This window comes from Columba livia, chromosome Z, assembly GCF_036013475.1.
Source record: "Columba livia isolate bColLiv1 breed racing homer chromosome Z, bColLiv1.pat.W.v2, whole genome shotgun sequence".
NCBI classification, from domain to species: Eukaryota; Metazoa; Chordata; class Aves; order Columbiformes; family Columbidae; genus Columba; species Columba livia.
In genome coordinates this window covers 58,177,043-58,316,629 of record NC_088642.1, presented here as the reverse complement: position 1 = coordinate 58,316,629, position 139,587 = coordinate 58,177,043, and the positions used below count along the sequence as shown (strand labels likewise).

The 139,587-nt window shown below is 38.5% G+C and overlaps 4 protein-coding genes and 1 long non-coding RNA gene across 11 annotated transcripts; 2 read left to right on the top strand and 3 right to left on the bottom strand.

The window, feature by feature from the left end:
- The first annotated feature begins 6,039 nt into the window (after window positions 1-6,039).
- LOC135577293 (uncharacterized) lies at window positions 6,040-11,182 on the top strand. The gene is made up of 2 exons (XR_010468975.1): window positions 6,040-6,521; window positions 6,774-11,182. It is a non-coding gene; the product is annotated as an uncharacterized LOC135577293 (long non-coding RNA).
- A 6,440-nt stretch (window positions 11,183-17,622) lies between these two features.
- On the bottom strand, window positions 17,623-31,827 carry LOC102093306 (annexin A1 isoform p35-like). Of its 2 annotated transcripts, none has more exons than XM_065045140.1 (13): window positions 31,754-31,827; window positions 30,069-30,147; window positions 28,877-28,970; window positions 27,986-28,080; window positions 26,343-26,456; window positions 25,641-25,731; window positions 24,569-24,648; window positions 23,571-23,627; window positions 22,086-22,179; window positions 21,371-21,466; window positions 20,325-20,383; window positions 19,219-19,341; window positions 17,623-17,876 (listed from the first exon to the last, which is right to left on the bottom strand). In XM_065045140.1, the coding sequence occupies exons 2-13, from the start codon at window positions 30,132-30,134 to the stop codon at window positions 17,817-17,819; spliced, it is 1,029 nt and encodes a 342-aa protein (XP_064901212.1). In that variant the 5' UTR covers window positions 30,135-30,147; window positions 31,754-31,827; the 3' UTR covers window positions 17,623-17,816.
- A 13,533-nt stretch (window positions 31,828-45,360) lies between these two features.
- LOC135577292 (annexin A1) lies at window positions 45,361-59,497 on the bottom strand. The gene is made up of 13 exons (XM_065046000.1): window positions 59,418-59,497; window positions 57,733-57,811; window positions 56,541-56,634; window positions 55,650-55,744; window positions 54,008-54,121; window positions 53,306-53,396; window positions 52,233-52,312; window positions 51,235-51,291; window positions 49,750-49,843; window positions 49,035-49,130; window positions 47,990-48,048; window positions 46,899-47,021; window positions 45,361-45,646 (listed from the first exon to the last, which is right to left on the bottom strand). Exons 2-13 carry the CDS (start codon window positions 57,796-57,798, stop codon window positions 45,587-45,589), a joined length of 1,029 nt encoding a protein of 342 aa, XP_064902072.1. The 5' UTR covers window positions 57,799-57,811; window positions 59,418-59,497; the 3' UTR covers window positions 45,361-45,586.
- Window positions 59,498-71,438: 11,941 nt separating this feature from the next.
- On the bottom strand, window positions 71,439-85,992 carry LOC135577291 (annexin A1-like). The gene is made up of 13 exons (XM_065045999.1): window positions 85,913-85,992; window positions 83,946-84,024; window positions 82,755-82,848; window positions 81,871-81,965; window positions 80,229-80,342; window positions 79,527-79,617; window positions 78,449-78,528; window positions 77,453-77,509; window positions 75,931-76,024; window positions 75,216-75,311; window positions 74,171-74,229; window positions 73,065-73,187; window positions 71,439-71,724 (listed from the first exon to the last, which is right to left on the bottom strand). The coding sequence occupies exons 2-13, from the start codon at window positions 84,009-84,011 to the stop codon at window positions 71,665-71,667; spliced, it is 1,029 nt and encodes a 342-aa protein (XP_064902071.1). The 5' UTR covers window positions 84,012-84,024; window positions 85,913-85,992; the 3' UTR covers window positions 71,439-71,664.
- Window positions 85,993-92,990: 6,998 nt separating this feature from the next.
- LOC110359995 (uncharacterized) lies at window positions 92,991-115,157 on the top strand. 6 transcript variants are annotated; one of them, XM_065045995.1, is made up of 15 exons: window positions 92,995-93,193; window positions 93,395-93,543; window positions 96,576-96,680; window positions 100,092-100,292; window positions 103,555-103,659; window positions 104,551-104,678; window positions 106,831-106,911; window positions 108,572-108,694; window positions 109,363-109,455; window positions 111,613-111,673; window positions 112,180-112,328; window positions 112,674-112,877; window positions 113,257-113,423; window positions 113,817-113,968; window positions 114,604-115,123. In XM_065045995.1, exons 2-15 carry the CDS (start codon window positions 93,444-93,446, stop codon window positions 114,666-114,668), a joined length of 1,734 nt encoding a protein of 577 aa, XP_064902067.1. In that variant the 5' UTR covers window positions 92,995-93,193; window positions 93,395-93,443; the 3' UTR covers window positions 114,669-115,123. The 6 variants fall into 6 exon arrangements, with proteins under 6 accessions (XP_064902069.1, XP_064902067.1, XP_064902066.1 ...); XM_065045994.1 differs by having other exon boundaries at window positions 92,995-93,213; XM_065045997.1 differs by lacking the exon at window positions 103,555-103,659 and having other exon boundaries at window positions 92,991-93,213.
- Window positions 115,158-139,587: the final 24,430 nt, after the last annotated feature.

Here is a 139,587-nt window from a genome sequence, read left to right as displayed (position 1 = left end):
ACATAGCAGCACTCCAGTCATATGAGTCATCCCACCATGTTTCTGTGATGGCAACTATGTCAGAGCTTTCCTGCTGCACGATGGCTTCCAGCTCCTCTTGTTTGTTGCCCATACTGCGTGCATTAGTGTACATGCACTTCAAGTGGGATGCTGATTTCCCTCTTAATTCGGGCTTTCCATCCTTAGGCTGATCTTTGGAGAGCCCAGTTTCAATCCCTTCCCACTTCAAACCTAGTTTAAAGCCCTCCTGATCAGCCCTGCCAACTTATGGGCTATAGTCCTCTTGCTCTCCCTAGAAGGATGAAGCCCATCTGATTTGAGGAGACTAGGTACCACGGAGTTTGCCCCATGGTCAAAAAACCCAAAATTTTGACACCAATCCTTAAGCCACCTATTGATGAGATGGGCTTTTCTACTCCTCTCTTTATTTAGCTCCTCATCCATCCCAGATAGCACAGGAACTGAGGCAAATATCACTTGTGGTCCCATCCCATGAACTGACCGACCCAGTGCTTTAAAGTCTTTTTTAATTATCTTGGTACTTCTTCTGTTGATGTCCTCTCTGCCAGCTTGGACTACTAACAGGGGATAGTAGTCTGAGGGCTGAATTAGCTCCGGAAGTCTTCTATTAATGTTCCTCACCCTAGCCCCAGGAAGGCAGCAGACCTCCCTGTGGGATGGGTCTGGGCAACATATAGGGCCCTCTGTTCCCCTCAGAAGGGAGTCGCCAACTACTACCACTCTTCTTACAGCTGCAGTTGTAATTCTTTTTATAGATGAGGTCCATCCAGAGGTCTCTCCAGGTGGATCTTCTTGGCTGTCCTCTGCCTGATTTTCAGGGTCCAGGGCCTCATATCTATTTGTTAAGGGCACCAAGGGTGGTGATGGGGTTCGAGAGAGGGTTATTTTACCTCTCCGATCAGGGACCTTTTTCCATTCCCCCCCATCAATTAGATCTGCTCTATCTGCCTTATGGCAGGAGGGACAAGGCTTTGCCGTCTCCTGTTGCACACCCTTAGGAGTCAAAAGAGCCTGACCCCACCAGTCAATTTCTTCTTCACTCACCCTAATGCTCCTTAGTCTCCCCACCTCTTCCTTAAGCTCCACCACTAGGCACAGTAAGTCATTGACCTGGTCACATTGTACACAGATGCCTCCCATACCATTCTCTGGTACTAATGCCAGGCACAGACACTCTGCGCAGCCAGAAGCCTGGGTGCCTGCATCCTTCTTGGCAGGTAGTGTCTGTGTAGACACACTCTTTGTATTAATTACTCCTTTTGACGCAGCCCAAGATACCATTTTCCTTCTGGGCTGGGAGCTCACAACAGTATCCTCAAGTTTTTTTCTGCAGGGCTGCGCTCAATCCCTTCATCCCTCAGCCTGTATTTATACTGGCGGTTGCCCCAACCCAGATCAGCAGCCCTTACCTCTATTTCAGAGGCTGACGTCTCCCCTTCTGTAGTACTGTGTTTGTTCTACCTGGGATATCTGAAAGAAGACTTAATTTTGGGTGTACTTGAGAGATGATTGTTCTACCCACACTCAGCCAAAGGACGTTATTTTATAAGTGACCTTCAGACTACCCTTGACCTTAAGTAGAAATTGATGGTAACAAATTCCATTTTTATGAAATAGCATGATCCCGCAGGACCTCCTGAGTGTACTAAGTCAGACAATAAGTCATAAAACAGAAATCTGCCTATTTTCCACTGGGATAGTCCTCCATTTTGAGCCAGCTCATAGCAAGGCAGAGCCACCTGGAGTCTGTCTCTCCCACATTTTGCACCTTGTGACTTAGTTTGTCTTCAGTAGCTTTTATCTACAACCTACACTGTTGAGGGGAAGCACAATACTGCATTTCTATAGCCAACCAGGACCTGCAGAATAGCCAGCTGTACTCAGATTTCAAGTAATAGACAGTAATATAGGTTATATAGATCTAAGAACATGTAATGTCACCACTGTATGAGCTACATCCATCTTACTGAAGATAGTAATATTTCCAAAAAATCATTCCAGAGCAAGCTCAGCACTTCCTCTACTAACATGTATTTACCAATTCCTATATAGATTCTTGTTATATGAAGCATGTGTCGGTGACTTTATTCAGAAAAATATCTTTTCTCCATACTACCTCCTCAGACCTCCACGTCTTCCTTTGACATCACAACCAATTAGATTTCAGTTTTAGTGAAAACAGCAGGGCTATGTATTCATTTGCACCGAATCTGCATGATTCAAGACAAGTCCATGTAGAATTGGGCTGTGATCATGGGTATACCCATGATCCTATATGATAGGCTGAGTTCCTTAGAGTTTAAAATCTGGACACACAACTTCTTTTTAACTTGCAGGCTTAAAGAAAAACAAATAAGATCTTCATAAGACACATCATCAAAACTGTATAATGTCTCTTTATAGCTTGTCTGGTAGAGGATTTATTTTCATGAATGCGTTATTTCCCATTCAGATGGTGTTTCAGCTTCAGACCTCATTGCAAGCTTGCAAAGAGTGAAAAAATTCACCAACATCTGTTTGTGTCTTGATACTGATTCAAAATAGTTCAAATAATTCAAAATGGTTTGAGGCATTTTCTAGCTGGGATTAATTGTATTTGGGTTTGTACCACATATAAAATATTTATCATTCACCTCTCTCTTTTATTATGAATTAGCCAGTATTTTGTAATTTGGCGTTGACACGCTGGCAACAGGAGCTTCATGCTTTCATCAACATGCATTGGCTTCTATAGTTAGCTCCAATACTTACTATGTAGCTCCAAAGATTTCTAGAAGTGTAAAGGTATTTTCCAGGTCTTATGGTAATAATAATAATAATAAAAAAAAAAAAAAAAAAAAAATCCATGCAGTACTCAGAACTGGCAGGATACCCGTGTGCAAAGTCATGTCAAAATGCCACAATTTTAGGCACTAGAAGTCTCATTCAACTTAAATGAATTCAAGCTTTGTCACTCATTTTAAGGACACCAGGAATTCATCTTAGGGATGCAGATTGAGAAACACTTGCAGAACCTTTTCCAACTTCTGAGAGTGCCTTCCAGGCATAAGCCCAAACTCCACCATGGTTGTGTGCCAAAGTAATTCATAGGAGGAAGATCTGGACCTTCTAGGAAGCCTCTAGGAAAGAAAGCTTTGGAAACCCTGGCTACACAAATCCTCCAAATCGTAGGGAAGCGAAACAGACCTGCATGAAGATGAAGTTGCAAGAAAAATAGGAAATCCCTGGGGAAGGCAGAACTCAGAGCACATGTAGTGGGAACTCTTAAGGGGATAAAACAAAGAAGTAAGAAAAGATAAGGCTTTTACTGTCCTATATAGTCTATAATGCTAGTCAGGGGGTGTCTATAATAACAGAAGTGTCATTCAAGAGAAGGGAACACAAAAGACAGAGTTCTGCTTCACACATTTTAACAATATATGAGAGCAGTGGAAAGCTCAGTGTCCTTAATGGAGGAAAGTCTTGTGAAAACAACCAAACAGGCAAAGAAAGAAATAACAAGTCAAACAAAAATATCAGGAGAGCTGGTGGCGTGTCACAACTGGTTCTAGGATGACTGGAGCTAGGCCGTGTCTTCCAGTGGAACTGAAAAGCAGGATGAACAGTCCTCTGTATGGTGAAAGAGACTGCACCCTGCTGCAAATTTATGTTGTTGTAACTTCAAATAAATAAGAGACAGTGCTAACCAGCAAAAAATTAATGAGAAGGTGAACTTCCAGTGGTGTTGCAACATGAGGTTTAAACTTCTGTCTCTGGGATTTTAAAGCTAATTTGTTGTTCTGAAATTGGTTTGATTCTCCCAAGTAGATTAACACCTACTACCATTTCTGGGTTCCTTTTTTCCTTTAAAAAAGGTTAAGAAATTAAAAATTCCCAGATATCTCTTTAGCGAACTGCACTCCTTTGGTTTCTCCTGTATGATGAAATGAATACCAGTGAGTAAATCTACACAATATGAACATTCAAGTTAAAACAATAAAGCATCTCTTACTCCCTGTCTGCAATGAGGAGTGACTATCGTGTTCTGAAGCTTCAGAATCACTTGATTCAAGCTGAGACCTGTTTAGAGTGGCATAACCCTGGCTTGGCTCCCACTACCACACTGAAACAGGAATTTTGTAATAAATGTATAAAAACAAATAATGTTTTTCTAATTGTTTACATTCAGGGTGTGATAAGAACCGTCAGCAAAAACTGAGGAAACTAGGCATACCATTTATTTTAATCAGAACCTTCGTTTTATTAATGGGGGATTCTCGTGCTTATGAAACTTTGTCTGGGATGGCTTAGGTGTCACTATTTCGCTTAGTAGCTTACCTGTGAAAATTAGGAGTGAAATTTCTGTGCAGAACAGACACAACTATTTCACAACTATTCAGTGATGGTCGAACTGATTTATTTCTATGGAATGTTAGAATAGTTTCATCTCAGACAAAAGGAAGCTTTTTGTATACTTTTTCCCAAAACTTTGTAGAAAAACGTAGATAGACAGAACAATCTGCAATATTGCATTTGTAAGATGTAGATTTTCTGGCTTCCTCCATTTTATGTGTTTTCTCCTCAATTTAACTATAATTTCATTGCTGACTTTCAGCAAAAGAGTTTGCATCCAGCAGATTTGTTAGTGACTTCTGTATTCAGATATTGAATAGCACTTACTTGTTGTGTTTCAAGCTAAAAATCCAGAAAACTCCTATTTTGCTTTTCAGTTTTCCTCCAGGCTGAGTTGCTTCAAGGCTGCTGCTGCTTGGGCAGAAACACCACATAGAGCACAATGGATGACCTGGCGCAAGTCATAGTTATTCATTAGAAATTGTCAAGGGCTTGGGCTTGTTTCTGTCTCAAAGAGAAGAAACTTCAAGGCATGTTTGTATTTGTTGTAATTTGCCCCATTATAGAACTGCCTAAAGTTACATAACTCAGAGCTTTATTTGCATCCAGGTTTTGTCATAGGGGGAAATAGCAGATGTGACATATTAAATGTGGCTTAATTCTATACTACAATGTATTACTGATCCCTGAAGCTGCTACAGGGTTTTAAAGTGAATCAAGGTGCTTTGGAACATACAAAGAGAAGCATGAGATTTCTAGACTTAGAAATTTACCTTCTCAAACTTATACATGAAATATTATTGGTAGCAAAATACCAGAAGCAATACTGTAATATTGAATTCCAAGATGATGGTGATTGAAGAGAAAAAGAAGCTACAATTGAAAACTAAAGCGATTTTTTGAAATGTGTTTTAAGTAAAAACGTAAAGAAGATCTGTCATGTGAAGATTCTTCCTGAAGTAAGATTAGTAAGAACACCAGTCAGAACAAAAGTCCTGAAAGGAGTAATTTAAGATATCTGTGGCACAGCCAGACTGTTTCGTTGTGCTTGTTTAATAGCTAGCACAGTCAGGTTGTAGTTCAGGGCCGGGGCCACTACACAGTCTTTAAAAGATTAAGTAAGAAGCCTTACAGTGAATATTAAAAAGTGGAAGTCTGTTTTGCCATTTTCATTTTTTTTTTTTTAAGAAGCAGTTGCAGTGCTAATTCTGTGTCATACATTCTTTTATTGTTGCAAAAATATGTATTTTACAAAAAAAAAGAAAAAAACTGTAGTATTATATTTTGGGTTTTTTGGAAAAAGAAAAATCACAAAAAGTTTCTTTCATATAAGGGAAGTATATTTCCAAAGAAAACTTTCAGCGAGGCCCCATATCATACTATATTCCTCACATCCCAGCGAAACTGTAATGTATTGGAGAAGCTAGTCATAAAAATTAATAAATTGTGGATTATTTAGAAGATTATCTTTGTATGTTCCACAGCAAAACTGCTTGTTGACTTACTGATACCAAAAGATATTCTTTGGGACTACAATCTAAAGGCAAGCTCCTATTCTTAATCCTTTTTGACACAGGGGTGGGGTACAGAACAGTATCAGCGAAGCAGAAATCCTGAGCCACTGGTCTCACCTGCTGAAGCTGGGTCACACCAGCCTGCAAACAGTTTGTTCTGTATTTGCTTTTGCAACTGCTGAGTAGTACTTGTTTCTCCCAGTTCCTGCTGCTGCATTATTCTTACTAATATAGGAATACATCAAATGTTGTGTGCCTGGAGTTATTACAAGGGAACAGCATATTTGATTTACAGTTCAAAACAACCTGCCTGTCTCATTAGCTGACGGCAGCCTCAGCATAATGGTGTTGACAATGATAAATGCACTTTTTTGTGTTTCATTAGCAGAGAAGGGAGACAGCAATGCACTTCCATGAAGCAGTCCTCCGAAACAAGGCAAAATTTGCTCTGATGTAACAGCAGTTTCACCTGGAAGCACTGAATAACTCTGTTTATGTGAAATTAAGGCTGAAGTTGCATAAAACACCCATTATATCTTCACCAGTTTCATCCCTACAGGAAATGCAGCAAGAGTATCATATTTCACATTCTTTCAGCTGAAACAAGGGAGCGTGGACTTTTATAAAATATTTTATAGAAACCCTTCTAATCTTGTGAGTATTTGATCTTGTGAGTATTTGTGCTTTCAGGCATGTAACATCTGCCTGTATTGTATTTCTTTGGTTTTTGGTTTTTTGTGGTTTTTTTTTGTTTGTTTGTTTGTTTGTTTGTTTTGTTATAGTGAAGTCTTCTACAGCTTTGAGTTTCATCTAGTTTGTTTTTGTCTCCTGACAAAACAGACATTGCTAGCCACAGGAGGCAGTGAGGTTAAACCTGATCCATGTCTTCCATTTTACTTTCTGCAGGTGTCTTGTTGCTTCATGAAGCTCTTGCATTTCTACAGGTTGAATATGCATGCACGAGGGGTTGGAGCCTGTCAGAAAATATCAGAAGTTACCTCTGATGTGCATGGACATGCTGGCCCTGAGAAACAAACCAGTTGCAATAGATGAAGGTAATTTTTTTGAGACATAATACTTATTTAGCAAAAGGAAAAAAAAAAAAAAAAAGGATCCTCTATGTTTCATTTTGGCACACACTTGTTGAGAGTGGAAAGGTGGAGTGAGGCCACTGTTACATTAGACAAGTGAAAAGTAAGAAGAGGATAATGATCTATTTTTAAGCTTCTCAGGTGTCAGTGAAAGTCAAGGATAAAAAGAACTCACTGATATGAGAGACATACTGAAAGATATAAGTTTTTTAAGATTGTACAAGGAAATGATCAAAGGGCTAATGAAAATGGAATCCCTGAAATCTTAACTTCTGTATGTGGAAAAAAATCATTTTCAAGGTAAATAATTTTACCAGAGGATTCTGCGTCAAAGAAGATAACATAGTGCCACAACAAAAGGAAATCAAGTTTACACTGACAAACTTTGGGGTTTACCTACTAGGTTTTCCAGAGAGATAATATGTATCATAGATTGTCATTAAGTTACATGGGTATCTGAAACAAATTTTTGTTACATAGAATACCTCTTACAAGATACTATTGTGAGGTTTCCGATTTTTTTTGTTTCTTTTTTTTTTTTTTTTTTAACACACCCCAAGGTGGCCATATTTGGAGGCTAGCAGGTAACTGAGGTTTGCCTTCAAAGATATCCAGCATATCCAGTCATTTTAAGTTTGAGGCCTTTACTGCATACCCATTTAGGAGTTTACATATGTGAAAGCAAAAAGCCAGATTCTGTGCATACTTTTCAAGGGTATGTAATTAAAGAATAAATGAACAGTTATGCAAAGTCTATGATAAAAGCAGGATGGTTTGCCTGGCCCCACATTAGGCAGCAGGCTGCTGAAAAGCTGTGTGAGGGAAAGATTAGAAGATTTCTGGGTTTTCTGTGCAACTTGCAGATCTTGTACAGAAATCATAAAGGAACAGTCTGCTCTATTAATGAGCATATTTAAACTATTCACCAAGGACATGGACGAAGAGACTCAGTAGACTCTCAGCAAGTTTGCTGATGATACAAATCTGGGAGAAGTGGCTGGTACCCCAGAAGGCTGTGCTGCCAGTCAGCGACATCTGGACAGGCTGGAGAGTTGGGTGGAGAGGAACCTAGTGAAGTTCAGCAAAGGCTGAACTAGATGTAGGGTCCTACATCTAGGGAGGAATAGCCCCATGCACCAGTACATATTTGGGGCTGACCTTCTGGAAGGTAGCTTTGCAGAGAAGGACCTGGGAGTCCTAGTGGACAACAGGTTGACCATGAGCCAACCATGTGTCCTTATGGCCAAATAGGCCAATGGCATCCTGGGGTGCATTAGGAAGCCTGTGACCAGCAGGTTCAGGGAGGTTATCCTCCCCCTCTACTCTGCCCTGGTGAGGCAACATCTGCAGTACCGTGTCCAGATCTGGGCTCCACAGTTTAAAAAGGACAAGGAATTACCAGAGAGAGTACAGTAGAGAGGTAAAAAGATAATTAGGTGTCTGGAGCACCTTCATTAAGAGGAAAGACTGAGAACTGGGTCTGATCAACCTGAAAGGTTGAAGAGGGTTGAAGAAAGAAAAGATTGAGAGGGGATCTTATCAATGCTTATAAATATCTCAAGAGTGGCTATCAAGAGCATTGTACAAGACTCTTTTCAGTGGTGCCCAAATACAGGATGAAGTGCAATTGAAGCATAGGAGGTTTCATCTGGATGTGAGGAGAGACTTGTTTACGTTGAGAGTGACACAGCACTGAAACAGGCTGCCCAAAGAGCTTGTGGAGTCTCCTTCTCTGAGACATTCTAAACCTACCTGGATATATTCCTGTGCAGTCTGCTCCAGCTGACCCTGCTCTAGTAGATGAGTTGGAGAAGACAACTTCCAGAGGTGCCTTCCAACCCCAACCTTTCTGTGACTCTGTGATACTTGAAATCTTTCCATATATACTAATAAAAGTAATACTTTCTAAGATGTCAAATACACTTCTCAAGCATGATGTTTAAAATCTAAATGCACTATGAAAGATTAAAAATAAAGATTTCCATGGCTTATTTGGAGTTGGATAGGACCCCATTAGTGGGGCATTGTGATCTGTTTTTATTCTCAGGGAAATTAAAAATGAATGAGCAGAGACTGGGCACACCAAAAATTTTTTAGTTGAGAACTTCTGCATATGTTCTTCATACCAGTGTACTATATTACAATAATTAAGGATTTTCAGTTTTAAAATAGGAGTCAACCAACTGACTGTGTAACCTTCTTTCACACTAGAAGTTGAGCATAGCAAGTTAAACAGGGCCATTGATTGTCAACCCTGTTAAGCAATGACATTGGGCAAGGCTGTTTCTAAAGGCAGTGTAACCTGAGAATATTAGAGAAAAAAATGTGGTCTGACCAGAATGAATAGGAAGAAAATGTTGTAGTTTATGACAATAGAAACAAACCTCTGCCTGTAAAATATCATCAGAGGTCATTGTTAAGGTACTTTCAGGGCACAGGATGGAATAATAAAAGATAAAGAGAATTAATCTTCCTATTAACAATAAAAGGGCTGAACACATGTGACAGCAATCATTGCTATGAATGTAGGGTTAAATATCATAGAACAATAGAAGCACGATGCAGTGCTCAATGAGAACTAAGGACCAGACTAAGACCATTCAGCCTGGAGGTAAATAGCAGAGGCATCTACTATTCCATTCATTAGCAGCAGAAGAGGCTCCAAAAGGCCCATTCTCAATCTCCCAGCTACAGTGAATATTGCTATTACAATCTGTTAATTGACTGCTTGCCTGAGTGTTCAGCTGCTGCAAATGGCTAATATTGAATAGAGGAGAGTCTGTGGTTTGGTAGAACAGGCCTGTAACAAGGAGCGATGAAGAAGCTTACTCCCAGACAGCACCTCTACGTAAGGTTATTAAAAGAACATTTGTTTTATGTATTCTATCTCTTCTTCTGTCATTGCAGACGACATTTGTGTGAGGTACTGACTGTTAGCTTCCTAAAAATGAGTAGGTAGAATTAGAGATATTACTCACAACAGAGAGGTGGGGCCCACATATAGCACTAAGTTAGTTTTCCCCAACTGCTCCTCACAAAGCACAGGTTTTACAAATTTCTGTGTCGAGGAGGATTAAGAAATTGCCATGAATGCTTAAATTCACTTCACTATTTTGCCATTTTTATGAAAATTGAAATGTTCTGTGGCTTGAAGTACAATTGGTCATACAATAGGACACAATGTTCACACAATCTAAATACTATTAACAAGAAACAGGTGCTGTGCATTTTTACTTTTCCAACTTATTTTTTTCTGCCATAGTCTTGAAACCTCAGTTTACTGGACAGAGAAATTGATCTGGTTTTGATTTATCATACTCAAACTGTGAGATGCTGAATAATTCAACTGTGTGCATTATGATTTAAATACTGCATTGGCAGAGTCAAGTTATCATACAAACCTGGCTCATTTCTCCACTCCTTTACAGCATAGATTTTTTTGGGGGCCTAGAGCATCTCTCAATAGAGTATGCTGCAGTTTGTGTTCCAGCAGTTCCAAGTCATGTAACACACTTTCAAAACTTGCAATTTGAATGACTTAGCCATCTCTTGATCTACAGAAACTCTCAGACCCCCATTATCAGAGCTGTTCTGGATTGGTTTTCAGTGTAGCCAGAGGTCAACAAAAGCTCACTGTGATTATGACAGTACAGGACAGTTTTATCTATTTCCCTGTATCTTATATGACACTTCATATGCAACATTGGCATTCCAGTTAGCATTTAAGTACAGAGATTCAACAGAATTTTCTGTGCAGGCATCTCTGGAGGAGCAACCCTATACATCTGAGAGGTGACTCTAATATGCTAGTAATTTCTATAGTGATTTTATTTAATTTGAAAGGCATTAAAATAATTAATGCTCTAGGTGGCTACACTCTCTGAAAAATATGCCACACTGTGGACTGAATACTGAGACATTACCTCAAAACTGACCCGAAGATATAAAAGCTCTGTGTGAGGCTACAAAACCATTTTTTCTTGACCATATGTGGATTCTAAACATGCTCTGTCAAAATAAGATGACTGATCTTATTATGTCTCTGTGGACATTCTTCTATTTTAAATACTAGAAGGTGTGACTTTCTCCTTTTTTTATTAATCTGAGAAATAGGAAGTCCTAATGATCGTAACGTGTCTTAGATGCATTGCAGTCTGTACTGTGCATATAAACTGAATATATATTTTTGTTTGGTTTTAATAAAAAAAAAAAAAACTCTACTAAGCACTGTACTATATTATTTTTTTCAGAACATGTGGTTTGCTGTTGTTTTTTTTTTCCCTGTTCCTTCCTTTGTGTTTTTTTTTTTTTCTTTCACACTTTTACTGAGACCAATATTTTTAAACGGAGGTAAGTATTCCCCTGTCATCATGATCCTGGTTCTGGAAGAAGAACAAGAATCCAGTTTCTCCTGCTGCTAAAAGCCAAAGCAAAACAGGTAACATTAGTCTCTTTTATCTGCAAACCTTTGCACACACCGGGTGGTTAGAATACCATTAAAAGACGTATGGCACCACTACAATGGATGTGGGAAGTTTTGTTTGTAATTCACCATACTTTTTAAACAATAAGATATAACGTGTTAAAGCACAGCCTAAGAAAATGATGCCAGGCTGTCCCACTGGGCTGATGGTCTGAATTACTGCTTTCAACAGCTAAACCCTTGTGCCTGTTTACTCTAATTGCAGGTGTAATGCATGTGGAGCTGGGAGCACAACCTTACACCAGACTAGAAAACTTTGCTAGGCCACAAGAACAGGACTGTGGGTTTGAGGTCTCTTGTCCGTTAGACTGGGGGTAGCCAACAGCACTTATAGGAACATCACAGATAACCAGCCTAGCTTTTTTATTCAGATAATCTATTTTGGCCCAGATTAAGTCCAGGGGGCCAAGGAAATTGTGAACCATTCTCTTCTGATACATCAAAGTGTGGTTGAGTGGGAAAGAGAAAAGAGCATTTGGAAGAGCAGACTCCAGCTGTGTCATGCCAACTGCTGGTTTCAGACGTGACCTTGGAATGACACTGACTACACATTAGCATTGTGATAAACCAAGTATCCTTGAGATTGGAAGACTAATGGAGTAACTTAGCTTCCTGTCCAGGGCTCTGGCATATGCTGCAATAGTTGCTGGCCCAATTGTTGCTCATGCCAGCTAAACCTTTGTGTATTATGGATAGACAATTGTGTGCAAGTAGTCACCATGCTGCTTGAAGGAAATCTATGACACTGTATGAAATATCTGTTTCAGTGACTAAATGCTCAACATGCTGCAACTAGCTGGACTAGGTGGGTCCCTGGGTGTTTTTGGGACAGAAGATGAGTATGCATGCTAGCTCTGTGAACATCAGTAATAACATTGCAGTGGCCTTAAAACCATTAAGAACACACCTATTAAACATATAGCTCCACCTTCTGTTCAGTGACTTCAGCTGTAGAGAAGTGACTGATCTAGAAGGTTCAAGACACTTTAAAGAGGATGATATCATACTTCTCTTAGCAGGCTATACCGCTGTTTCAAAAAACAGAACAGAGAAATTTTTGGCATTTTGCAACACCATGAAGCTAAAATCAATTACATAGTAGTAAAGAAAAATCCTTGCATCACTTTTCTTCTTCCCTTGGAAAGATGAGAAGAGGGTGACACAGGTGTTTTTAGGTCTTAAATTGATATTGCATTCAGTTGAAGTAACAGATTCAAAATAAAATAATCTCTCCTTTTTGGTTAGCAAATTTCAGAAGTCAAGATGTAATTGCCCATAAAATTTGCAAGATGCAATGACATCAGCTGCATGAGAATCTCAGAGATGAGATGCCAGGAGAGAACTACATTAATTTGGCTCCTACTGAAGTCAATGAGAATTGAAGTTGTTCAAGGTATTGACTGCTGAATTTTTGATTCTGTAGGAAACTGAAGTAAAACCCTCCAGTGATCCAAAGCCAGGGACCAAAGAAAGATATTTAGCTACTGCTTTACTTGTGTTTTGTGTTTATTTGTTTTGATTTGTTTTCCCAGTCATTTAGATATCATACAATCACAGTAGGCTGTTAGAACAGCTTTTTTATTCTTATTACTTCTGGTATCTGATCCAGAATTACGTCAGAGGGAAAAAAAACAAAAAACAAAAAACAAACATCCTGACTCCTTTGAAAAAGGCTTTCATCAGAACACGTAAAAGGACCTTGCAAGTTTATCAAAACCAAAATTTTGTGTAGGGATGCTGGGTTATTAAACACACAACAGAGTCCAGGGTGGACCTAGAACAAGACCAAAAGTCATATCTACTCCAAAATGTGCATTACTCAAAAAGTTAAGGTAATCCCTTTTGTCCTTGTTCCACTGGAGATCAGAAAGTTGAATATCAGGTTATGGTTCAGTGGATTAGCACACACATAAGAAAGCTCAGTCCCATGGCACTCCTTCCTGCATTGTTTCTCATGCTAAACTGGCCATATTACACTGTTTACCCGCAAGAGAATTTCCTTACTATGAGGCAGCACAGGTCTGTCTATGACATTTTCTGAAGTTTGTTGCAATGATGCAAGACCTAAGACCTGAGGCAGGTTCTCATGTCTTCTGCTCAGATGATTGTGTTATGGAGCAATCATGCACCTAATGTGCCAGTACTTTTGGTGTACGGCTTATGAATGTGAAAGTCTTTTCTGAAAAGGTATATCTTGAGATGATGCTAATGTGCACAAATAAAATCATTTTAATTATTGTATCTGGGTTCTGCAACCAGCTTATACTAAATTCTTGCTTTGGGCATTTATTGTACAGGAAAAAAATATTAAATAATTAGTCTGAACAGGTACAAGATAACAAGTCCTTTCTGGACAGAAATTATGCACTTTACAAAGCGCTTTCTGTTTTCTCTCAAACCTTAGCTGCAAGCAACTAGATACAGCCAGAGCATATAATTCTGAATTTATGTTACACTGTCTTAGGACAGTGATTGGATTGAAAACATTCCCAATACATTCAAAAACATTTTCTGTCTTACAGCTTTTTTATATCTTTTTCCCTTCTACCTCGCAAAAGGATGTGGTTGCTGGACAAGAAATACACATTGAGGTCTCTCCTTCAGAATATTAGACAATGTTATCCTGAAGATTTTGATCTTATTATGAAAAAAATCAATTTTATAGATGCAGGATTCACGTGCATGTATGCATCATCCAGGTTGTACTTTTGTTGCAATGAAAGGAATATAATTTTTCATTTGTGTTTTGTTTCAACTGATTGTTCTTATATTAGAAGTTCTGCATAACACTCAGTTTGGAGTTTTAAATCTGTATGTTTTCTCCCATAGCCGCATACCAATGGATGCCTGTTCCTGAAAAAAAAAAAAAAAAAAAAAAATCTGTAGCAAAACTCTGTTATTCCCTGTAATTCTGTATTAAAAATACCATTTCTTTAATAAGAGCAATCAGACACAACTTGCTTCTTGTAAATTGTCTTTTTGTCTTGATAGAAGATTCCTGTAACATTTTTATGGCCATTTCAAAGAGACGGGCTTCTGTTATCCTAGGCCAACCCAACAGAAAGCAAAGAGGGTCTGGAATGTTTAACACAAATTAACCAAGATGGTCTTTGATGTCTCAATAATTTAGCATCCTCTTGTTCATATACATGGTTAGAGGCCACAATAGAGAAGATCAGCAGTGTTTATATGTAACAAAGAACATAGAATATTAGAATAGTTTTGGTTGGAAGACACCCTCAAGATCATTGAGTCCAACCATTAATCTAATTCTGGCACTAAACCTTGTCCCTAAGAAGCTCATCACATGTCTTTTAAGCATGTCTAGGGATGGTGACTCAACCATTTCCCTGGGCAGCCTGTTCCAATGCCTCACAACCCTTTCTGTGAAGAAATTTTTCCTAATATCCAATCTGAACTTCCCCTGGCGCAACTTGGAGACATTTCCTCTCATCCTATCACTTGCTACTTGAGAAAGGAGATCAACACCCTCCATTCTACAACCTCTTTTCAGGGACTTCTACAGAGTGAGGAGGTCTCCCCTCAGCGTCCTTTTCTTCAGGTTAAACAGTCCCAGTTGCCTCAGCAACTCCTTATAAGACTTGTTCTCCAGACCCTTCACCAGCTTCATTGCTCTTCTCTGAATCCTCTCCAGCACCTCAATGTCTTTCTAGTAGTCTGGAGCCCGAAACTGGACATGGGACTCAAGGTGTGGCCTCACTGGTGCCAAGTACAGGGAGACAATGACTTCCCTAGTCCTTCTGACCACACTATCACAGCATCACAGAATCACAAATGTCAGGGATTGGAAGGGACCTCAAAAGATCACCTAGTCCAATCTCCCTACCAGAGCAGTGTCACTGAGGCACCCCGAAGTTAGTTTTAGGAGCACAACAGGGTTCAAAACAAACTTTTATTCTGGTCAAAAAGGTGCAGCAAATTAACCCATAAGAACAGGGTTTTAGCACTCCAGTAACATAAATACAGGTTCGAATATCAGTTGAGGAAATTATTGAGGTGCAGCAAATGATAACAATGGAGATCCACAGTGTGCATACACGTGGCTCACAAAAACAACATCAGAGCTGTCCCTGACTTCAGGAAACAAATACATGTGCTCATATTTAGGCACAGAATATTCTCACTTTGCCTCAGTGAGGAAAAAAAACACCCACAAATCCTGCGAGGAAATATTAAGTAAGTTATCACTCACCCACATGGTGCAATGAGGCAATCCCAGTCCCAGGAGATTACCTTAGGTGGCAATCCTGTCTAAGGGAGGGCTCTTGAGGACAGCATTTGGCCCGTGCTCCAAGAGGACCGCGCCAAGCACATGCGTCGGCGGGCATCCTGTTTATATAGCTGTGTCGCATCTGACTGTGGGCATTCCAAAAGCTTCTCTGCACCCCTACTCTGGCTGTGGGGTGCCCTGAAACTTCTTGGCACCCCCCCACTCTGGCTGTGGGCGCCCAGGAACATCTCAGCTCCTTGGTGCCTCTGCTCCCCCTCCTCCTCTCTCTTAATGACCCAGGTCAACGGGCTCTGGGATCAAAAAAAAGAAACTGTTACCCCCATTGCAGGAGAGGGAGGGAGGATGTGTTGAGGGAGAGGGAGATGTGCCTGCACCTTCCATATTGAAGGAAAGGGTGGGGTGGGGGAGAGAGGGAGGTGTGCAACTGCCACAAGCAGGAACACCTAGATGAGGATACACAGCAATGTGTCCAGGCAGGTTTTGAATGTCTCCAGGGAAGGGGACTCTACAACCTGCAGTGATTATGGACGACGCATACCAGGACACAGACAGAGATTCATGCAGAGGCAGAGATCTTGTTCAGGAAGGAGCGCAGAGCCTGGCCAAGCAGAGAGCTGATCTAGGCCGCCTTCTTTATTCACCATTGACAATTCATAGCATTTACAGGTACGGACCTGGACTAAGATGTTTACAAAAGGTGTTTTTCCACTAATTGTTATTAAAAACACGCTAAACTCATGTGATGTTTGTCTCACTTGTTTTTCCACTCATTCACAGACCAGGCCCAAGGACATTCACATATCCCATGCACTTGGGGGTGGTTATCTGGCCCAAGATACCATTCTTGTGAGTCCGGGCTATAACTTTTTACAATTATGAGAAACGTACTTCAAATAATCTGTCCAAGGCCCTTTATATATTATTATGTTAGTATTATGTCTTTGACCATCCAGATGGTCATGTTAGTATTGATCTTCCTTTATCATCCAGGTGGCTGGAACCTCACATCTTGCTTTCCCACATTTTACTTTCCAACAACAACCCCCCTGGGCATTCTTGAAGCATGCCAGGATGTTGTTGGCCTTTTTGGTCACCTGAGCACACCGCAGGCTCATGTTCAGCTGGCTGTCAACCAACACCCCTAGATACTTTTCTGCCAGGCATCTCTCCAATCACTCTTCCCCAAGCCTGTAGTGCTGTCTGGGGTTGTTGCCACCCAGGTATAGGACCTGGCACTTGTCCATGTTGATTCTCATACAATTGGCCTCAGGCCATTGATCCAGCCAGTCTAGATCCCTCTGTGTGGTGTTCCTACCCTCCAGCAGATCAACACTCCCACCCAACTTGATGTCATTTGCACATTTACTGAGTGTACTCCATTCCTGCATACAGAGATTATGTAATAAGAAATGCTTAATTCCACCAGTGCATTTGAGGGCCATAATAACTCGTTTGTAGAGTATCTGGCACAATCACAACAGTAATACCACCATGAACTCTGTCCAAAAGAGAGGCAGTGGTAGTAGTTTTTCATTTTGGAGATAATATTAAAAATTTGCACAACTAATCAGGAAAAAGATGAAAGTACTACATGGGCTGTGGAATACATTTTCAATTCCTTTTCTTTTACTTTTATTGTTCTTTGCTCTGGAAATTAAATGAAAAAGAGTAACATGTAAATGTTGCTAGATTTTTTATATTGTCTATTTTTAAAATAAGTTATCTTTAGTTATTTTTATTACATCTGGTTTACATAAAGACTAGCTGAAGTTAAATGATAAGGCATAGGCTCAGCTATACTGGCTGATATTGCCACATTCCATGGTGACTGTTTAAGTTACTTACTGACATTTGCCTCCTTCACTGTACTCAGACAACTTGAAATTATATGGAGAGAAACAACAAAAGACAAACAAACTTACACATGGGTTAACTGTATTTTTGAAAGTTTATTTGCTTTGCATAGAGGAAATCTTTAACTTGTCTTGATTTCTCTTTGGATACATAATGACAAGAAGATATATTAAACCTCAGTGTGTAAAACCTGTGTTTTATGAAGAGAGTTGAGGCATATATGAAGAATTTCTTTAAAAGAGCTTGCGTGTATTGCAGGAACAGGAACCTTAGTTATCACTTCCACATAAAGCCACCAGGATCGTTTCATAATCCCCTTTGAGTTCATCCTGTCAATTTAAGCACAAAACCCCACAATGGTTAGGATAACGGTCTCAAGTGAAATAAATGTCAGTAAGCATTCCATATACATGTACCAACCATGGAGCCTTCACCTGCATAAGTTAATCACTCGATAATACATATGTGTTAGCCACAGACTGAGCTTGAACCACGTACCCTCTTTGAAATTATTCCAATGACCTAGGAATAAACATACACATTTCCAGAGTAGAACAAAGGTAGGCCACACAAGTCAAAATCCTGGGAGGCCTCATTGCATAAATAAAGACGAGAAGCAGAGAAGATTTCTGTCCACTGAGGAGCATATGGTTTTCTTCTCTAGGTAAAGTGAAAATACGTTCCTTTATCAGTGTTGTCCAATGTTTGTTAATATATATACACCTTGCATGTAGGCTTATCTCAAACTCAGACTAATCCAACCATAATAGCTGATTCAGCATAGGATTGCTTGTTCAGCTCAGAAGCAACATGCATGATATTCATTAAGTATGCATTGAAATTATTACACATGCTGTTTTTCTCGAATTTGAGTTTACTTTTCTGAGACATAAGAATTGTTTAGTGTAGCAAATCTATGCCTCAAGGCATTTGGATGTAATAAAGACTTTAGAATATGCTGAGGTGATGTGATTGCATATCAAAGTAGACATCACACACACACTACTGGTGGAAGACTAAGAGTCATCTTTGGCACCTACCTGAAAAAGTAGCAGACAGCGATAAAAATTAAAGAGGTATTTTGATGTATGTGGGTAGTATGTTTCTACTCTAAACAAGGTGTTTATTTAGTTTTGTTTCATTTTTTAACGTTATCCACTAGCTTCGACCAACCTGCTCTGCAAGTTTAGCTTCTTTCTGGTCCCTCACTGGCTTAAATTTTCTGGAAAATACTTTGGGTGTTCTGTCCCCTTTAAGAAGGAGGTTTTACTTAAGTCACCTGGAAAGCAGGTGTCATAACTCTCAAGTTAACTAGGTGTTTCTAGGATTACCTCAAGTGTTAAAAGCCAATAGGCAGTTGCACCAACCATCTCCCACAGAGGTCTTAGTGTAGTCATCTCCACTCTTCTGCCAATGTACTTTTTCTCTGCCCCAGCACAAGAAGACGATAAGATGATATTCTGAGACACGTGGCACAAACATTGCTATAGCTTTGGCGACAAAAACTTTGCCCTTGCAATGTCGATCATGGGGAACCTGGGTTACTCAGCTACAATGAGTTACTCAGGAGGACTTGGTGACTGAGAAGCAGAAGAATTTACAAACCTCTACTGAGCTTCCGAAATAATTTACTAGTCCTGTATTTCATACATCACCTGAGAGGAAACTTACCATAATGGCTTGGCAGAGAGAAATGCCATACATCTTCTTGTAGTAGCCTTTGATCTCATTCATATCCACTTCATGGCGTGAAACCATGATTCTGATGAGGTCTCTGTGCTGTGTCCCAAAGCCCTGCATAAAAGTAAAAGGAAAAAAAGAAGTTAAAAAGTTTTTCTGTCATTGAAATACATTAAAGCAGGTTCTGTGTGTTAATCCATGAGATTTCTTTCTGGGTGTACACAGCCCACATCCCATTCCCTTAACATCTCTCAGGAGGGATTCCTCTCATATCCCCCTTCTGTGCCCTATGAGCACAATTCACTTCTGGCAGCCTACCTCCAATCCTGGATTTCCTTTCTAAGCAATTCTTTACCTGTTTTCTAACAAGAGACTCATTCTTCACAGTGATTGCTATATGCCAGAGTCAACGTAGATTTCACCGCCTTTTAACTTTTTTTTAGGTGTGTGATGAACCTTATTTTCATAAAGATTCACTCGTTTTTTTCATCTACCGTTTCTAACCAATTCACTGGAGTTATGAAAGTACCTGTCTGCTAAAATGTTTCAGGAGCTTGCTAGGTGCCATAGACAATCTAGACTTCCCTGCCTTTCAGTATTTTTTTAGGAGTGCAATGAACTCACAGTGCTCCTAGCCAAGTCACAGGAGTATACTAGACCATTTCAGGATCTCCAACTGACTCACTCAGCCCAGGTTCCAAATTTTCCAGAAGGACCACGGATGGCTTGCCAAAGATCAGGCTTCTACAGCGCTCCTGTCCTGACCTGTAAGTGCTTTTCTATTTAATTTTCATTTATATTTTTCTGGTTTCATAGAAAAGTTCCAGTTGGCCTTCTGTCACTGTCTAGAGTAAAATATAAATGTGTGGATGGACAGATGCCTTCCTGAATACCCATAGCAAACAGACAGCTACTCCTATGGAAAGACATGCAGAGGTTTCAAAGGAAATAACAGAAAGAGAGAGAAGAAAACACTGAAATTCTTTCTGTAGTCCTGTTTTATCACATAAAGAGATTAGAGATCTCTAGATAGCTGGTTATTTTTCAGCTTACAAAGCACCCCATCTTTACAAAGGGAAGTTCTCTCTCTGGGTTACCTTCATTGCCATGTGGAGTTTTTCAGCAAAGAAAGCTGGTTTGCTTGTGGCACATTTCACTGTAATGAAACAATGAGACAATGTCACACCTCTGATACATGTCACGAGTAACAAAAGGCAAAGAATATCCTATTTATCTCTTTCTTTGTTCCCTGTCTTCAACATATGGGAGATTTAGCACTTCCTTTCCTCTATCTATTCTGAAAATAATTCAGTAAGGAAAGAAAAATTGCAAGACTGTGCTCCCTAGTTTACTGCCACAAAATTAAGAAAGATGTTGCAGTTCCCAAAAAGAAGGAAATGAAAACAGAGCTGGAGGTTCAGATCTGGTGTTCTGTAAAGCAAGTTACACTGAATACTTGCCCTTCACTTGTGGTGTTTAGGGGCATCTGATGGGACTGATTCCTTAATCCAAAGCTCCCCTGACCGTGATACAAAAACCGAGAACAAAATGAGTGTCTGGCTTCTGATTCAATCACTCATCTACTGGTAAGAGGGACTTAAGTGAGTGACTGCCTCACTCTATTGTTCATGAGGATGATGGCCTTCATGTATAGCTATATTCCAAACCTTCTAAGGGTGTTTTCTAGAACAACCTTACAGAAGGAAATTTGCTACATTTTTAATAATTGTCTATTTTAAATATCTTTGAATAAAATTCAGAGGCGTTCTGGCTTTGTTTTTCTGGAAACATCTTGAACACATTTGGATCTTTGATACATATTGTGGTTCTTCTGACAGCTCTTTTTGGCATATTGACTTCCTGTAAGGGTCTTCCTATGTTGATAACACATCTGTTCTTACAAGAGCTTTCTCTGTATCAGGAGAGATATTTCTGGTCACTCATCAACTTGAACTGACTTTAAATAACTGAAATAAATCACTATCCTCAGACTAGACTTTCCAAAGTATAATTTAGCAAATTTCTCAATGAAACACGATAAGGCCAGAATGGCTTCCTATCAGAGCAATTGTGATGGAAGTAAAAAACCAGGTTATTGTACGGTCAGTATATCTACTAGTTTATAATCTGCAGAACCACTTACCAAGGGCAGTCAGGCATTTCTCAATATCACCCTTCATCTCCATATCCACTGCCTTGTTCATGTCATGCTTGCTGTATTTGGTGTACTTCTGAAAGACTAAATGAGGGAAGAAAACTCCATGAGCAGTGATGAAAATACAGTGATCTCTCTGAATTGCCTCTGCCTTATTCTGCCCTCACTGCTGCAGCAGTGCCCACAGATGACTGATCGCAGGCCACCTTTCTCCTATTTCCTGGCCATCACTGTGTAAAGAACAGTGTTACTGCATGGCCTGGGTGAGTCAGCGTAAGGAATGGGACTTTGTTGATATGGTAGCATTGGTGTTCTCACTGGTAGGGACAGAGGTGGTCTAGTGACTCCGCAGGACCCTGTGACATTAGATGATACATCCCCACCCAGGGCAAACTGGCCGAGGAGCAGTACCATGTGGGGAACATATAGAACCCCCACCACATTGATCCTTTGGCCTTGTGTTCACTAGCTCTGTGAGACCTCATCCAAACAGTTTTGTTAACAACCTAAATGATATGGCTCATCACCGGTATGGAAAGAACAGCCAAGCTGCCAGCAGCACCCTTAGTTAGCAACCATGTGTCCTGTTAGAAAAAACAGCAGCCAGAGTCATGTCTTGATAATCTGTACCTTCCCTGAGTTCATGAGTAGGTCATATTCAAAATACAATCTCTGTAAAAACAAAAATTTTCTTCCAACCTACCCCTTCGGAGATGTGGGTAACTTCTTGCAGTAAGAACAGTAACAAACACATTAATATCTGTCCCTTTCTTTTGCTCTCCTGCTTCATACAAGGCCTGTCATAAAGAAACGAAAGCGGTAAATTTAACATCAACATGGTAAAGCATGAGCAGAAATACTGTACTTCTGAGGCTGCCAGCCAAAAGCAGCCATTTCTTGTCAGTAATGAACTCAAGCCTTTGATGGAATCCATAACAAAGCCCCTCAGAACCTCAAACTAGCTCCATCAAGTAATATTTTACTTGTGTCCTAACTCTACCTAGACGGCACTATGCAGCTGCAAAACCTACCTTTTGACTTTTACAACCACCATCTAGGTCTCTTGGATATATTACGTTCTTGGATGAAGATAATTTTCATATATTTTGGTATGCTTCCAGTCTGCATGGGTGTTTGGGACTAGTAGGCTTTCTTCGGAAAAACAAAATTACCTCTGATATGTTACTCGACAACTATGAAAGAGCAGCCTTAGCACCAAGCACTCCTTGTCTTTCCGGGAGGGAATTAATGGAAAGTAAGAAGCAAATCAGTCTCCTTCCTTTTCCTCACGTCCTCAAACCTCTCTTGAAGTAATAACTGAAGACCTCCTCAGAGCAGCAAAGAAGATTTAACAATACTCTCTCTCTACCAAGAGCAATAGTATTGAAATTTTGAGCTTAGGCAGAGTAGTAAATTACTGAACTTTAGTTTCTAGGGCTGATGACAAAACTAAACTCCTTCTGTAGCAGGAATAAAAGCAGTATTGCTCAGTGGCCTTTTCTTGGTCAGATTTTAAAAAGAATATAGTTTTAAAGTCAATCTACACTTGTATTGTAACAGTGATGTAAGATTTCACAGTTGAAAACTCAGGAAAGACTACTAAGGTTTACCAAGATTTCAACAAAAATAGTCACACTAATGGTGGAAGAAATAAGGGAAAGATCAGTGACTTATTTTAGAATTATTCAGAAAATACTGTGAGCGTTACCCAATAATCCTGAAAGGTTCATCACTTTGAACCTATAGTTATGGACACCATACATATCGATACCAGAGTTCATGTTGGTCAAGGCGTGGTAGCTGGTTCCACCTACACCTGAGCACACCGTAGCCCCTCTATTAAATGATGCTTTACACGACCTAGAAGAGGTTTTGCAGAAATGTTTCTGGAGCTAGATATTAGGATGAAAAATTCATTTTCTTCAGATACCGAAGCTTACTTGAACATTGTAAAATACAGGGCGTTTCAAAAGATGAACACAATTTCAAAGCAAATAGGTATCAAATTGAGTCCATCTTCTTGAAACACCCTGTAGTGTCCCTTCAGAAAAGATTGCTACAGAGTGCATAAATCTCTGTTAGGTACAGAATGCACAAGATGCAGGCAGGACATTTGCAGCCAGAGTTTGTAGTCTCAAGTAAGTCAGATGAAGAAAGACGCTCTCAAGAGTGCCAAGTGTGGTCTCACCCTGGCATCCTTTTCAGCAAGCTCATCATTCACATGAGGATTTTCGCATCGGTCAGCCTATATAAACAAACAAAAAATTAATTTAATTTGTTCTCACAATCATCCAGTTCATCACAACTCGGCATTTTAGAGTTCTGCCCTACCATCCTCATACATAACTCAGGACATAATTGCAGGTAGATGCAGTTACGTCAATCATTCTGTGAATAAAGGTGTATTTTTTTATCAGAGTTCACATTCTAAGGCCATCAGCAACCTATTTCTGAAGTCCTACATTAAAATCCGCAGGAAGTATTGCTTCTCATTGTGCAGCTTAGGGTTTGGAAACTGTGATTTCCTGGCTGCTGGCAATTCAATAGACTCCTTTCTCATTGTTTTGAAAACAAAACCTGAAAATCAAAATGATGCACATGGACGTATCCAAATATTCTCCTCTGCACATGTCCAAGCTTCATAGACATGTACTCAAGAATCATGGAATCCATTTTTAATGGATTTTAAAAGGGTCTTTTATTGGGCAGCTCCAGTGTTTAGAGTCCTCTGATTTTGAACAAATTCACACAAGACTTGTTTGCTCCCTGTCACAGTATCTAACTACTGGAAGCATATCTTAGCAGCAAGCCAAAAGCCTTGACTCTGTAATTGAAAGCACTTCTTCTTCTTCTCTTACTAGTCTATTGACAGAGCTTCATCCCTGTTGTTTTTTCACATTCTTAACAGTTACTACATGCGCACACATACACACACAAGAGTCTTAAAAGCATAACTAATAAACGCTGATAAACATCGCTGGTTTTTGTAATGCATTTGAGATAAAAGCTCAACATCGCTTGGTTAAGAACAGTAACACATGGTCTAAGACATGTAAATTAAAAACAATGCAAGGAAATAGATGTTACCTGAGTGCTTAGCTATTGTGTGCCTTCTCTAATATAGTTATAACAACGTTCATTTTTTATTATGAGTAACATCACTCAAAAAACTTAAGCACAGCATACCTTGGCAAGAGCAACCAAAGCTTTCTGAAAGTCTCCCGATGTGTCAGAGATAATGTCTTGTGTCAGGTCTCTCTTCAGTACTGAAATAAAACCAAAAAGGGTTTGTGGTTCATTTTAAAATTATCAACTAGGTTGACTAGATGATCTCTAAAGGCCTCTTCCAAATGAAACCATTCTGTGATTGTCTGATTTTTTCAGCCTTTTCTTTGGTTCCCACTTAGATATCCCCACTAGCCATGCAGTTTTCTTACTTTCTCTCATTTAGCTTTGAGAGGCAACATATATTTGTCACATGTCCTCTAAGCCCTCAGATGTGTTGTGAAATGGGAGGCTAAATGCAAAATCTGCTAACAAAGTCCTCCTCTAAGGTCTTGTGGGTGGCATTATCTTAAGCTTTTGCTTGTGAAGCACAAACGAAGGTTTTGAAATTATTTCTGAACTGCTTGTCTTCCGTTCTCACCAACACTGAACTTAAGCACACGACTCTTCTGAAAAGTCCAAGCATTACTTTTGGCTTCTATCTGAGACTATTTGAGAGGCAGTCTCTCAGAAAAGTTAGCCCATTGTCTCAGAAACCACCGTTTATGTAGCCGACACTGACTTGTGACAGGAAACTCAACACCAACACAGATGAGAGATACCACATTCTGTGTTAGTTATCTCTTCAAAGATTGCCTGACTTTACTTCACTGGTTGCTCTTACCATGAATGTCACCTTTTTATTTTTTTTTTTTTTAATCAAGCAGAGATCAACCAAGGCTATTTTACAAGAGAAGAAAAGCAGCTGGATTTTGTTTGCATCCTAGAAGGCGTCTAAATGCATGGCTTATTCCATGAGAAAGCTGCAGTTCTGAAGGTGATGATGTGCCTTTCCCTTCTGAATTGGGATCTACATAAGCCGGAAAAAAAGTCAGTATGACCTCCATCCCCTGCAACTTTATCAAGATTACATGAAGCTTCACTCACAGCCTACCTTGGTGCCTCAGCTTCTCATAAGGAGAAGTGAGGGTATGACTGTAATGTGCCTGCTGTAGCGTTATACCATTAATACTCCTTTCTTGCTCTGAATTACCTTCTTTATAGTATCTGCAGGCTTCTCTGATCTCTTTGTTGTTTCTTGAGGCCAGAATCTCAATTAAGGTATCTTCATCAGTTCCATGCCCCTGGCAAACATGGTTGAATTTTTAGAAATGCTACTTTATACCACAAACTTAACATTTAGAAGATCAGAAATAAGAAGAAAATCAAGGACTTGGCTTTGAAGTCCCCGTGTGGAACAAGAAAGAAAAACGACGAACACTGTGCTTCCATACATTGTTGTGACGGCAGCTCTTTTAGAATTAGTTACATATCACATCTCATGTCACTGGCACCCAAAAGAAGCACCGAAGGGACCAAACAGTGCACATCAAACACATGAATGTAAAGCTTACAAAGAAAAATATTTCCTTTCCCTTTTTGTTTTCTCAAACGTAAACGTATGTTAACACTAGAACTTTCGACCATGGCATCTGCAACCAGTTTTCAGAAGGCAGAAAGAGTTCATTCTCAGAACAGAATACCATTTGCAGCCAATCTCCTCCGAGCCTGAAATTAAGTGGAGATTTCTGGATATGGTTCTGAGAACCCGGCTTACAGGTACAGATTTATTTTACAAAAGGGGGTTCAAATGAAGACAGGACACAAGCTTTAAAATCCAAGTCCATTGTCCCTTACAGTCCCTGACATTATTTATACTCTTCAGGAGAGTTTTTCTCAGAGTCTTTTGACTTACCTTCATACAGGCTCTTAATTCTTCAGCGTCAAACTGAGCGGGAGTTTTGAGCAGAGCCACAACAACGTCTTCCAGGTGGCTTTTCAGAACTCGTTTCATGGCTTCTTCCAGACTCTGTGACAGGAAGCATAAGGAACACACTAAGCTAGAGAGAAGGGTAAAAAGCTGCTGTTCAGCTACAGTCCAAACATCAGGTCTAATCTCTGAGGATTCTTAACCTACATCATTCCTTTAGCTACTAGAAAGAATGGTGAAGCCCTGCTTGAAGTTTTTCATTGGTCTCCTATGTGGTAGTCAAAGTGGCAGGGTTTTTCAGTAAGTACTCCGGAGAGTTTTCACACAGTCAGTTCAGCCATGTTCTCTCATTCACACATCAGAAGAAGACTCAGAATAGGCTGCTTGTTTTTTCAAGAGAAGAAATTGCTATATTGCTGTTATGATTATGACTGACTTGCTTATCTGGATACCATTTTAATTCACCCAGTTATTGCACAGAGGGTGCAGAATTTGCAGTGGAAACCATGGATGTACTATCATATCCTCTTATTTAAATCTGCAAGTCCTGATGTTAAGATTTGGGCTTTCTTCATTCTAATTTGACCGTAACTTAGGGATTAAAAAAAAAAAAAAAAATGAAAGCAATTTACAATTTAGACCATTTCTAGAAACATGCGCTTATTTCCAAGATTCTCAGCTGCGAGTACGCGGCTGAGAAAAACATGCAGGCCGACTCAATGTGAATGATAAAGCATGATTCAACTTTATTGCCCGGGATAGCGCATATTTATACCAAATACCATAATTATGCATACTTGTCTCTATCTAATAGGCTTAGCCCTCAAAAGGTTACATTTACTTACTCTACCTACTTGGGTTTAGTTAACTATGCACATTCCGCATTCCTCTGACCATTATCTCTTCAAGAACAATCCGCATTCCTCTGACCCTTATCTCTTCAAGAATATGCAGACCCTGCTTTAGTCAGTACTTTTCCATTTCCCCCCTTCCCCACGGCCTAATATTCAAGCTAACTAAGGCCTACTTATGTCAACTAAAATGGGCTCTGCTCGTACAGTTGCTCAGTGGACTCATGTCCACGCTCCTTGAGCCAATCCCTGACACTCAGCAGTTCCAGGGAGTAGCAGTTACACCCCTCAGCAGCAGAAGAACACTACCTCCTGTGCACCCATCCCCACACCAGTGTGGGTATACTTGTGGAACAGAGTTTTGGTCCTACAGCTTTCCTGTCCTGTTTAATTTTTTTGCTGGACTTAAATAGTCAGAGAGATGCCTCCAAGTCCCCTTCTCCATTTCTCCCTTTCTCCCAGCAGGCTGTGTCCCATGTATTGCTGAAATCTTGGCATTACCAGTCAAGCTGTGATTTAAAGGATCCCCAGGGCATTCAGAAAGATGGAAAGTGAGAATTTTAAAATCTGTTTTTATTTCCAAAGAGTGGCTGCTGTTTTCAAAGGCTGACAATGCAGTTGCAGGCTATCATCATTTTGGCATGGTTTTCACAAACTACGGAAGGCAGAGGACTGTGACTTTTGGTTGTATGAAACCAGAGCTATAGGTGCCATCTGAGCCAGCAGCAACATTGATATTCTGGGTGCAAATTTAAGCTTGGCTTGAATATACTTTACCTTTCCTTTAGCCTTGTGATAGGCAGCTTTGATCTGCTGACGCTGAGCATTTGTTCTTGTAGTCATGATGTCAATGATGGTGGCTTCATCCACACCTATGAGTCACCAAAAAAACAACATGTCTAAGGCACTGCAATTATTATAGTGGTCTCTAGAGCATCCTTTAGCCAAATAATAATTTTTCCATTTTATCATTTACTTTATGTCATATTTGTTTTTTTTGACACACTAAAGCTTAATCAAAGGAGAAACTAATCACCTACTGACTTACAATTAGTGATTTAGTGAAGTAATCCAACAAATATATTCCCATAGAACACAGAAAACTATGATTCTACAATTTCATATAGGAAGTCTTAAAGTGTTCTGAGTGCAGTCCTCACACTATAGAGGAACTGAAAAAAAAAAAAAGTTAGAAGGCATACTCATTTAATCTCAGGACTTTGAACTGGAAAAGGTTTCAAAGTACAGGCAAGTGCCAAGTGAGATTTTCATTACAAGAGAGAAGCACAATAGTAGCATTTGCTGCATTATCAGCATATTCCCTGCCTCCCGCAGGGATTTCATTCAAATCAAATAAAAACCTATGAGTATGGTATGTTATAGTATTGATTGATTCTCTAGAAATTAAATATTTACAGCCCTTCCTTCAACATATTTCAGAACTCTAAGATAGTATTAAGGTTTGAAATGGTAACACAGCATCAGGATGTCAAAGAGTTGAGGTTCTTTACTGAATGGCATAACTGACTGTATTGCCAAGCTCTGTGACAACAGAGGCAAATGTCCTGCTTGCCATTGTCTCACACTCTGATATTTTATTCTGTACAATTCTTGACTTTTCCTGTGGAAGAGTCCTAATGTAGCAGGTTCAGTAGTTAGCCCTCTTACCCTTTGCAGTCATAGCTTTCTCCAAAGCAACAACATCAGCTGATGGATCAAAGTTAGTCTGTTGTGGTACTCCATGGACACATTGTGTACATTTCTGCAGAGGGAAAAAAATAAAGAAAAATAATTAGTGCCCATTCGAAAGAATAATTTTGCGAAGAAGCACTTTTAAAGGCCTAAACAAACCACATATTTGGGATTGCCTGTTATAGGACTGTGAAGAAACACACTCAGCTTTGTAACTGTAGAGAACTAAACAGGCTCAGTAATGGATATGCTTAGGATGTATGTATTCCCTTCCCACCTTTTACGTTAAGCAGAAAGTACTTCCTATATTGTTTTAGGCACCTGAAGACTTGGTTTCCACAGGAAAGTTGGTTTCCATGGGAAAATACTCTGTAACTGTCATGGTAGGCAATTATGTCCAAATTTTAAAGGCTCTGCAACCACAATGAAATCCTACAGGCACTGCCAATGAAGTGCTATTAATTTCCCCACTCATCTGATGCAAATTGGCCGTGTGTCACATTAAGGGACTTCACAGCTGATTCATCTCTAAGGTTACAAGCCCTTCTTGCATGTAAGGTCTTGGAGAAGTTTCAAGTCTCATCCTACGAGCAAGTGGAGAATTGTTACCCAAGTTCTTTGAAATTTCAGACGTAAGCCACACTGTCTTCACAGGCATTATCTACTAGCTGCTTTTGGTGAACCTATTCCTAGATGGGCGCTCCCTAGTCAATGCCTAAAGTGGTCTCAAAATGACTATGGGTGATAAATTCCACTACATGATAGATCTATCATGTGGCTTGCCCCAAATCAGCAACATGACAAATCAACTTACTACATAGAGCCTATAACCTGGTAGCATGACCTCACCAGAATTCCCCTTACTATGATATACGGTGAGATTTTTTAAATAAGGAAAAGCCCAAGCAACCATGCAACGTAACAAACAAAAAAGAAAATAAAAACCACCAACATAAAACAAAACAAAAGAAACAAATCAAAAAACAACAAGCACCAAAAAAAACCAAAACCAACAAACATAAACCAAAACTAAACATTTAATACCAGAAAATAAAAAAATAATACTCAAAATAAAGCAAAATGTATGTGAAAGGCCTTGTCCAGCTTATGCCTTTATATCACTTCTAGGAGTACGTGAATAATGCTCTCAAAATGCGAAAATACTTACAATACATTCCTGCTCCAAATTTTCCATGAACCATGCCTGTTTCAGAAATTCTGATACCACAGCCATGTTGACAGAGTTTCTGGGAAGAGACACATTATGTGTCAAATAATTTTTCATCAAGTTACAAATGATTTCCATAATTTTGTTTCCTTTTGGCAGGTGACACAATGCTCCGCAATTGCTTGAATGTCCCTAAACCCTTATCTACTTGCAGAAGTTGTGGATTAGAGATAGAACAGCATGAAGATGCATCTCTTTCCATCTAAAGTGCAAACAGCTCCTGTAAACAGTACCCAGATCCAGGAGCTATGAATTCTGTCAAAACAGTATTTTAATGTAGCATGAAAAGGACTGGAAGAACTGATGGCTTTCTGCCCTATATTTTCTGTCTCTTTTGAGATCAAGATGAAGCCTACAAACAGGGGGATGAAAAAAAATGCATGTAACTACAGAGTGGTGCAAACAGAAGATACTGCAAACAAGTGTGACACTTCTTTCTCGTTACTCCATCCTGAGTGCCTATTTGAGAGTTATTCCCTTTAATAAAATATAATCCAGGTCGTGTGTTCCACTTCCTCAACTGGAATGTGTAGAGGTCCCGTTTAAAAGAAAGTGGGAGCAAGCACTTTCAGTTTCTCAGTTTGAAGAATATACTGATTTTTATGCACTTTATCATTCCCGGTTGGAACAACCAACATTTCAACTGGACTGAAAAGCTAAAGTGAGATCCAAGTGGGAAGTCCTAACTGTTGCTTCACAAGAATCACTGCACTGGTGTCTTCTGTCTAGCTCCCAGTCCCCAGAATAAGCACCCTAGAATGGGATACATGCACACTTTTAGAAGTTTTGAGAAAGTACTCAATATTTATTGAAAATATTTGAAGACACAAACTCAGCTTTTACACTACAGTCTGTGTCAAATAACACCATTTCTCCATGCCTATTGAACCACCAGAGATACACTCTCTGGTTACTGTCCAATGCTAGACACCAGGATGAGGATGTAAATTAAGGTCTTTACACCCTGTCAGAAAAACAGGCAGTAGATCTAACACAATAATTAATTTTATGGTGGGAGAGTCTACTGAATAGGAATAAAAACATAGATAAAAACACTCTCATCTTTGGAAGATTTAGTGGAAAGTTTTAGAGAGCTAACACTGGATGTTAGATCCTCTATCAATGAGGATTTGCGTGAGCTTTTCCTCGCAATACCAGGGGTTTGCTCTTCTGTTTCTAGAAGTTTGCTTTGCCTCATTTTCTTCACTTGCACGAGTGAAGAGCCTTCTACAGTCCCTCACAAAAGCTATTGTTGAACTAACAGCATTTTTGAAGTTTCCATACGATGCACCTTTGTTTTCCAGCAAAACAATTTTTACTGCATATTTCTACAGCAGTCCACTACAGAGAAGGGAGGATTCATAGGAAACAGTCAGCTCCAAATTAGTTTGCTTGCAATCTTTTAGGTTTTTTTTCTTTTTTGTTTTTTCCATTTCCTTACATGCGTTATATAAAAGCAGTATCTGTCCAAACCCTTCTGTGTACATAAAACATTCCAAAATTTCTCCTGCTCACATCCATCTTTTCCCATGCCAGCAAATTCAATGAGCAGAATGTTGCACCAGGTCACGACATATTTAGCATACAATTCTTAAAGTTTGCAGCAAAGAACTACAAAAACTTACCTTCTTCCTCACAGACACTACCTTTCAGGGCAGCACCAGTCAGGAGTAAGAGAGCTGAGGGCTTGTCATGCTTTTATAGCACTGCACGAGTGACCCCACCCAGCAACCACCATGTTCGTACCACCCCAACCATCGGCTGCTTTTGCAGCAACTAAATCTGGGTGCTTACAAAGCACAAATCCACACCAAAAAGTCACTGCAAAATTATGTGCTGGAGACAGCAGGAGCACATTTCAGATGGGAAATGTCAATAAATGACGATGCTCGACATGGCATTTCTCAGATACTGCTTATGTCACTATTTTGAGACAAAGGTTAACATAGTATGGAATACAGTTTCTGCTGAGACAAACAGAAATGATCAGTAAAAACTGAAAAGAATAATATTTGATTTTGATAAACTGCCAGATTTGGTCTTGCCAAATATGCTTCTTGAGGCAGGTGATAACAACTGAAGTGGGCAGATGGACTTTCCCCATGAAATTCATCTTACACAAGGTGACAGCAAAATGTGTTAGGAATTTTGTTGGATGTTGGGACAAAGATCAACAGCCTTTCCATCTATTTCAAAGGCTGATGTCTACCCTGCAGTATCACTGTGTTTGTTCTACTTGGCATGCTTTGAAGAAGTCTTAGTTTGGGGTGTATTTGGGAGATGATCATTTGAGATAGGTCCATCTAGAGTTGGGTTGTGAACATGGTTATACCTGTGACCCTATATGATGGGTGTGGTGCCACTGGGCTTCAAATCTAGACATGCAACTTCTTATTTAGTTTCATGTTTTAAGAAAAAAAAAGAAAAAAGAAATAAAAAATAAAAAAATATTCATATGATACACAATCAAAACTGTTCAGTATCTCTTATAGTTTCTCCATTAAAGGATTTATTTTTGTTAATGTGTTATTTCTCATTCAGATATCATTTAAGCTGTGGATCTCATTACAAACTTGCAAAGAGGGACAAGATTGGACAATATCTGTTTGTGCCTTGATACTGATTCAAAATAGTTTGAGGAATTCAAAATGGTTTTTAGGAATTTTCTAGCTGGGATTAACTGCAATTTGTTTTGCACTGCACCAAATATTTGTCATTCACCTCTCTCTTTCATTATGGATTAGCCGACATTTGGCTAACGCCTCAGGAAATACTGAATCAGTAACTGGAACTGTGGCAACATGACCTGCATGCTTTCAGTAAACATGCATCTTCCTCTATAATTTCTTCTCATACTTACTATTCATTTATTTGCAGAAAATACCTTTCCGTAGATCCAGAGATTAAAAAAAGTAAAAAGATTTTCTGAGACTTGTCATAAACTAAACATGCCTATCCAGAAGACAGAAAAAAAATAAAATAGCTCATGCTTTACTAGAAACAGGCAGGATAACTTTGTGCAAAGTCGTGTCAAGATGCCACCACTGTAGGAACTAAAAGTCCGATTCAGAGTAAATGAGTTCAAGCTTTGTCACTCAAATGAGTGACAGGTGGTGTTGCGATATGGAGGTTAAATTTCTCTCTCTGGGGTTTTAAAGCCAATTTGATGTTCTGAAATTGATTTGGTTCTCCCAAGTAGCTTAACATCAACTATCATTTCTGGGTTCTCTTTTTCCTTTAAATAAGGTTAAGGAATTAAAAATTTCCAGATATATCTTTAACAAACCGTGCTCCTTTGGTTGTTCCAGTATGTTGAAATGAATACCAGTGAGTAGATCTATTGAATATGAACTTTCAGGTTAAAACAATAAAGCATCTCTTACTCCCTGTCTACAGTGAGAAGCGACTATCATGTTCTGAAGCTTCAGAATCACTTGAGTCAAGCTGAGACGTGTTTAGAGTGGCATAGCCCTGGCTTGACTCCCACTACCACACTGAAACAGGAATGGCATAATAAACAAATAATACCAAATAATGTTTTTCTCATAATTCGCATTCAGGATGTGATAAGAACAGTCAGAAAATATTGAGGAAACTAGGCATTCCATTTTTTTTTTTTTATAAAACCTGACCCTATCAGTTCCTTTTATTAATGGGGGATAAATGTGGCTAGGAAACTTTGTCTGAGATGGCTTAGGTGTCACTATTTCGCTTAGTAGCTTACCTGTGAAAATTAGGAGTGAAATTTCTGTGCAGAACAGACATAACTATTTCACAACTATTCAGTCATGATCAAACAGATTTTCTTCTATGGAATGTTAGAATAACTTCATCTCACACAAAAGGAAGCTTTATGTATGCTTTTCAACCAAAACTTCAGAGAAACAATATATAGAGAATATCTAAACTGCAATATTGCATTTGAAGATGTAGATTTTCTGACTTCCTCCATTTTATGTGTTTTCTCCTCAATTTAACTATAATTTCATTGCTGACTTTCAGCAAAAGAATTTGCATCCAGCAGATTTGTTAGTGACTTCTGTATTTGTATGTTGAATAGCACTTACTACTTGTGTTTTCAGCTAAAAACTCAGAAAACTCTGGTATTGTGTTTCAGTTTTCCTTCAGGCTGAGTTGCTTCAAGGTGGCTGCTGCTTGGGCAGAAATACCACATAGAGCACAATGGATGACCTGGTGCAAGTCATAGTTATTCATTAGAAATTGTCAAGGGTTTGGGCTTGTTTTTATCTCAAAGAAACTTCAAGGCATGTTTGTATTTGTTGTAATTTGTCCCATTATAGACCTGCCTAAAGGTCCATAACTCAGAGTTGATGTACTCTTACCTAATATTAGTAAGCATATTTACCTACTCATCAAGGACCTGGATGAAGAGACTGAGTGCAACCTCTGCAAGTTCGCTGATGATACGAAGCTGGGAGGAGTGGTTGATACACCAGAAAGCTGTGCGGCCAGTCAGCAACATCTGGACAGGCTGGAGAGTTTGGTGGAGAGGAACCTAATGGAGGTCAACAAAGATAAATGTAGGGTCTTACTCCTAGGGAGGAATAACCTCATATACCAGTACAGGTTAGGGGATGGCCTGCTGGAAAGTAGCTTTGCAGAGAAGGAACTGGGAGTCCTAGTGGATAACAGGTTGACCATGAGTCAGCAGTGTGCACTTGTGGCTGAGAAGGCCAATGGCATGCTTGGGTACAGTAGGAAGTCTGTGACCAGTAGGTCGAGGGAGGTTATCCTCCCTTTCTATTCTGCCCTGGTAAGGCCACATCTACAGTATTACTGGAACTACCGGGGACAGTCAAGTGGAGAGCTCCAACGATGATTAGGGGTCTGGAGCATCTTTCTTATGAGGAAAGACTGATAGATCTGTGTCTCTTTGGCCTGGAGAAAAGAAAGCTGAGAGGGAATTTTATCAATGTGTATAAACATCTCAAGAGTGGCTATCAAGAGCGTGGGACAAGACTCTTTTCAGTGGTGACCAACAGTGTGCAATAGGCACAGACCGAAGCACAGGAGATTCCATCTGAATATGAGGAGAGACTTGTTTACGTTGAGAGTGACACAGCACTGAAACAGGCTGCCCAGAGAGCTTGTGAAGTCTCCTTCTCTGAGACATTCTAAACCTACCTGGATATATTCCTGTGCAGTCTGCTCCAGCTGACCCTGCTCTAGTAGATGAGTTGGAGAAGACAACTTCCAGAGGTGCCTTCCAACCCCCACCTTTCTGTGACTCTGTGATACTTGAAACCTTTCCATATATACTAATAAAAGTAATACTTTCTAAGACGTCAAATACACTTTTCAGGAGGTATATTTAAAATTTAAATGCATTATGAAAGATTAAAAATAAATATTTCCATAGCTGATTTAGAGTAATATTTTATCAGATGTCAAATACACATTTCAAACATTATGTTTAAAATATAATGCATTACGAAAGATTAAAAATGAAGAAAGATTTCCATGGTTAATATGGTGTTGGATAGCAATCCATTAGTGGGACATTGTGATCTGTTTTTATTCATGGGGAAATGAAAAATGAATGAGCAGAGACTGGTAATGCCTTGGAATATCAAGGCTAACCAATATGAATTGAATAGCTATGGCTATAAAAAAAAAAAAAAAACCAAAACATACAAACACACATCAATTCCAGAGAAAGCTAAATCTAGCTTCTTCTCTTTGCTCCAGGAGCTCTGTGACTTATAGCATGAAATATGTGGCTTTACTTTGATTTTCAAGAGGAAAATAGTGATAACATTGACAACATACAGCAAGAAAAAGCCTTGCTGTCTGTAAAAACTAGCTGTACTTTCAAATGTGCACACGAGAAATATTTTAGTTGAGAACTTCTGTATATTTTCTTCTTCATGTCAGTCTACTATGCTAGGATAATTAAGGATTTTCAATTTTAAAAAAAGAAGTCAACCAACTGACTGTGTAGCCTCTCACATCAGAAGTTAAGAATAACAAGTTAAGAGCACACATTTATTGTCAGCTCAGTTAGGCAATGACATTCGGCAAGGCTGTTTCTAAAGGCAGTGTAACCTGAGAACATTAGAGAAAAACATGTGGTCTGACCAGAATGAATAAGAAGAAAAAATTGTAGCCTATGACAGTATAAAAAAACCTCTACCTGTAAAATAGTGTCGGAGGTCATTGTTAAGGTACTTTCAGGGCATGGGATGGAATAATAAAAGATTAAGAGAATGAATCTTCCTATTAACAATAAAAAGGCTGAACTCATGTGACAGAAATCATTGCTATGAACGTAGGGTTAAATATCATAGAACAATATAAGTACGATGCAGTGCTCAATGAGAAAAAAGGACCAGACTACTAAGACCATCCAACCTGGAGGTAAATAGCAGGGGCTACTACTATTCCATCCACTCCATCCATTCCATCAACAGAAGAGGCTCCAAAAGGCCCATTCTCAATCTCCCAGCTACAGTGAATATTGCTGCTACAATCTGTTAATAGACTGCTTGCCTGAGTGTTCAGCTGCTGCAATAAAAATGACGATTTCCACCTTGTTGTAAGCAGCAAAGAGAAACAATGCAGCCTTGATTGCCAGTATCCATTTGTTCATGGCATTGGGAAAACAGTTTATCCACACCCATTTTGTACCTCATTTTCCATATAATAAAGGGGGAAATGCTCTGTATATCTTCCCAAGTCAAAGAACCAGTCTTCTTCTCTTTAACTGTAGATCTGTTGTAACATACTTTAAAGACACTCCCACCAACCCTGAAAGTCCTCTCTCTCTCTGCTCTTCCTTGTCTTGAATCAGAGCACAGGGGATAGGACAGGCTCTGTTGAGCCCATTGATGCTTTTGCAAGAAAGCCTAGTGTATGCACTTGCATTATGGCTAATATTGAATAGAGGAGAGTCTATTACTCACAACCCTCCTTGTTGGGGCCCAGTCCTAGCACTAAGGAATTTTTCCCCAAAATACTCCCCGCAAATCACAGATTTTAAGAAATTTCTGCCCTGGCATGGTGTCAGAAATTGCCATGAATGCTTAAATTCCCTTCACTATTTTGCCATTTTGATGAAAATTGCAGTATTCTGTGCCTTGATTTACAATTGGCCATAGAATAAGACACACGATGTTGAATACTGTTAACAAGAAACAGATGCATAGGTATTTTTGCTTTTCTAATTTATTTTTTCTGCCATAGCTTTGAATCTCAATTTACTGGACAGAGAAATTGATCTGTTTTTGATTTCTGATACTCAAACTGTGAGATCTTGAATAATTCAACTGTGTGCATTATGATTTAAATAGTGCATTGGCAGAGTCAAGTTATCATACAAACCTGGCTGATTTCTCCACCCCTTTACAACATCTTTTTTTTTTTTTCTTTTGATGCCTAGAGCATCTCTCAATAGAGTATGCTGCAGTTTGTGTTCCAGCAGTTTGAATGGCTTAGGTATCTCATGATCTACAGAAACTCTCAGAGTCCCATTATCAGAGCTGCTCTGGATTGGCTGTAAGTGTACGAGGGGCTAAGGAAAGCTCGCTCTGGTTTTGAGAATAGAGGACAGTTTTATCTGTTTCCCTGTATCTTATATGACACTTTACATACAACATTGGTACTGCAGTTAGCATTAAATTGCAAAGATTCAACAGAATTTTCTGTGCAGGCATCTCTGGAGGAGCAACCCTATCTATTTGAAAGATGACTGTACTAACCTAATAATTTCCATAGTGTTTGTTTTCATCTTAAAAATCTTTAAATTTCTTCATGTTCTAAGTGGCAAGACTCTCTGAATACATCCCACACTAAAGACTGCATACTGAGACATTATACTCAAAATGCTAGTGGGTCTGACTTTCTACTCTTACTTTAACATCTGTTAAAGAGGAGTTCCTGATTATCCTAAATTGTCCTAGATGCGTTGCTACTTGCACTATGCATATTAAGCAAATTCATATTTTTTATTTCGTTTTTTTTTTTTAACAAAAAGATCCACCAAGCACTGGAATAAGAACTACTTTTTCAGATCATGTTATTTCATGAGGTTTTTCTCTTTTCCATTTTCTAAATATATTTTACACTTTTACTTAGAGCAATATTCCTACTCTGAAGAAAGTATTCCCCTCTCATCATGACTCTTGTACTGGAAGAAGAACTACTCTTTATCCTGCTGCTAAAAGCCAAAACAATCCAGGTAACCTTAGCCTCTTTTGTCCACAAACATTTGCACACACCAGGTCATTAGAATATTAAGAGACATATGGCACCACCACAATGGATGTGGGAAGTTCTGTTATTAATCCGCCATACTTTTTAACCAATAATATATAAGCTGTTAAAGCACAGCCTGAAAAAATGATGTCCAGCTATCCCACTGGGCTGATGGTCTGAATTACTCCTTTCAACAGCTAAACTCTTGTGCCTGTTTGCTCTAATTGCAGGTGTAATACATGTGGAGCTGGGACCATCATCTTGAACTAGAATGGAAAACTTTGCTAGGCCACAAATCAGGACTGTGGGTTTGAGGTCTCTTGTCCGTTAGACTGGGGGTAGCCAACAGCACATATAGGAACATCACAGATAACCAGCCTGGCTTTTTTATTCAGATAACCTGCTTTGGCCCAGATTAAGTCCAGGGGGCCAAGGAAATTGTGAACCATTCTCTACTGATACGTCAAAGTGTGGTTGAGAGGGAAAGAGAAAAGAGCATTTGGAAGAGTAGACTCCAGCTGTGTCATGCCAACTGCTGGTTTCAGACGTGACCTTGGAATGACACTGACTACACATTAGCATTGTGATAAACCAAGTATCCTTGAGATTGGAAGACTGATGGAGTAACTTAGCTTCCTGTCCAGGGCTCTGGCATATGCTGCAATAGTTGCTGGCCCAATAGTTTGCTCATGCCAGCTAAACCTTTGTGTATTATAGACAGACAATTGTGTGCGAGTAGTCACCATGCCGTTTGAAGGAAAACTATGACCCTGTATGAAATATCTGTTTCAGTGACTAAATGCTTAACATGCTGCAACTAGCTGGACTAGGTGGGTCCCTGGGTGTTTTTGGGACAGAAGATGAATATGCCTGCTAGCTCTGTGAACATCAGTAAAAACATTGCAGTGGCCTTAAATGCACTAATAACACACCTATTAAACATATAGCTCCACCTTCTCCCAAGGATAGTTTGAGACCTATCAATTCAGTGACCCCAGCTGTAGAAAAGTGACTGGTCTGGAAGGTTCAAGTTATTTTAAAGAGGAAGATATCATACTTCTGTTAGCAGGCCATACTGCTATTTCAAAAACTGGAACAGAGAAATTCGCATGCTGTTTGGTCATTTTGTAACTCCACTAAACTAACATTAATTACGCAGTAGTAAGGAAATCAGTCCTTGCATCACTTTTCTTCTTCTCTTGGAAAGACACAAGAGGGTTTTTTTAGGTCTAGAAGAGAGACTGTGCAAAGTAGAAGAAAGGGACTCAAAATACAATCCTCTTTGTTTTGTGGCCATCAAATTTCAGAAGTCAAGATCTAATTGCTCATAAAATTTACAAGATGCAATGACATCAGCTGCATGAGAATCTCAGAGATGAGATGCTAGGAGAGAACTACATTAATTTGACTCCTACCGAAGTCAATGAGAATTGAAGTTGTTCAAGGTATTGACTGCTGAATTTTTGAATCTGTAGGAAATTGAAGTCAAACATTCCAATGATCCAAAACCAGACACCAAAAAATTACATTTTGCTACTCCTTTACTTGTATTTTGTGGTTTTTGGTGGTGTTTGTTTGTTTGTTTTTTTCCCTGTCATGTAGATAGAACCACATTAGGCTACTGGAACTGTTTTCTTCCTTATCACTTTTAATGTCTGACCCAGAATGAAATCAGGAGAAAAATATCCAAACTGTGAAATTGTCTTCCAAACAAAAATGTTCACTAAAACATGTACAAGGAGAGTGTCAGTTTATCAAAATACGAATTTTGCCTGTGGATACTGGCATCTTAAATACGTAACAGAGTCCAGAGTGGACCTAGAACAAAAATAATTATCAGTACCAAAGAGATATCTACTCCAAAATGTGCATTACTCAAAAGGTTAAGCCAATCCCTTATGTCCTTGTTCCACTGGAGATCAGAAAGTTGAATGTCAGGTTATGGTTCAGTGGATTAGCACACACATAGGAAAGCTCAGTCCCATGGCACCCCTTCCTGCATTGTTTCTCATGCTAAAACTGCCCATATTGCAATGTTTACCCATGAGACAATTTCCTTACTATAAGGCAGCACAGGTCTGTCTATGACATTTTCTGAAGTTTGTTGCAATGATGCAAGACCTAAGACCTGAGGCAGGTTCTCATGTCTGCTGCTCAGATGTTTGTGTTATCACAATCACAATCACACACCTAATGTGCCAGTACTTTTGGTGTATGGCTTATGAATGTGAAAGTGTTTTTTAAGAAGTTGTATCTTGAGATGATGCTAATTTGGACAAACAAAGTCATTTTAATTATTGGTTCTGAGTTTTGTGACCAACTTTACTAAATTTCTGCTTTTGGTATTTATTGTACGGGAAAAACATACTAAAAAATTAGTTTGAACAGATATTAGATGACAAGTCCTTTCTAGACAGAGATCATGCCCTTCACATAGCGCTTACTGTCTTCCCTCAGACCATAATTGCAAACAAGTAGACACAGCCCCAAGCATATAAATCTGAATTTATGTTACACTGCCTTGGAACAGTGATTGGAATGATAGCATTCCCAATACATTCAAAACCATTTTCTGTATTACAACTTATTTCCATCTTTTTCCCTTCTTCTGCCTCGCAAAAGACAGATGACGTCTGACTTGCCAGTGTTTTTGTTGTACAGCCTATGATCATTAAAGATACAAAAATCCTAGCTACATGAGGACTACCCATGTGCATGGTGCCTCAAATTACAGCTACTCTTACCTCAAGGAAACTGCAGACCTCCCTAGATTTATATACGCTATCTAACCTCAAAGCCTATATGCTTTTAAATCAAAGCTTGTTTCAGTGATAAAGTTGGCATGAAGGGTTTCTGGGCACAAGGCTTCCATTTCACAAAGTCTGATCTTGTGAGATGTCCATTGCAGTTGAGACCCTGAGCACAGCAACATCTTGAGGAGATTGCTCTCATTTGTCTGTAGTTATATCAGCACTCATCCTACTTCTTTTCCATTTAGTCAACTCACAGGTAAACCTGGAGTTAAATGTAGAAACTAGATTACCATCCACCTCTGGTTTTCTTGAATTCTGAAAATGCATTGCACCTTTCGAGAGGCAAAGGAAATACCTTACCTGCAGAGAATGAGAACTTTTGTCATAGGCTATTTTGTCTGGACTGGAAAGGAAATAATTTCCTGCAAAGTGAAATCCTTTATATAAAGGTGGACTCCTTAATATCTAAGTTGTTGGTGATGGTAGCTTCTCAAAAGGTGTACGTTGAGATGACGCTAGTGTGGACAAATAAAATAATATAAATTATTGTATCTCAACTTTGTGACCAACTCACTAAATATTTACTTTTGACATCTATTGTACAGGGAAAAACAAAATATTCATCTTAACAGGTATCAGTGTTTCCTGGACAGAAGTTATGCACTTCACAAAACCTTTTCTGTTTTCCCTCAGACCATAGCTGCAAGCAATTAATTGCAGCCAGAGCAAATACCTCTGAATTTATGTTGCACTGCCTTAGGACAGTGATTGAATTGAAAAACCTTCCCAATACTTTCAAAAAAGACTCATGGAGTAGTTTGGGCTGGAAGTACTTTAAAAGGCCATTTACTCTGCCCCCCTGCAATGAGCTACGGAAATCTTCAGCTAAATCAGGTTCCTCAGAGCCCCTTCAGCCTGGCCTTGAATGTCTCCAGGGACAGGGCATCTACCACCTTTCTGGGAAACCTGTGCCAGTGTTTCACCACATTCATTGTAAAAAATTTCTTCATTTCTAGCCTTTCCTTTAGTTTAAAACCATCACCCCCTTTCCAGTTGTAACACACCCTTCTAAAAGTCTCTCTCCATCTATCTTAGAGGCCCCTATGAAGTACTGAGAGGTCACAATAAGGTCTCTCCAGAGCCTTCTCTTCTCCAGGCTGAACAACTCCAGCTCTCTCAGCCTTCCCTCACGGGAGAGGTGTTCCATTCCTCTGACCACTTTTGTGGCCTCCTCTGGACCCTCTCCAACAGGTCCACGTCATTCCTGTACTGAGGGCTCCGGAGCTGCACACAGTACTCCAGGTGGGTTCTCAAGAGAGCAGAGTAGAGGGGCACAATCCCGTCCCTCAGTCTGGGACCAGCTTCTCCTCCCAAGATACAGTTGGCCTTCTGGGCTGCAAGTGCTCATTGCCAGCTCAAGTCCAGCCTTTCATCCAACAGTTCCCCCAAGTCCTTCTCCGCAGGGCTAATCTTGATCCCTTCATCCCCCAGCCTGTACTGATACCAGGAGTTGCCCTGGCCCAGGTGCAAGTCCTTGCACTTGGCATTGTTGAACCTCATGATGTTCACATGGATCTACTTCTTGAACTTGCCACAAAATTACAGGATCACTGTATCACAGAATCACAGAATGTCAGGGATTGAAAGGGACCTCAAAAGATCATCTAGTCCAATCCCCCTGCCAGAGCAGGAACACCTAGATGAGGTTACACAGGAAGGCGTCCAGGCGGGTTTGAATGTCTTCAGAGAAGGAGACTCCACAGCCTCCCTGGGCAGCCTGCTCCAGTGTTCTGTCACCCTCACTGAGAAGTTTCTTCTCAAATTTAAGTGGAACCTCCTGTGTTCCAGTTTGTATCCATTGCCCTTTGTCCTGACATTGGTTGTCGCCAAGAAGAGCCTAGCTCCATTCTCATGACACTCACCCTTTACATATTTATAAATTAATGAGGTCCCCCCTCAACCTCCTCTTCTCCAGCCTAAAGAGACCAAGCTCCTCCAGCCTTTCCTCATACAGGAGATGCTCCCTTAATCATGTTTGTGGCTCTGCACTGGACTCTCTCCAGCAGTACCCTCTCCTTCTTGAACTGCAGGGCTCAGAACTGGACACAATATTCCAGATGCAGTCTCAGATCCAGGTGTCTCTGTATGACAGCCTTTTTCTCAGGCGTGTAAACTGCATCACTCAACTTGGTGTCATCTGTGAACTTGCTGAGCATGCACTCAGTCTCACTATCTTTGTAACTGATGAAGATATTACACAATACTGGTCCCAGTACAGACTCCTGAGGCACACCACTTGTTACAGCTGTCCCTCCAGACATTTAGCCATTGATCTCTACTCTCTGGGTGTGACCATCCAGCCAATTCCTCACCCACCAAACAGGCCACCCATCAAACCCAAACCACTCCAATTTAGAGAGAATAATGTTGTGAGGGCCTGTGTCAAAGGCTTGACAGGAATCCAGGTATACAACACTCTTCCCAGGCACACAGATGAGGATGACAAGTTGGTAGTTCCCAGGGACTTCTTTCTACCTTTTTTAAAACGGGTGCAATATTTCCCTTTTTCCAGTCAACAGGAATTTAGGTGACTGCCATGACTTCTCAAATATCATGGAGAGTGGCTTGGCAACAACGTCAGCTAATTGCCTCAGGACTCTGGGATCTGCATCTGATCAGGTCCCATGGACTTATGTATGTTCAGATTTTCCAGAGACTGACTTTTGCTGTACTAGACCAATCCAAGAGAAAGCAAAGAGGGTCTGAAATGTTTAACACAAATTAGGCAAGATGGACTTTGATTTGCCAATAGTTTAGCATACCGTTGTTCATATAAGTGATTCAAGGCCACTATAGCCAAGACCAGCAGTGTTTGCATGTAACAAAGAACCAATATGGAACCATAGAAACATTTTGGTTGGAAGAGACACTCAAGATCACCAAGTCCAACCTTTAACCTAACTTTGGCACTAAACCTGGTACTTAACACTAAATCTATACTTCTGTAAACACCACCAGGGGTGTTGACTCAACCACTTTCACGGTCAGATGATCCCAGTGCTTCACAACCCTTTTCATGAATATTTTTTTCCTAATATCCAATCTAATCCTCCCCTGGGGCAGGTTCAAGTGTTTAGACTCATTCTATCACTTGCTGCTTGGGAGAAGAGATCAACGCTCTCCATGCCACAACATGTTTCCAGGGACTTGGAGAGAGACAAAAGGACCCTTCACCAGATTTGTTGCCTTTCTCTGAACTCTCTACAGCACTTCAATGTCCATTTTGTAGAGAGGGGTCCAAAACTGAACACAGGATTCAAGGTGGTGCCCAATACAGGGGGAAAATGACTTCCCTAGTTGTCCTGTACTCCTGTTGGCCACAAAAGTTTTGATATAAACCAGGATGCTGTTAGCCTTTTTGGCCACCTGGGCACATTGCAGCCTCATGTTCAGCCAGCTGTTGATCAACACCCCTAGATCCTTTTCCAACAGGACAGTTTATAGCCCCTCTTCCCCAGGCCTGTAGTGCTGCCTGGGATTGTTGGGACCCAAATGCAGGGCCCTGACGTGGCCTTGTTGAACCTCATACAAGTGGACTCAGTCCAACGATACTGCTGGTACCAGATCCCTCTATATGGCCTTCCTATCCTCCAGCAAATTAAGACACCCACCCAGTTGGTGTTGTCTGCACATTTACTGGGTGCACTCCATCCCTGTGTCCAGGGATTATGTAACAAGAAATGCTTAATTCTACCAGTGCACTTGAGGGACATAATAACTCATTTGTACAGTATCTGGCACATTCACAACAGTAATGCCAGGTGTGAACTCTGTCCAAAAGAGAGGCAGTGATAGCAGATTTTCACCTTGGAAATAGTATCAAAAATTTTCACAGCTCATCAGGAAAAAGATGAAAGTCCTACATGGGCTATGGAGTACATTTTCAATTCCTTTTCTTTTCCTTTTGTTTTTCTTTATGTACCAAACATAACAGATTTCTTTCCTCTGGAAATTAAATGAAAAAGAGAATGATGGAGATATTGTTAGCTGTTTCATAAAATTCATTTTTTAAATAACTTATATTTAGTTATTTTTATTACATCTGGTTTACATAAAGCCTACCTGAAGTTAAATGGAAAGGCATAGGCTCAGCTATACTGGCTGATATTGCCACATTCCATGGTGACTGTTTAAGTTATTCACTGACATTTGCCTCCTTAATATATGCAGAGAAACAACAAAAGACATACAAACATACACAGGGGTTAATTGTATTTTTGAAAGTTTATTTGCTTTGCATAGAGGAAATCTTTAACTTTTCTGAATTTCTCAAGCACATAGAAACCTCAGGTAATTTTTTCACTTTGGATACATAATGACAAGAAGATATATTAAACCTCAGTGTGTAAAACCTGTGTTTTATGAAGAGAGTTGAGGCATATATGAAGAACTTCTTTAACAGAGCTTGAGTGTATTGCAGGAACAGGAACCTCAGTTATCACTTCCACATAAAGCCACCAGGATCGTTTCATAATCCCCTTTGAGTTCATCCTGTCAATTTAAGCACAAAACCCCACAATGGTTAGGATAATGGTCTCAAGTGAAATAAATGTCAGTAAACATTCCATATACATGTACCAACCATGGACCCTTCACCTGCATAAGTTAATCACTCGATAATACATATGTGTTAGCCACAAACTGAGCTTGAACCACATACCCTCATTGAAATTATTCCAATGACCTAGGAATAAACATACACATTTCCAGAGTAGAACAAAGGTAGGCCACACAAGTCAAAATCCTGGGAGGCCTCATTGCATAAATAAAGACGAGAAGCAGAGAAGATTTCTGTCCACTGAGGAGCATATGGTTTTCTTCTCTAGGTAAAGTGAAAATACGTTCCTTTATCAGTGTTGTCCAATGTTTGTTAATATATATACACCTTGCATGTAGGCTTATCTCAAACTCAGACTAATCCAACCATAATAGCTGATTCAGCATAGTTTACTTTTCTGAGACATAAGAATTGTTTAGTGTAGCAAATCTATGCCTCAAGGCATTTGGATGTAATAAAGACTTTAGAATATGCTGAGGTGATGTGATTGCATATCAAAGTAGACATCACACACACACTACTGGTGGAAGACTAAGAGTCATCTTTGGCACCTACCTGAAAAAGTAGCAGACAGCGATAAAAATTAAAGAGGTATTTTGATGTATGTGGGTAGTATGTTTCTACTCTAAACAAGGTGTTTATTTAGTTTTGTTTCATTTTTTAACGTTATCCACTAGCTTCGACCAACCTGCTTTGCAAGTTTAGCTTCTTTCTGGTCCCTCACTGGCTTAAATTTTCTGGAAATACTTTGGGTGTTCTGTCCCCTTTAAGAAGGAGGATTTACTTAAGTCACCTGGAAAGCAGGTGTCATAACTCTCAAGTTAACAAGGTGTTTCTAGGATTAGCTCAAGTGTTAAAAGCCAATAGGCAGTTGCACCAACCATCTCCCACAGAGGTCTTAGTGTAGTCATCTCCACTCTTCTGCCAATGTACTTTTTCTCTGCCCCAGCACAAGAAGACGGTAAGACGATATTCTGAGACACGTGGCACAAACATTGCTATAGCTTTGGCGACAAAAACTTTGCCCTTGCAATGTCGATCATGGGGAACCTGGGTTACTCAGCTACAATGAGTTACTCAGGAGGACTTGGTGACTGAGAAGCAGAAGAATTTACAAACCTCTACTGAGCTTCCGAAATAATTTACTAGTCCTGTATTTCATACATCACCTGAGAGGAAACTTACCATAATGGCTTGGCAGAGAGAAATGCCATACATCTTCTTGTAGTAGCCTTTGATCTCATTCATATCCACTTCATGGCGTGAAACCATGATTCTGATGAGGTCTCTGTGCTGTGTCCCAAAGCCCTGCATAAAAGTAAAAGGAAAAAAAGAAGTTAAAAAGTTTTTCTGTCATTGAAATATATTAAAGCAGGTTCTGAGATTTCTTTCTGGGTGTACACAGCCCACATCCCATTCCCTTAACATCTCTCAGGAGGGATTCCTCTCATATCCCCCTTCTGTGCCCTATGTGCACAATTCACTTCTGGCAGCCTACCTCCAATCCTGGATTTCCTTTCTAAGCAATTCTTTACCCGTTTTCTAACAAGAGACTCATTCTTCACAGTGATTGCTATATGCCAGAGTCAACGTAGATTTCACCGCCTTTTAACTTTTTTTTAGGTGTGTGATGAACCTTATTTTCATAAAGATTCACTCGTTTTTTTCATCTACCGTTTCTAACCAATTCACTGGAGTTATGAAAGTACCTGTCTGCTAAAATGTTTCAGGAGCTTGCTAGGTGCCATAGACAATCTAGACTTCCCTGCCTTTCAGTATTTTTTTAGGAGTGCAATGAACTCACAGTGCTCCTAGCCAAGTCACAGGAGTATACTAGACCATTTCAGGATCTCCAACTGACTCACTCAGCCCAGGTTCCAAATTTTCCAGAAGGACCACGGATGGCTTGCCAAAGATCAGGCTTCTACAGCGCTCCTGTCCTGACCTGTAAGTGCTTTTCTATTTAATTTTCATTTATATTTTTCTGGTTTCATAGAAAAGTTCCAGTTGGCCTTCTGTCACTGTCTAGAGTAAAAGATAAATGTGTGGATGTACAGATGCCTTCCTGAATACCCATAGCAACAGACAGCTACTCCTATGGAAAGACATGCAGAGGTTTCAAAGGAAATAACAGAAAGAGAGAGAAGAAAACACTGAAATTCTTTCTGTAGTCCTGTTTTATCACATAAAGAGTTTAGAGATCTCTAGATAGCTGGTTATTTTTCAGCTTACAAAGCACCCCATCTTTACAAAGGGAAGTTCTCTCTCTGGGTTACCTTCATTGCCATGTGGAGTTTTTCAGCAAAGAAAGCTGGTTTGCTTGTGGCACATTTCACTGTAATGAAACAATGAGACAATGTCACACCTCTGATACATGTCACGAGTAACAAAAGGCAAAGAATATCCTATTTATCTCTTTCTTTGTTCCCTGTCTTCAAAATATGGGAGATTTAGCGCTTCCTTTCCTCTATCTATTCTGAAAATAATTCAGTAAGGAAAGAAAAATTGCAAGACTGTGCTCCCTAGTTTACTGCCACAAAATTAAGAAAGATGTTGCAGTTCCCAAAAAGAAGGAAATGAAAACAGAGCTGGAGGTTCAGATCTGGTGTTCTGTAAAGCAAGTTACACTGAATACTTGCCCTTCACTTGTGGTGTTTAGGGGCATCTGATGGGACTGATTCCTTAATCCAAAGCTCCCCTGACCGTGATACAAAAACCGAGAACAAAATGAGTGTCTGGCTTCTGATTCAATCACTCATCTACTGGTAAGAGGGACTTAAGTGAGTGACTGCCTCACTCTATTGTTCATGAGGATGATGGCCTTCATGTATAGCTATATTCCAAACCTTCTAAGGGTGTTTTCTAGAACAACCTTACAGAAGGAAATTTGCTACATTTTTAATAATTGTCTATTTTAAATGTCTTTGAATAAAATTCAGAGGCGTTCTGGCTTTGTTTTTCTGGAAACATCTTGAACACATTTGGATCTTTGATACATATTGTGGTTCTTCTGACAGCTCTTTTTGGCATATTGACTTTCTGTAAGGGTCTTCCTATGTTGATAACACATCTGTTCTTACAAGAGCTTTCTCTGTATCAGGAGAGATATTTCTGGTCACTCATCAACTTGAACTGACTTTAAATAACTGAAATAAATCACTATCCTCAGACTAGACTTTCCAAAGTATAATTTAGCAAATTTCTCAATGAAACACGATAAGACCAGAAGGGCTTCATATCAGAGCAATTGTGATGGAAGTAAAAAATAGGTTATGGTATGGTCAGTATATCTACTAGTTTACGATCTGCAGAACCACTTACCAAGGGCGGTCAGGCATTTCTCAATATCACCCTTCATCTCCATATCCACTGCCTTGTTCATGTCATGCTTGCTGTATTTGGTGTACTTCTGAAAGACTAAATGAGGGAAGAAAACTCCATGAGCAGTGATGAAAATACAGTGATCTCTCTGAATTGCCTCTGCCTTATTCTGCCCTCACTGCTGCAGCAGTGCCCACAGATGACTGATCGCAGGCCACCTTTCTCCTATTTCCTGGCCATCACTGTGTAAAGAACAGTGTTACTGCATGGCCTGGGTGAGTCAGCGTAAGGAATGGGACTTTGTTGATATGGTAGCATTGGTGTTCTCACTGGTAGGGACAGAGGTGGTCTAGTGACTCCGCAGGACCCTGTGACATTAGATGATACATCCCCACCCAGGGCAAACTGGCCGAGGAGCAGTACCATGTGGGGAACATATAGAACCCCCACCACATTGATCCTTTGGCCTTGTGTTCACTAGCTCTGTGAGACCTCATCCAAACAGTTTTGTTAACAACCTAAATGATATGGCTCATCACCGGTATGGAAAGAACAGCCAAGCTGCCAGCAGCACCCTTAGTTAGCAACCATGTGTCCTGTTAGAAAAAACAGCAGCCAGAGTCATGTCTTGATAATCTGTACCTTCCCTGAGTTCATGAGTAGGTCATATTCAAAATACAATCTCTGTAAAAACAAAAATTTTCTTCCAACCTACCCCTTCGGAGATGTGGGTAACTTCTTGCAGTAAGAACAGTAACAAACACATTAATATCTGTCCCTTTCTTTTGCTCTCCTGCTTCATACAAGGCCTGTCATAAAGAAACGAAAGCGGTAAATTTAACATCAACATGGTAAAGCATGAGCAGAAATACTGTACTTCTGAGGCTGCCAGCCAAAAGCAGCCATTTCTTGTCAGTAATGAACTCAAGCCTTTGATGGAATCCATAACAAAGCCCCTCAGAACCTCAAACTAGCTCCATCAAGTAATATTTTACTTGTGTCCTAACTCTACCTAGACGGCACTATGCAGCTGCAAAACCTACCTTTTGACTTTTACAACCACCATCTAGGTCTCTTGGATATATTACGTTCTTGGATGAAGATAATTTTCATATATTTTGGTATGCTTCCAGTCTGCATGGGTGTTTGGGACTAGTAGGCTTTCTTCGGAAAAACAAAATTACCTCTGATATGTTACTCGACAACTATGAAAGAGCAGCCTTAGCACCAAGCACTCCTTGTCTTTCCGGGAGGGAATTAATGGAAAGTAAGAAGCAAATCAGTCTCCTTCCTTTTCCTCACGTCCTCAAACCTCTCTTGAAGTAATAACTGAAGACCTCCTCAGAGCAGCAAAGAAGATTTAACAATACTCTCTCTCTACCAAGAGCAATAGTATTGAAATTTTGAGCTTAGGCAGAGTAGTAAATTACTGAACTTTAGTTTCTAGGGCTGATGACAAAACTAAACTCCTTCTGTAGCAGGAATAAAAGCAGTATTGCTCAGTGGCCTTTTCTTGGTCAGATTTTAAAAAGAATATAGTTTTAAAGTCAATCTACACTTGTATTGTAACAGTGATGTAAGATTTCACAGTTGAAAACTCAGGAAAGACTACTAAGGTTTACCAAGATTTCAACAAAAATAGTCACACTAATGGTGGAAGAAATAAGGGAAAGATCAGTGACTTATTTTAGAATTATTCAGAAAATACTGTGAGCGTTACCCAATAATCCTGAAAGGTTCATCACTTTGAACCTATAGTTATGGACACCATACATATCGATACCAGAGTTCATGTTGGTCAAGGCGTGGTAGCTGGTTCCACCTACACCTGAGCACACCGTAGCCCCTCTATTAAATGATGCTTTACACGACCTAGAAGAGGTTTTGCAGAAATGTTTCTGGAGCTAGATATTAGGATGAAAAATTCATTTTCTTCAGATACCGAAGCTTACTTGAACATTGTAAAATACAGGGCGTTTCAAAAGATGAACACAATTTCAAAGCAAATAGGTATCAAATTGAGTCCATCTTCTTGAAACACCCTGTAGTGTCCCTTCAGAAAAGATTGCTACAGAGTGCATAAATCTCTGTTAGGTACAGAATGCACAAGATGCAGGCAGGACATTTGCAGCCAGAGTTTGTAGTCTCAAGTAAGTCAGATGAAGAAAGACGCTCTCAAGAGTGCCAAGTGTGGTCTCACCCTGGCATCCTTTTCAGCAAGCTCATCATTCACATGAGGATTTTCGCATCGGTCAGCCTATATAAACAAACAAAAAATTAATTTAATTTGTTCTCACAATCATCCAGTTCATCACAACTCGGCATTTTAGAGTTCTGCCCTACCATCCTCATACATAACTCAGGACATAATTGCAGGTAGATGCAGTTACGTCAATCATTCTGTGAATAAAGGTGTATTTTTTTATCAGAGTTCACATTCTAAGGCCATCAGCAACCTATTTCTGAAGTCCTACATTAAAATCCGCAGGAAGTATTGCTTCTCATTGTGCAGCTTAGGGTTTGGAAACTGTGATTTCCTGGCTGCTGGCAATTCAATAGACTCCTTTCTCATTGTTTTGAAAACAAAACCTGAAAATCAAAATGATGCACATGGACGTATCCAAATATTCTCCTCTGCACATGTCCAAGCTTCATAGACATGTACTCAAGAATCATGGAATCCATTTTTAATGGATTTTAAAAGGGTCTTTTATTGGGCAGCTCCAGTGTTTAGAGTCCTCTGATTTTGAACAAATTCACACAAGACTTGTTTGCTCCCTGTCACAGTATCTAACTACTGGAAGCATATCTTAGCAGCAAGCCAAAAGCCTTGACTCTGTAATTGAAAGCACTTCTTCTTCTTCTCTTACTAGTCTATTGACAGAGCTTCATCCCTGTTGTTTTTTCACATTCTTAACAGTTACTACATGCGCACACATACACACACAAGAGTCTTAAAAGCATAACTAATAAACGCTGATAAACATCGCTGGTTTTTGTATTGCATTTGAGATAAAAGCTCAACATCGCTTGGTTAAGAACAGTAACACATGGTCTAAGACATGTAAATTAAAAACAATGCAAGGAAATAGATGTTACCTGAGTGCTTAGCTATTGTGTGCCTTCTCTAATATAGTTATAACAACGTTCATTTTTTATTATGAGTAACATCACTCAAAAAACTTAAGCACAGCATACCTTGGCAAGAGCAACCAAAGCTTTCTGAAAGTCTCCCGATGTGTCAGAGATAATGTCTTGTGTCAGGTCTCTCTTCAGTACTGCAATAAAACCAAAAAGGGTTTGTGGTTCATTTTAAAATTATCAACTAGGTTGACTAGATGATCTCTAAAGGCCTCTTCCAAATGAAACCATTCTGTGATTGTCTGATTTTTTCAGCCTTTTCTTTGGTTCCCACTTAGATATCCCCACTAGCCATGCAGTTTTCTTACTTTCTCTCATTTAGCTTTGAGAGGCAACATATATTTGTCACATGTCCTCTAAGCCCTCAGATGTGTTGTGAAATGGGAGGCTAAATGCAAAATCTGCTAACAAAGTCCTCCTCTAAGGTCTTGTGGGTGGCATTATCTTAAGCTTTTGCTTGTGAAGCACAAACGAAGGTTTTGAAATTATTTCTGAACTGCTTGTCTTCCGTTCTCACCAACACTGAACTTAAGCACACGACTCTTCTGAAAAGTCCAAGCATTACTTTTGGCTTCTATCTGAGACTATTTGAGAGGCAGTCTCTCAGAAAAGTTAGCCCATTGTCTCAGAAACCACCGTTTATGTAGCCGACACTGACTTGTGACAGGAAACTCAACACCAACACAGATGAGAGATACCACATTCTGTGTTAGTTATCTCTTCAAAGATTGCCTGACTTTACTTCACTGGTTGCTCTTACCATGAATGTCACCTTTTTATTTTTTTTTTTTTTTAATCAAGCAGAGATCAACCAAGGCTATTTTACAAGAGAAGAAAAGCAGCTGGATTTTGTTTGCATCCTAGAAGGCGTCTAAATGCATGGCTTATTCCATGAGAAAGCTGCAGTTCTGAAGGTGATGATGTGCCTTTCCCTTCTGAATTGGGATCTACATAAGCCGGAAAAAAAGTCAGTATGACCTCCATCCCCTGCAACTTTATCAAGATTACATGAAGCTTCACTCACAGCCTACCTTGGTGCCTCAGCTTCTCATAAGGAGAAGTGAGGGTATGACTGTAATGTGCCTGCTGTAGCGTTATACCATTAATACTCCTTTCTTGCTCTGAATTACCTTCTTTATAGTATCTGCAGGCTTCTCTGATCTCTTTGTTGTTTCTTGAGGCCAGAATCTCAATTAAGGTATCTTCATCAGTTCCATGCCCCTGGCAAACATGGTTGAATTTTTAGAAATGCTACTTTATACCACAAACTTAACATTTAGAAGATCAGAAATAAGAAGAAAATCAAGGACTTGGCTTTGAAGTCCCCGTGTGGAACAAGAAAGAAAAACGACGAACACTGTGCTTCCATACATTGTTGTGACGGCAGCTCTTTTAGAATTAGTTACATATCACATCTCATGTCACTGGCACCCAAAAGAAGCACCGAAGGGACCAAACAGTGCACATCAAACACATGAATGTAAAGCTTACAAAGAAAAATATTTCCTTTCCCTTTTTGTTTTCTCAAACGTAAACGTATGTTAACACTAGAACTTTCGACCATGGCATCTGCAACCAGTTTTCAGAAGGCAGAAAGAGTTCATTCTCAGAACAGAATACCATTTGCAGCCAATCTCCTCCGAGCCTGAAATTAAGTGGAGATTTCTGGATATGGTTCTGAGAACCCGGCTTACAGGTACAGATTTATTTTACAAAAGGGGGTTCAAATGAAGACAGGACACAAGCTTTAAAATCCAAGTCCATTGTCCCTTACAGTCCCTGACATTATTTATACTCTTCAGGAGAGTTTTTCTCAGAGTCTTTTGACTTACCTTCATACAGGCTCTTAATTCTTCAGCGTCAAACTGAGCGGGAGTTTTGAGCAGAGCCACAACAACGTCTTCCAGGTGGCTTTTCAGAACTCGTTTCATGGCTTCTTCCAGACTCTGTGACAGGAAGCATAAGGAACACACTAAGCTAGAGAGAAGGGTAAAAAGCTGCTGTTCAGCTACAGTCCAAACATCAGGTCTAATCTCTGAGGATTCTTAACCTACATCATTCCTTTAGCTACTAGAAAGAATGGTGAAGCCCTGCTTGAAGTTTTTCATTGGTCTCCTATGTGGTAGTCAAAGTGGCAGGGTTTTTCAGTAAGTACTCCGGAGAGTTTTCACACAGTCAGTTCAGCCATGTTCTCTCATTCACACATCAGAAGAAGACTCAGAATAGGCTGCTTGTTTTTTCAAGAGAAGAAATTGCTATATTGCTGTTATGATTATGACTGACTTGCTTATCTGGATACCATTTTAATTCACCCAGTTATTGCACAGAGGGTGCAGAATTTGCAGTGGAAACCATGGATGTACTATCATATCCTCTTATTTAAATCTGCAAGTCCTGATGTTAAGATTTGGGCTTTCTTCATTCTAATTTGACCGTAACTTAGGGATTAAAAAAAAAAAAAAAATGAAAGCAATTTACAATTTAGACCATTTCTAGAAACATGCGCTTATTTCCAAGATTCTCAGCTGCGAGTACGCGGCTGAGAAAAACATGCAGGCCGACTCAATGTGAATGATAAAGCATGATTCAACTTTATTGCCCGGGATAGCGCATATTTATACCAAATACCATAATTATGCATACTTGTCTCTATCTAATAGGCTTAGCCCTCAAAAGGTTACATTTACTTACTCTACCTACTTGGGTTTAGTTAACTATGCACATTCCGCATTCCTCTGACCATTATCTCTTCAAGAACAATCCGCATTCCTCTGACCCTTATCTCTTCAAGAATATGCAGACCCTGCTTTAGTCAGTACTTTTCCATTTCCCCCCTTCCCCACGGCCTAATATTCAAGCTAACTAAGGCCTACTTATGTCAACTAAAATGGGCTCTGCTCGTACAGTTGCTCAGTGGACTCATGTCCACGCTCCTTGAGCCAATCCCTGACACTCAGCAGTTCCAGGGAGTAGCAGTTACACCCCTCAGCAGCAGAAGAACACTACCTCCTGTGCACCCATCCCCACACCAGTGTGGGTATACTTGTGGAACAGAGTTTTGGTCCTACAGCTTTCCTGTCCTGTTTAATTTTTTTGCTGGACTTAAATAGTCAGAGAGATGCCTCCAAGTCCCCTTCTCCATTTCTCCCTTTCTCCCAGCAGGCTGTGTCCCATGTATTGCTGAAATCTTGGCATTACCAGTCAAGCTGTGATTTAAAGGATCCCCAGGGCATTCAGAAAGATGGAAAGTGAGAATTTTAAAATCTGTTTTTATTTCCAAAGAGTGGCTGCTGTTTTCAAAGGCTGACAATGCAGTTGCAGGCTATCATCATTTTGGCATGGTTTTCACAAACTACGGAAGGCAGAGGACTGTGACTTTTGGTTGTATGAAACCAGAGCTATAGGTGCCATCTGAGCCAGCAGCAACATTGATATTCTGGGTGCAAATTTAAGCTTGGCTTGAATATACTTTACCTTTCCTTTAGCCTTGTGATAGGCAGCTTTGATCTGCTGACGCTGAGCATTTGTTCTTGTAGTCATGATGTCAATGATGGTGGCTTCATCCACACCTATGAGTCACCAAAAAAACAACATGTCTAAGGCACTGCAATTATTATAGTGGTCTCTAGAGCATCCTTTAGCCAAATAATAATTTTTCCATTTTATCATTTACTTTATGTCATATTTGGTTTTTTTTGACACACTAAAGCTTAATCAAAGGAGAAACTAATCACCTACTGACTTACAATTAGTGATTTAGTGAAGTAATCCAACAAATATATTCCCATAGAACACAGAAAACTATGATTCTACAATTTCATATAGGAAGTCTTAAAGTGTTCTGAGTGCAGTCCTCACACTATAGAGGAACTGAAAAAAAAAAAAGTTAGAAGGCATACTCATTTAATCTCAGGACTTTGAACTGGAAAAGGTTTCAAAGTACAGGCAAGTGCCAAGTGAGATTTTCATTACAAGAGAGAAGCACAATAGTAGCATTTGCTGCATTATCAGCATATTCCCTGCCTCCCGCAGGGATTTCATTCAAATCAAATAAAAACCTATGAGTATGGTATGTTATAGTATTGATTGATTCTCTAGAAATTAAATATTTACAGCCCTTCCTTCAACATATTTCAGAACTCTAAGATAGTATTAAGGTTTGAAATTGTAATACAGCATCAGGATGTCAAAGAGTTGAGGTTCTTTACTGAATGGCATAACTGACTGTATTGCCAAGCTCTGGGACAACAGAGGCAAATGTCCTGCTTGCCATTGTCTCACACTCTGATATTTTATTCTGTACAATTCTTGACTTTTCCTGTGGAAGAGTCCTAATGTAGCAGGTTCAGTAGTTAGCCCTCTTACCCTTTGCAGTCATAGCTTTCTCCAAAGCAACAACATCAGCTGATGGATCAAAGTTAGTCTGTTGTGGTACTCCATGGACACATTGTGTACATTTCTGCAGAGGGAAAAAAATAAAGAAAAATAATTAGTGCCCATTCGAAAGAATAATTTTGCGAAGAAGCGCTTTTAAAGGCCTAAACAAACCACATATTTGGGATTGCCTGTTATAGGACTGTGAAGAAACACACTCAGCTTTGTAACTGTAGAGAACTAAACAGGCTCAGTAATGGATATGTTTAGGATGTATGTATTCTCTTCCCACCTTTTACGTTAAGCAGAAAGTACTTCCTATATTGTTTTAGGCACCTGAAGAGTTGGTTTCCACAGGAAAGTTGGTTTCCATGGGAAAATACTCTGTAAATGTCATGGTAGGCAATTATGTCCAAATTTTAAAGGCTCTGCAACCACAATGAAATCCTACAGGCACTGCCAATGAAGTGCTATTAATTTCCCCACTCATCTGATGCAAATTGGCCGTGTGTCACATTAAGGGACTTCACAGCTGATTCATCTCTAAGGTTACAAGCCCTTCTTGCATGTAAGGTCTTGGAGAAGTTTCAAGTCTCATCCTACGAGCAAGTGGAGAATTGTTACCCAGCTTCTTTGAAATTTCAGATGTAAGCCACACTGTCTTCACAGGCATTATCTACTAGCTGCTTTTGGTGAACCTATTCCTAGATGGGCGCTCCCTAGTCAATGCCTAAAGTGGTCTCAAAATGACTATGGGTGATAAATTCCACTACATGATAGATCTATCATGTGGCTTGCCCCAAATCAGCAACATGACAAATCAACTTACTACATAGAGCCTATAACCTGGTAGCATGACCTCACCAGAATCCCCCTTACTATGATATACGGTGAGATTTTTTAAATAAGGAAAAGCCCAAGCAACCATGCAACGTAACAAACAAAAAAGAAAATAAAAACCACCAACATAAAACAAAACAAAAGAAACAAATCAAAAAACAACAAGCACCAAAAAAAAACAAAACCAACAAACATAAACCAAAACTAAACATTTAATACCAGAAAATAAAAAAATAATACTCAAAATAAAGCAAAATGTATGTGAAAGGCCTTGTCCAGCTTATGCCTTTATATCACTTCTAGGAGTACGTGAATAATGCTCTCAAAATGCGAAAATACTTACAATACATTCCTGCTCCAGATTTTCCATGAACCATGCCTGTTTCAGAAATTCTGATACCACAGCCATGTTGACAGAGTTTCTGGGAAGAGACACATTATGTGTCAAATAATTTTTCATCAAGTTACAAATGATTTCCATAATTTTGTTTCCTTTTGGCAGGTGACACAATGCTCCGCAATTGCTTGAATGTCCCTAAACCCTTATCTACTTGCAGAAGTTGTGGATTAGAGATAGAACAGCATGAAGATGCATCTCTTTCCATCTAAAGTGCAAACAGCTCCTGTAAACAGTACCCAGATCCAGGAGCTATGAATTCTGTCAAAACAGTATTTTAATGTAGCATGAAAAGGACTGGAAGAACTGACGGCTTTCTGCCCTATATTTTCTGTCTCTTTTGAGATCAGGATGAAGCCTACAAACAGGGGGATGAAAAAAAATGCATGTAACTAAAGAGTGGTGCAAACAGAAGATACTGCAAACAAGTGTGACACTTCTTTCTCGTTACTCCATACTGAGTGCCTATTTGAGAGTTATTCCCTTTAATAAAATATAATCCAGGTCGTGTGTTCCACTTCCTCAACTGGAATGTGTAGAGGTCCCGTTTAAAAGAAAGTGGGAGCAAGCACTTTCAGTTTCTCAGTTTGAAGAATATACTGATTTTTATGCACTTTATCATTCCCAGTTGGAACAACCAACATTTCAACTGGACTGAAAAGCCAAAGTGAGATCCAAGTGGGAAGTCCTAACTGTTGCTTCACAAGAATTACTGCACTGGTGTCTTCTGTCTAGCTCCCAGTCCCCAGAATAAGCACCCTAGAATGGGATACATGCACACTTTTAGAAGTTTTGAGAAAGTACTCAATATTTACTGAAAATATTTGAAGACACAAACTCAGCTTTTACACTACAGTCTGTGTCAAATAACACCATTTCTCCATGCCTATTGAACCACCAGAGATACACTCTCTGGTTACTGTCCAATGCTAGACACCAGGATGAGGATGTAAATTAAGGTCTTTACACCCTGTCAGAAAAACAGGCAGTAGATCTAACACAATAATTAATTTTATGGTGGGAGAGTCTACTGAATAGGAATAAAAACATAGATAAAAACACTCTCATCTTTGGAAGATTTAGTGGAAAGTTTTAGAGAGCTAACACCGGATGTTAGATCCTGTATCAATGAGGATTTGCCTGAGCTTTTCCTCGCAATACCAGGGGTTTACTCTTCTGTTTCTAGAAGTTTGCTTTGCCTCATTTTCTTCACTTGCATGAGTGAAGAGCCTTCTACAGTCCCTCACAAAAGCTATTGTTGAACTAACAGCATTTTTGAAGTTTCCATACGATGCACCTTTGTTTTCCAGCAAAACAATTTTTACTGCATATTTCTACAGCAGTCCACTACAGAGAAGAGAGGATTCATAGGAAACAGTCAGCTCCAAATTAGTTTGCTTGCAATCTTTTAGGTTTTTTTTCTTTTTTGTTTTTTCCATTTCCTTACATGCATTGTATAAAAGCAGTATCTGTCCATACCCTTCTGTCTACATAAAACATTCCAAAATTTCTCCTGCTCACATCCATCTTTTCCCATGCCAGCAAATTCAATGAGCAGAATGTTGCACCAGGTCACGACATATTTAGCATACAATTCTTAAAGTTTGCAGCAAAGAACTACAAAAACTTACCTTCTTCCTCACAGACACTACCTTTCAGGGCAGCACCAGTCAGGAGTAAGAGAGCTGAGGGCTTGTCATGCTTTTATAGCACTGCACGAGTGACCCCACCCAGCAACCACCATGTTCGTACCACCCCAACCATCGGCTGCTTTTGCAGCAACTAAATCTGGGTGCTTACAAAGCACAAATCCACACCAAAAAGTCACTGCAAAATTATGTGCTGGAGACAGCAGGAGCACATTTCAGATGGGAAATGTCAATAAATGACGATGCTTGACATGGCATTTCTCAGATACTGCTTATGTCACTATTTTGAGACAAAGGTTAACATAGTATGGAATACGGTTTCTGCTGAGACAAACAGAAATGATCAGTAAAAACTGAAAAGAATAATATTTGATTTTGGTAAACTGCCAGATTTGGTCTTGCCAAATATGCTTCTTGAGGCAGGTGATAACAACTGAAGTGGGCAGATGGACTTTCCCCATGAAATTCATCTTACACAAGGTGACAGCAAAATGTGTTAGGAATTTTGTTGGATGTTGGGACAAAGATCAACAGCCTTTCCATCTATTTCCAAGGCTGATGCCTCCCCTGCAGTATCACTGTGTTTGTTCTACTTGGCATGCTTTGAAGAAGTCTTAGTTTGGGGTGTATTTGGGAGATGATCATTTGAGACAGGTCCATCTAGAGTTGGGTTGTGAACATGGTTATACCTGTGACCCTATATGATGGGTGTGGTGCCACTGGGCTTCAAATCTAGACATGCAACTTCTTATTTAGTTTCATGTTTTAAGAAAAAAAAAAGAAAAAAGAAATAAAAAATAAAAAAATATTCATATGATACACAATCAAAACTGTTCAGTATCTCTTATAGTTTCTCCATTAAAGGATTTATTTTTGTTAATGTGTTATTTCTCATTCAGATATCATTTAAGCTGTGGATCTCATTACAAACTTGCAAAGAGGGACAAGATTGGACAATATCTGTTTGTGCCTTGATACTGATTCAAAATAGTTTGAGGAATTCAAAATGGTTTTTAGGAATTTTCTAGCTGGGATTAACTGCAATTTGTTTTGCACTGCACCAAATATTTGTCATTCACCTCTCTCTTTCATTATGGATTAGCCGACATTTGGCTAACGCCTCAGGAAATACTGAATCAGTAACTGGAACTGTGGCAACATGACCTGCATGCTTTCAGTAAACATGCATCTTCCTCTATAATTTCTTCTCATACTTACTATTCATTTATTTGCAGAAAATACCTTTCCGTAGATCCAGAGATTAAAAAAAGTAAAAAGATTTTCTGAGACTTGTCATAAACTAAACATGCCTATCCAGAAGACAGAAAAAAAATAAAATAGCTCATGCTTTACTAGAAACAGGCAGGATAACTTTGTGCAAAGTCGTGTCAAGATGCCACCACTGTAGGAACTAAAAGTCCGATTCAGAGTAAATGAGTTCAAGCTTTGTCACTCAAATGAGTGACAGGTGGTGTTGCGATATGGAGGTTAAATTTCTCTCTCTGGGGTTTTAAAGCCAATTTGATGTTCTGAAATTGATTTGGTTCTCCCAAGTAGCTTAACATCAACTATCATTTCTGGGTTCTCTTTTTCCTTTAAATAAGGTTAACGAATTAAAAATTTCCAGATATATCTTTAACAAACCGTGCTCCTTTGGTTGTTCCAGTATGTTGAAATGAATACCAGTGAGTAGATCTATTGAATATGAACTTTCAGGTTAAAACAATAAAGCATCTCTTACTCCCTGTCTACAGTGAGAAGCGACTATCATGTTCTGAAGCTTCAGAATCACTTGAGTCAAGCTGAGACGTGTTTAGAGTGGCATAGCCCTGGCTTGACTCCCACTACCACACTGAAACAGGAATGGCATAATAAACAAATAATACCAAATAATGTTTTTCTCATAATTCGCATTCAGGATGTGATAAGAACAGTCAGAAAATATTGAGGAAACTAGGCATTCCATTTTTTTTTTTTTATAAAACCTGACCCTATCAGTTCCTTTTATTAATGGGGGATAAATGTGGCTAGGAAACTTTGTCTGAGATGGCTTAGGTGTCACTATTTCGCTTAGTAGCTTACCTGTGAAAATTAGGAGTGAAATTTCTGTGCAGAACAGACATAACTATTTCACAACTATTCAGTCATGATCAAACAGATTTTCTTCTATGGAATGTTAGAATAACTTCATCTCACACAAAAGGAAGCTTTTATGTATGCTTTTCAACCAAAACTTCAGAGAAACAATATATAGAGAATATCTAAACTGCAATATTGCATTTGAAGATGTAGATTTACTGACTTCCTCCATTTTATGTGTTTTCTCCTCAATTTAACTATAATTTCATTGCTGACTTTCAGCAAAAGAATTTGCATCCAGCAGATTTGTTAGTGACTTCTGTATTTGTATGTTGAATAGCACTTACTACTTGTGTTTTCAGCTAAAAACTCAGAAAACTCTGGTATTGTGTTTCAGTTTTCCTTCAGGCTGAGTTGCTTCAAGGTGGCTGCTGCTTGGGCAGAAATACCACATAGAGCACAATGGATGACCTGGCGCAAGTCATAGTTATTCATTAGAAATTGTCAAGGGTTTGGGCTTGTTTTTATCTCAAAGAAACTTCAAGGCATGTTTGTACTTGTTGTAATTTGTCCCATTATAGACCTGCCTAAAGGTCCATAACTCAGAGTTGATGTACTCTTACCTAATATTAGTAAGCATATTTACCTACTCATCAAGGACCTGGATGAAGAGACTGAGTGCAACCTCTGCAAGTTCGCTGATGATACGAAGCTGGGAGGAGTGGTTGATACACCAGAAAGCTGTGCGGCCAGTCAGCAACATCTGGACAGGCTGGAGAGTTTGGTGGAGAGGAACCTAATGGAGGTCAACAAAGATAAATGTAGGGTCTTACTCCTAGGGAGGAATAACCTCATATACCAGTACAGGTTAGGGGATGGCCTGCTGGAAAGTAGCTTTGCAGAGAAGGAACTGGGAGTCCTAGTGGATAACAGGTTGACCATGAGTCAGCAGTGTGCACTTGTGGCTGAGAAGGCCAATGGCATGCTTGGGTACAGTAGGAAGTCTGTGACCAGTAGGTCGAGGGAGGTTATCCTCCCTTTCTATTCTGCCCTGGTAAGGCCACATCTACAGTATTACTGGAACTACCGGGGACAGTCAAGTGGAGAGCTCCAATGATGATTAGGGGTCTGGAGCATCTTTCTTATGAGGAAAGACTGATAGATCTGTGTCTCTTTGGCCTGGAGAAAAGAAAGCTGAGAGGGAATTTTATCAATGTGTATAAACATCTCAAGAGTGGCTATCAAGAGCGTGGGACAAGACTCTTTTCAGTGGTGACCAACAGTGTGCAATAGGCACAGACCGAAGCACAGGAGATTCCATCTGAATATGAGGAGAGACTTGTTTACGTTGAGAGTGACACAGCACTGAAACAGGCTGCCCAGAGAGCTTGTGAAGTCTCCTTCTCTGAGACATTCTAAACCTACCTGGATATATTCCTGTGCAGTCTGCTCCAGCTGACCCTGCTCTAGTAGATGAGTTGGAGAAGACAACTTCCAGAGGTGCCTTCCAACCCCCACCTTTCTGTGACTCTGTGATACTTGAAACCTTTCCATATATACTAATAAAAGTAATACTTTCTAAGACATCAAATACACTTTTCAGGAGGTATATTTAAAATTTAAATGCATTATGAAAGATTAAAAATAAATATTTCCATAGCTGATTTAGAGTAATATTTTATCAGATGTCAAATACACATTTCAAACATTATGTTTAAAATATAATGCATTACGAAAGATTAAAAATGAAGAAAGATTTCCATGGTTAATATGGTGTTGGATAGCAATCCATTAGTGGGACATTGTGATCTGTTTTTATTCATGGGGAAATGAAAAATGAATGAGCAGAGACTGGTAATGCCTTGGAATATCAAGGCTAACCAATATGAATTGAATAGCTATGGCTATAAAAAAAAAAAAAAAAAACAAAACATACAAACACACATCAATTCCAGAGAAAGCTAAATCTAGCTTCTTCTCTTTGCTCCAGGAGCTCTGTGACTTATAGCATGAAATATGTGGCTTTACTTTGATTTTCAAGAAGAAAATAGTGATAACATTGACAACATACAGCAAGAAAAAGCCTTGCTGTCTGTAAAAACTAGCTGTACTTTCAAATGTGCACACGAGAAATATTTTAGTTGAGAACTTCTGTATATTTTCTTCTTCATGTCAGTCTACTATGCTAGGATAATTAAGGATTTTCAATTTTAAAAAAAGAAGTCAACCAACTGACTGTGTAGCCTCTCACATCAGAAGTTAAGAATAACAAGTTAAGAGCACACATTTATTGTCAGCTCAGTTAGGCAATGACATTCGGCAAGGCTGTTTCTAAAGGCAGTGTAACCTGAGAACATTAGAGAAAAACATGTGGTCTGACCAGAATGAATAAGAAGAAAAAATTGTAGCCTATGACAGTATAAAAAAACCTCTACCTGTAAAATAGTGTCGGAGGTCATTGTTAAGGTACTTTCAGGGCATGGGATGGAATAATAAAAGATTAAGAGAATGAATCTTCCTATTAACAATAAAAAGGCTGAACTCATGTGACAGAAATCATTGCTATGAACGTAGGGTTAAATATCATAGAACAATATAAGTACGATGCAGTGCTCAATGAGAAAAAAGGACCAGACTACTAAGACCATCCAACCTGGAGGTAAATAGGAGGGGCTACTACTATTCCATCCACTCCATCCATTCCATCAACAGAAGAGGCTCCAAAAGGCCCATTCTCAATCTCCCAGCTACAGTGAATATTGCTGCTACAATCTGTTAATTGACTGCTTGCCTGAGTGTTCAGCTGCTGCAATAAAAATGACGATTTCCACCTTGTTGTAAGCAGCAAAGAGAAACAATGCAGCCTTGATTGCCAGTATCCATTTGTTCATGGCATTGGGAAAACAGTTTATCCACACCCATTTTGTACCTCATTTTCCATATAATAAAGGGGGAAATGCTCTGTATATCTTCCCAAGTCAAAGAACCAGTCTTCTTCTCTTTAACTGTAGATCTGTTGTAACATACTTTAAAGACACTCCCACCAACCCTGAAAGTCCTCTCTCTCTCTGCTCTTCCTTGTCTTGAATCAGAGCACAGGGGATAGGACAGGCTCTGTTGAGCCCATTGATGCTTTTGCAAGAAAGCCTAGTGTATGCACTTGCATTATGGCTAATATTGAATAGAGGAGAGTCTATTACTCACAACCCTCCTTGTTGGGGCCCAGTCCTAGCACTAAGGAATTTTTCCCCAAAATACTCCCTGCAAATCACAGATTTTAAGAAATTTCTGCCCTGGCATGGTGTCAGAAATTGCCATGAATGCTTAAATTCCCTTCACTATTTTGCCATTTTGATGAAAATTGCAGTATTCTGTGCCTTGATTTACAATTGGCCATAGAATAAGACACACGATGTTGAATACTGTTAACAAGAAACAGATGCATAGGTATTTTTGCTTTTCTAATTTATTTTTTCTGCCATAGCTTTGAATCTCAATTTACTGGACAGATAAATTGATCTGTTTTTGATTTCTGATACTCAAACTGTGAGATCTTGAATAATTCAACTGTGTGCATTATGATTTAAATAGTGCATTGGCAGAGTCAAGTTATCATACAAACCTGGCTGATTTCTCCACCCCTTTACAACATCTTTTTTTTTTTTTCTTTTGATGCCTAGAGCATCTCTCAATAGAGTATGCTGCAGTTTGTGTTCCAGCAGTTTGAATGGCTTAGGTATCTCATGATCTACAGAAACTCTCAGAGTCCCATTATCAGAGCTGCTCTGGATTGGCTGTAAGTGTAACGAGGGGCTAAGGAAAGCTCGCTCTGGTTTTGAGAATAGAGGACAGTTTTATCTGTTTCCCTGTATCTTATATGACACTTTACATACAACATTGGTACTGCAGTTAGCATTAAATTGCAAAGATTCAACAGAATTTTCTGTGCAGGCATCTCTGGAGGAGCAACCCTATCTATTTGAAAGATGACTGTACTAACCTAATAATTTCCATAGTGTTTGTTTTCATCTTAAAAATCTTTAAATTTCTTCATGTTCTAAGTGGCAAGACTCTCTGAATACATCCCACACTGAAGACTGCATACTGAGACATTATACTCAAAATGCTAGTGGGTCTGACTTTCTACTCTTACTTTAACATCTGTTAAAGAGGAGTTCCTGATTATCCTAAATTGTCCTAGATGCGTTGCTACTTGCACTATGCATATTAAGCAAATTCATATTTTTTATTTTGTTTTTTTTTTTTTTTAACAAAAAGATCCACCAAGCACTGGAATAAGAACTACTTTTTCAGATCATGTTATTTCATGAGGTTTTTCTCTTTTCCGTTTTCTAAATATATTTTACACTTTTACTTAGAGCAATATTCCTACTCTGAAGAAAGTATTCCCCTCTCATCATGACTCTTGTACTGGAAGAAGAACTACTCTTTATCCTGCTGCTAAAAGCCAAAACAATCCAGGTAACCTTAGCCTCTTTTGTCCACAAACATTTGCACACACCAGGTCATTAGAATATTAAGGGACATATGGCACCACCACAATGGATGTGGGAAGTTCTGTTATTAATCCGCCATACTTTTTAACCAATAATATATAACCTGTTAAAGCACAGCCTGAAAAAATGATGTCCAGCTATCCCACTGGGCTGATGGTCTGAATTACTCCTTTCAACAGCTAAACTCTCGTGCCTGTTTGCTCTAATTGCAGGTGTAATACATGTGGAGCTGGGACCATCATCTTGAACCAGAATGGAAAACTTTGCTAGGCCACAAATCAGGACTGTGGGTTTGAGGTCTCTTGTCCATTAGACTGGGGGTAGCCAACAGCACATATAGGAACATCACAGATAACCAGCCTGGCTTTTTTATTCAGATAACCTGCTTTGGCCCAGATTAAGTCCAGGGGGCCAAGGAAATTGTGAACCATTCTCTACTGATACGTCAAAGTGTGGTTGAGTGGGAAAGAGAAAAGAGCATTTGGAAGAGTAGACTCCAGCTGTGTCATGCCAACTGCTGGTTTCAGACGTGACCTTGGAATGACACTGACTACACACTAGCATTGTGATAAACTAAGTATCCTTGAGATTGGAAGACTGATGGAGTAACTTAGCTTCCTGTCCAGGGCTCTGGCATATGCTGCAATAGTCGCTGGCCCAATAGTTTGCTCATGCCAGCTAAACCTTTGTGTATTATAGACAGACAATTGTGTGCGAGTAGTCATCATGCCGTTTGAAGGAAAACTATGACCCTGTATGAAATATCTGTTTCAGTGACTAAATGCTTAACATGCTGCAACTAGCTGGACTAGGTGGGTCCCTGGGTGTTTTTGGGACAGAAGATGAATATGCCTGCTAGCTCTGTGAACATCAGTAAAAACATTGCAGTGGCCTTAAATGCACTAATAACACACCTATTAAACATATAGCTCCACCTTCTCCCAAGGATAGTTTGAGACCTATCAATTCAGTGACCCCAGCTGTAGAAAAGTGACTGGTCTGGAAGGTTCAAGTTAGTCTAAAGAGGAAGATATCATACTTCTGTTAGCAGGCCATACTGCTATTTCAAAAACTGGAACAGAGAAATTCGCATGCTGTTTGGTCATTTTGTAACTCCACTAAACTAACATTAATTACGCAGTAGTAAGGAAATCAGTCCTTGCATCACTTTTCTTCTTCTCTTGGAAAGACACAAGAGGGTTTTTTTAGGTCTAGAAGAGAGACTGTGCAAAGTAGAAGAAAGGGACTCAAAATACAATCCTCTTTGTTTTGTGGCCATCAAATTTCAGAAGTCAAGATCTAATTGCTCATAAAGTTTACAAGATGCAATGACATCAGCTGCATGAGAATCTCAGAGATGAGATGCTAGGAGAGAACTACATTAATTTGACTCCTACCGAAGTCGATGAGAATTGAAGTTGTTCAAGGTATTGACTGCTGAATTTTTGAATCTGTAGGAAATTGAAGTCAAACATTCCAATGATCCAAAACCAGACACCAAAAAATTACATTTTGCTACTCCTTTACTTGTATTTTGTGGTTTTTGGTGGTGTTTGTTTGTTTGTTTTTTTCCCTGTCATGTAGATAGAACCACATTAGGCTACTGGAACTGTTTTCTTCCTTATCACTTTTAATGTCTGACCCAGAATGAAATCAGGAGAAAAATATCCAAACTGTGAAATTGTCTTCCAAACAAAAATGTTCACTAAAACATGTACAAGGAGAGTGTCAGTTTATCAAAATACGAATTTTGCCTGTGGATACTGGCATCTTAAATACGTAACAGAGTCCAGAGTAGACCTAGAACAAAAATAATTATCAGTACCAAAGAGATATCTACTCCAAAATGTAATTAATTGCAGCCAGAGCAAATACCTCTGAATTTATGTTGCACTGCCTTAGGACAGTGATTGAATTGAAAAACCTTCCCAATACTTTCAAAAAAGACTCATAGAGTAGTTTGGGCTGGAAGTACTTTAAAAGGCCATTTACTCTGCCACCCTGCAATGAGCTACGGAAATCTTCAGCTAAATCAGGTTCCTCAGAGCCCCTTCAGCCTGGCCTTGAATGTCTCCAGGGACAGGGCATCTACCACCTTTCTGGGAAACCTGTGCCAGTGTTTCACCACATTCGTTGTAAAAAATGTCTTCATTTCTAGCCTTTCCTTTAGTTTAAAACCATCACCCCCTTTCCAGTTGTAACACACCCTTCTAAAACTCTCTCTCCATCTATCTTAGAGGCCCCTTTGAAGTACTGAGAGGTCACAATAAGGTCTCTCCAGAGGCTTCTCTTCTCCAGGCTGAACAACTCCAGCTCTCTCAGCCTTCCCTCAAGGGAGAGGTGTTCCATTCCTCTGATCACTTTTGTGGCCTCCTCTGGACCCTCTCCAACAGGTCCACGTCATTCCTGTACTGAGGGCTCCGGAGCTGCACACAGTACTCCAGGTGGGTTCTCAAGAGAGCAGAGTAGAGGGGCACAATCCCGTCCCTCAGTCTGGGACCAGCTTCTCCTCCCAAGATACAGTTGGCCTTCTGGGCTGCAAGTGCTCATTGCCAGCTCAAGTCCAGCCTTTCATCCAACAGTTCCCCCAAGTCCTTCTCTGCAGGGCTAATCTTGATCCCTTCATCCCCCAGCCTGTACTGATACCAGGAGTTGCCCTGGCCCAGGTGCAAGTCCTTGCACTTGGCATTGTTGAACCTCATGATGCTCACATGGATCTACTTCTTGAACTTGCCACAAAATTACAGGATCACTGTATCACAGAATCACAGAATGTCAGGGATTGAAAGAGACCTCAAAAGATCATCTAGTCCAATCCCCCTGCCAGAGCAGGAACACCTAGATGAGGTTACACAGGAAGGCGTCCAGGCGGGTTTGAATGTCTTCAGAGAAGGAGACTCCACAGCCTCCCTGGGCAGCCTGCTCCAGTGTTCTGTCACCCTCACTGAGAAGTTTCTTCTCAAATTTAAGTGGAACCTCCTGTGTTCCAGTTTGTATCCATTGCCCTTTGTCCTGACATTGGTTGTCGCCAAGAAGAGCCTAGCTCCATTCTCATGACACTCACCCTTTACATATTTATAAATTAATGAGGTCCCCCCTCAACCTCCTCTTCTCCAACCTAAAGAGACCCAGCTCCTCCAGCCTTTCCTCATACAGGAGATGCTCCCTTAATCATGTTTGTGGCTCTGCACTGGACTCTCTCCAGCAGTACCCTCTCCTTCTTGAACTGCAGGGCTCAGAACTGGACACAATATTCCAGATGCAGTCTCAGATCCAGGTGTCTCTGTATGACAGCCTTTTTCTCAGGCGTGTAAACTGCATCACTCAACTTGGTGTCATCTGTGAACTTGCTGAGGATGCACTCAATCTCACTATCTTTGTAACTGATGAAGATATTACACAATACTGGTCCCAGTACAGACTCCTGAGGCACACCACTTGTTACAGCTGTCCCTCCAGACATTTAGCCATTGATCTCTACTCTCTGGGTGTGACCATCCAGCCAATTCCTCACCCACCAAACAGGCCACCCATCAAACCCAAACCACTCCAATTTAGAGAGAATAATGTTGTGAGGGCCCGTGTCAAAGGCTTGACAGGAATCCAGGTATACAACACTCTTCCCAGGCACACAGATGAGGATGACAAGTTGGTAGTTCCCAGGGACTTCTTTCTACCTTTTTTAAAACGGGTGCAATATTTCCCTTTTTCCAGTCAACAGGAATTTAGGTGACTGCCATGACTTCTCAAATATCATGGAGAGTGGCTTGGCAACAACGTCAGCTAGTTGCCTCAGGACTCTGGGATCTTCATCTGATCAGGTCCCATGGACTTATGTATGTTCAGATTTTCCAGAGACTGACTTTTGCTGTACTAGACCAATCCAAGAGAAAGCAAAGAGGGTCTGAAATGTTTAACACAAATTAGGCAAGATGGACTTTGATTTGCCAATAGTTTAGCATACCGTTGTTCATATAAGTGATTCAAGGCCACTATAGCCAAGACCAGCAGTGTTTGCATGTAACAAAGAACCAATATGGAACCATAGAAACATTTTGGTTGGAAGAGACACTCAAGATCACCAAGTCCAACCTTTAACCTAACTTTGGCACTAAACCTGGTACTTAACACTAAATCTATACTTCTGTAAACACCACCAGGAGTGTTGACTCAACCACTTTCACGGTCAGATGATCCCAGTGCTTCACAACCCTTTTCATGAATATTTTTTTCCTAATATCCAATCTAATCCTCCCCTGGGGCAGGTTCAAGTGTTTAGACTCATTCTATCACTTGCTGCTTGGGAGAAGAGATCAACACTCTCCATGCCACAACATCTTTCCAGGGACTTGGAGAGAGACAAAAGGACCCTTCACCAGATTTGTTGCCTTTCTCTGAACTCTCTACAGCACTTCAATGTCCATTTTGTAGAGAGGGGTCCAAAACTGAACACAGGATTCAAGGTGGTGCCCAATACAGGGGGAAAATGACTTCCCTAGTTGTCCTGTACTCCTGTTGGCCACAAAAGTTTTGATATAAACCAGGATGCTGTTAGCCTTTTTGGCCACCTGGGCACATTGCAGCCTCATGTTCAGCCAGCTGTTGATCAACACCCCTAGATCCTTTTCCAACAGGCCAGTTTACAGCCCCTCTTCCCCAGGCCTGTAGTGCTGCCTGGGATTGTTGGGACCCAAATGCAGGGCCCTGACGTGGCCTTGTTGAACCTCATACAAGTGGACTCAGTCCAACGATACTGCTGGTACCAGATCCCTCTATATGGCCTTCCTATCCTCCAGCAAATTAAGACACCCACTCAGTTGGTGTTGTCTGCACATTTACTGGGTGCACTCCATCCCTGTGTCCAGGGATTATGTAACAAGAAATGCTTAATTCTACCAATGCACTTGAGGGACATAATAACTCATTTGTACAGTATCTGGCACATTCACAACAGTAATGCCAGGTGTGAACTCTGTCCAAAAGAGAGGCAGTGATAGCAGATTTTCACCTTGGAAATAGTATCAAAAATTTTCACAGATCATCAGGAAAAAGATGAAAGTCCTACATGGGCTATGGAGTACATTTTCAATTCCTTTTCTTTTCCTTTTGTTTTTCTTTATGTACCAAACATAACAGATTTCTTTCCTCTGGAAATTAAATGAAAAAGAGAATGATGGAGATATTGTTAGCTGTTTCATAAAATTCATTTTTTAAATAACTTATATTTAGTTATTTTTATTATATCTGGTTTACATAAAGCCTACCTGAAGTTAAATGGAAAGGCATAGGCTCAGCTATACTGGCTGATATTGCCACATTCCATGGTGACTGTTTAAGTTATTCACTGACATTTGCCTCCTTAATATATGCAGAGAAACAACAAAAGACATACAAACATACACAGGGGTTAATTGTATTTTTGAAAGTTTATTTGCTTTGCATAGAGGAAATCTTTAACTTTTCTGAATTTCTCAAGCACATAGAAACCTCAGGTAATTTTTTCACTTTGGATACATAATGACAAGAAGATATATTAAACCTCAGTGTGTAAAACCTGTGTTTTATGAAGAGAGTTGAGGCATATATGAAGAATTTCTTTAAAAGAGCTTGCGTGTATTGCAGGAACAGGAACCTTAGTTATCACTTCCACATAAAGCCACCAGGATCGTTTCATAATCCCCTTTGAGTTCATCCTGTCAATTTAAGCACAAAACCCCACAATGGTTAGGATAACGGTCTCAAGTGAAATAAATGTCAGTAAGCATTCCATATACATGTACCAACCATGGACCCTTCACCTGCATAAGTTAATCACTCGATAATACATATGTGTTAGCCACAAACTGAGCTTGAACCACATACCCTCATTGAAATTATTCCAGGAATAAACATACACATTTCCAGAGTAGAACAAAGGTAGGCCACACAAGTCAAAATCCTGGGAGGCCTCATTGCATAAATAAAGACGAGAAGCAGAGAAGATTTCTGTCCACTGAGGAGCATATGGTTTTCTTCTCTAGGTAAAGTGAAAATACGTTCCTTTATCAGTGTTGTCCAATGTTTGTTAATATATATATATATACACCTTGCATGTAGGCTTATCTCAAACTCAGACTAATCCAACCATAATAGCTGATTCAGCATAGGATTGCTTGTTCAGCTCAGAAGCAACATGCATGATATGCATTAAGTATGCATTGAAATTATTACACATGCTGTTTTTCTCGAATTTGAGTTTACTTTTCTGAGACATAAGAATTGTTTAGTGTAGCAAATCTATGCCTCAAGGCATTTGGATGTAATAAAGACTTTAGAATATGCTGAGGTGATGTGATTGCATATCAAAGTAGACATCACACACACACTACTGGTGGAAGACTAAGAGTCATCTTTGGCACCTACCTGAAAAAGTAGCAGACAGCGATAAAAATTAAAGAGGTATTTTGATGTATGTGGGTAGTATGTTTCTACTCTAAACAAGGTGTTTATTTGGTTTTGTTTCATTTTTTAACGTTATCCACTAGCTTCGACCAACCTGCTTTGCAAGTTTAGCTTCTTTCTGGTCCCTCACTGGCTTAAATTTTCTGGAAAATACTTTGGGTGTTCTGTCCCCTTTAAGAAGGAGGTTTTACTTAAGTCACCTGGAAAGCAGGTGTCATAACTCTCAAGTTAACTAGGTGTTTCTAGGATTACCTCAAGTGTTAAAAGCCAATAGGCAGTTGCACCAACCATCTCCCACAGAGGTCTTAGTGTAGTCATCTCCACTCTTCTGCCAATGTACTTTTTCTCTGCCCCAGCACAAGAAGACGATAAGACGATATTCTGAGACACGTGGCACAAACATTGCTATAGCTTTGGCGACAAAAACTTTGCCCTTGCAATGTCGATCATGGGGAACCTGGGTTACTCAGCTACAATGAGTTACTCAGGAGGACTTGGTGACTGAGAAGCAGAAGAATTTACAAACCTCTACTGAGCTTCCGAAATAATTTACTAGTCCTGTATTTCATACATCACCTGAGAGGAAACTTACCATAATGGCTTGGCAGAGAGAAATGCCATACATCTTCTTGTAGTAGCCTTTGATCTCATTCATATCCACTTCATGGCGTGAAACCATGATTCTGATGAGGTCTCTGTGCTGTGTCCCAAAGCCCTGCATAAAAGTAAAAGGAAAAAAAGAAGTTAAAAAGTTTTTCTGTCATTGAAATACATTAAAGCAGGTTCTGTGTGTTAATCCATGAGATTTCTTTCTGGGTGTACACAGCCCACATCCCATTCCCTTAACATCTCTCAGGAGGGATTCCTCTCATATCCCCCTTCTGTGCCCTATGAGCACAATTCACTTCTGGCAGCCTACCTCCAATCCTGGATTTCCTTTCTAAGCAATTCTTTACCTGTTTTCTAACAAGAGACTCATTCTTCACAGTGATTGCTATATGCCAGAGTCAACGTAGATTTCACCGCCTTTTAACTTTTTTTTAGGTGTGTGATGAACCTTATTTTCATAAAGATTCACTCGTTTTTTTCATCTACCGTTTCTAACCAATTCACTGGAGTTATGAAAGTACCTGTCTGCTAAAATGTTCCAGGAGCTTGCTAGGTGCCATAGACAATCTAGACTTCCCTGCCTTTCAGTATTTTTTTAGGAGTGCAATGAACTCACAGTGCTCCTAGCCAAGTCACAGGAGTATACTAGACCATTTCAGGATCTCCAACTGACTCACTCAGCCCAGGTTCCAAATTTTCCAGAAGGACCATGGATGGCTTGCCAAAGATCAGGCTTCTACAGCACTCCTGTCCTGACCTGTAAGTGCTTTTCTATTTAATTTTCATTTATATTTTTCTGGTTTCATAGAAAAGTTCCAGTTGGCCTTCTGTCACTGTCTAGAGTAAAAGATAAATGTGTGGATGGACAGATGCCTTCCTGAGTACCCATAGCAAACAGACAGCTACTCCTATGGAAAGACATGCAGAGGTTTCAAAGGAAATAACAGAAAGAGAGAGAAGAAAACACTGAAATTCTTTCTGTCGTCCTGTTTTATCACATAAAGAGTTTAGAGATCTCTAGATAGCTGGTTATTTTTCAGCTTACAAAGCACCCCATCTTTACAAAGGGAAGTTCTCTCTCTGGGTTACCTTCATTGCCATGTGGAGTTTTTCAGCAAAGAAAGCTGGTTTGCTTGTGGCACATTTCACTGTAATGAAACAATGAGACAATGTCACACCTCTGATACATGTCACGAGTAACAAAAGGCAAAGAATATCCTATTTATCTCTTTCTTTGTTCCCTGTCTTCAAAATATGGGAGATTTAGCGCTTCCTTTCCTCTATCTATTCTGAAAATAATTCAGTAAGGAAAGAAAAATTGCAAGACTGTGCTCCCTAGTTTACTGCCACAAAATTAAGAAAGATGTTGCAGTTCCCAAAAAGAAGGAAATGAAAACAGAGCTGGAGGTTCAGATCTGGTGTTCTGTAAAGCAAGTTACACTGAATACTTGCCCTTCACTTGTGGTGTTTAGGGGCATCTGATGGGAATGATTCCTTAATCCAAAGCTCCCCTGACCGTGATACAAAAACCGAGAACAAAATGAGTGTCTGGCTTCTGATTCAATCACTCATCTACTGGTAAGAGGGACTTAAGTGAGTGACTGCCTCACTTTATTGTTCATGAGGATGATGGCCTTCATGTATAGCTATATTCCAAACCTTCTAAGGGTGTTTTCTAGAACAACCTTACAGAAGGAAATTTGCTACATTTTTAATAATTGTCTATTTTAAATATCTTTGAATAAAATTCAGAGGAGTTCTGGCTTTGTTTTTCTGGAAACATCTTGAACACATTTGGATCTTTGATACATATTGTGGTTCTTCTGACAGCTCTTTTTGGCATATTGATTTTCTGTAAGGGTCTTCCTATGTTGATAACACATCTGTTCTTACAAGAGCTTTCTCTGTATCAGGAGAGATATTTCTGGTCACTCATCAACTTGAACTGACTTTAAATAACTGAAATAAATCACTATCCTCAGACTAGACTTTCCAAAGTATAATTTAGCAAATTTCTCAATGAAACACGATAAGACCAGAAGGGCTTCCTATCAGAGCAATTGTGATGGAAGTAAAAAATAGGTTATGGTATGGTCAGTATATCTACAGGTTTATGATCTGCAGAACCACTTACCAAGGGCAGTCAGGCATTTCTCAATATCACCCTTCATCTCCATATCCACTGCCTTGTTCATGTCATGCTTGCTGTATTTTGTGTACTTCTGAAAGACTAAATGAGGGAAGAAAACTCCATGAGCAGTGATGAAAATACAGTGAAATCTCTGAATTGCCTCTGCCTTATTCTGCCCTCACTGCTGCAGCAGTGCCCACAGATGACTGATCGCAGGCCACCTTTCTCCTATTTCCTGGCCATCACTGTGTAAAGAACAGTGTTACTGCATGGCCTGGGTGAGTCAGCTTAAGGAATGGGACTTTGTTGATATGGTAGCATTGGTGTTCTCACTGGTAGGGACAGAGGTGGTCTAGTGACTCTGCAGGACCCTGTGACATTAGATGATACATCCCCACCCAGGGCAAACTGGCCGAGGAGCAGTACCATGTGGGGAACATATAGAACCCCCACCACATTGATCCTTTGGCCTTGTGTTCACTAGCTCTGTGAGACCTCATCCAAACAGTTTTGTTAACAACCTAAATGATATGGCTCATCACCGGTATAGAAAGAACAGCCAAGCTGCCAGCAGCACCCTTAGTTAGCAACCATGTGTCCTGTTACAAAAAACAGCAGCCAGAGTCATGTCTTGATAATCTGTACCTTCCCTGAGTTCATGAGTAGGTCATATTCAAAATACAATCTCTGTAAAAACAAAAATTTTCTTCCAACCTACCCCTTCGGAGATGTGGGTAACTTCTTGCAGTAAGAACAGTAACAAACACATTAATATCTGTCCCTTTCTTTTGCTCTCCTGCTTCATACAAGGCCTGTCATAAAGAAACGAAAGCGGTAAATTTAACATCAACATGGTAAAGCATGAACAGAAATACTGTACTTCTGAGGCTGCCAGCCAAAAGCAGCCATTAATGAACATTAATGAACAATAATGAACATTAATGAAAAGCAGTCAGTAATGAACTCAAGCCTTTGATGGAATCCATAACAAAGCCCCTCAGAACCTCAAACTAGCTCCATCAAGTAATATTTTACTTGTGTCATAACTCTACCTAGACGGCACTATGCAGCTGCAAAACCTACCTTTTGACTTTTACAACCACCATCTAGGTCTCTTGGATATATTACGTTCTTGGATGAAGATAATTTTCATATATTTTGGTATGCTTCCAGTCTGCATGGGTGTTTGGGACTAGTAGGCTTTCTTCGGAAAAACAAAATTACCTCTGATATGTTACTCGACAACTATGGAAGAGCAGCCTTAGCACCAAGCACTCCTTGTCTTTCCGGGAGGGAATTAATGGAAAGTAAGAACCAAATCAGTCTCCTTCCTTTTCCTCACGTCCTCAAACCTCTCTTGAAGTAATAACTGAAGACCTCCTCAGATCAGCAAAGAAGATTTAACAATACTCTCTCTCTACCAAGAGCAATAGTATTGAAATTTTGAGCTTAGGCAGAGTAGTAAATTACTGAACTTTAGTTTCTAGGGCTGATGACAAAACTAAACTCCTTCTGTAGCAGGAATAAAAGCAGTATTGCTCAGTGGCCTTTTCTTGGTCAGATTTTAAAAAGAATATAGTTTTAAAGTCAATCTACACTTGTATTGTAACAGTGATGTAAGATTTCACAGTTGAAAACTCAGGAAAGACTACTAACTTTTACCAAGATTTCAACAAAAAAAGTCACACTAATGGTGGAAGAAATAAGGGAAAGATCAGTGACTTATTTTAGAATTATTCAGAAAATACTGTGAGCGTTACCCAATAATCCTGAAAGGTTCATCACTTTGAACCTATAGTTATGGACACCATACATATCGATACCAGAGTTCATGTTGGTCAAGGCGTGGTAGCTGGTTCCACCTACACCTGAGCACACCGTAGCCCCTCTATTAAATGATGCTTTACACGACCTAGAAGAGGTTTTGCAGAAATGTTTCTGGAGCTAGATATTAGGATGAAAAATTCATTTTCTTCAGATACCGAAGCTTACTTGAACATTGTAAAATACAGGGCGTTTCAAAAGATGAACACAATTTCAAAGCAAATAGGTATCAAATTGAGTCCATCTTCTTGAAACACCCTGTAGTGTCCCTTCAGAAAAGATTGCTACAGAGTGCATAAGTCTCTGTTAGGTACAGAATGCACAAGATGCAGGCAGGACATTTGCAGCCAGAGTTTGTAGTCTCAAGTAAGTCAGATGAAGAAAGACGCTCTGAAGAGTGCCAAGTGTGGTCTCACCCTGGCATCCTTTTCAGCAAGCTCATCATTCACATGAGGATTTTCGCATCGGTCAGCCTATATAAACAAACAAAAAATTAATTTAATTTGTTCTCACAATCATCCAGTTCGTCACAACTCGGCATTTTAGAGTTCTGCCCTACCATCCTCATACATAACTCAGGACATAATTGCAGGTAGATGCAGTTACGTCAATCATTCTGTGAATAAAGGTGTATTTTTTTATCAGAGTTCACATTCTAAGGCCATCAGCAACCTATTTCTGAAGTCCTACATTAAAATCCGCAGGAAGTATTGCTTCTCATTGTGCAGCTTAGGGTTTGGAAACTGATTTCCTGGCTGCTGGCAATTCAATAGACTCCTTTCTCATTGTTTTGAAAACAAAACCTGAAAATCAAAATGATGCACATGGACGTATCCAAATATTCTCCTCTGCACATGTCCAAGCTTCATAGACATGTACTCAAGAATCATGGAATCCATTTTTAATGGATTTTAAAAGGGTCTTTTATTGGGCAGCTCCAGTGTTTAGAGTCCTCTGATTTTGAACAAATTCACACAAGACTTGTTTGCTCCCTGTCACAGTATCTAACTACTGGAAGCATATCTTAGCAGCAAGCCAAAAGCCTTGACTCTGTAATTGAAAGCACTTCTTCTTCTTCTCTTACTAGTCTATTGACAGAGCTTCATCCCTGTTGTTTTTTCACATTCTTAACAGTTACTACATGCGCACACATACACACACAAGAGTCTTAAAAGCATAACTAATAAACGCTGATAAACATCGCTGGTTTTTGTATTGCATTTGAGATAAAAGCTCAACATCCCTTGGTTAAGAACAGTAACACATGGTCTAAGACATGTAAATTAAAAACAATGCAAGGAAATAGATGTTACCTGAGTGCTTAGCTATTGTGTGCCTTCTCTAATATAGTTATAACAACGTTCATTTTTTATTATGAGTAACATCACTCAAAAAACTTAAGCACAGCATACCTTGGCAAGAGCAACCAAAGCTTTCTGAAAGTCTCCCGATGTGTCAGAGATAATGTCTTGTGTCAGGTCTCTCTTCAGTACTGCAATAAAACCAAAAAGGGTTTGTGGTTCATTTTAAAATTATCAACTAGGTTGACTAGATGATCTCTAAAGGCCTCTTCCAAATGAAACCATTCTGTGATTGTCTGATTTTTTCAGCCTTTTCTTTGGTTCCCACTTAGATATCCCCACTAGCCATGCAGTTTTCTTACTTTCTCTCATTCAGCTTTGAGAGGCAACATATATTTGTCACATGTCCTCTAAGCCCTCAGATGTGTTGTGAAATGGGAGGCTAAATGCAAAATCTGCTAACAAAGTCCTCCTCTAAGGTCTTGTGGGTGGCATTATCTTAAGCTTTTGCTTGTGAAGCACAAACGAAGGTTTTGAAATTATTTCTGAACTGCTTGTCTTCCATTCTCACCAACACTGAACTTAAGCACACGACTCTTCTGAAAAGTCCAAGCATTACTTTTGGCTTCTATCTGAGACTATTTGAGAGGCAGCCTCTCAGAAAAGTTAGCCCATTGTCTCAGAAACCACCGTTTATGTAGCCGACACTGACTTGTGACAGGAAACTCAACACCAACACAGATGAGAGATACCACATTCTGTGTTAGTTATCTCTTCAAAGATTGCCCGACTTTACTTCACTGGTTGCTCTTACCATGAATGTCACCTTTTTTTTTTTTTTTTTTTTTTTTTTTTTAATCAAGCAGAGATCAACCAAGGCTATTTTACAAGAGAAGAAAAGCAGCTGGATTTTGTTTGCATCCTAGAAGGCGTTGAAATGCATGCCTTATTCCATGAGAAAGCTGCAGTTCTGAAGGTGATGATGTGCCTTTCCCTTCTGAATTGGGATCTACATAAACCGGAAAAAAAGTCAGTATGACCTCCATCCCCTGCAACTTTATCAAGATTACATGAAGCTTCACTCACAGCCTACCTTGGTGCCTCAGCTTCTCATAAGAAGTGAGGGTATGACTGTAATGTGCCTGCTATAGCGTTATACCATTAATACTCCTTTCTTGCTCTGAATTACCTTCTTTATAGTATCTGCAGGCTTCTCTGATCTCTTTGTTGTTTCTTGAGGCCAGAATCTCAATTAAGGTATCTTCATCAGTTCCATGCCCCTGGCAAACATGGTTGAATTTTTAGAAATGCTACTTTATACCACAAACTTAACATTTAGAAGATCAGAAATAAGAAGAAAATCAAGGACTTGGCTTTGAAGTCCCCGTGTGGAACAAGAAAGAAAAACGACGAACACTGTGCTTCCATACATTGTTGTGACGGCAGCTCTTTTAGAATTAGTTACATATCACATCTCATGTCACTGGCACCCAAAAGAAGCACCGAAGGGACCAAACAGTGCATATCAAACACATGAATGTAAAGCTTACAAAGAAAAATATTTCCTTTCCCTTTTTGTTTTCTCAAACGTAAACGTATGTTAACACTAGAACTTTCGACCATGGCATCTGCAACCAGTTTTCAGAAGGCAGAAAGAGTTCATTCTCAGAACAGAATACCATTTGCAGCCAATCTCCTCCAAGCCTGAAATTAAGTGGAGATTGCTGGATATGGTTCTGAGAACCCGGCTTACAGGTACAGATTTATTTTACAAAAGGGGGTTCAAATGAAGACAGGACACAAGCTTTAAAATCCAAGTCCATTGTCCCTTACAGTCCCTGACATTATTTATACTCTTCAGGAGAGTTTTTCTCAGAGTCTTTTGACTTACCTTCATACAGGCTCTTAATTCTTCAGCGTCAAACTGAGCGGGAGTTTTGAGCAGAGCCACAACAACGTCTTCCAGGTGGCTTTTCAGAACTCGTTTCATGGCTTCTTCCAGACTCTGTGACAGGAAGCATAAGGAACACACTAAGCTAGAGAGAAGGGTAAAAAGCTGCTGTTCAGCTACAGTCCAAACATCAGGTCTAATCTCCGAGGATTCTTAACCTACATCATTCCTTTAGCTACTAGAAAGAATGGTGAAACCCTGCTTGAAGTTTTTCATTGGTCTCCTATGTGGTAGTCAAAGTGGCAGGGTTTTTCAGTAAGTACTCCGGAGAGTTTTCACACAGTCAGTTCAGCCATGTTCTCTCATTCACACATCAGAAGAAGACTCAGAATAGGCTGCTTGTTTTTTCAAGAGAAGAAATTGCTATATTGCTGTTATGATTATGACTGACTTGCTTATCTGGATACCATTTTAATTCACCCAGTTATTGCACAGAGGGTGCAGAATTTGCAGTGGAAACCATGGATGTACTATCATATCCTCCTATTTAAATCTGCAAGTCCTGATGTTAAGATTTGGGCTTTCTTCATTCTAATTTGACCGTAACTTAGGGATTAAAAAAAAAAAAAAAATGAAAGCAATTTACAATTTAGACCATTTCTAGAAACATGCGCTTATTTCCAAGATTCTCAGCTGCGAGTACGCGGCTGAGAAAAACATGCAGGCCGACTCAATGTGAATGATAAAGCATGATTCAACTTTATTGCCCGGGATAGCGCGTATTTATACCAAATACCATAATTATGCATACTTGTCTCTATCTAATAGGCTTAGCCCTCAAAAGGTTACATTTACTTACTCTACCTACTTGGGTTTAGTTAACTATGCACATTCCGCATTCCTCTGACCCTTATCTCTTCAAGAACAATCCGCATTCCTCTGACCCTTATCTCTTCAAGAATATGCAGACCCTGCTTTAGTCAGTACTTTTCCATTTCCCCCCTTCCCCACGGCCTAATATTCAAGCTAACTAAGGCCTACTTATGTCAACTAAAATGGGCTCTGCTCGTACAGTTGCTCAGTGGACTCATGTCCACGCTCCTTGAGCCAATTCCTGACACTCAGCAGTTCCAGGGAGTAGCAGTTACACCCCTCAGCAGCAGAAGAACACTACCTCCTGTGCACCCATCCCCACACCAGTGTGGGTATACTTGTGGAACAGAGTTTTGGTCCTACAGCTTTCCTGTCCTGTTTAATTTTTTTGCTGGACTTAAATAGTCAGAGAGATGCCTCCAAGTCCCCTTCTCCATTTCTCCCTTTCTCCCAGCAGGCTGTCTCCCAGGTATTGCTGAAATCTTGGCATTACCAGTCAAGCTGTGATTTAAAGGATCCCCAGGGCATTCAGAAAGATGGAAAGTCAGAATTTTAAAATCTGTTTTTATTTCCAAAGAGTGGCTGCTCTTTTCAAAGGCTGACAATACAGTTGCAGGCTATCATCATTTTGGCACGGTTTTCACAAACTACGGAAGGCAGAGGACTGTGACTTTTGGTTGTATGAAACCAAAGCTATAGGTGCCATCTGAGCCAGCAGCAACATTGATATTCTGGGTACAAATCTGAGCTTGGCTTGAATATACTTTACCTTTCCTTTAGCCTTGTGATAGGCAGCTTTGACCTGCTGACGCTGAGCATTTGTTCTTGTAGTCATGATGTCAATGATGGTGGCTTCATCCACACCTATGAGTCACCAAAAAAACAACATGTCTAAGGCACTGCAATTATTATAGTGGTCTCTAGAGCATCCTTTAGCCAAATAATAATTTTTCCATTTTATCATTTACTTTATGTCATATTTGGTTTTTTTGACACACTAAAGCTTAATCAAAGGAGAAACTAATCACCTACTGACTTACAATTAGTGATTTAGTGAAGTAATCCAACAAATACATTCCCATAGAACACAGAAAACTATGATTCTACAATTTCATATAGGAAGTCTTAAAGTGTTCTGAGTGCAGTACTCACACTATAGAGGAAATGAAAAAGAAATAGAAGGCATACTCATTTAATCTCAGGACTTTGAACTGGAAGAGGTTTCAAAGTACAGGCAAGTGCCAAGTGAGATTTTCATTACAAGAGAGAAGCACAATAGAAGCATTTGCTGCATTATCAGCATATTCCCTGCCTCCCGCAGGGATTTCATTCAAATCAAATAAAAACCTATGAGTATGGTATGTTATAGTATTGATTGATTCTCTAGAAATTAAATATTTACAGCCCTTCCTTCAACATACTTCAGAACTCTAAGATAGTTTTAAGGTTTGAAATTGTAATACAGCATCAGGATGTCAAAGAGTTGAGGTTCTTTACTGAATAGCATAACTGACTGTATTGCCAAGCTCTGGACAACAGAGGCAAATGTCCTGCTTGCCATTGTCTCACACTCTGATATTTTATTCTGTACAATTCTTGACTTTTCCTGTGGAAGTGTCCTAATGTAGCAGGTTCAGTAGTTAGCCCTCTTACCCTTTGCAGTCATAGCTTTCTCCAAAGCAACAACATCAGCTGATGGATCAAAGTTAGTCTGTTGTGGTACTCCATGGACACATTGTGTACATTTCTGCAGAGGGAAAAAAATAAAGAAAAATAATTAGTGCCCATTCGAAAGAATAATTTTGCGAAGAAGCACTTTTAAAGGCCTAAACAAACCACATATTTGGGATTGCCTGTTATAGGACTGTGAAGAAACACACTCAGCTTTGTAACTGTAGAGAACTAAACAGGCTCAGTAATGGATATGCTTAGGATGTATGTATTCCCTTCTCACCTTTTACGTTAAACAGAAAGTACTTCCTATATTGTTTTAGGCACCTGAAGAGTTGGTTTCCACAGGAAAGTTGTTTTCCGTGGGAAAACACTCTGTAACTGTCATGGTAGGCAATTATGTCCAAATTTTAAAGGCTCTGCAACCACAATGAAATCCTACAGGCACTGCCAATGAAGTGCTATTAATTTCCCCACTCATCTGATGCAAATTGGCCGTGTGTCACATTAAGGGACTTCACAGCTGATTCATCTCTAAGGTTACAAGCCCTTCTTGCATGTAAGGTCTTGGAGAAGTTTCAAGTCTCATCCTACGAGCAAGTGGAGAATTGTTACCCAGCTTCTTTGAAATTTCAGATGTAAGCCACACTGTCTTCACAGGCATTATCTACTAGCTGCTTTTGGTGAACCTACTCCTAGATGGGCGCTCCCTAGTCAATGCCTAAAGTGGTCTCAAAATGACTATGGGTGATAAATTCCACTACATGATAGATCTATCATGTGGCTTGCCCCAAATCAGCAACATGACAAATCAACTTACTACATAGAGCCTATAACCCAGTAGCATGACCTCACCAGAATTCCCCTTACTATGATATACGGTGAGATTTTTTAAATAAGGAAAAGCCCAAGCAACCATGCAACGTAACAAACAAAAAAGAAAATAAAAAACACCAACATAAAACAAAACAAAAGAAACAAATCAAAAAACAACAAGCACCAAAAAAAACCAAAACCAACAAACATAAACCAAAACTAAACATTTAATACCAGAAAATAAAAAAAAATACTCAAAATAAAGCAAAATGTATGTGAAAGGCCTTGTCCAGCTTATGCCTTTATATCACTTCTAGGAGTATGTGAATAATGCTCTCAAAATGCGAAAATACTTACAATACATTCCTGCTCCAGATTTTCCATGAACCATGCCTGTTTCAGAAATTCTGATACCACAGCCATGTTGACAGAGTTTCTGGGAAGAGACGCATTATGTGTCAAATAATTTTTCGTCAAGTTACAAATGATTTCCATAATTTTGTTTCCTTTTGGCAGGTGACACAATGCTCCGCAATTGCTTGAATGTCCCTAAACCCTTATCTACTTGCAGAAGTTGTGGATTAGAGATAGAACAGCATGAAGATGCATCTCTTTCCATCTAGTAAATAAATATATCATTTTAATCAAAGTCAAAGTAGGCAAGAGCTCTTGAGAGGGACTAAAGACCTTATTCTGCTTGAGTTGACTATGAAAGCAAAGAAACCACCTGTCACATAAAACTGTAAAACTGTGTCCTGCTTTATCAGAAGCTATGGCTAGTAAGAAATAAGAAGACTGGAATCCAGGAAGCCAGCCAGACCCCTGACAGAGTAGAGGTCCTTCCCAATGCTTTGACTTACGCCACTCTAAAGTGCAAACAGCTCCTGTAAACAGTACCTAGATCCAGGAGCTATGAATCCTGTCAAAACAGTATTTTAATGTAGCATGAAAAGGACTGGAAGAACTGACGGCTTTCTGCCCTATATTTTCTGTCTCTTTTGAGATCAGGATGAAGCCTACAAACAGGGGGATGAAAAAAAATGCATGTAACTACAGAGTGGTGCAAACAGAAGATACTGCAAACAAGTGTGACACTTCTTTCTCGTTACTCCATACTGAGTGCCTATTTGAGAGTTATTCCCTTTAATAAAATATAATCCAGGTCGTGTGTTCTACTTCCTCAACTGGAATGTGTAGAGGTCCCGTTTAAAAGAAAGTGGGAGCAAGCACTTTCAGTTTCTCAGTTTGAAGAATATACTGATTTTTATGCACTTTATCATTCCCAATTGGAACAACCAACATTTCAACTGGACTGAAAAGCCAAAGTGAGATCCAAGTGGGAAGTCCTAACTGTTGCTTCACAAGAATTACTGCACTGGTGTCTTCTGTCTAGCTCCCAGTCCCCAGAATAAGCACCCTAGAATGGGATACATGCACACTTTTAGAAGTTTTGAGAAAGTACTCAATATTTATTGAAAATATTTGAAGACACAAACTCAGCTTTTACACTACAGTCTGTGTCAAATAACACCATTTCTCCATGCCTATTGAACCACCAGAGATACACTCTCTAGTTACTGTCCAATGCTAGACACCAGGATGAGGATGTAAATTAAGGTCTTTACACCCTGTCAGAAAAACAGGCAGTAGATCTAACACAATAATTAATTTTATGGTGGGAGAGTCTACTGAATATGAATAAAAATATCAGATAATGTTTTTTATAATGTTTTTATAACATTATAATAATCAGATAAACAGTCTCACCCTTGGAAGATTTAGTGGAACATTTTAACAGAACAAACACCAGATGATACCGCCCTTACTTACAAGCTTTTGCTCTTATGTTTTGAAGAGATTGCTTTGCCTCATTTTCATCACTTTCCTGAGCAAAGTCCCCTCTCACAACCCAAACCAGCAAACTGTTGTTGAACTGACAACCTCTTCAAGTTTCCATATAAAGCCCACTTGTTTTCCAACTACATAAATTTTTCTGCACATTTCTACAGCAGTCCACTACAGAGGAGAGAGGATTCATAGGAAACAGTCAACTACAAATACGTTTGCTTGCATTCTTTAACGCTTTTTCTGTTTCTTTGTTTGTTTGGGGGTTTTTTTGTTATTTCTTGGTTGGTTTGGTTTGGTTTGTTTTGAGTAATTGTCCATACCCTTTTGAGTACATGAAACATTCCAAAACTGAAAGAATTTCTCCTGCTCACATCCATCTTTTCCCAGCAAATCCAACCCACAGAATATTGCACCAGGTCACGACATATTTAGCATACAATTCTTAAAGTTTGCAGCAAAGAACTACAAAAACTTACCTTCTTCCTCACAGACACTACCTTTCAGGGCAGCACCAGTCAGGAGTAAGAGAGCTGAGGGCTTGTCATGCTTTTATAGCACTGCACGAGTGACCCCACCCAGCAACCACCATGTTCGTACCACCCCAACCATCGGCTGCTTTTGCAGCAACTAAATCTGGGTGCTTACAAAGCACAAATCCACACCAAAAAGTCACTGCAAAATTATGTGCTGGAGACAGCAGGAGCACATTTCAGATGGGAAATGTCAATAAATGACGATGCTTGACATGGCATTTCTCAGATACTGCTTATGTCACTATTTTGAGACAAAGGTTAACATAGTATGGAATACGGTTTCTGCTGAGACAAACAGAAATGATCAGTAAAAACTGAAAAGAATAATATTTGATTTTGGTAAACTACCAGATTTGGTCTTGCCAAATATGCTTCTTGAGGCAGGTGATAACAACTGAAGTGGGCAGATGGACTTTCCCCATGAAATTCATCTTACACAAGGTGACAGCAAAATGTGTTAGGAATTTTGTTGGATGTTGGGACAAAGATCAACAGCCTTTCCATCTGTTTCCAAGGCTGATGCCTCCCCTGCAGTATCACTGTGTTTGTTCTACTTGGCATGCTTTGAAGAAGTCTTAGTTTGGGGTGTATTTGGGAGATGATCATTTGAGATAGGTCCATCTAGAGTTGGGTTGTGATCATGGGTGTTCCTATGATACTATATCATGGGTGGCATACAGCTTCAAATCTAAACACACAACTTCTTTCTTAGTTTCAAGCTTAAAGAATCAAAAAATGATATTAATATGATATGTAATCAATACCATGTAATATTTATTATAGTTTCTCTGTTAAAGGATTTATTTTTGTTAATGTGTTATTTCCCATTCAGATATCATTTTAGCTGTGGACCTCACTGCAAACTTGCAAAGAGAGACAAGATTAAACAATAGGTGTTTGTGCCTTGATACTGATTCAAAATAGTTCAAGGAATTCAAAATGGTTTTTAAGAATTTTCTAACTGGGATTAACTGCAATTTGTTTTGCATTGCACCAAATATTTATCATTCACCTCTCTCTTTCATTATGGATTAGCCAATATTTTGCTAGCACCTCAAGAAATACTGAATCAACATTGACCTTCTGGCAACAAGAACTCCATGCTTTCATCAAACATGCATTTGTTTCTGTGATTCATTCCCATACTTGTTATTCACTTATTTGCAGTAAATACCTTTCTGTAGCTCCATTAATTTCTAGAAGTGTATTTTCTGAGTCTCATTGTAAACCAAAACGTGGCTATGCAGAAGATGCAAAATGCCAGTGAACATAAAATAAACCAAAACAAAACAGAATAGCACATGCTGTACTAGAAATAGGCAGATTACCTGTGTGTGAAGTCATGAAATCACGTCAAGATGCCACCATTTTAGGAACTAGAAGTCCCATTCATCTTGAATGAATTTAAGCTTTGACATTTATTTTAAAGAAAACAGGAATTCATCTTAGGGATGCAGATTGAGAAATTCTTCCAGGATCTCTTCCAACTTCTTAGAGTGCCTTCCAGGCATAAGCCCAGACTCCATGATCATTGTGTGCCGAATTAATTCATAGGAGGAATATCTGAACTTAAATATCTAGGAAGCCTCTAGGAAAGAAAGCTTTGGAAACCCTGCCTACACAAATCCTCCCTATAGTCATAGAGGAGCAAAACAGACCTGTATGAAGGTGAAATTGCAAGAAAATGGAAAATCACTGGGGAAGGCAGAACTCAGAGCACGTGTAGTGGGAACTCTTAAGGAGACAACAAAAAGAAGTAGGAACACATAAGCTTTTTACTGTCCTATATAGTCTATAATACTAATCTGTGGGTGTCTATAGTAACATAAGTGTCATTCAAGAGAAGGGAACACAAAAGACAGAGTTCTTCAAACAACAATATATGAGAGCAGTGGAAAGCTCAGTGTCCTTAATGGAAGAAAGTCTTGTGAAAACAAGCAAACAGACAGACAGGCAGACAGACAAATAAGAAAAATCAAACAAAAGACAAGACGAGGAGAGTTGGTGGTGTGTCACAACTGGTTCTAGGAGGACTGGAGGTAGGCCGTGTCTTCCAGTGAGACCGAGAAGCAAGATGAGAAATCCTCTGTATGGCATAAGAGACTGAACCTGCTGCAAAATTATGTTGTTGTATCTTCAGATAAATAAGACACAACAGTAGCCAGCAACGAATTAATGAGCAGTTGGTGTTTCAAATGAAGGTTAAATTTCTCTCTCTGGGGTTTTAAAGCTAATTTTTGTTCTGAAGTTGATTTGATTCTCTTAAGGAGTTTCACCTCTACTGATATTTCTGAATTAACTTTTTTCATTTAAAGAAGGTTAAAGTATTAAACATTTCCAGATATCTCTTTAGCACACTGTGCTCCTTTGCTTGTTCTTGTATGTTGAAATGAATACCAGTGAGTAGATCTATTGAATATGAACGTTCAGGTTAAAACAATAAAGCATCTCTTACTCCCTGTCTACAGTGAGAAGTGACTATCATGTTCTGAAGCTTCAAAATCACTTGAGTCAAGCTGAGACCTGTTTAGAGTAGCATAGCCCAGGCTTGACTCCCACTACCACACTGAAACAGGAATTTCGTAATAAATAATGGCATGATGATTGAATAAGAGCAAATAAAGTTTTTCTTATTGTTTATATTCAGGATGTAATAAGAACAGTCAGAAAATATTGAAGAAACTAGACATTCCATTTTTTCTTATGAGACCTGACACTAAAAATTCTCATATAACTGATCTACTTGTATGGAGTATTAGAATAGTTTCATCTCTGCTGTCCTGAGGAGCCCCGTACCACTGAGGCCCCAGAGGAAGGCACGACAATGGAGGAGTTCACCTCGGTTCATGAGGACTGGGTTAGGGAGCATTTAGGCAATCTGAACATCCATAAATCCATGGGTTCAGATGGGATACACCCGCGGGTGCTGAGGGAGATGGCTGAGGTCATTGCTGGACCGCTCTCCATCATCTTTGCCAAGCAAATGTTACTCCAGTCTTCAAAAAGGGCAAGAAGGAGGACCCGGGTATCACAATATCACAGTATGTTTGGGATTGGAAGGGACCTCAAAAGATCATCTAGTCCAATCCCCCTGCTGGAGCAGGAACGCCTAGGTGAGGTCGCACAGGGACATGTCCAGGCAGGTTTTGAATGTCTCCAGAGAAGAAGACTCCACAACCTCCCTGGACAGCCTGTTCTAGTGTTCTGTCACCCTCACAATACTCTCTAATATGTAATTTCCCAACCTATACTGGAACCTGGGGTTGTTCCTGCCCAGATGCAGGACTCTACACTTTCCCTTGCTAAATTTCATCAGGTTCTTCCCCCCCAACTCTCCAGCCTGTCCAGGTCCCGCTGGATGGCAGCACAGCCTTCTGGCATGTCAGCCACTCCTCCCAGCTTAGTGTCATCAGCAAACTTGCTGATAGTACACTCAATTCCCTCTTCTAAATCATTAATGAATATATTGAACAGTATTGGCCGCAGTACTGACCCCTGAGGCACTCCACTAGATACTGGCCTCCAACTAGACTCTGCACCACTGACTACCACTCTCTGGTTTCTCTCCTTAAGCCAGTTTGCAACCCACCTCACTACTCTATTGTCTAGACCACACCTTTTCAACTTAGCTGTGAGGATGCTGTGGGAGACTGTGTCAAAGGCCTTACTGAAGTCAAGTAACTATAGACTGGTCAGCCTCACCTCTATCCCTGGGAAAGTGATGAAACAACTTATCCTTGGTGCCATCTCAAGGCATATCAGGGATAAGAGGGTCATTAGGAGCAGTCAACATGGCTTCACCAAGGGGAAGTCATGCTTGACCAACCTCATTGACTTTTATGAGGACATAACAAGATGGATGGATGATGGCAGAGCAGTGGACGTTGTCTACCTTGACTTGAGTAAGGCATTTGACACAGTCTCCCACAGCATCCTCACAGCTAAACTGAGGGAGTGCGGTCTGGGTGATCGGGTAGTGAGGTGGACTGTGAACTGGCTGAATGGGAGAACCAGAGAGTCATGGTCAATGGGGCAGAGTCTAGTTGCAGGCCTGTATCTAGTGCAGTGCCTCAAGGGTCAGTACTAGGGCCTATATTATTCAATATATTCGTCAACGATTTAGATGAGGGAACAGAGTGTACTATCAGCAAGTTTGCTGATGACACAAAGCTGGGAGGAGTGGCTGATAAGCTGGAAGGCTGAGCCGCCATCCAGTGAGACCTGGACAGGCTGGAGAGCTGGGAAGGGAAAAATTTAATGGAATATAACAAGGGAAAGTGTAGCCTCCTACATTTGGGTAGGAACAAGCCCAGGTTCCAGTATAAGTTGGGGAACAACCTGTTAGCAGTGTAGGGGAAAGGGACCTGGGGGTCCTGGTGGACAACAGGATGACCATGAGCCAACACTGTGCCCTTGTGGCCAGGAAGGCCAATGGCATCCTGGGGTGTATTAGAAGGGGGGTGGTTCGTAGGTCGAGAGAGATTCTTCCCCTCTACTCTGCCCTGGTGAGACCACATCTAGAATATTGTGTCCAGTTCTGGGCCCCTCAGTTCAAGAAGGACAGGGAACTTCTGGATAGAGTCCAGCGCAGGGTGACAAAGATGATGAAGGGTGTGGAGCATCTCCCTTATGAAGAATGGCTGAGGAAGCTGGGTCTCTTTAGCTTGGAGACTGAGGGGTGACCTCATTAATGTTTACAGATATATAAAGAGTGACTGTCACGAGGATGGAGCTAGGCTCTTCTCAGTGACAACCAGTGATAGGACAAGGAGTAATGGGTACAAACTGGAACACAGAAGGTTCCACTTAAATTTGAGAAAAACCTTCTTCTCAGTGAGGGTGACAGAACACTGGAACAGGCTGCCCAGGGAGGTTGTGGAGTCTTCTACTCTGGAGGCATTCAAGACCTGCCTGGACATGTTCCTGTGTAACCTCATCTAGGTGTTCCTGCTCCGGCAGGCGGATTGGACTAGACGATCTTTCGAGGTCCCTTCCAATCCCTAATATCCTGTGATTCTGTGACTCTGTGAAAAGAAATATTTCCATATGGTGTTCCTGCGGACTTTCATAGAAACAAGGAACAGGCACAGAACAATGTAGACTGCAATATTCCATGTGAAGATGCAGTTTTTCTGGCCTCCTCCATTTTATTTGTTTTCTTCTCCGTTTAAATATAAGCTCATTTTTGGCTTTCAGCAAAAGAATTTGTATCCAGGAGATTCATTACAATGCATGTGGAATAGCCATTGCTTGTTGTTTTTCTAGCTAAAAACCCAGAAAACTCCTATTTTTGGTCTTCAGTCTTCCTCCAGGCTCTGTTGCTTCAAGGCTGCTAGTCTTTGGGCAGAAAAAACACATAGAGCACAATGGATGACATGGTCATATTCATTCATTACAAATGTGTAATTGTTGGGCTTGTTTCTATCTCAAAGAGAAGAAACTACAAGACATGTTTGTAACTGTTGTAATTTGTCTTATTAAAGAACTACTTAAATTTGCATAACTCAGAGCTTGATTTGCATCCAAGTTTCCTCATAGCATCCTCAAATATGGTGCAGTTCTATACTACAATTAATTATTGATCTCTGGAGCTGCTACAAGGTTTTCAAGAAAATCAAAGTGCTTTGGAACATACAAAGAGGAACACAAGATTCCTAGTCCTAGAAATATATCTTCTCATAATTATGCATGAAATATTGGTAGCAAAATACCAGAAGCAACAATGGAATATGATGGTGATTTAAGAAAAAGACATAAAATATAATCAATTACTAAATGCATTCATTGAAGGATATTTAAAGTAAAAATATAAAGGAGATTTGTGATAGAAAGTTTCTTCCTAAAGTAAGATTAACCAGAACACCAGCCAGAAAAAAGTCCTGAAAGGAGTGATCTAAGATATCTGTGGCACAGCAAATCTGTTTCATTGTGCTTGTTAAATAGGTAGCACAGTCATATTCTAGTTCAGGGCTGGGACCACTGAATAACCCTTAAAAATTAAGTGAGGCAAGAAACATTACAGTGAATATTAAAAAATGGAATTAGAAACCTAAAGTAGCATAGTTAAACATAATTCAGAGTCAAGTATTTTTCTGTGTTGCCATTTTCACCTTTTTAGCAGTAGTTGTAGTTGTAGTGCTAATTGTGTGTCAGATGTCATTTTATTGTTGCAAGAACTTTGGAAACGTGATCTGTAAAATATATTTTTGTAAAACTGCAGATTTGTGAAATTAAACACTAATAATTGTTCAGGTGGCTACTTTTCTCTCTTTTTTTTTTTTTTGTTTTTTAAAGATGATAGTGTGCCTTTATATTTTTGTTTTTTTGTAAAATGAAAAATGACAAAAAAGTTTATTTAATGTAACGAAAGTATTATTCTAGAGAAATATTTCATCTAGGCCCCATATCATGTGATATTCTTCACATCCCAGTGAAGCTGTAGCATATTGAAAACAGAACACTAGAGAAGCTAGTCATAAAAATCAAATGGTTGTGGATTATTTGGAAGATTTCCAATGAAGCTGCCTCCAATCACCCACAACAAAACTGCTTGTTGACTTACTGATACCACAAGATATTCTTTGGGACTACATTCTAAAGGCAAGCTCCTGTTTTTAATGATTTTTGACACAGGAATGGGTACAGAACAGTATCAGTGAAGCAGAAATCCTGAGCCACTGGTCTCACCTGCCGAAGCTGGGTCACACCAGCCTGCAAACAGTTTGTTCTGTATTTGCTTTTGCAACTGCTGAGTAGTACTTGTTTCTCCCAGTTCCTGCTGCTGCATTATTCTTATTAATATAGGAATACATCAAACGTTGTGTGCCTGGAATTATTCCAAGAGAACAGCATATTTGATTTACAGTTCAAAACAGCCTGCCTGTCTCATTAGCTGACAGCAGCCTCAGCATAATGGTGTTGACAATGATAAATGCACTTTTTTGTGTTTCATTAGCAGAGAAGGGAGACAGCAATGCACTTCCATGAAGCAGTCCTCCGAAACAAGGCAAAATTTGCTCTGATGTAACAGCAGTTTCACCTGGAAGCACTGAATAACTCTGTTTATGTGGAATTAAGGCTGAAGTTGCATAAAACACCCATTATATCTTCACCAGTTTCACCCCTACAGGAAATGCAGCAAGAGTATCATATTTCACATTCTTTCAGCTGAAACAAGGGAGGGTGGATATTTCTAAAATATTTTAAAGAAACTTTTCTAATCTTGTGAGTATTTGTGCTTTCAGGTATGTATTATCTGCCTGTATTTCTTTTTTTTTTTTTTTCTTTTTTTTCAGTTGTAGTGAAGTCTTCTACAGCTTTGAGTTTCATCAAGTTTGTTTTTGTCTCCTGACAAAATAGACATTGCTAGCCACAGGAGGCAGTGAGGTTAAACCTGATCCATGTCTTCCATTTTACTCTCTGCAGGTGTCTTGTTGCCTTGTGAAGTTCTTGCGTTTTTACAGGTTAAATATTCATGCACAAGGGGTCAGAGCCTGTCAGAAAATACCAGAAGTTAACTCCTATGTCTGTGGAAACACTGACCCTGAGAAACAGAATGATTGCAATGGATGAAGGTAATTTTTTAGGACATAATATTTATTTAGTGAGAAAAAAGGAAAGGATAACATTCTATTTTTCAGCTTCTCAGCTGTCAGTGAAAAGCAAGGATAAAAGAACTCAGTGATATGAAAGACTTACTGAAAGAGGTATGTTCTTTAAGTGGCAAAATATCTTTAAGTGAATAAGGCTAATCTTGAATACAGCTAACTATTTTCCAAAAGTTGTCTTACTAACCTAAAAAAACATATATTCAAATGCTAGTGACTAGTTGGGAAGTCATGTACATGTTTTCATAAATGTTTAGAAAAGTGTGATATGTGAAGGTCTTCTAAGTAAAGTCACTCCAGGTTTTACAAATATTTTGTGAATTTTAGAAAAACAGGATTGAGTTTCCATAGGTCCACAAGTCATTGAGTATTATTTCAGCCAGGAAAAGTGACACTGTTGCTCATGTTTATGTACTGTGTCTGCCTTTAGGCATGTCATTTCAAGAAATACAGTGAAAATGAACCAGATAGATTGTACAAGGGGCTAATGAAAGTGGCTTCTTGTGAAAGACCAGAAAGTGGGTTTGGTTGTCTAATAATGTAACAACTTTAAGTTATTTCTCAGAAGAATGAGTTCAGAAGTCTTTAAAAGTATTCAATTTGTCTGCAGGACAAGAAGCAATGAACTGAAATTTAAGGGGAAGCAGTTTCAGTTGGACTTAAAGCAAAGAAATTGCCAACTAAATGGACTTTTAACGAGATATTAGATAAGTGATAAAAATGGGTTAAATAGGTAGTCCTTCTTACTTTTCTATGATGTATTTTATTTAGGAATATTTTTTGAAAGTGTAGGTGTTTGCTTAAATTCTCCTGTCCCTGATGCTTATTTCTTCCATGAAATATTAACAGCTTTGGCTAAAAAAAAAAAAAAAAAAAAAAATCATTTGCAGACAAATAATTCTACCAGAGGTTTCTGCGTCAAGAGAACATACTGCCACAACAAAAGGAAAAAAGTTTACACTGACAAACCTAATGAAGTTCAAGAAAGGCAAGTGTAGGCTCTTACTCCTAGGGAGAAATACCCCATCCACGAGTACAGGTTAGAGGATGACCTGCTGGAAAGTAGCTTGGCAGAGAAGGACCTGGGAGTCCTAGTGGACAACAGGTTGATCATGAGACAGCAGTGTGCCCTTGTGGCTGAGAAGGCCAATGGCATACTTGGGTACAGTAGGAAAGTTATCCTCCCCCTCTACTCAGCCCTGGTGAGGCCACATTTGGAGTACTGTGTCCAGTTCTGGGCTCCACAGTTTAAGAAGGACAAGGAATTACAGGAGAGAGTCCACCAGAGAGCTACGAAGATGATTAAGGGTCTGGAGCATCTTTCTTACAGAAAGACTGACAGAGCTGGGTCTTTTCAGCCTGGAGAAGAGAAGGCTGAGAGGAAATCTCATCAATGTTTATAAATATCTCAAGGGTGGGTGTCAAGAGCATGGGACAAGACTCTTTTCAGTGGTGCTGAATGATAGGATGAAGTGTAATGGGCACAGACTGAAACAGAGGAGGTTCCATCTGAATACGAGGAGACGTATTTCCTTTGAGAGTGACAGAGCACTGGAACAGGCTGCCCATAGAGGTTGTGAAGTCTCCTTCTCTGAGACATTCTAAACCTACCTGGATATATTCCTGTGCAGTCTGCTCCAACTGAACCTGCTCTAGTAGGTGAGTTGGGGAAGACAACTTCCAGAGGTGCCTTCCAACTTCAACCTTTCTGTGACTCTGTGGTACTTGAAACCTTTCCATATATACTAATAAAAGTAATACTTTCTAAGACGTCAAATACACTTTTCAAGAGTTATGTTTAAAATCTAAATGCATTATGAATCTAAATGCATTATGCATAGCTGATTTAGAGTTGGATAGCAGTCCATTAGTGGGGTATTGTGATCTGTTTTTATTCTCAGGGAAATGAAAAATGAGTGAGCAGAGACTGGGAATGCCTTGGAATATCAAGTCTAACCAATATGAATTGAATGGCTATGGCTACAAATAAACATAGAAACACACATCGTTTTCCAAGGAATGCTATGTCTAGCTTCTTGTCTTTGTTTCAGTATCTCTGTGGCTCCTAGTATGAAATATGTGGCTTTACTTTGATTTTCAAAGGAAAATAGCAATAATGTTGATAACATATAGCCTTGAAAAAGCCTTGCTATCTGTGATAACTAGCTGTAATATTAACTGTGCGCATCTAGAAACATTTAGCTAAGAACTTCTGTATACTTTCTTCTTCATGCCAGTGTACTGTGTTAGGATAATGAAGGTTTATCAATTTTAAAAGGAAAAATCTACCAACTGATGGTGTCGAGTGTAACAACAGGCCAAGGAAAGCTCGCTCCGATTTTAAGAGTACAGGACAGTTTTACCTGTTTCTCAATATCTTATATGACACTTCACATATAACATTGGCATTGCAGTTAGCGTTAAAGCATCTCTGGAGGAGCAATTCTATACATCTGAGAAATGGCTCTGCTATCCTTATATTTTCAATAGCATTTGGTTTTGGTTTTTTTTTCATCTGAAAGGCATTAAAATAATTAATGCTCTAGATGGTGAGACTCTGTAAAACATGTCACACTGTGGACTGAATGCTGAGACATAACATCAAAACTGGTCCAAAGACATAAAAGCTCCGTGTGAGGCTACAACACTAATTTTTCTTGACCAGATAATGAATGTGCTTTATCATAATAAAAAGACTGATCTTAGATCTGTCTCTGTGGAGATATTCTTTAAATAAGAAAAATTACTTTAAGTACCGGAGGGTATTATTTTCTCCTAGAGGGTGTGACTTTCTCCTTTTACTATTAAAGACTGATAAATAGGAGTTCCTATTGATCTTTCCTAATTTGTCTTAGATGCATTGCTATCTGCTGTATGCATATTAACTGAATACATATTTTTGTGTGATTTCTTTTTTTAACAAAAAGATTCATTAACCACTGGAAAAATAATTACTTTTTCAGAGTATGTTTTTTGTTTGTTGTTACACTTTTAATTAGACCAGTATTCCTATTCTGAAGAAAATATTCCCCTGTCATCCCGATTCTGGTTCTGGAAGAAGAAGAATCCTGTTTTTCCTGTTGCTAAAAGCCAAAGCAAACCAGGTAACATCAGTCTGTTTTATCTGCAAACATTTGCACACACCTAATGGTTAGAAAACTATGAAAAGGCATAATGCACCACTACAATGGCAAATGGCACCACTACAATAGATTTATTAATTGTCCAACATACTTTTTATGCAATACGCTGTTGAAGCACAGCCTGGGAAAATGATGTCAAGCTGTCCCACTTGGCCATAATACAATAGACAGTTGGTGAAGCCAGAGTCTAAAAATCCCTTTTAGTAATTCCTTAGCCTTATTCTTTAAACTTTTCAAATAATAATGTAATCATGGTTTGTGGTCAGAATTGCTCTTCATTTCTAAAAAAAAAAAATATATTAAGGAATTCTCAATGTAAGATCCTTCAGTAAGCTCCAGAAAAAGGACAAGGATAGCCATAGTGATCTGACATTGTGCCTGATAAATAAATCTCTCATAATTTGGTCATTTCTCCATGCCAATACAGCCATTCTATTTCTTCAGGCCAAGAAACTGACTTCACATAGAACCATGACGTGCTAACTGATTTGTACTAGTGGGCAACATCTATAATCGATCCTAAATATGATCAAAGTCTGTCCCTTGGTTTGTGTCAAGCGTAGACCCCAAAAGATAAAGTCATAAAATTCCAGGTTTGTGGAAGAAAACTGATTTTTATCAGCATTTATATCAGGGGCACTTTTTTGTGAGGTTACCTGAATGAGACTCCAAGTCACTCTTACTCTGCTCTTGTTGGTGTTCCTGGACATTTTAATACTGTAAGTCTGAATTATTACTTTCAGGAGCTAAATGCTAGTTCTTGTTTGCTCTAATTGCAGGTGTAACATGTGGAGCTGGGAGCACCATCTTAAACCAGACTGGAAAACTTTGCTAGGCCACAAAAACAGGACTGTGGGTTTGAGGTCTCTTGTCCCTTAGACTGGGAGTGGCATGACAGAGCCAACAGGACATATAGGAACATTACAGATACCAGCCTAGATTTTTTATACAGCTAACCTACTTTGTCCCAGTTTAAGTCCAGGGGGCCAAAAAAATTGTGAACCATTACCTTTTGATACATCAAAGTGTGATTGAGAGGGAAAGAGAAAAGAGCATTTGGAAGAGCAGACTCCAACTGTGTCATACCAGCTGCTGTTTTCAGACGTGACCTTGGAATAACACTGACTACACATTAGCATTGTGATAAACCAAGTATCCTTGAGATTGGAAGACTAATGGAGTAACTTAGCTTCCTGTCAAGGGCTCTGGCATATGCTGCAATAGTCGCTGGCCCAATAGTTTGCTCATGCCAGCTAAACCTTTGTGTATTATGGACAGACAATTATGTGTGAGTAGTCACCATGCCGTTTGAAGGAAAACTATGACACTGTATGAAATATCTGTTTCAGTGACTAAATGCTTAACGTGCTGCAACTAGCTGGACTAGGTGGGTCTCCGGGTGTTTTTGGGACAGAAGATGAATATGCCTGCTAGCTCTGTGAACATCAGTAAAAACATTGCAGTGGCCTTAAAACCATTAAGAACACATGTATTAAACGTATAGCTCCACCTTCTCCCAAGGATAGTTTGAGACATATCAATTCAGTGACTCCAGCTGTAGAAAAGTGACTGATCTGGAAGGTTCAAGTTATTTTAAAGAGGAAGATATCATACTTCTGTTAGCAGGCCATATTGCTATTTCAAAAACCAAAACAGAGAAATTCTCATGGTGCTTTGCCATTTTGTAACTCCACTAAACTAACCTTAATTACACAGTAGTTAAGAAACAGTCCTTGAATCACTTTTCTTCTTCTCTTGGAAAGACACGAAGAGGGCGACATAAGAGGGTTTTTTTAGGTCTAGAAGAGAGACTGTGCAAAGTAAATGTAACACATTCAAAATACAGTCCTCTTTGTTTTGTGGCCAGCCAGTTTCAGTAGTCAAGACATAATTGCCCATAAACTCTGAAGATTCAACAACATCAGTTGCATAAGAATCTCAGAGATGAGATGTCAGGAGTGAACTACATAAATTTGACTCCTACTGAAATCAGTGAGAATTGAAATGGTGTACAGTCTTCACTGTTAAACTTTAAATTCTTTGCAAAATCTCAGTAAAACCTTCCAATGATTCAAAGCCAGGCACAAAGAAAGGAGATTTTGCTACTGTTTTGCTTGTGCTTGGTGTTTTGGTGGTGTGTGTTTGTTTGGTTTTTTCCCTTTTATGTAGATACAACCATATCAGGCTTTTGGAAGTCTTTACTAGCATCTCATATAGAATGAAATCAGGAAAAAATGCATAAACAAACAAAACTCAAACAAACAAACAAACAAACAAAACCCCTATGAAATTAGTGGTGGTCCTTCTGAAAAACCTTGCACCAGAACAAGCACAAGGAGAGTGTTAGTTTATCAAAATCAGCATTTTACCTGGGGATACTGGCTTTTTAAATACACAACAAAGTCCAGAGTGGACCTAGAAAAAAAATGTTATCAGTACCGAAGAGACATCTACTTCAAAATGTGTATTACTCAAAAAGCTAAGGCAATTCGTTATGTCCTTGTTCCACTGGAGATGCTTCAATGTCTCTCTGCTTTCATGTCTCAAAAGGGTCATCTTTTTTGCCACTTATGCATAACAAATAGAAAAGTATATATTACAGGAAAGGGATACAAAGTGAGGAATAACTACTTATGCATTAAAAAGCATTAAAAAGTATTTATTTATTTTCTTCCTCATATGGAAGTTTATGTCTAGCTGTTTCACACACCAGCAAAAATGCAAAAGTGGTATTTTCTTCTATGGAAGCTATGTGGCTGGCAGGGTAGAAAAAAAAAAAAAAAAAAAGAAGCCTCCAATATTAGATCATTTTGGTTTATTTGAAATTCAGCAAAAATAAAAAATAGTAAAATTAAAAAAAAAGTGGTGACACAGTGGAAACTGATGATAAGATAACAAGAGAGCAGATATCTTAAAGAGAGAAAAAAGCTGGCCAACAGTTACACATGGAGGAATAAGATTGAGATGTGCTTTTGGGTGGAAGCTGCATGAGACTTGGCAGGTTTTATTCAGGGTAGAAGACAGTAAATTCTGGAACCTTTATTTCACAGACCTTGATGTGCTTGCCAGTTCAGCTAAATCTGATGGTCAAACCAGGATTAAATCACCAAATCATGTTAGATTTCAAATGAGACAGAAAGAAAAGACCCAAATCTATTGGTTTGCTCTGATCAGTTTGTAAGAAACTCATCCTGGTTAACTCCTAAATTGGCTAACAGTTTGCACTATTTTTATCTTAAATTCATTTTGAGGTGTCATGTTACAAGTCTGGTCTTGTTTTGTGATATCTGTTGTCAAGCCTCTCAAAAGAATACTTCCTTGTAGTATGTTATTAACAACAATTACTTTGGGTTTTGTTTTTTTTTTTTCCAGAGGCATGGGTGAGAACAGCTATTCCTTCAGCTTCTCAAGTCCCTGAAGATTCAGTAAGAATTGATCCTGAAACTAAACGACAGACAACCATTCACTCACCTGTTCCTCTACCAGGGAGTATTATTGATTATTCAGAGGAGTTACAAGAACATCCTTCATGTGTGATTAAAAGTGTTACGATTAAAGACACACCTGAGGAGGGTAAGCAGTACCTTGTGCCTTTAGGTGTTCAGAATGAGAGTGTACTTCACTGTTTTCTACAAAAAGGCAGATAGATATTCCATTACCCTATTGTAGTCTCACAGAAGCAGAACCGCTGTCCTGGTTTTGTTAAAAACAAGACAGGTTCTCTTTTAGTGATTTTTCTTTCAGCTAAGTTCTTCTAGGTGGCTGTACTTTTCTGAGTTTCAGCCTGCGTATTTTTCCTAGGATTCTGTACTTGGTGCTGATAAGAGACCAATGGAATCCTGAAGAAGCTCGTGTTTAGTTTTATTACTATGGTAGTTAAGAAAGGCTGATAAGTTTTCCCATGTTCTCTTGTGAGAGGGGTGTGTTTGAGGAGGGGTGGATGGAACTGGTGACTAGAACTGACCAACGGAAGTATTCCATCCCATACTTGTCATACCCCCTATATAAGAGGGTGATCACGAGGGTCAAGCTCTCTTCTACCATGGCCGGCATCTGGAGAGGACCCTTTCTGTCTGCCTGTGATCTACAGGCCTCAGGCACTGCATCCCTGCAACTAGTTTCTGGTTTGCTGTGAAGTCTCACCCATGACTTCTGGGGGCCTGAGCTGCAGCTGCTGGAGCTACCAGCTCCACACACCCAGCTCTGCCGCTGCTGGAGTGACGCCAACTCCACATCGAGCACTTGGGATTGGTTTTGTATATTTTGTATATATTCTCTATTTATTAGTAGTATTAGTAAAACCTTTTAAAACTCTCCAACATGAAGTCTAAGTCTCTCTTCCTTTCCCCTCATCTTTCTTACCATCTTTATGATCTAAAGGAAGGGGTCTGATCTAAGGGGAATAACAGGGAGCATCTGCCATGGTTTATTGCCGCCTTGCCTTAAACCGTAACAGATTTAATTGGTGGCCCATAAGGGGAGCAACAAGACCGTACGGGGAGAAACAAAACCGTACAGAGAGAGAGAGAGTATGGGGGTAAGAGAAACCGTGACAACCGCATAAACATTATAGTCCATATTGCATCAACAGTGCTGATATAGCTTGAATATGGATGAATATGAGTATGGATGAGTACGGACTAAGTGGGAGAGTTCCTGTCGTGATTCAGCACATAGCTAATATTTATAAAAGTAGTCCTCAAGCTCCTCATATACAAGAGACGCCTATTGGCCTTATAACCATTAAAACCAAAGCCATCAGAGCAAAATTAGATTTTCTATGTGTTCTGTATCTGTTACTTCTAAAATAAGGTGTACAACCTACCAGACTCTCTAAAAACTTTCAAAAAATACAGCTGCAGTTATTCAGAAAAAGTAACGTAGCTGTCTAGTCTGTGCCATATGCTCTGATTCTAATTGTAATGTGAGAAAGGACTGGCCTCTGGATTGAAAAAGCTTACATTCTGAAGTGATTAAACTGCAAGGTACTGCGATGGTTTGAATTCATTTTAAGAGCCATTCTGACTGATGGCATTGAAAAGAAAAGGGAAGAAGTGTTAGAGATATTTCATCCCTGCCATACCATGGAGATCTGTATGAGTTAAATCATGAGAATGATGTGAAAATACATATTCAGTAGTTTTGGGAGTTATATTCTCTGTGAGATGCTAAGCTAAAGAGATATTAGACTGATTTTTAACATTCATGAATTAAGTTGTGGGAGTTTCAGGTACCTTTTTTTTTTTCCCTATGGACTGCACTAGACTAAAGGGGAAATTTGCAGTCATTTCAGCAAATGCTATAGTATTTTTTTTTTTTCCAGTAGGAAACAATATCTGTATATCTGTTTTCCACTTAGATTTTAAGGTTATTCTTTATCCTAGATGGAAGATAGTTTCTATACTCTTGGCCTGCAAACACTGATAATCTAATTGCTAATTTTGTAAAAAATAGGATTATGTAAAGTAGGCTTTATGTAAAATAGGCTTTGTCAAGAGAAACTGTGGCTTCATATAGTCTCCAAGGTGGTGGAAAGAAAGCCAAAAGGATGTAGATGTAAGAGGTCAAAGTCTTTTAAAAAGTATCTGTTCTAGATACAATTTAACATGCGTCCTTCCCTGATGTAATTCACAGAACAAGAGCTGATATGTATACAATTATAGAATCATTTTGGTTTGAGAAGACCTTTAAGGTCATCAAGTCCAGACATTAACCTGGCACTCACAAGTCCACCTTTAAACCATGTCCCATCTACGCATCTTTAATACACCAGCAGGGATAGTGACTTCACCACTTCCCTGGGCAGCCTGTTCCAGTGACTGACAGCCCTTTCAGTGAATAAATTTTTCCTAATATCCAATCACAACTTCCACTGGCAGAACTTGAAGCCATTTCCTCTTGTCCTATCACTTGCTACCAGGAAGAAGAGTTATATATTTATGTAATGTATAGTGATCACAATAATGAATTCAGAAAGAATAATCAGAGACAAAGGTACTTGTCTCAATGTATGTTTGTTTAGTTATGTGCTTTATAAATCATCAAAACTAGGTTTTGGAAAACAAGACTTTTATGGCTGTGTGGAAGAAGGATCTGGTGATTCCATCTAGTAGCCAGTAGCTTTGTCCAATAAAAGCAATGTGAAGAGACAGATGGTTGTAGAAAATAATTGCACAACAGAAGTAAATATCTATCACTTCAGGATCCCAGGAAAGGTAGCTACACATTTGGATTTCCCCAGTGGAAAAAAATCCTTAATTTCTGAAAATAATTTCAATAAATCCAAAGAGTCAGAAGACTTCTTTCATGCAGTCTTCTCCCTTTCACACCAGCACACTTGAACAAATTGCTCATGTTGGGTCTTGTGGCTTCATTTTCCCTCAGCAGAAGTGTTGCATGCATCCAGAGTTCACATTAGTCGACCTCAGTCAGATATATCTCATCTAACAATGTGATTCACCCCCACACATGCACACTTACTTTCAAACACATTGGGGAAAATTCAGTTTGTTTTGTAATTTTTCAAAATCATAATTTGAAAAGGTTTTGAGGGAAGATAAGAAAAAGTCTGGAGTACAGACCTTGCATTCAATGTATCTCAGTTTTCAGGATCAGGTGGAATCATTCAAATCTTAAACAAATCCTTCTTATGTCTGAAGCCTCGATGACTTCCTGATCTCTTCTTCTTTTGTATCCTTTTTAATAATTTAAAACTCTTTTGTCCCCAACAGAATTAGTTCATAGTACATTTAAATCCAACAAATGAGCAAATCAAATGAATTCAGGGAATTTCTGTGATTTTCACCTGATTTTAGTACCTGAATATTGTTAACAGATGGAGAGGGAAACTCATGGCTGTACAAGCTTGGAATGTATATAAATAAGTGGTCATTCCTGAATTCCCTGGTTGGATGGAGTGAAAACAGAGCTCTAGGAAAAGGTATATTTACATAGCAAATATTATTCTTATTTTCTCGAACACAATGCGGTACATAAATGAGGAGGTTTTTGGTTTGGTTTGATGTTAGTTTGGTTTGGTTTGTTGTGGGGTGGTTTTTTTGGTTTTGTGGGTAGTTTTTTTTTGGTTGGTTGGTTGGTTTTTGTTTTGTTTTTCCTTTTATGTTAGCTCTGCTTGAATGAAGTTGTGTAGCTTGGATCTCAGAATGCAGCTTTACAGCCTGGCTTTATACAAGTCACTATTCTAAGTAATCACCTCAGTGTGTTTTAACCTTATACACCTGATAGTTAATTATGATACTTAGTTAAGGATTATGATACTCAAAATAGTTTTCCAACAGGAATTCACCTGCTATGTCAAGCCAGAGAGACCTGATTGAGAAAAAAATCAACAAAAAATAATATAAAAATAAATTTTAAAATTTTGTATTATCCTCTGATATAAACTGGGTCTATGAAATAGCTTGTAAAAGGTAGTTTTGAAGGCAGTTTTAAACTGTCTTCTTCTTTTCTGTGATAAAAGCTAGTTTTCCTAAGAGGCAGCATAATTTTGCATGCCTTTTTCTTTATCAAAGTTTTTGGTTTTACTTTAATAAATAACTATATGCAAGTAAATAACATCAGAGTAGTCATGGACAATGAATTATCAAACCACATAAATATGTATGAAAGAGTACATAGATCAAAGCTGAGAAGTCAGAGTTGCCAAAAATTTATCCCAAAGGTACTTTTTTGTTGTTGCTGTTATCGCAAAAAATATGTGTTTTGCTTGGTGTCTCTAATAGAAATTTTAACATGTAATACGTACATCTGGAGTTGCTCTGCATTTTAGATCTATACTTCAAGTTGATAAAGTCATTTTTGTTATATGTAGATGATCATCTAAACAAATTTGGAGTTTGTTCTGATACTGACCACAAAGCAACTGATCTGGAGGAATGCACAGCCAAGGAAGAAGCACCATATATTCCATACAAGTTTGCTACATTGTATATCATCAAGGTAAAAAACAAACAATTAAACAAATAAAAAGCAAAAAAACAAGCAAACAAACAAAAACAAACAAAAAAAGAAAAAAAAAAAAAACACAAAAAAACCCAAACCTCAGTGAACATCCCCTCTCAAAGGCTGTATCAAAAGCTTTACAGGAGTCCAGATATACAACATCTGCAGCCCTTTCTTTATCCACCAATGTACTTACTTCATTGAAGGCCACTAAGTTGTTCAGGCAGGACTTACCCTTGGTGAAGCCATGCTGTCTATTTTGAATCACCACCCTGTCTTCCATGTGCTTCAGCACAGCTTCTAGGAGGATCTATTCCATTATCTTCCCAAGCACAGGGGTGAGGCTGACAGGTTAGTAGTTCCTGGTGTCCTCCTTTCTGCCCTTCTTAAAAATGGGTGGGATGCTTCACTTCTTTCGGTCATCGGGGACTCCACCTGACTGCCGTGACTTCTCAAATATCATGGAAAGTGGTTTTCTTCTAACTGTATTTGGAGAAAACCCTAGCTTTGCCATGTATTTCTCACCATGCTTCTTTTTTATTCAAAATGACTTTTGAATTACAGTGTGAAGCTTTTTTTATATTGCAATGTTTCTGGTACCAGTTACATTTTATATCACGCAATATCTGCGTGTACATGTATCTGTGTGTATATATATATATTTCCTGGTTTATTGCTTTTATTGCTTTATTTATTCCATTAAATATGTTATTGTATTCTTGTTATTTTATTGTGCATCAAAAAAGTTATATGGTGAGTTCTGTGGTACAGGCTACAGACCACTGAGCTAGCTGCAAGAAACAAGTTCAAATAGCTGAAACAATCTAGTGAAGATGACTCAGAGTTCTGTGAGTGATAAAAGGGATAAGCCCATCTGGATCTTTTCAGTTTTCTTCTAGAAGAGGCTTTTCTTTTGTATTAACCTTTTAATTGTGTCTCTTAGCCTCCTCTACTTCTACAATAGTGTTTTGACGGGTGGTATAAAAGACAGTATATTTCAATACCACTTTGCTGCTTTGCTACTTTTATATTATTTGAACTGTGGCAGGGTCAGATGGTAGAGATTTTTCACTCCCAAATTGACTGCTTGTAAATAGTTTTAATCTGTCATTGTAGATCAATGTTAGCAACTAATTAAAAATAATGCTTTGTCCACCACAAAAAAGTCGGAAATATTTTCTTTCTTAGTTTTATTTCAGCTGAGCTGTTTACTGTCAGAAGGATCTGTATCATATTAAATTTAGTGAAGAACTGGAAAGAAGGAATCTCTTGAAAATATCTAGATTTTTACAATTTACATAGAGTCATGTTCATTATTATTGTTATTCACCCAGCGGTATCTGTTAGCCTCACTTAAGATGCACAAATATCAGTGTTGTGCAATTTGACATTGCAGCTACCAGACAAGTATGTCAAAGGAAAAAACAGAGAGCAGAAGTTGGGATTGGAGATAATGGAATTTTCCTTTTGTGACTATTATGAATTGGATTAGAAACAAAGTGAACAAAAAAAAGTCACTAAGGATCCTGATGCAATTTGAAGCTTAAGTGACTTATTTTCAAACAGGGAAAAGGTCACTTTATCAGTCCTTTATATATACACATCTGGTTTGATTATTCAGGAAAACTGGTTGTAGTACACCTTAAAGTTATATTGATTATTATTTTATTATTTTAATGGAATACCAAACAAAAATTGAGTGTATTCTGTAGGCACTTTGTATTAGCTAACAAAAATGCAAAAATGCAATCATCTCCTCTGCCTACCTTTTTTTTTTTTACTTTTTTCTCAGCAATAAACTTCACAATGCTGATCTTTTTCAAGAACTTTGGAAAAATTGTAATGGCCTATGGCTTCCACATTCAATTCAGATCACTACAGTAAGAACAAAGAGGTGAACATGCAATACAAAGATGACAAAAGAAAATGCATTTCAAGTACTATACAGATTTCTATTCAATACCATATTTTTTGGTTGTTGTTGTCTTAAAGCTTTCACCTGCAGTCTTATTGGCTACTTACCTGTTTTCAAGATCAAACTTTTCACTGTACTGCATCTGTCATTATGGGAAATGTACTTCAAAATTATTTGATGGTTCATTATAATGGGAGTTGCCAGTGCTTTGATAATTTCCTTTATCCTCTACAGATTGTAAATGACATGCAGCAAATGAAAAATAAACACATGAAGATAATCAGACAACTTGACAAGATAAGGAAAGAAAACCAGGTAATTATTCTGAAGCATTAGCATTGCTGTGTCATGCCATTAGTCAAAACAACACAGAGGGATAAAATCTACTTCATTCACATTTACATCTGAATTCAGGTACTCATTCTAAGTCTCTAGAAATTATGTCAATGTATCTTCAGGTGTATTTGATCTTACAACTTTGTGAAATATGGTTTTGCTTTCTGTCTGGCACAGCTGCAGAGATTTTTCTAAACTTTATTTTTCACCAAACTTTTCTCTTAAATGCCACCTTCTTCTAACAACTGACACCATGGTTAGCACATTTGCATTTATATAGATTGTGCTTCTTAAGAATGATTTTATTTTAGAGGGCTGTGCCAACCTATACTCTCTTCCCTCATCACCAAAGTGGAAAGTTTTATCGTCTCTTCTCTGTGGGTGTTTTCTCCTCTACTTTGCCCTCAGCTTTGCTTTTGCCTTCTGATGTTGCTAATATAGTTTGCAAAATAGCAGAATCCCTCCACCTGTAAACCCCTGCAAGTTTATGGTGAGGATCCAGGTGTTCCAGTCCTGTCACCATAACCCTACAGTGCCTAACTCTTTAGTGAAAGCATTTCTGCATTACATTAGTCAGTAATTCTCCCCGAATAAGAAATTATCCACTTCATCTTTGGCTACACCGTCCTGAATCCTTTTCTTGCAGACACTGCTTCATTTTTCTGCTTATTTGTCACATCATTCTCTTTTTCTGATCCAAAGTAAGACAGGTACTTAGTTACTCTGCAGATGTGTATTTTCCATATAATTAAAGTTTATTCTGGGTGAACAAAGACATTCAGAAATTCCTCTGGAACCTCCAAGGGGAAATGGACAAACTCTTCAGACTGCCAGGCAAACTTGAAAGAATTCCCTGCTTGCAGTGTACAAGGGTTTGGTATCCTTTGGTAGGGAACAGGACTTGTTCTCAGGTTATCGCATCTGCACGATGCATTTCTGTGCTTTGGTATGAATGTAACTCTTGCACAGTCACGTCTGACAGTTTAAATTGACTCTGTAGATTGCTAGGGGAAGAGAAAGAGAAAACAGGAAGAACACAGATGCATAGTGAGAGAGAATTGCCTGCTCAACACATATGTAAATACAGGGACTGCAATGATCTTTCTTCACAGAGCCTCTTCCAATTGGCTGCCAAAATGTGTTACTAATTACAATATCTGAAACAAAAGTCATTCGTAGAAATGGAAATACCTGTGCTTTTTAAAGTTGCTGATTTGCTTGTATTTCTCATAAAATTTTATTGCCTTTTTTAGATGTTTCCTGTTGCTGAGAGTTATATTTTGTGCTACTTCTATCTTATACTTCCAGTATTTTGTTTTCTGAGCAAAATTTAACTTCTATAAAATTGGTTAGCTGTGCTTAGGGTGAATTCTTTCTGGTCTGCCCTCAGAAAGGTTTTGATTTTTACTTCTGCAGAAAAACAGAGAAATAGATTACTCTAGCAGTACTCTATGTTTAAAGTCTGCAACAGGTGAAAATACAAACCTCCTGTGATCAAGAAAAAAATGTTTGCAGACAATAAAAAGAATCAAAGAAAGAGAACCAAGCATCACCTGTTGTGGAAACTGTTCTCTTTATCATGCTTGGCTTTCATGTTTTCACTCACTATTCATTTTCTCAATAAAATTCTGTAATACAGGAGCAGACTATAACTGCTATAAAGAAACATTATGGTGAGAAAATGAGGAGTCTGAAATCCCACTTAGAAGCTTACCGAGAGCTGATGAACAAGAGCAGCACACACTGGCAAGATACAGTTAAGGTAACCAAGAAATATAATTTTTACATGGGGATAAGAATGGCAGGTCCTTCCAAAGGCTGCAGGAGCAGGCTGTATTACTAATGTTTTCCTCTTAGGGATAGACAGTCAAATGAAGACATACAGTTTGAAATTAATACAAACTGATGTCTGTCTCCTTCTGGAAATCAATAAAGCCTTACACAGTATGTTTCCAAAACAGTTTTCATAGCTTGACCTATCTCCACACCCCTGATCAAACTCAGTGTGGGGTTCTCCTGTACTGTTTGTGCTTATGCACTTTGAAATAGCTTTTTTTTTTATGAAATAGATTTTTTAAAAGTGCAAAAATATTCACAGAATATATAGAGTGTGCAATGCTTTTCTGGTGAGGAACAGTTAGTATGGTTTATCCTGTTCTTCTTTCTGTTCTGCTACTGAGGAAAAGGTTCAGCATATTCACACTTTCAGGGAGAATCAGACCACCTCTGGTCGCACGTGGACTTTGTAAACTGGTTAATTTTAATTATTAATATTTTTGTGCAAGATCCCCAGAACTTAGCAGCCTGGTCTAAATGTTATGACTTCTGAACATGTATGGAACAAAAAAACCCAAACTGTAGGGCTTTTTGAAAAACGGAGCACTGATGTAGAAATTGTAATCTCTTTTTGCCCTAATCAACTGCCTCTAGAGCCTGAGGGAAAGAAATAGAAAATTGATCCAAGAGAAGGAAGACCTTCTTCACCAAATGAAGAAGGAAACAGAGAAATGGGAAGAAGAAAAGGTAAACAAAGCTAATTTGGGTTTTCTTTTTGGAGTTAGACAAATTTCTCGTTGCCATTTCCAGTGTGTGCTGTTTCCAGAAGCCTAAGGGACATAGACACCACATTTTGCCTTTAGATATTTACATCTATATCAGCTAAGATTGAACTGCTCTATACCTTCCTTCCTCTTTTTCAGAGCACCCAAGCAGTTTTTCCACCTTTAAACACCAATGAAGATGATGTACATTTTTTTTAATCATACTGCACTATTCTTCCCACTAAAAATTATTAGATTGTCTTTTCTACCTCTCATTTCACATTTACTGTATTTTGAAGAATTTTAAAATCACAATAGAGCACACCAATTATTTTTTATTTAGCAATGAGCATTAAAAATCAACACCTTCACCTCATCTAAGCTAGTACCTCCCTGCAATGCAACTGCTTGACCTCACTTGGTAGTTCCCAGGAAAAAAGGATGTGTTTAGAATGCCTCATATTTTCAAAATTTCTCTGTAATAATGCAACTTCAGTTTACTTAAGACCTGAGATTGCTGTAGAGGTGGAATAAGATTTTTTTTTTTTTTTTTTTTTATAAGATAGCATCTGTGAGCATGGGCTGATATCATTTTCCACAGTGTTCTATTCTATATAATACATGCAAGTCTTTCTGTAATTTTGCAAATCTTCAGTGTTGCTTTATAATGACCAATTTTCATAGCATTACTCCAATACACGTATTCAGGGAGATCTTAACTAACCTTGTGGCAGGGTGGGGATGGGGTGAGTCTCAGAGCCAGATTCTCTTTTGCAAATTAATATGCCACAGAGGCACCCCAGAAACCAATTTAGGCAGGTGATAAGCTCCAAGCAGACTTTATTCTAATCAGAATTGTTTACTGGAGAAACTGACTAGAAACAAGGCTTATCCAAAATTATTCAGCACTCTAGCAACATTAATAAACTGCAGACTTGAAATATCAGTTGAGGATATTATTACCGTATGATCACACAAAAATAAAGGTCCACAGACTATACATACTCACTCAAAAAAAAAGAGACCTCTTTCACTCAAGGGTACCCAGAAGAAAATCACTCACCAAGAAGAAGGTGAGGGCTCTCAATCCCAAGAAGGCTCATTAGATGGCATCCCAGTCTAAGGGAAGGGCTCTGCTCACAGACCCGCTGTTCCAAGAAGACCACTCCAAGGGAGTCTTCAGAAAGGGCCCCATTTTATAACCTGGTCGGATCTGGCTGTGGTCATTACAAGCATGATCCAGAGGCTTCTCCAGGGCTTTGCACCTCCTTGGCTGAGGACCCTGTCTGTTGACAAAGGATCCTTCCCCTTCTGCTTCCCCAGCCAGGAACCTTATGAACCTCAATGCAAATTTCTGTAGGATTTCAGAGTGAAGATCTCAGGGAAGAGGTTTGGGTTTGTGGTTTTTGTGTTGGTTTTTTGTTGTTATTAAGTTTTTTTTATGTGTGTTTTTTGTTTGTATGATTGGTTGTTGTTATTGTTTGTTTGTGGTTTTTTTGTGGCATTTGTTATTGTTTTGCATTTGGGGTTTTTTTACAAATAACATAGCACCACCTTTTGATTAAATTTTGCATAGCACCAGTATTTAAAATTGTTTTCTCTTTTCAAACACTTTCGACAATGTCTGCCACAATAATACCCTATTCCTGATTGATAAACTGTGAGAAATCATGGGTTTTACAGATCCTTTCACTTGTATACGAAGGACATGTAGCAAAATGTGATAATAAAGACTAAGAAGTGATGAGGATGCAAATCATGCTGACAAGATTTGACACACATAACCTTTTCTTCAAGGCTGCCTTAGGACTGTGTTTTTATTCTTCAACTGTTCCAGGAGTTTCTGTAATTTTTGTCTCCTCTTTCATTCCAGCAGTGTGGACAGATGTTAAAGAAAATATAAGCATAGGATATCCCAGTACAGGCTCTTGTGAAAACAACTAGATCCTGAGCAGTCTCTGGTTTATTTCTACAACTTATTTTCTAGTAACAGCCAGTTACTGCACAACAGCCCATTTTTGTAGGCAGTGCCTGTAAGTGGAAGCAATGTTAATCCACTATTATTGATTATTCTCTCCAATGAAATATAATGAAAACTGGTAACACTGATTTCTTGCTATCTTCTTTCCTTGTCTTGCAGGTCCAGATTCTAGAAAATTTGTGTAAAAACCTAGATTATCTTTATACCCAGCATGCACTGAGTGAGTTTTATATTTCAGACACAAAGCTTCCTGATCTCCCTTTTTTTCATAGTTTTTTTTGTTTGGTTGGTTGGTTGGTTGGTTGGTTTTTGTTTGTCTGTTTGTTTGTTTCTTTTACACTGAGGTTCACACCTGCTAAAGTCAATATAAGCTTTTCCATTCCAGTACTGTGTCACAGGTGGAATAATAAAGGAAAGTTGAAACCACAAATAATGTCTGTCATGACTCCAAACTCCTTAGCATAACTGGCTTATTACAGTCAGCATCAGATTTGACTAGGTTTATATCAGCACTTGTAGTTTTTCCTTTAGAACTTTAAAACAAAACAAAGCATGACCTCTTTACAATTTTTCAAGTTTTAATAAAATAAATTGAATTGTTAATTATCAAAATTGTTCATTATAAATTCTTGATTTCTAAATGGAGATATTTTGGCCATTCTAGGAACTGCATATTAGAAATGCTTAAGTTGTTCTTACCTGATTTTCCTATTGTTTTCAATTCAGCTTTGCAGGAACTTCACAACATCAGTCTATATGTGGAAACAGTGCATGACCTCATGAATTCACAGATAAAAATTCTTCAGCAACAGTCTGAAAAGACAGAAGGAGAAAAAGCAGATATGTCAGCAGTTTTACAATTAAAACCAGAACAAGTGAGCACAAAAATGGAAATGTAACTGCTTGTTTTTAACATTATTGCAGGTATCTCAAAGGCAACCAAGTTGGCTCTAGCAAAGCGTGAAGTAAACCATGGGAATAACAGACAGTAAAAAAGTGTGTGCAAATATATACATGGCTTGAGGATGATAAATTGGTGATGAATGATTAAAACACTACAGTCATGAAATGAATTTGTCTTCTGGAACCACTGATATTGTGCTATTGTTCTCACCATAATATTAGACTGTACAAACTTTGCTACAAAATCTTTTAAAGAAAGGAACGAAAATCTAGATCCTGGTTTAGCTTATAAGAGCTATTTTCATTGTCCCTCTCAGGTATCTAATGAAGAAGAAGAGCCTGAATTGTCCATGGAAAAGGGATATCTTTGGCAAGCACACACCATGTTGCAAAAGATACAGGAATCTATACAGAAACGAGAGAGAGAAGTCACTGAGCTCCTGCGAAGTGAAAGAAGACATAACAGGGCAATGAAACCTCAAATCACAGTGCTAATATTCTTGAAAACTCTTGTCAACAAGGTGAGAACTCAGTTATTTCAAAGAAGAAAAATTGTTTACTGGATTTTTTTAAAAAAGCTCAGTATGAAAAAAATTCAGTTTTATTTATTATTGTTATTATTGTCTTAAAAAAATGGAAAAGTTGATTTTTATACATTGATTTAAAGGCTACAGGTGAAATTTTCAGAATATCACATGGAATTAAAAAAAAAAATCAATACTCACTGAAAGTACTGATTAGACCAATTTGCACACTCCTTAACTGGCATTATTTTAAAACATAAATTAGTGAAGTATGAGAATGGCACTATTGAGAAAACATGTGGTTTTTTCTGTCTTGAATTACAAACAGATGTTCCTTCTTTACAGGAAATTTGATCTAATTTTTGATCTATGGTAGGTTCACACCATATATTGTGATGTTCCTGAGGCACAACAATATATCAGTCAGCTTATCAGGAAGAACAAGGATCAAAGGGCTGATTGGAAAGAAGCCTTTAATAACGCTCAGGCTGACATTCTGTCCTATGAAGTATTTTATGGAAATGAACCTATGGATGATGAAAGGTATGCTGGATAGTTAATAAAGCAAAGATAGAAATAATACAGCAAACTAATGAAGTGTTTTCACAGAGATGAAATACATTTTAAATAATGCTATTACAATTTCAATGCATAGTTATTTGGGAAAAAAATCAAAGTAGAGTTTATATTTATAATAAGAAACTGGGGAACTTAGTAACACCAGCTACAAAAAGCAGGAAAATGCTTCAGCTTAACTGGCTTGTGCAAGTTTTATCCAGCGTATTACAAAATATGGTGAAATAAGCTCATTTGCCTAGCCTAGCACACCAACATATTTTTCTTCCTGCATTTTTATGGGATGTTCCTCCTATTCTAGGTAATCGCATCTTTCTTGTGGTACTGGTTACTGGTTCCTTACAAGCTTTTTTTTTACAGGACACAATTTTCAATGGAGCTTTTCAGAAATTTTGGGAAAGCAAAGTCTGAATTAGAATATGTTGAAACAGAGAAAATTGTGTTTGATTGTATCCAGAGAGGGGAAATCCCCAACTGGATTAAAAGGGATTGTCTTTATGCAGCTTTGAGAGGTGAGAAATCCTCTTGTCAATTCAGAGAAGCCTAATTACTGTCAGGCAACTCACTTTTGAGTATAGGAAAACATAGCGTAGCAGTAAAAGGCACTTAGATGCATGCCATTGTCATGCCATAAGGTATCCTATAAAACATCTTCAGTTACATGTATTTTAATGAGTTACTATATGGATTTTAATACTGGGTAAACACATGGCTTCCACATTTATACCCCACTGTTCATATTTTTGTTGATATCTTTGTGTGTGTCTTTTGTATGTCGTGTATAAATATCACAGTGGGTGTCCAAGGTGGACACTCCCAGAATCCCCCCAGATTTGACAGCCATACACTGAGTGCAACAACAAATGCAGAATTCAAAAGGAAGTAACCCATTTTGAAGAAAACTTGAAGAGATGCATTGCATGAATTTAACGCTGTGCCTATCTGAGAGGATTAAGAAAACCATTTTCAAATATTTGGCTTGCTTTTTCTATGATTGTGCAACACAAAATCTTGTTTTGGTGGTTTAGGCAAGGAAAGAAAGTTGGTTGTGAACTTCAGTTTGCGAGAATGACTATTTCTAATTTTTGAAGATTTACTGCATTGTATGTTTCTTATATGTAACCATATAATTATTGGAACTTTTCAGAAGAGCCTACGACATGCTCTGAGGAGACACAACCACTATTCACAGGAACTCATGCAGAAGTTTAAAATGAAAATCAAGGTAATATATTACAATGTATCATCCCACTTGGTTTTAAAGAAGATATTAAAAAGTCTCTATCTTTTCCTAACTATTCTTAAGGGATTTGAGTTTTGCTCTGCATAGTATCCTGTGAAATCTGTATATGCATCTTTTTTGACTAAAAGCAAATCTCAACGGGAATTACAGACAGAGATCTACAGTTTTATACTTGTAGCCCCTGAGCCCATTTACAATAAAGAATAAAATAGCTTTGCTAACTAGTGAATTACGTAGTCACACCTTTCTGTGTATGAAAGATGTCTATGTTTTATTTTTATGTCTGTATATGTTCATTTAACTTAACTTTTTTATGCATCTTGATGGCCCTGGATGCATGTCACAAATAAAGGTACATTAATGTGTTCTTATATCTAATAATTTGGGATGCACTGAGTTTCTGTTACAAATGAAATATTGTCTTCTGTCCATTTACATCAGAATAAATAACTGAAAGAAATAACTGTCTGAATGGAGTTTTCTCTTCTGAAAGTAACCCAAACACATACTCCAGGGATGCAATTAAAAAACAGTGCAATAATGCATTTATCGTATTGATCACATTGTTGGATCTCAAAGTGAATAGCCCCAAAAACTGCCAGTAATCAGTATGTCCCCTACATAGATACCAACACAACAACCATCATCCCAAGGTAATGCACGGAAATTCTATATTGGTGAGGAATGGTCACAAACTGTAAAATATTTGTTTTGGTAATTATCAATTATATCATTGTTTGCATTTTTTATTTGTTTTCATTTTATCTTTTTAAGTTTACCAAAGAACAAAGGAGCAGCAAGAGAGATATCAATACTGGAACAAGGTGCCTATTTTAGAGAGGGACATTGGAGACAAAGTTTGAAGTGAAAAAGCACTTACTGTAGTATTTCTGGAGGGGAAAATTAATTGGAAGAATTAAAATCCCATGGTTCATCAAATATCAGAAAACTTATGCAGGCATTTAACTATTTTGAAAATTTTACCTCTTTTAAAAAATGTTTTAAGACATCTTAAAAAAAAATAAAGAAAAATAAAGAAAGGGAAAGGGAAAACAAAAGGAAAAAGGTAAAGAGAAACAAAGTAAAACACAAACAAAAATAAACCAAACCAAATCACACCAAATATCATTATGGTAGCCTTAAAGAGTCTGTGACAAAACAATTAAGTCTTTGAGTCAAACGGGTATAGGTCTGCTTGCAGGTAGATGGCATGCTTTTGTTGTCTAAAATGGTGTGTTTAGCATGTCCGTGTAAACAATTTCTGTAGAGGTGGTTTCAAACGGTAATATTCCTCTGTGAAGCACAATCCTCCAAACTTTACTTGACCCTGTCCCACTTCAAAATACTATTCAGTGGTTGCTTTAAAGTGATACCTCTTGTATCAGAGTAAGTTTTTTAACTCTTCACCATCTTTTTTTTCCAGTAAAAAATGAAACTTAAATATCATAGATATGAACAAAAGCATAAAAATATAAATTTTGAAATCATAGTTCTAACTGATGAAAGAATAAATGAAGGTGAAGGTGATGGTTATTGTCGTTGAAGAAAACCACTTGTTGCCTTTAAAAAATAGTTGTTGAAGACCATAATACTAAGCTCCTAGAAGAAAACAGACACTGACAATTTATATACCAAATGTACACTGTTAGGGTTGTTGTTTTATTCAGCTGTGAAGCATAGGTACCTGGGACTATGATTTGTTTATTTGCTAGTCAACTGAGTCAAGTGCCTCATGTTACTACGTATATGCTAAGTTGAAAAAAAGTTTTATTCCAGCTCTGACTTGGCATTCAGAAGATAACAAATGCAACCTTTAATTTTTAACTGCATGTCTGTTCATTATGTGCTTCTACTAGGTTTGAATTACTCATCTAAAAAGAACACTCTCCACAGATGAAGCATACTTCTATGACAGTGCTTTTACGCAAACAAATTGAGAAACTTATTATAAATATATACTGCTTGGAACACAATGTCTGTTCCTGAGTTCCATTAATGTATTTATGGCCTGTTTTAATTGAGCTGTTAGACCACTTTATTGAAGTAAGACCATTGGAAGGGAATGCAAAGGTAAAGAAACAAGGACAGATGTCACCAAAATGTAGATATATTATAGTGATGATGCTCAAGAGAAGAACAACGAGAGTGGGTGAAGAAGGCGGTGATTGTGAGCATTTAGGGATGAACATACCACTCCAGGATGCTGCACCGTTGACAATCAGTGCAAGCACTGGTCACAACTGGACCACTGCCAGTCCACACAGGCAGAGAAAAAAACTAAATATTTGTAAAAACTATATACAAACTACATGCCAGATGTACACATACACCATCAATTGATTATCTTTCGCAGTTAGAATTTTGATGTATCTGGTAGTGAGACAGTTAAGGGCAGATTTAAATCAACTTAAAAATATGGAATTCATGTAACAAGTCAGAGCTCTGTTACAAGTCAAAGGAGATTTTTGAACCATGTTGCAGCTACCAACCTTCCTAGTGTAAAGTGATTGAATATTTTATGTACAGTAGTGTAAAATAAAATAAACTGTGCAAAAAAAATAATTTCTTTATTAACTTAATTTGCTATCTTTGTTAACTATTTAAACAAAGTCCCCATATGAAGAGATTGTATCTGTGAAGAAAGTTTAACAGAATTCTTATTATTTTTTTTCTGACCTTTCTGGATGTCTGAGTCTAAAGATTGTAATTTAACTCCCCGATCTCATGTCTTTGCAAGTCTACTAAAGCCGTTTCATACCTTCATATGCAATTGTTCAAATTGCTAGATTTCATCTCTTTGATGTTCTTCAGCAAGATAGAAAAGGATTAGTTTCTTTACCAGGCAATTGATTTTTACTTACTGTTAATGTCAATGTTAAGACTGATAATTAAATTTAATTAAAATTATTTACAAAAGAACATCAGAAATAGTATCAGTTACATATTTTAAACTTAATTACATTATTCAATATACCATAAGTGAGGAAAAAGAAAAAAAAGAGTAAGAAAAAAAACTCAATTTGATTTTTATATGAATTGTTCAAGTAAAGGATATACTAACTGAGATTAGTGAGCTGACAATTTGTTTGCCATCCCCTTGTGCAGGATATTTAATTGTATTTCTGAAGCTAAAAGTGCAAAATCTTGTCTCTGACTGAGACTGCTGAGATACCTAGTTCTTACTGAAAAAAATGAATAATGAAAATTCTACTAAGTTACTAAATACAGTAATTTTTGGTTTTTATTGTCTTAGAGAACTGGTGACTAGCTGTTTGGAATAGTTTTCAGTAGTTTTCATACTTTCTTACTTTCTTTTTATTTTTAAACTGAGAAGAACATTCTTTCTCCCGTATCAACTCCCAAACTACTTCCTGATTTGGAAGAGACTGATGAATTTTAGTGCATTTTTATACAAACAAATACATTAATTTTAGATAATTCTAGGCCAACGTTTGAACTTAAATACCAAAGCTGAAAAAAGACGTATTTCTGTCATCCTCAGCTGCTTTAAGAAAAAAAAAAAAAAAAAACAAACAAACAAACAGACAAAAAAAAAGCTTTTTTCCAAGAGATTCTGACTATTTCCATAATGTGCAAATTTTCTCCCATTTTTTCCTTCTAAAAGACGCCCATGATACGTCATAAATCCTTGATAATTTTATTTTATTATTCAGAAGCTGCATTTTAAAATATTTTTTCTCTCACCAGGGAAGAATCTTTGCTCTAGAAGTCAAGTACTCATTAGTAACTCTTATTTAGCACATCCAGTCTTTTAACCTGCAAACAATCAAAAGGAAATATTTAATTCATAAAACAGTGATTTATTTGTGAGTAAAATGTGATCATATTTGTTTCTTATTGAAACCGTATTTGAATGTTTGGTAAAGATTCTCTATAGCAACTGTAATAAAAAAAACTGATCCTGGAGAAAGAAAACATGCAACACCAACTTCTCCCGGTCCTCCCACACCCCAGAAAATCAAACTGCTTATAATATGCGGATTGTCTTATATCTACCAGGGAAGACAATAAGATTGAATTACAAAAAATAATCAGGCCTGCAATAATTTCCAAAGCCCTGTTCCAAAATGCTCTAAATACTCTCAAACTTCCCATGAACGCCAAATAAAAACTTAGGATGACTTCATTAATACCCACCAACTCAAAAGGTGTCATTACTGGTGCCTGCTATATTATCATTTGAGAAGTCTGGAGCATTTCTGTTAGTTCTATTTTTTTTTTTTTTTTTGGTGCATAAAAAATGTCTCTGAAATTATTTCAAAATTAGTCAAAATTAAAAGCATAAATTTTAATCCAAAAATTTTTGCATGGCATTGTACCAAAGTAACAGGCTTGACTGTAATGTCAGATATATGGGATGTATGGCTGCAAGTACCTTAGACATTCCTGCTCAAATTATTCTTGCAAGTGTAATTAATATTTCCTTAAATATATGTGCTGATAGATGGTAAGTCATATAAGAAGATACTCAGCACATTCACATTTCTGCAAAAACAATGAAAATACCCTTCAGAAAAACTCCAAAGTCAATAGTCTAGGGACTGATCTCATTCGTGTTTCATAACTAGACAGCAAAACTATTGACTCATGAGTAGCAACAGAGTAACAACAGATGTAAACAGTGTTATATTAGAAATCAGAACTAAACATCTGTCTCTCAGTCATTTTCTGCAATGCTTTTCAATAACAACAACAAAAAATGATTCTACCATTATCATCACAGCTGAAATGCAAAGGCATATGACATTTCATCTGCCTGAATGTTAGTTTAATAGGTTGCTTCCTGCAGATTTTGTGATACAAAGCTACAAATTACATGTTAAAATGAGAATTGGCCACACGTGATTATTCCAGGTTTACTCCAGCAGATTTACTGAGAAAAATGTTTTCTCCTTGTTTGGGAAGGAACACAGCCTTTCTAATTCAGGGAAGATCTGCAGAAACAGATGTGATGACTGTGTTACCTTTTGAATTTTCGTTGAATAAAATGGACTTGACTGGGTTTTTTGTGCCTTTGAAAATTTATCGTTTGAAAGTCATGAAGGCAAATCCTGTGCATTTCCATTGTGTACATCTCTTCTTTGCCAGTGTGGAAGCGGGAAGAGGTGTAAAAAAAAGATACAAGTAGGAGATCTGGGAGTAAAACTGTATTGGTCATTACTGATTCTGCAAGGAGTAAGCATATGAAGAATGTGTCAGTATCAAAACAGTGTTGTATTACTGGAACAGTATTTCCACACACAAAAGCCCCAAATAAGTAAATATTCTAATTGTAACCTGTGTTCTCCCCAAAGCAGGGGAGAACTTAAGGAGTGTTTGGTTTCCTGAGGAAAATACCATGAGTCATCTTTCATTTTTACACATAGTATTTTTACTAATCCTCAGGAATCTGGACCCACTTTTTGAAACCAGTATGAAGGGCAGAATGAACAACCCTGACAGTTACAAGTACGAAGGCTTCATTACATAAAATTTTATTACTGATATTTTGGATTAAGACAGAAGTTTTATGAAGAAAAAAGTTCTGAACCAGAAAAGCATCAGTTCCTAAATATATTTGCATTTTACATCAGCTTAGTCATTAAATTTAAAGTCTGAAATTAACTTACACAGGTAACAGTCACATTCAATTTTTGGTTACATGATGTGTTAACTAATTGTATGCAAAGAATCCATGAGCTTCGTTACTGTAGCATAACACTTGTAATTTAGCTCTTTTACTAGGAAAAAAAAATAATAAAAAACAAACAAACAAAAAACAACAACAAAAAAAAAAACTGGAAGGAATGAAATATTGAAATTGAAATATTATTGAAATATTATATTTCTGCCCTGTTCTAACTGGAGACACACAGCATTTCTGATCTAGGATGTGTTTGAGGGCTGCTCCCTAGCTCTTAGACTCCTTAGACTCTGGCTATTTCTAACCCCGGAGTCAAGCTCAGGCTTAACAGAGTAGCTGGTAGTGTCCTCACGACATTTGGGGCAGAGCTCAGGTTTGCCTGTGCCATCTGCATCTCCACTAGTGGCAGGGTGTGACAGAGGTGTAGAAAATGAGGCCATGAGCTGAGACTGGAGTATGACCAATATGACTGGAGTTGTGTTAAGATTATTAATTTAGCAGAAGTTATGCCCCATGCAAGGCAGCTAAATTGAACCCCTGAGTGATGCCAATAGCCTCGTTTCAGCACTATAAGCCTGATCCTGCTCAACAGCTCACCTGGTGCACAGATTCACAAATAGTATAGTACATACTGAGTGCATTAACATTGAACTTGCACAATTAGATTCAGGAATAGTGCAGACCAGTTGTGATCATTGAATCTACATGCTGCACAGATTCATGAATAATATAATATCATCTACAAGCTGCACAGATTTACCAATAGTATAATATATGCTGTAGGTCTGGGTGCATTATGCTATGGGTCTGGGCACATTCAATGAGAAATTCTCACACTAGATCCACAAATAATAAGGTTTATTAAAGCAACAGGTGCAAATTCTTTTAGATGTCATTGATACACTGTCTGCAAAAACACACTTTAGTTGCAAAAATACACCTTAGTTGAAATAAGATGCTAGTTGCAAGAAATAAATATTGGTACCATATATATATATATATATATATATATATATATATATATATATAAATTCTAAGACGACTATGTAGTGCTATTAATATGATTACAAATACAAGCTTGAAGTCTGAGTCCCTGGGAAAACAGTATAACTAAGTGCACAAATCTTACCCAAGAGGATCCTCCTGAGGTCAAGAAAGATAGGCTCAGTCCATCAACTGATCCCAGACGTCCTATTATGCTGTTCTGTTGAGTTCTCAGTAATGGCGTCTTCCCCCCACTTTTCCTCTATTATTGGGTATTTTATACTATTTTCTACATTTAGGTGAAGTTTGAGTAACTCTAGCCATACATACCTTCATTATTGACTGGTTTAGAAATCCTTGCTTCGATTTTTAAGGTAAAAACCTCACTAGATGTGTTCAAAAGTAGACTAGAGGTGGGTATCATTTGAGATGGAGGTGTGTTTTAGTATTGTAATGAGATTATAATGAGTGAAGTTCATGCGTTAGACAAATTTTGGCTCGGTAACTTGCATTTTGGATGGAAATTAATATTTATTCTTTTTAATCCACAGCAGCTATACCATCTGGTTTTTGTATCTGTGCCCTGTTAACAGGCCCCACACATGATATTTTCATATCACTCTGCCCCCTGTATCTTTTAATTGACACTACACTGAGCTTACTTGGGCACTACCAATTAAGAATGCAGGCAAGGTGCATGGGGTGAAATCATACAGAGCAGATTTCTTCCCCTCTGTGCAGCTGCCTTATAGGTTGCAGATGTGGCTACAGCTTTATTTTCAATAAGTGTATTCTCGATAATCAGTTTCAATAGTTTGCCCTTTCAGTAATGATTCCACTATAGGACAGCACAATGAAATCTTTTTATGGTAATAAATGGTATGGCAGCAAAGAAAGAGAAAAATTCTGAATAATATCTTTAAAAACTTGTGGGATTACAAGGTTACTGGGTACATCATTGTTCTCTTGTAAACCAGAAGATACAATATCAGTTATTTACCTAACATTTAGATTCAAATTCTGAAATTGTATGCAAGTGAAAAAGTCATATTTAGCCTTTGCAAAACTTATTAAGTATACCCACATAGTGAGTGCAAAGTGCACTATTTTAATCCATTTCTTACGAGATATATTCTGAAATATCATACATATCTGCTAATAGTGAACTTAAACTGAAGTTGTTTTATATATTTAAAAACTGTTATTGAAGCAATTCATTAGTATTACTAGCAGCCTATGTTCAGTATATCTCTCAGTAAACAAAGGAAATGTTTCACACTTCAGCAGGTGTTTCTCCTAGCTAAATGAAACAATGCACAAATGACAGACCATGAACATATTTACTCAGCCATAGGAATGATGGTGTAAATTTTAATCAGAAAAAAAAAGTAGCATTTTTTTCTGCAAATTGCATATTTTTATGGACTTTTACAATCCCTCTATCCTTTTATTTGAATGTCTTTCCCAGGTATACGGCTTCATCAGATAAAGACCTTTTTTGCTGTACCCTTTGTTGTTCACGTTCTAATAGTAATGTATAATCATTTAACCACATCCATAACACCACATGCAGGATATGTATTTCCTTCCCCATTTTGCTTTGATTTACATGATTTTATTTTTCCAAAGGGCATGGACAGGCCACAGGAAAGTTCTAAAAAGAAAGCCTGACAATCTTTTGTGTAATCATTTAAAAACTAGGTTAGAATTCAGATTACTTTTACTTTTCTGTTTATGGACTTCAATTTATGCTGCAGAAAGTGAGCTCCTATGCACTGTGTAAAAGTAAACTGGAAAAAAGACAGAACAAAATGCAGCATTTTCTATTATGCTACTTTTATCAAACTGTCCTTAAATTGCGAAACCAAACCAGAAATGCAACTAAACCAGTTTCATTCACAACAAACAAACAAACACACACACACACACACAAAAAAAACCACAAAAACAGACAAACAAAACTTGCCACAAAGTTTAAAAGCTGCTTTCTTCTTACACGGTCAGAGATTTGCAAAGATATATGTGTCTGAAAAAACTGGGCAAAATATATTCAAATGCATGTTTTCAGACAAATTTTAAGCTGTGTAGGTTTCATTGCTGGTCTAAAATTTGGAAAGAAACCTAAATTCTGTCCTTGTGAACTGATGATATCTAGCCAATGTAGCAACATTGTTTAGATGAAGATTTAAACGTAAGCAAAACTGCCACCTCAGCATCTTCTTCTGCCAAATCCAAAGAACATTACTTTTCCACTTAAGTCCTTGTTTATTGGACAGTTGTCACAGCCAAATCTTGCGGGGTTGAATAGATCTGTGTTCTGTTGGCAACATAGTTGAGCAGCTGGTAGCATTTCAAAAAAAGTCGAAAGCAAAATCAAGTGATTACTTGCATGCAAACCTTGTGTGTTTTACGTACAAAGAATTTGGCTGAATTCATCATGATGAAGAAAGACAGAAATACTTACATAAGCACTTTATATGTTATACAAGATATAAGCATATTTTTTGCTTTAAAGTGTCATTTTAATGGCTATAATAAATGTACTAGATTACCTAGAACAGTGCAATTGGATATATGCTAAGAGGGAAGTTTGTTTTTAGAATTTATTTTATAGAACGGAGACAAATCAAAAGTAATTATCTTCCATTTATGATAATATAAATGGGTGAAGATGCTATTTTTAATATTTCTCATTATGTTAAATCATACTTGACCTTAGAGGACTGCAATTGCATGTGTATTTTTGTTTAAAACCAGACATTGTTATTATAAGAAAAACTGGCACCTTATGTGTTAAAACATATGGATTAAAACATATAGATTATTTCCTCACATAATTGCGAGTGTAGTTTCCTCCCGCGCTCCCACATAAGCACGTGTAATATTCCATGCACATTTGCATGTGTATTTCTCCTCGCAGGATTGCAAGTGTACACTCTGCATACTCCATATGATTACGTGTATCCCTTTAAAATAATCCTACAACGTGTTCAGGCAAGTGTGCACTCCTCCTGGATTCAGAGGCAGCTCTGGCATTGTTTTTGGTGAAGCCACATGTATGCACACTGTGGACTTCCTGTTTTATTAGTTGCTGCCCCTTAATAATTTTCCTCAACTGATATTCGAACTTGTAGTTAAGTCACTTTTGGAGTGCTAAAACCCTGTTTCTCACTGGTTTAATAAAAGTTGTTTTGGACCCTGTTGTCCCTTAAACTAACCTCGGGTTGCCTCCATGACACCTCAACATATTCACTGTTTTGTCTGCCTTTTCCACACACACATTTAAAATGAGTTTTGCGTTATTTTTAAAGGTAAGGAAGTATCTAAAAGAATTGTCATCAGTACTAGCTGTAAAAGAATAGTCCTGTTCAGGGTATATTATCACAAATTCTTGTCCTTTTTCTGTTTTATATTTGTTATCCATTTAAGAATACTGGAACATGGCAAAACATTGAAGTGCTCCCACTACACTTTCTCATGCTTTCTAATAATGAGAGCGGGAAGAACAGGGGAAGAAAAATGAAGATTCCAATAACGGACAAAGTACTAAAGAAAACCATACCTTTCTGACATATCAGCACACTTGTCCCAAATATGCCATTGACAGTAGAAGCAATCTGCTCATTTGCTCATATAGCTTCATGACCACTATATTTTTGTCCTTCACATAGTGCAATCAGAGTATCAAGTAGCACTAAAAATGCAGTTCCGAAAAGTAATATGATTATTTGGTTACGATTCAGAATATAACACAAGATGAAGATATACATGCAGTTTAAATAAGAGAAGATAACTTTTTATTACCCTAACCCTACAACTCCTTGATAAAATGAAGGACAAAGTGATAAACCTTAATTTTTGTTATTTGAAATCAAGGGGTACTTGAAGAATTAAGAACAAGCCTCCTCACCTGATTATAGGAGATACAGCATTCCTAAATATTTTTGTTCATGAAACCTTCTATTGAATGCAGGTGTCTCAGTTTATTGTCAGGAAGATGATGAAAAGCAGGGAAAGGATCTGCAACATCACCACAGTTGAAGATCTGCATGAAATAATGGCTGGCTTGTTGAACTGTGAGAAACACCTTGTCATTTTTGTTGTACCTTTTTGCAAAGCACAGGTTACAGATGACACTTACTAAACATCTGCTGTGGAAGCTAGCAAGATCAAAACCATCTGCTGTATAAGAGGATCCTAAATGGTCCCACAATCTTTGAAAATCCAAAGTGTATCTCTTCTAGTAGCAGACAAGAGCATGTGAGGTATTTGTCTGCTCTCAATGACAGCTTTCTCAGGGCATTTTTTTGCAATCTCCTTGTGGGCATTCCATCCTTCTCTATATTTCTTATTAAAAGTCATACATGCCCCATTTTCAGTTAGAGAAAAACCATGAAGATCTGATTTGCTAACAGAGCTTTCTCCTTATATTTCTAAAAACTGCTTAAATACGTCAGTGCCACACAGAACTACCACTGACACACATCTCAGCTTTGCTTGAAATATGTCTCCATATTTATCCCTTAGTTTTGTTACTATTATATGTGTATCTTTTCCAAGTTGCAACAAGTTTCCAGTAATTGGCCAAGGGGCTGGACCCAGAAGCCTCTTCATCTTGTTCTTACCTGTCACCTGTCAGTTCATAGCAACAGACACCTGTAAATACAAGTAGACTTGTCATATTATAACTGAGCAGGAGTGTTGCGAATACTTCCTTATTTCATAGATTCTGAAATGTAAAAAGTGTTTAACAGAGTGTGTGTCATGACACACACAGACCAGATAAGAAACACACATGCACCTATGAGAAGTAAAAGAAAAAACTATTTCCAGTGTTGATTATAATTCTGCTTCTACTTGATAAAACTCAGCATGCATTGAGAGTGTTGTATGCAGTGCATTAATACCTTGAAGTCACCTTTAATTTTTATAATCTTCTGAAACTAAAAATGTAATCTGCCTCCTTCATTCAGTCTTAAATAAAAATCTGTCTCTGTTTACGATCTTCCTTGTTTATTTTAAACTTTAACCAAAAAAAAGAGAGAGAAATAAATAAGAACTGTTTTAAAAGAACGACAGTTTTGCATGTGAATATAAACATTTTCTTTTTTGGAAGAGTAAATGTAACAGAAGCTACCTTTAAGTACAACTACAGCGTAGATTTCAAGTAATAGATGTACTTGCAGATATTATCTGCTTCTTTCATTTTTATCAGATGAAAAACTGCAGGATTATACATTACACATGCAAGGATAAAAAGAGATCCTCAGTCAGTAAAACATTTGTAAGCATCTTCAGCTGCCCTCACATCTAAAGATGTTGCTGATGAGACACAATATTCATTAAATAATAAACAATTTGCTTTAATCTTTCTCCACTGTATAACCCTCAAATGCACATCAGAATCTCATGTTTGTTGCTCCCTCGAAGATATATTACATATTCCTTGATTTTTCCGAGTTAAATGAATTCTTATTTCCCTCAGTGTTGCTGAAATTTCTGTTCATTACTATCGTATTATCTTGTTTATCAAAAATATATGCAGCATTTGCTAGTTATACAGTTTTTTTTTCTTATTATATGACAGTTCAGTAAAAAAAAAAAAAAAAAATTTGAATAACATGCCATTATTGGCTTTAGTTTTAGCAAACATAAGTTTCTCAAACCTTCTTTTTTATAACTGAATTAATATTTGTGTAAATATTTCTTAATTAGTATACTATCATGTAACAAGTAAAATTACATCATTACATAGCATTGAAGAACTATGATTAATAGTTTATCCAGAGAAAAACAAGTTATTATAACAAATAATTGTAGAAATATGAATACATTATGCATATATACACAATTATTTACATGAACAGTTTAGTCTTACCTAGTCTAGTCTCTGAAGAAATTCAGTATTTTAAGTACAGTCTGAATTCTCTTTGCAAACTATGACTGTTGATTTTTGAAGAGTGAAAGTGTGTTAGTCCTGATTCTGTTCTGTTTCTTTTATGGAGGAAATAATTAGGAAATAATTTCTTTTTCAGAATTTGAGTCAGAAAATGTATTGACTTGTTGCATTGATCGAAATAGGTTGTAGCTTGATATTTACAGCCAGTTCCTTCAGAACTTCTCCAGCTGAGGCTAAACTGAAAAACTTCCAAATACTCTTCTGCTCCTAAATTTTAGGTGGGGAGAAAAAGGGAGGGTCTGGTGATACCAGAGAAATCATAGAAGAGACTAGTAAATTGCATAGCATGCAGATAGTACTTCAGACAGCTTTTTGTAAAACAAAAGCGCGTTTTGCAAAGAGTTCCAAAAAATGGTTTGAACTGCTACCAAAACAGAATAAGGCTCTCATCATAGTAGTCACATGGGCTGCATAGCTGTCATCTGTCCTGTGTTGCTGCATTTCTTCTACATATTTTCTTTTCTGAGAAGAAATAAACAAACTCTGCTTGCATTAGAGTTAGCTTTTTTCTATCCCTCTTCTCTGTGTCTAATTTGTTATAATTTTTGTGACAACCAGATGAGAATCTTCAGCCCCTTGGAAAGTGTAGCATGATCAGTGCAGTTCCATTTCCACTTGTTAAAGAGCAGAGTAAAGGCAAGTTATATATATGGCCTGAAAATGGAAATCTTACTGGATATGCCAGAAATATTGCAGCACTAATTTGTAAAACCTGTCTGTTTTTCTTTAAAAAATGTCATTGCCACCCTACCAAGGGAAAATGGCAACTGAGATACCAAAATTTTGGGACACAATACCACAAATGTATCCGTTTACCATATGTATTCAACTGAGGTGTCTCCTCAGTTGTGAGAGCCGTATTTAGCCTTCACCTCCACTGGATGTATGTCTAATCAACATATTGCTTCACAAAAATTATTCCTTCACAACAAGAATTAAAATAGAAACCATTTTATTTCTGTTTGTTTTGTTCATTTTTTCCACCTTATAATTAAAAGAATATTAATTTTCAAGAATCCCTAATCTAGATGCTTAACAAGTCAATTTACAGGCATGGAACATATACAAAAACAGTGTGTACCAAATCACCTACAAAGACACAGAGATTCTTTGCAGCAACAGCATATGTGAGTCTGCTAAGAGACACTGGAGGCAGGAAAATGGCCTAACTTATAGCATCTAAGCAGTTGCTTGGTCTGAATGCAGTGCTGCCTGAACAGACATTTTAACCTCTTGACACCTAATTTGGGGTGATTTTAAAACTGGGCACAAGTGGAATTTGTGCTTGTAATTTCCCTTTATGTCAGAAATTAGAGTCTAACCTAAAAACCCACACCTTTCAAATCATAAGGTACATCGCAACATGAACTTGATGCTTGATGGAACCATGGCATGTTCCTGCTGAGATCATCCTGTATGCTTCCAGCTGCAGTAACACCCACATTCAGAAAGTCTGTAGCTCCCTCTCATGTTGTTTTCTTTGTACTTCATTGAGGAAGAGTTGGTAGTGTGTACCTTTACATTTTAACCACTTGAGTTTCAAGGTAAGCACCCAGTATCTGTGCACATGCATTCCACCAAGCACCAAAATATTTTATTTAAAAAAACAACCAACCAAACAAACAAACAACAAAACAAACACACAAAAAACAACCAACTGACCAAAAACTATCAAAACAAAACAAGAAAGAATGACACGTCAGCTCACCTTGGTCCATCACTTGAGAGAAAAATCTGCCAAGAATCACATTCCTTAAAGCAGAGGCAAAAGGTGCAGTCCCAGCTCCTTAGTTTAAGGAAAGCTATTGCAAATTCGATGGTTCCATTAAGTCTAAAGTATCACCACCAACACTTGTGTTTAGAGCCATTTAGACTACTACTGACAATCAATAAAGCCCCTTCAGTGAAGCCACTCTGGCTTTATAGCATATGTATGTCTCCACAGGAGGAGTCTGGGCTCTTCTAGTTCGAATCCCTCATTTGTTTTCATTTGAGCATGTGTTCCTAAATAAAGTCTTCCAGGAAAATCAAGGCTGAATCAACAGGAGAAAACTTTGATCAGACTGCAGATAGATATGTCAGTTGCGGTTGAAATCTTCCAGTTCTTTTATTTTATGTTCCAGTCGGTCAAAAACCAAGTTATATTGACTGAATGACTGCATCCAAAAATTATCCAGGACAGTGTGACTGGAATAGTGTTCAATCTCATGAGTTAGTGCTGGACAAGTGATGTCCTCATGTCCTCATGCACATTTCAGTCCAGGGCTAACATACAGAATCTCTTCCCAAACCAACTGAAGACTGAGTCATTTGTTATAACATTCTGTAGTTAATTTGCACGGACAATTTATAATGTTTTAACACCAAAATGCTTGCACACCAAATAAAACAATTTTTGGAATGAGAGACATTTCTAATAAGATTTACTTCTTATAACCCAGTGCCATCACTTTTCCACTTCCAATAGCAAAAGGCCAGCAACCTCATCCTGGCTAATCATAAACACTAAGAAATAATTACACAGCAACCAAGCTAAGACATTCTAAGGTGGTGAGTTGAGCCTTTCATGGCTGTAGCAGTTCCCTGTCACAGCAGTAAGCATGACTTGTTGGAACCTCTGACTTCTGTCCTCACGTCTACCCATTTATCTGTGCTTTTCATGAATAAGTTACAACTCACCCCAGAGCAAGGCCACTGAGGTAGCTAAAGATTGGAGCACCTGACCCATGAGAAGTGACTAAGAGAAGGTTAGGGAGAGATCCTCCTGCTACATTCAGCCATCTGATGGGACGTCATCAAGAAAATGGAGCCAGAGGTGCACAGCAAGAGGATGGGAAGACAGGAAAATTCAGCTGGATTTCAGGACAAAATTTCACACAGATCAGTAATCAGGCCCCTTAGGAAACTGTGTAATATTCATCCTTGGAGTTGTTCTGAGCTCAGCCAAACAGGGCCTGTCTACCACTGTGAGCTCTCCTGTGAGTAAACAATTGGGCTCTGCTTCCAGAGGTACTCTGAAACTGAAGTTATTCTGCAATTTTTTGATTGTAATTGAAATTCCACCAAATGCGAATAAATCCCATATTGTCAGGTGCAGCTATTGAAAACACCTGAGACAGACCTCCCCAAAAATCTGAGGCATTTAAACAACAATGAAATAATACTGCAAATCATTTTTACTGGAAGCTTTGATCTTCTATTTTCATAAACTTTTAAAAGTTCAACTTTGTAAGCTTTCTCTGTTTTGTTGATATAGTTAAAGTGCCTTAACATTCTCTGATGATACCAAAGTTTTACAAATACCAGGCTCTCAGAAAAGATTATTCAGTCAGGAAATTTCATGGAAAATTATGGTCACAATGGAATTGACAGTGCTGAATAAGAATATCAGACGAAAATCTTGAGAATGTGCATTGATAAGGTCTCTGAATAGCCCTGTGAAATGCAGATTGAGCAAATCCCAAGCAACAGTTTGTATGGTGCATAATTTTTTATCAGTGAAATAATTAGTAGGTGCAAAGACACAGTCATTGTTTTAATTCAGAGCCTAACATAAATAAGAATCCAGATTATAAAGGTTCCAAAAACATAATCTGGATAACTTTCTAGGGTTCGTAATCCCAGATACATTTATCTAAGTGTATCTCCCAGATACCCTTGCTTCCTTTGCTTTCTGAAGTTGCATTCCCAATAGCGTAAGTTTTCTTTAATGTAAAAGATAAAATAATTGGCTTCTCCTCCAGGAAACCTTTTACAGTGGGATTCTTGCACACGGAATCTAGTCCCAGTTCCAATAATTTTTATTCAGTTAAGTTGCTTCTATTTTAATTTACTTTTATTTAGCTAATTTCAGGTTTTTATTCTATGTTTGTTGTACTGGGACACATCTCCTTTTGTAGAATAAAAGCACTAAAAGGAATTATTTTAAAATCCAATTATACTGTAAAAAGTATGAAAGAATGTGACTCTATAAAACTTTTTGTTTTTTTTTTTTTCTTTCATGTTGAAGATTTTCATAAAACACACAAAGTTATTAATTTTATCCTACTGACTTTTTACTGGTGGATTTAAAATTATATATTAAAAATGTGAAATGACATCCACTTTCTTCCAAAAATTTCATGTGATGAACTCTGAATGCAGTGGTTTTAACATATTTGTTTGATTCCTTAATGTATAAACATTTTCCAAGTGTAAACAAAAGAGCTCACAAACGCAGGTTTTCCTTACACAACCCAGATCATACAAAGGGTTGTACATACATAAAGATAGAAATAAATGCTACAGAGAGTGCATTACTGCCTCTATCATTACAAAGCAAGGCAGTAATTTGGCAAAATAAAGAGATTGAATTAAGACATTTCTAGATGTCACAGTGTTCCTGGTGAAAGCTCCCCTCTTGATTGCTAGGGTAAAAGCTATTCCAGAACTACTGGAATATCAAACCCTACCATGACCCTTCTGGGAACAGTGTCAGGGTCATTGCAAGCTGAATTTCATGCCCAGGCAAGATGTGAGAGGCTCTGTCTTCATCACAGCTCCTTACAAGCCTGATGACTATTGCATGGAAGTTCTGGGCAGCTGTAAGAAGGTCTGAACAAAGTTGCATCAGTGTACATAAATAGTTACTGCCAAAGTCTATGACCAGTGCTATGGCAAGCTTTTGGGATAATAACAGCCAACGGGTACGAAAGAGTATGAACATCTACCTGCAGGGAGTTATATTCTGCCCTCCACAGAACAAGTCATTCTCTGTATCCAATTGTCCTCCATGGCAAAAGCTGACATTCTCTGGCTCTGATTTGATAATGAAGCTGTGGCTACAAGCATCAAACATTATTTTAAGGTTTCTTAACACTAGGTCATTTCATTCCTACTTCAGACACATAGACTGGTTGATAATTCAAAGAAGCTCAACCCTTTGTCCACCTTCTATGCTAAGCAAGGAGTGCTGTGCCATGCTCTCAATGGATACTGTTTGTGGAAATTAAACTTTTCCTAGATTTTCTGATCAGGGAATGAGGAATGACAGATAAGTAGGCATTTCAGACTGAAGACAATATAGATACTGTGCAAGCATATTATGAAAATGGAGCTATATTATTCACTCTATTGAAAAAATCCTTCTGGATATATTTTACAGTATTATAGATAAGATGATGGTTTAGAAACACAGGAAGAATATTCTGAAATGTAGAATATATTTCAGCATTTTTAGTTACTTTTCCAAATAACAATACTTAACAATAATGAAAGAACAATAATCTGTCTGGACTGTTTTTTGAATTCCTTATTTGTTTCTCAGCCCATGAAACTGACTTTCACACAATAAAGTTTCCATAAATGCAGAAATTAATTTCAGAAAATAATATTGAATTCTGGTAGAAGTATAGATTTCACCTATCTTATATCTGTACTGCTGAAAGACAATAAGGAGATTACTCAGATCAAGAGTATTAGAAATTTTTACGGATACATTACAGATTTTTAAATATTTCTATATTTGTGTACATACATGATCTCAAATCACAGAATAACAGAATTACAGAATGGCTGGGGTTGGAAGGGACCTCTGGAGATCATCTACTCCAAGTAAACTGCCAAAGCAGGTACACCTAGAGCAGATCGTACAGGAATGCATCCAGGTGGATTTTGAATGTCTTCAGAGGAGACTCCAAAACCTCTCTGGGCAGCTTCTTCCAGTGCTCTGTCATCCTCAAGGTAAAGAAGTTTCTCCTTGTATTCAGACAGAATCTCCTGTTTCAGTCTATGCCCATTGCCGCTCATCCTATCAATGGACTTCCCCTTCTCCCCCCACACCCCCTTTCTGCTCTGGTGGGGGGATGGGACTAGGTGATCTTTCAAGGTCCCTTCCAATCCCTAATATTCTGTGATTCTATGATTCTGTGACTGGACACCGCTGAAAAGAGTCTTGTCCTATGCTCTTGACACCCACCCTTGAGATATTTATAAGCATTGATAAGATCCCCTCTCAGCCTTCTCTTCTCCAGGCTGAACAGATCCAGCTCTGTCAGTCTTTGCTCATAAGAAAGATGCTCCAGACCCCTCATCATCTTTCTAGCCCTCCACTGGACTTTCTCCAGTAATTCCTGTCTTTCTTGAACTGGGGAACCCAGAAGTGGACACAGTAGTCCAGATGCAGCCCCACCAAGGCAGAGTAGAGGGGGAGGATAACCTCTCTTGACCTGCTGGTTCCACTCTTCCTAATGGATCTCATGATACCATTGGCCTTCTTAGCCACAAGGGCACATGGGTGGCTCATGGTAACCCTGTTGTCCCCTAGAGCTCACAGGTCCTTCTCTGCAAAGCTACTTTCCAGCAGGTCAGCCCCTAACCTCTGGTGGTATGTGGGGTTATTCCTCCCTAGGAGTAGGACCTATACTTGCCCTTGTTGAACTTCATTAGGTTGTTCTCTACCCAAATCTCCTGTCTGTCCAGATGCCACTGAATGACACACAGCCTTCTGGTGTATAAACCACTCCTCCCAGTTTGGTATCAGCAAACTTGCTGAGATTACACTCAGTCTCTTCATCAAGATCCTTGATGAATAAGCTGAATAAGACTGGACCCACTATTGACACCTGGGGAACACCACTAGCTACAGGCCTTCAACCAGACACTCCACCATGCATCACAACTGTCTGAATTCAATCATTCAGTCAGTTCTCAATCCATCTCACTATGGACTCATCCACTTTCTGAGCTTACCTATGAGGATGTCATGGGACACAGCATCAAAAGCCTTGCTGAAGTCAAGGTAGACAAAATCCGCTGCTCTCCCTTCATCTGTGTACTCATGACATCACAGAAGGCTATCAGATTGGTCAGTAGAGATAATCCTCTTAAAGAAGAGTCTAAGACCAAAACGCTTGCTGAAGTTCTGCATGCCATTGGAAGGAACAAGTTTTCTGGAGACCTCTTCCTGCATCTTTGTTTTGTCCACCACTTGAAAGGTGAAACAGTAACAGATGCATGATTGTAGGGAATATAGTCTCTAAGGGAGAGCAAGGCAGAATTAGTTTTCAACCCTTGAAGATCCTGTGGATGCATATGCAACCCAAATTTACTATTAAATGGTAAACAATCACAGGCCCCTGTGGCTGTCAGCATAGTGGAAATGCTGCCTAGCATGTGGTCTACTATAAGAAAATGTTCGAAAGGAGAAAAAATAAAAGGGAAAGTAAACAAACAAACAAGCAAACCAACCTGACATGATGTCCTTGAAATAGGGACATAGCAGGCAGAGTAGAGGTGTGGTCAGCCTTCGGGTCATAATATTGAGTAACGGTGACAACATTTGATTGCTGGGTTTGAAGCATTCATATTGATGAAAAAAACATACCTTCTGTAGTCCAACTGTCATACAAATAAGCAATAAATTATAGGCCTCATTTAATCCCATTTTTGCAGTAATCTGCTTCAGGATCCTGTACACAGCAACAGAACAAGAAATAAATCCCTGAAAAGATGTATTTGGGGCTTTTTTCTTTGTGTAATTTCTGGAGTATATTCAAACAGAATTACCTTCATTGTCGCAATTTAGAAAAAAAATAGTTGTCAAAATGATCACTTATTTTGTACAACCACAAGGAGGTGCAATTGACCTTCTTTATGCCTTTTTTTTCTCATTTGGCCTGCCATGCTTGTTGCCGACTAGTGTCCCGTGAAGCCTGAAGATTCTCTTTGACATTTCTTTTTTGGCCTTAGATTAAATCATATGTAGTCAATAATCCTTTTCTTTTGCTCTTAGCTAAGTGTAACTTGTTCTTTGGATAGAAAAGCTACATTATTTTCTCATCAGTGTTTCAGTTTCCTTGCTAACTTCACATCCAATGTGCTGCTTGTGCTGATGAGGGAAGAAAAACAGACCATGAGAAAATCACCAAACCACTGATGTGATATTAAGATTTTTTTCTGTTTGTAGAAAGTGTGGAAGTCCCCTTATATTTGATTAGCAATAATAATGCATGAAGTTCATGAGATAATTCTGCACTGTAATGAGACAGTACTGGTTCAGTGTGAGCAGAGCAATTCTGGCTGTCAGTTCTGTTGAAGTTATTGAAGTTACACTTTCTGGATTCATTGTCATCCATCTTTACTCTTTGACCCCTTATTTTTCTTATTGATCCATATTTACCATTTCTTCAGCTTCCTTTTGCTGACTGTCTGGACTCTCAATTGTTTAAATCACTTCCTATTTATTTTCTCTGGAAAAGTGTTGCCTCTTTTCAATCTGAACAGTTAAGTGTTCCTCAAGATTCAGCAATTATTTTCTATTTCACTTATATTTTCCAGTAGGTAGAAAACATTAAAACAGAAACAGGACTGCTACAAAGCCATTCCTTGAGCAGGTTTACAAAAGCTGCAGGGATGTGCAGAATTTAAGTAATCATTCTCCTCACAATCCCTTGATTCTTTTGATCAGCTCTTTATTCCGAATCTCTTTCTTAGCTCTTCCTTTGAAAGACACACTAACAAGACTAATCTGGCTGAGATGGTAACATCTTTGCACCAAAGCTTCCCTAAGCAGTGACTTAGCTATCACGTTTTTGTACCAGTGTTTAGGCCACATTACTCAGTATCTGCTCACACCTCTCCACGCATTTGGAGCATGCTCATTTTCATTGTTCAAATATTTGTTCTCATAGATGAGTTTTATTGTTTCTGCTGTTTACTCTGTGTGAAAAGCCATGATTACGTTGCCCTGTGACTCAGCCTTTTTGCGTAATAAAGCTATATTTTCTATTGTTCTTTGCATCTGTCATAATTTGCTTATAACTAACCTTCCTGACTCTGATAACTTGTCCTTCCCTGATAGGAACAATTTTGCAGTATTCTGTTGGTTTTGAATTTTTTTTGTTGGTTTAAAACAAAACAAAACAAAACAAAACAAAACAAAACAAAACACACCAACCAAAAGACTTAAGAAAAGCTGGTTGCATTTTTTGTTTTCTTATCCTTAAAATAAAAAAATGTTTTTAGGAGGAATGTGAATTCTTATCTGTACTTTAGGCAGTGATGCTGGACACTCAAAAAAAAAAAAATAAAAAGTCTTTTTTTTTCTGGTAAAGATAGGACAAGAACTGAACTTCTAACCCCATTTTGATGTAGCATTTTGCTCCCTGTCCCTCCATGAGAAATGTCACTTCAAAAACATTTGTTATGGATACCAGTTATTTATTCTATTTCTAGGTAGTAATTCTGGATCCATGCTATTACCTGTATTTGTATCACAAGTTTCAGTTAATAAATCTGTCTTAAATGTGAGTGCAAATCTTAACTACTCCTTAACAGTGATAACTGCTAGTAATCAGTGCAGTGATCACTTTGTCCTACAGAGAAAGGCCATCTCAACAGCTTTATGCCTGTGTTCATTTGCTACTCCAAAATGAAAATACCATATTTGGAGATAGCTGAATGTGTGCCTACTCTCCTCATCTCAGCTTCAAAACAACTGGATCACCACAATGAAACAGAGTCTCTGCTACTTTATTTCAGGGATCTTTTTGCAGTTCCCCTACTCAAAAATGAACACCAAAATGAGTGACACATGTAGCACATTCATCACACTCACTGGACACCAGTGATACCCACTCCTAAATGGAGCTAAGAGCTGTGATTGCCAGGGGAGGTACCCCTTCTTCTTCCAATGGCTTCCATCATTGCTTATGCAGGTATATACAGCAGAAAGGGTGGGCGAAATAAGTGGTGGTTTTAGATACTGACTAGTCCTTGCAGTTGCAGTGTCATCATTTTTCAGCCTGTTCAAACAGAAGATAATTCTTACTTCTCATTGAAAGTTAAATGAGTGAATAGCAATCAGCTCTTTAAAAGATTGTGGATGATGAGAAATCAGATTAACCATTTCATGAGAAGTCCGGTCCTCAGGATTAAACATTCCTGAGGAAAGGGTTTAATATTTGGAAATAAGTACTCCTGTGTCATATGAAAAAAACTGTATTGAAAAATGTGTGGTGAAGTAGGAAACACATGAGGTTCATACTAAAGTAAATTCTTTGTGGGAATATCAATGGTGCAGAGGTAGTCTCTTCAGGTACGATTGCATGGCTAAAGAGTTCTCTCATTTACTGGGACATCCTGGGCCACTGCACTTCTTAGTTTGATTTCAGTTTCTCTTCTGAAGCAAACTACTAAGCTGCTGCTGACATAAAATCTAGGCAGGGTCTGGAAAATATCTTTCAGGGAGAAACCTTGTAAAATTGTGAAGAAACTGCATTTTCAGCATGATACCAGTAGATTTCATTCCTTTTTGGCATCTATCTGTGCCACAGATACTCTTAGAGAAGAGGAAAACAGCTTCACATAATTTTGACCTGAAACTGCATATATTGAAAACTGCACCTTAGGGCACGGGAGAGCTGTCCACAGTGTGGTCCAAGTCCGTCTGCACTTCAAGGACTAGTCTTAAGCAGGGTGGTTGAAACTCCCTCTGTATCATTCAGTCTCAGGGGCCAAGGTTTCTCTAGAATAGATGACTTTGGGGTGTCATGATAGTGTAGTTGTTAGGAAAAGGAAGTCTAAGTTTTTGCAGATTATATCATTCAGATATATACTGTGAAATATTCCATTCTGTCTTCAGTCAGAATAAACAGTGAAATAAAAATAGTAGATGGCGGGAAAACAGAATAAGAAGTGGGAATCCTCCAAATTATCTACACACCAGGTTAGTTAGGTAGAAATACAGAGCCTCCTGGCTGAAGTCATGGACTGAACTCCCAAGAACCCAGATTTTCATATTTTTAAACAGCCTCATACATTGTCTCAGCTTTACAGAGGTTTTGGAGATAAAGACCATGGAACTCTGAGCACTCCAGCAAAGCAGCAGCCAGAACTCCAGGCACTCCTTGGTAAAGCAGCATTTTGACTGACATTCTTTCTTTTGCCAAAAATATCCTTATGAGGCCAGTCCAGTTCTGCAGGGACAACTCTCCAGCAGGAATTTTGCCTCAGGCTAAGCTCCAGCTCCCAAACAAGAAATGCAACTCTAATGCTTCCATAGGCATAGCATACTTCTTTCTGTGTTTTCTGTGTTTTCAAACAGCTCCTTATCTACTGTGACTCCTTAACTCCTTATTCTACATATTTAAATAACACTGCATTGCACTGGAAATGCATGTTGGAAATGTAAGCAAATTATTTCTACCTAGTTCTGTAGTGATTTTGGTAGAAGGGTCACAGTACATTGTGTCACCTAGCCTTCACTGCAGTCTGCTCTAATGCATCCTCAGTGGATGTTTTCCAAGATGTTCTTATCCTCTAAGTAGTTCAAATATGTCTATTCATACTGTAATTATCCCTCATCTCAGTGCAACACAGATCACTGAAATGAAATACTTCTTGCTCTTACAGTTTGCTCACACCTAGTCACTATGTAAGAGAGAAAGTATAAAAGATTCCTTATATCCTACTTTGCTTCATTCCTGGAGAAGTCTCTTATTCTCAGAAAAGAAATACCACAGTAATCTGTTTTTTCCCTTTGAAATCATCTTCTTGTTCCCCAAGGTCACTCAATTTTTTGTGATGTTCCCAGACTAGAGCCCAAGGTTGCATGGCTGCAAGTTAAGCAGTAGTAGATATTTAACTTCAGCGTCAGATCATTTTAAATCTCTGACAATGTCTTCAAAAGGCCTCTGTTGCAGGAGTCCTGGTTTCTATTGACTTCTATGTATCTCATTATCTCAGTTTCTTATTTACTTTGCTCTGCCACAGATCTCTTCTAAGGTTTCAAATTCACCAGAATGTTACACCACTCTTACACAAATCCACAGCTATACTTAGCAAAATCAAATAACACAGTGGTGTTATTACTTTTTTAAAAAATTATTTTTAAATGTTTGAATAATATCATTAACAAGTCATTTAACAAACATAAAATAAAAACACAGAGACAAGCCTTACACTAAGTTTGACTCTGGAAATGTACCACCCTGTGCCTTGCCATCAGTAGAACACTTTCCAGCTCCTAGTTGTATAACAAAAAGCAGGTGCAGAACACAGTCCAGCAAGGCAAGTAAATCATTAACAGTCAGCGAACATTAAATTGCATTATGAGAAGATTAGGAACCTCTTAGACATTGCTCAAATAAAACACCAATACAATTTTACTCTTAGCAGATAAAGAACAAAGTTCATTCTTACTTATATTAACACCTGAGTTTAAGTTGCAGTTAAAATCATCAGACCACCACTACATCAGTATCACTTCACTGAAGTATTATTTATGTAAAATCTGGCTGAGAGCATGATTTCCAGATATCGC

Excerpts from the sequence above, each read along its gene's own strand:
- LOC102093306 (XM_065045140.1), bottom strand. The coding sequence starts at position 30,134 with ATGGCTGTGGTATCAGAATTTCTGAAACAGGCATGGTTCATGGAAAAT. Across the intron at positions 28,971-30,068 it reads ATTTGGAGCAGGAATGTATT|AAATGTACACAATGTGTCCA; the intron begins GTAAGTATTTTC and ends TTCCCTCTGCAG. Across the intron at positions 21,467-22,085 it reads TTACCCACATCTCCGAAGGG|TCTTTCAGAAGTACACCAAA; the intron begins GTAGGTTGGAAG and ends TCCCTCATTTAG.
- LOC135577291 (XM_065045999.1), bottom strand. The coding sequence starts at position 84,011 with ATGGCTGTGGTATCAGAATTTCTGAAACAGGCATGGTTCATGGAAAAT. Across the intron at positions 74,230-75,215 it reads GAAATGCCTGACTGCCCTTG|TGAAATGTGCCACAAGCAAA; the intron begins GTAAGTGGTTCT and ends GTTTCATTACAG. Across the intron at positions 73,188-74,170 it reads AACTCCACATGGCAATGAAG|GGCTTTGGGACACAGCACAG; the intron begins GTAACCCAGAGA and ends ACTTTTATGCAG.
- LOC110359995 (XM_065045995.1), top strand. The coding sequence starts at position 93,444 with ATGCACAAGGGGTCAGAGCCTGTCAGAAAATACCAGAAGTTAACTCCT. Across the intron at positions 93,544-96,575 it reads AATGATTGCAATGGATGAAG|ACCAGTATTCCTATTCTGAA; the intron begins GTAATTTTTTAG and ends ACTTTTAATTAG. Across the intron at positions 113,424-113,816 it reads GAACCTATGGATGATGAAAG|GACACAATTTTCAATGGAGC; the intron begins GTATGCTGGATA and ends TTTTTTTTACAG.
- LOC135577292 (XM_065046000.1), bottom strand. The coding sequence starts at position 57,798 with ATGGCTGTGGTATCAGAATTTCTGAAACAGGCATGGTTCATGGAAAAT. Across the intron at positions 48,049-49,034 it reads GAAATGCCTGACCGCCCTTG|TGAAATGTGCCACAAGCAAA; the intron begins GTAAGTGGTTCT and ends GTTTCATTACAG. Across the intron at positions 47,022-47,989 it reads AACTCCACATGGCAATGAAG|GGCTTTGGGACACAGCACAG; the intron begins GTAACCCAGAGA and ends ACTTTTATGCAG.